The sequence below is a fragment of the Salmo salar genome, chromosome ssa27 (genome assembly GCF_905237065.1).
Source record: "Salmo salar chromosome ssa27, Ssal_v3.1, whole genome shotgun sequence".
Classification (NCBI taxonomy): Eukaryota; Metazoa; Chordata; class Actinopteri; order Salmoniformes; family Salmonidae; genus Salmo; species Salmo salar.
In genome coordinates this window covers 25,516,489-25,660,667 of record NC_059468.1, presented here as the reverse complement: position 1 = coordinate 25,660,667, position 144,179 = coordinate 25,516,489, and the positions used below count along the sequence as shown (strand labels likewise).

Here is a 144,179-nt window from a genome sequence, read left to right as displayed (position 1 = left end):
GGCAGTTTTAACCATAATAACTGCCACAGTAACCGAGACTGGTCACAATGGTTGGGGTACAGGCCTGCTACACTACTGCATGTAGGCCTAGGCTATGTGAGCTGGGCTGCAGTATGGAGGTACGGGAGTCAGGCTAGGACACTACTCGCTCCAGCTCCATACTCGGCTCATCCTTCATCCAGATGTGCCACGTGTTACGGACTGTGTTAGTGCTGCTGGGTCGGCAGGTCTCTCACACTGCTCTGGCTGAGTCCAAATGAGAATACCATGGTGAGAAGAAGAACCTCTGACGTGGCCATTTATTGTGAGCCAGGAACAGTGATGTTATGGTGGAAACGAGGTTAGAGTACTGGTAGGCTCGAGGCCCGTTGACATTCATCAACTAAATGAAATCTAGTGCATTCAGGAAGTATTCAGACCCTTCCCTTTCTCCACATGTCGTTACACAACTGCCTTACTCTAAACTGAATTTGAAAAAAATTATAATCTCATCAATCTACACACAATACCCGATAATGGCAAAGCGAAAACAAGTTTTCCGAGACAGGATTGTGTCGAGGCACAGATCTGGGGAAGGGTACCAAAACAATGTCTGCAGCATTGAAGGTCTCCAAGAACACAGTGGCCTCCATCATTCTTCAATGGAAGAAGTCTGGAACCACCAAGACTCTTCCTAGAGCTGGCCGCCCAGCCAAACTGAGCAATCTGGGGAGAAGGGCCTTGGTCAGGGAGGTGACCAAGAACCCAACGGAAGCCACTCCTCAGTAAAAGGAACATGACAGCCTGCTTGGAGTTTGCCAAAAGGCACTTAAAGGACTCTCAGACCATGAGAAACAATATTCTCTGGTCTGATGAAACCAATATTGAACTCTTTGGTCTGAATGCCAAGCGTCACGTCTGGAGGGAACCTGGCACCATCCCTACAGTGAAGCATGGTGGTGGCAGCATCATGCTGTGGAATGTTTTTCAACTAAAGGGACTGGGAGACTAGTCAGGATCGAGGGAAATATGAACCGAGTAAAGTACAGAGAGATCCTTGATGAAAACCTGCTCCAGAGCCCTCAGGACCTCAGACTGGGGAGAAGGTTCACCTTCTAACAGGACAACGACCCTAAGCACACAGCCAAGACAATGCCGAAGTGGCTTTGGGACAAGTCTCTGAATGTCCTTGAGCGGGCCCAGCCAGAGCACGGACTTGAACCCAATCGAACATCTCTGGAGAGGACCTGCAGAGAAGGATGGGAGAAACTCCCCAAATACAGGTTTTCCAAGCATGTAGCATCATACCCAAGAAGACTTGAATCGCTGCTAAGGGTGCTTAAACAAAGTACTGAGTAAAGGGTCTGAATACTTATGTAAATGTATTTCAGTTTTAAACAAGTTTCTAAAGATGTCTTTTTTCTTTGTCATTATGGAGTATTGTGTGGAGATTGAGGGGGGGGAACAATTTCATCACTTTTAGAATAAGGCTGTAATGTAACAAAAATGTGGAAAAGGTCTGAATACTTTCCGAATGCACTGTATGTGAAATTCTGTGTTTAGGCCATTACAATCAACGTATCACTAAAATGGATTGCAAATGCAGCCTAGGCCTATACAAACAGATTGAAAAGACTTTTACAGTAGACCTACCTAACAGTCCTTAACTGTGTGATGTAGGCTACTGTTGGCTAACCTCTCACCATCCAGGAGTACAAATATAAAACACTTCCTCTTAAAACAGAGAGTAGAATTTGTGGAACAATATCCCAGAAAAGAAAAACTAACCAAGGGCCCTGCGGGCAATGGGTGCCCGGGCTAACGTGACTACACACTGCCATCCATCTACCATCCCATCCCTACCCTGAGGCCAGCTGGCTCCATACTCTCCCCTAACCCGACCGTCTCCTAGATGCTAGAACAATGCGGCAGTGTGTCTGGCCCTAAGGTGTGGGAGGGGAGCAGGCCTCCAGGCCTCCCAACAATGCAAACAGCTCCTCGTTGGGTTGACGGATTCCAGGGAAGAATTGTCGTCCTCCCCGGACTTTGGTCCGGAATTGGGTGAAGAAAATTATGCCATTTCATGTGCTGCCACAATGTAGTTCACGCAGGAATTATATTCAAAACAGTATTAGGCTACTATATATGGGGAAAAACACCACAGGGAAAAATCATCTTTGCATATTTAAAACTTTGACATTAACAACTGCAAAGAAATTCAAGAAATGTTAAAAAGGCATCTAAAATCTTTTTTTCCCCAAAAGCTACAAAATGAAATGAGGCTATAGGAAAGTGTTTGATTATATGGTGGATAAGGCAGCTATCCCTAACCTTTAAACCCTGACCAAGCAGCCAGGGTAGTCTTGTTTTCAGGGAGGAGGACTACTTCTTCTCTAATCCCTCCTCCCACTGCTTTCCTTCCTAATTAGTGATGTGTACAAGTTAGTGGATCCCTTCACTTTAAGTCATTCTGATTAGTGATTGCGTATATCGGACGGAACTAACCCTGGTGGTCTGGCAGTGTGATCCAATCCTCTTGCATTTCACTGACAAATTAGAGTCAGATTGTGGCTGCATGCTCTTAATTCCCCTGACAGCTTGAATCAGAGTCAAGATAAGAGGTGATAGGGCCTAGATGTCAAATAGGAAACTGGGCTCTGTAGTTGTTGTTTTTATATACTGCTGTGATTACTCTTTAACCCTGTGTAAAAATCCTGTAATTACTACAGTAGCTAACAACATTGTTAGATAGGATTTTAGCAATTGCTTTGTAATTGGGTAGCAATGGAGTTGGGCAGGTTTTGAAATGACACAAGTGGAATGTTCCATCTCGCCCAGAAGGTGTTTCATAGTCCTATGATGAATATTCCAAACGTGATTTATTTGCAGCAATATACACATTCATCATTTTGGCATTGGGAACATCAAGTAATCAATCGTTGATATCAAGCCTAGGGGAAAGAAGCCTTGGTGATGGTCTGTCATGATTTCAATCCTTCTGTACATACAACCTGACAATGTATAGCTTGGTATGATACAAAACATACCATTAAAAAAAAATATTAATCCATAAATGTATGGGTTGGCAAGGTCAGATGGTGCCATGACAACCCATGCTGCTGCCAGCATACATGCACTACATGAACAAAAGTATGTGGACATATGCTCGTCGAATATCGCATTCCAAAATCATGGGCATTAATATGGAGTTTATCCCCCCCTTTGCTGCTATTAAAGCCTCCTTCCTCTGGGAAGGCTTTCCACTACATGTTGGAACATTGCTGAGGGGACTTGCATCCATTCAACAACTGGAGGAATAGTGAGGTCGGGCACTGATGTTGGGCGTTTAGGCCTGGCTTGCAGTAGGCGTTCCAATTCATCCCAAAGGTGTTCGATGGGGTTGAGGTCGGGGGATCTGTGCAGGCGAGTCAAGTTCTTCCACACCGATCTCAACATACCATTTCTGTATGGACCACGTTTTGTGCACAAGGGCATTGTCATCCTGAAACTGGAAAGGGCCTTCCCCAGAACATTGCCACAAAGTTAGAATCGTCTAGAATGTAATTGTATGCTGTAGCGTTAAGATTTCCCTTCACTGGAACTAAGGGACCTAGCCCAAACCATGAAAAACAGCCCCAGACCATTATTCCTTCTCCACCAAACTTTACAGTTGGCACTATGCATTTGAGCAGATAGCGTCCTCCTGGCATCCGCCAAACCCAGATTCTTCCATCAGACTGCCAGATGGTGAAGCGTGATTAATCACTCCAGAGAACGCGTTTCCTCTGCTCCAGAGTCCAACGCGGGCGAGGTTTCCACCACTCCAGCCAATGCTTGGCATTGCGCATGGTGATCTTAGGTTTGTGTGCGGCTGCTTGGCCATAGATACCCATTTCATGAAGCTCCCAACAAACAGTTATTGTAATGACGTTGCTTCCAGAAGCAGTTTGTAACTTGGTAGTGAGTGTTGCAACTTAGGACTGATGTTTTTTACTCGCTTCAGCACTCTGCAGTCCCATTCTGTGAGCTTGTGTGGCCTACCACTTCGCAGCTGAGCCGTTGTTGCTCCTAGACGTTTCCACTTCACAAAAACAGCACACACAGTTGACCGGGGCAGAAGGAAAGAAATTTTACAAACCGACTTGTTGGAAAGGTGGCATCCTATGTCAGTGCCATGATGAGTCACTGAACTCTTCAGTAAGGCCATTCTATTGCCAATGTTTACCTGTGGAGACTGCATGGCTGTGTGCTCGATTGCTGAAATAGCCAAATCCACTAATTTGAATGGGTGTCCATATACTTTTGTATATATAGTGTATGAACCTATTGTAACCTATTCACAGAAAGAATTGCATGTGGGTCAGGAAGGGAGGTTAGGAAGGGGTAGCTAGCTGTCAAGCTGCTCGGACTTGATTTACATCTCCTCCTGTCCAACCTAGCCCGTGACACACCATCTATGGATTCTGGGGAGTCATCTAGCACAATGCCTCTAATTTAGCTGCTCCAACAGGAGGAGGGGAGAAATGCGCCAGAGGTCATTCTGCATTCTGCTCTCTACTGTGCAAAGCAGAACAGAGAAGGGGGGGGTGGGTAGGCAGGGGTGCGGTTCACCAGCTAGCAAAGCAAGCTAGCAATCAACCAAGGTAGTTGCTGGGGCAACAAAAGCGTTTGTTGAATGGTTGCAAGTGCATTCATTATACTCTGGCGCAGAAGAAAACATACAACTCCAGGCAAATGTTAACAGTAGATAGCTAGCTGGTATGTGTACTGTCCTTGAATCTATGGTAATATAAAATAACACCCTAAGGTAGCTAGCCAACCAATGTGACTCCCATTACTTGTACGTGGAATAGCACGTTAACGTTAATGGGAGTCACACTGTCACTGGGCTACGGGCTAGCCAGATTTGTTTCGCTAGTAATTGGTTTCTGTAGAAATGTCACCATTAAGCACATTTTAATAAACATGAGCTGTAGCTTGGTATTTAGATTAACATGGGAGCATTGGGTAGGATAGCAACCATTAACTATCAAACATGTCAGATTAGAACGAGCAAGTAGCTAGCTAAAAAGTAGCTAACGTTAGCGAACTAGGAAGCCAGCTGGATAGCCTCTCGCGGGGAAATGGAACTGCCAGGGAACTGAAACTCTGCTGTATTGTCTAACTAAGTTAGACACAACTCAAAATGATAACCATAAATGACGCTGTAGACACTTTACCTGCTTGGTCGGATCATTCCTTCCGTGCTCAGAAGACAGGTGATGTCTCAAAAGCAAGGCCCGCTTGTAATTTCGACTGCCTTTCACTAGCTCGTCGTTGTTTTTAGTGGCAATGTTGTGACACCAGGAGCAAGACATAAGTCCCGTCTCCTGGCAAAATTTGAGCCATGGGAACTCCTGTCGCCATGAAGCTTGGAATAGCGAATGTTTCTGGAGTAACGTCTGCGGTCTCATTTCTACCCAAGACTTCCTGGCACCACCCGTTTCCTGCTCCCCGTCTCCCCCGCTCCCCGCTTCGCCTCTGTCCTCGCTGTTCAGGCCGTTACCCGCTGTCCAGTTACTCCCTTTTCTGGACTCGTCTTTGACAGTTACTGCCACCCAACCGACACGATCCTCTCCGTTCCCGTCTGCCCAGTTGCCCCCTTCCGGGTCCTCTTCCTCCTCCGCCTCTGGTTCTGTGCTATCGCTGACAGATCCCCCACCCTCCACTCTCTCTTGCGATGGTCCTTTTTCCCGCAGATCCCTATCCTCTTCTTGATCTGGTCTGTTCCCGTTCAAATGTCGGTCTTGACAGGCCTGGGCCTCCCAGCTGTTACTGTTGCTCCCCCCGACACCACTGGAACCGGTTACGGCTAATCCACCTCCTCTGAACGCCAGCGACCTGCGGTTTCTCTCCCCAGACATTTTCTTAATATATTAAAATATACCACTTTCTTAACAATATCCCTACCGACTAATTTCGATATATTTAAGTATTCTATGTTGCGGATCCGAATTAAATGTCTGTTTATAGTTTTTTCCTACTTTGGCCTCCTGGTGAGAGTATGTAGGTTATGCGGAAATAAATAAAGCTTTAAAACGCATAATGAATTTCAGGGTTCTAGCTGCGTCCGCGCAGGCCCTACAGAGGTCGAATGGCAACGACTTTCCCCACAATGCACTTCGACCAGAGAAAGGGGGGCCGTGGGGGGTCATTTAAAGGAAGATGGGGGTGCTGTTCTTTTATAGCTCAACGCTGTTTACAGCAAGGGGTCTTTTGTGTGAATGGCTGCACCCATTTTCCGCGTGCTTGTCATCTTTAGTTTTGCTTGTCTCCAACCAACAAATCCTTGTCCTCCTTTCAGACCTCCTGCCAAGCGGGGTGACGGTCCCCTTGTATTAACTGCATCAAACAGATCTAGTGCGCACCTATGGTATTTGTATTACATTCATTTCAATGGGCAGGTACAACAAATGATCCAACCAAACGCACAAGGTGTGGTGGTGACCGGAACATACAGATACTCTCTGTATGTTCCTAGGTGGTGACACAGCTACCAGGTGAATGATTAACACTTTCATGGTTCTTTGCGTTCCACATTTTTCCCCATTACTATTTCGTTATTTCCAATATTTTTTATGCAATCCAACATCACCCAGTTTGTTTATTATAGGCATATAATAAAATAAACTCAAACAATTGTTGTCCAAATAAGTGTGTATTTTGTTCAAATTAATTATGTGAAAAACCACAGCAATATCAGAAACTGTAATAATCAATAACAATCCAAATACGTAACTAATAATTGATTGGAAATCTGTACAGTCCAACACGGCCGAGTGGAATATATATATTTTCATTAGGTTTTATTGATGAATAAATTATATTATATAATTAGTAGTGTATGATGATATAGTAAGTAATACGTAATACGTAAGTAATACGTTTATGTTTAGATAACACCAAAAACATAAAACATTTGTTTGGGTATAACTGACATTGTTTCGTTTTTTCCCCACAGATTATTTCAATTACAGAGCCATAATCAATATGGGAATATATATTGATCTAAATCCTAGAATAATCCCATGGAAGCCTGTTCCTGATCTTTTGCTCCTGCAGGTGGCAGTAGTCTTTCATGATTCGCTGAGTTTTCTGACTGACAGCACTGTTCCAGTAATGAGTGGCGTTGTTAGGCCTAGCGTCCAGTTTCAAAGCCAGTAAATTAAGGACTAAACCAGGACACATTGTGTGAACATGATGGGGAGTGTGACCCACTCTGCTTCTGGTAATGGCAGGTGTATATAAAGCCTTGTCAGGTCTAAATCCAGAGTGAAAGGGAGGGTAATACAATATGCACACCCATACAATCCGTCTCTCCATTAAATGGCCTAAACGTATTTGTTATACTTTATATTTTTAGTTAACTAGGCAAGTCAGTTAAGTATTTCTTTGAATGCAAATGAATAAATCAATCATCATGAAAGGGGTGTGTGTGTCAACAGACAGTCTATAGACAGCCTGGTTATAGTCTGAGTCAAAACTCATATTGGGTGTCTATCAATTAGGTTACAGGTCAGATTGAACACAGTCTGGAAGGTCACTCTGGGGCCACATTAAATCCACTTGTGTATGTTCAGAAAGACATCAATACGGCTGTCCAACAATGAAATATAGAAAAATGACTAACAAAATGTGAAATATTAGTTTGTCAGCCTTGGCGTGCTGAAATAGATAGCTTGATTACGTGTTACACATTGAACCATGTGCCTGGCTCTGGTTGTGTTCGTAAATTCAGAGCGTCCTCAGATTCAGAGCGTTTCGCTCTGGGAGCGCACACTGGACACAGCTCTGGCTGTGGAGTAGGGTTGATCCGAGCGTTCTGACATCACAACCGCAGTCAAGCACCAAGCTAACGTTGGCTAGCTTACAAGCTACTTCCAGACACATATGAGAGAACACCTCACTCTGACCATTTTACTCACCCTATAAGAGCTGGTTAGGCTGTTTTCATGACATCCATATTTAACCTTTATTTAACTAGGCTAGTCAGTTAATAACACATTCTTATTTACAAATGACGGCCTAGGAACAGTGGGTTAACTGCCTTGTTCAGTTTTTGCCGACGTTTACTGACAACGGCCATATTCAACGGGTGTTGAGCATTTGTAAATTCATGAGTTATTCTGCGCTCTGGCACACTCAGACGAGAGCGCTGTGAAATCGAAGTAGATATCCAGAGTGAATTTACGAACGCACCCTCTGTTTACACTTCTACGTGCTCTTTCTACGGCTTGACGTCACAGAGGACCCCACCTACCGCGAGCATGTGAGTGCACAAGATTGCAGGAGCGAAGTGGGGAACCTGCAAGCTTTTGGATCAAATAAGAATAGCAGAAACAGCATATAGCGTGAGGATGGAGCAAGCAGATCAAGGTAAGGTATTTGTTACAGCATGCAAAATGACAGTACTATTACTGACAACCATTTTAAAACTCTGTTTAGTTTGTTTCTAACCAAAGTTAGCCAGCTAGCTGTAGGCTAATCAGAGCATATGCTAACTAACTCAAGTTCATCCTTTTGCAGAAGATTTAAAAAAAAAAAAAAAAAGTTAAACAAAGAATGTTCTAGTCTTCGATATACCCAGAGACAATAATATGCAAGCCATTCATCTCAAACCACACAGGTTAAACAAGATACTCAAACATTGTACAATGTTCCTGTTCTTTGAATGTGGGAGGAAAAACAATACAGATAAGGAAGTTTGTCTAGTCCTCGAATTTAAAACCCAACTTCAATTGTTAACGTTACTTTGTTGCACGCGTTTGAAAGAACGTTGAATGAGTCATAATATTGGTTCAAACATTACATTTATGCGTTGTTTTGCTGTTATTTTCACTGAAGTGGGTTGAAAATACAGTTTACCATATGTTTGCTCCTGGAACGCCCACACACCACACCTCGCTGTAGATGTGTCATACATTCCTTACTGTGTACAGATTGTTCTCCTTCTTGATCATTCACGTGTATGCCTTTATTACCCATTGGTAAGTTTACTGTATGTCTTTCATCGTTTTAAAGGTTTGTGAACAACTTCATTAATTCCGTTGTAGACAATGTCTCTGGCACATTTGTCAATTCAATTTTCACACTTTGAATGTACTATGTGTATGATGTCGTCGTGTTACGTTTATTTGATAGGCCGCATCACTAAAGTGTACGGTTATGAATAGCCTTTGATTTGCACTGTTCTTGTGGTTAGTCTTGTGCTGTTGACAGACTACTAGACAACATTCTATCAGCACTTTTTAGTTTTCCTGACATCTCGGAAATGGGTAAACACTTCATGTCTCTACAGGTCTAGCCTATGGTTTTACTCCCAGAATGATATACACCTTTCACAATAACAATCCAGGTAGTAACCTATGCCACTTGTGTCATTTTGAGGAGGAGCATCACTGGGAGAATCTGAATTGCACCTCCTCTCTCCCTCCCACCTTCTCAAAACCCATTGGAGGAGGTCAGAGGCCTCTGGCTTTCTCATCCAATGGTTTTTGAGAAGGAGGTGAGGAGTATGCAATGATATTCTCCCACTGTCTACGTCTGCTCTGCAGTCCCCTATGACCCCTCTGACCTCTTCCCTCTCCTCCCTTTCCCATTCTGTCCAACATCCCTCTTGGGAGGTGATTCGATGCAGGGCCAGACAGGTAGCAGCTGAATGCATCTTTCCTGGCTTTGATTACTCCCTCTCCTCTCCTGCTGGGCAGCCATCTGCCTTGTGCCTCCCTCTCCTCCCTCCTCTCCGTTCATGTCTGCTTGCCCACCTCTCACGTCTCACTGCAGCTGTTAGTCAGGCCAGGCAGGCCAGGGAGCAGTGTGTTGTTTAAACAACAGGTTGCAGGATGATGCCAGAGACACACTGTGTCTTGTTTGTGTACTTTGCAGGAGGGGCTGCCAGGTAGGAAGGCCTCTGTGACCTGCTTGTCTTCTTCTTTTATATAGATTACATTTTAGTCACCTGTCATGAGCAGGATCAGCATCCTTCGGCACATCGAGCATAGAGGTGATGCTGTTTCCTGAAGTCCATCTGCTTGTTCTGTAATATGTCTTGAGGTTCAGAAACCTGTTTGCACCCACCCCCCCACACACACAACACACACACACACCAAAAAAACGTTGATACCTTTTGTATATTCGTGCTCATCAAAAGCCGACCTGGCATTCAATACAAAAGGCAGCGTTGTTCACATGCCAGCAAATACACAGCAAATATGACCCCTTTTTTGAATGACCTTTTAATTCAAAATAGTTAGTCCCAGTGTACACTGGATATGAAACGGCTCTGTTGCCAAGATTTTCATCAGGGTGACTCATGATGGGACCACCAGTCAATGGTTTTCTTCTTGTCAGGCAGCTGTCATGGCAACAGAGTGAGATGTTCAGTTTGTTTTTAGTGCTTCAGGTAAAAGCAGTAGGGGAGTCTGTGTCTGACTGCACCTTCATCTGGAGCCTAATTGACCAATATCAGCCAAACATTATGCCTAAACAGATGAAAGAGCACATTTATGGGCTTTTAAGACTCCTTTTTGAGAAATATAGTGTCTTTTGCAGGTCTCTCTTTCATCAGAATTTAAGGTAACCTTAATGACAAAGGCCTGAAAAGGAACTGTTTTACCAGGGGGGAAATGCCTTTTATTGTAGGGTTTACTGGTGTTACTTAGGGAATGGCTCCAGTTCAGTAAACATATACACTACAGGTGAAACGTTTTAGAACACCTACTCATTTGAGGGTTTTTCTTTATTTTTCTTATTTTCTACATTGTAGAATAATAGTGAACACTTCAAAACTATGAAATAACACATATGGAATCGTGTAGTTACCAAAAAGTGTTAACCAAACCCAAATATATTTGAGATACTTCAAATAGCCACCCTTTGGCTTGATGACAGCTTGGCATTCTCTCAACCAGCTTCATGAGGTAGTCACCTGGAATGCATTTCAATTAACAGGAATGCATTAAATTAATTAAGTTAATTTGTGGAATTTATTTTCTTAATGTGTTTGAGACAATCAGTTGTGTTGTGACAAGGTGTGTGTGTGTGTGTGTGTGTGTGTGTGGGGGGGGGTATACAGAAGCTAGCCCTATTTGGTAAAAGACCAAGTCCATATTATGGTAAGAACAGCTCAAATAAGCTAAGAGAAATGACAGTCCATTACTTTAAGACATGGTCAGTCAATACTGAAAATGTCAAGAACTTTGAAAGTTTTTTAAAGTGCAGTCGCAAGAACCATCAAGCGCTATGATGAAACTGGCTCTCATGAGGACCGCCACAGGAAAGGAAGACCCAGAGTTACCTCTGCTGCAGAGGTTAAATTCATTAGAGTTACCAGTCTCCGAAATTGTAGCCTAAATAAGTGCTTCACAGAGTTCAAGTAACAGACACATCTCAACATCAACTGTTCAGATTCATGATTGAATTGCTGCAAAGAAACCACTACTAAAGGACACCAATAAGAAGAGACTTGCTTGGTACCAAGAAACATGAGCATCGGACATTAGACCGGTGGAAATTTGACCTTTGGTTTGATGAGTCCAAATTGGAGATTTTTGGTTCCAACCGCTGTATCTTTGTGAGACGTGGTGTGGGTGAAAGGATGATCTCCGCATGTGTATTTCCCACCGTAAAGCATGGAGGAGGAGGTGTTATAGTGTCACCAGCAAAGCACCCCCACACCGTCTGTGGTTTATTTAGAATTCAAGGCACACCAGCATGGCTACCACAGCATTCTGCAACGATGCGCCATCCCATCTGGTTTGGGCTTAGTGGGACTATAATTTATTTTTCAACAGGACAATGACCCAACACACCTCCAGGCTGTGTAAGGGCTATTTTACCAAGAAGGAGAGTGATGGAGTGCTGCATCAGATGACCAGGCCTCCACAATCCCCCAATCTCAACCAAATTGAGATGGTTTGTGATGAGTCGAACCGCAGAGTGAAGGAAAAGCAGCCAACATGTGCTTAGCATATGTGGGAACTCTTTCAAGACGGTTGGAAAAGCATTCCAGGTGAAGCTGATTGAGAGAATGCCAAGAGTGTGCAAGGGTGGCTATTTGAAGAATATGTTTTGATTTGTTTAACACTTTTTTTGCTTACTACATGATTCCATATGTGTTATTTCATAGTTTTGATGTCTTCACTATTATTCTAAAATGTAGAAAATAAAGAAAACCCTTGAATGAGTAGGTGTTCTAACTTTTTTTAAATGTACTTCTCTGCCTCTTTGTTTAATTGAGCTGAGTTGATACAAACACCCTTTCTTCCTCTTCTCTGTTTCATAGTTGCCATTGGTTACTTACCTATTCTATTCTCTCAGGGGTCCGTTTTTGCTCTCAGGGGTCCATTTGTTTGTACAGTGCCTGGGAATGTCTTTCTGCACAAAATGAGGCCCAGATATGTCTTTACTTTAGCGAGCCTTATGCTGTGATGTAACATATTTGTGGCGACGTTGTACATGAATGTGTGAGCTGCAGTTTACCTCAAAAGTAGGCTACCACCTCACTAGCAGGATGTGGAAGGGCCAATGAGATGTTTATTTTTCACGATATGACTGATAGTGTGAATGTGGAGCAGAAGTAAGAAGAAGCCTGGGCCAATGTCAAGTTTATTTGTCATGTGCAAAGGGTACACAGTAGAGGGATGCGGGTCTAAACGGAGATCATTGTGGCGCGGTCGTTCAGACAGACAACTTGGAAATGGTAATCTTTCTGCTTTGTATGCGTAAGCCTAGGTTTACCTATTGTATTTAAAGCACCTCTTTGTCACTTTACACAAACCTCAGAATTCGCTGCTTTAAATTCAGTAGCCTTCCTCTCCTAGTTAAGCATGCAAGAGCATGTGTGGTCTCAATTATGTAGAGTAATCTCTGGTAATTTAATCTATTTCTTCTGTTATTTTAGTGCTTTTGATTTTGCATGTAGGGTGCAACATTGCTGGGACCAGGGCTAGCAAGTGAGCTGTGTCACATGGGCTACGCCTAAATAACATTGGGACTGTGGTTGGGTTCGGGACCAGTTCTAGCTGAAGTGGGTAGGAGTCGGACAGAAAGCCAGCAGGAGCGGAATGAAGAAATCGGTCCCGCGCAGACCTCTAGTACACATTACAATGAAATGCTTGCAGGTTCACCTTGCAACAATGAGGCATAATGGGTATATAAGAACAGGCATAGCAGTTTCATTGCAGTCTTAATGATCATAGACCTACTGTTTATTTCATGTAAGGCTGGAAATCTCTGAAAGTCTTTATTACTCAGACAATTAAATAAGATGTGGTTATCAAATGAATGCAAATATGTTTATAGCTTTTGAAAACCTTAATTTACCTATGGCCCTTGGTAATGCATCCCAGATAATCCAAACAGACATTATTGTAAACTTTTGTTGGCAAACAAAATATTTCATATTGATCTCCTTTCATAATGTAGCATTAACCACAAGCTAGCTCTACATTAGAATGGTGTGAACTGAGGAAAAACTTTTCTCCTTCCTGTATGCTTCAAAACATGTTTTTCTCTGAGATGCGGCCTAACCTAATGATAGTAATTACTGTAAGACCAAGGTCATGGCAAAGTTACTCTAATTAGATTTCAATAAGACACAACTGGCTCCATTGAGAGGTCTGGCTATTGTAGGAAGTCTTTCAGAATCTGAGGCAGCAACATCCACCAGCCAAGACTGAGACTCCACTGACTGACACCTCTTCCTGTAAGACCTGGTTAAAACATCAAGGAGCAGACAGTTGTCATAGAGGTAACTGACAAAATATAGGAAACCCCAACATAGTGTTTTAATAGGGTGTTAGGCCACCAAGAGCCGCCAGAACAGCTTCAAAGCGCCTTGGCATAGAATCTGCAAGTATCTTGAACTCTATTGGAGGGATGTGACCCCATTCTTCCACGAGAAATTCCATCATTTGATGTTTTGTTGATGGTGGTGGAAAAACTCTGTCTCAGGCATCGCTCCAGAATCTCCCGTTCAATTGGGTTGATATGAGACACGCACAGACTCCTTAAACCCCCTATGCTCCTTTGAGACCCATCTTTCAAAGTCCCTGAGATTTCTTCTAGCCATGGTAGCCAAATTAATGGGCAACTGGGCATTTTTATACATGACGCTAAGCATGATGGGATGTTAATTGCTTAATTAACTCAGTAACCACACCTGTGTGGAAGCACCTAGTTTCAATATACTTTGTATCCCTCATTTACTCAAGTATTTTTCCTTTATTTAGGCAGTTAATCTACCTGTAGATTAGGACTGGGCGGTACCTTATTTTACGATATACCGGTATTGATGCACGGACTGGTTTGGGTTTTTACTTAACGTTCTATAATGTTATTTGAATGTTTTTAGTTTCTTAAATGTAATAATGGCCATTTTTATAGTTTACTTCGCTACTTGAGTCATCTCTCTCCTCTCTCTTTCCATGCCTCTTTCCACAAAGACCTAGCCCCGCCCCCTGTCACTCAAGGAGCGCATTTGTTGTTCCTCGACCACGAGACACTTTCGTTAAGTCTGCATGGTCAATGCAGCACATGCAACAATGTTGATGACAACGATGCTGTTTTCAATTTGCTTCTTAATATAAATCCACTAGCGTTCTATAATTACACTTTGGTTGTGTTTCGTACATCTGCAAACAGCTAGTTTGTCTTTTCTTAGCAAGTTGGGCCAAAATCTTGTTAGCACCTAATGCTAATCGCTTGTTAGCTGTCTAGCTAATACATGTACTGAGTCAGAGAAAGTAATTACCTATACAGCCTAATAAAACCAGTGACGGTGTAGACTTAAATCAGCATGTTTGCAACAGTATCTTCTAAAGCAAAGAGGAATACGGTAAGCATGAATATGTTAGCTACAAGAAGTAGCTAAGAGCGAACATTCAATGTAGCCAAATATTATAGTGTCCCCTAGGAAACACATGTCAACACTTTGGTTTCTACCCAGTCACAATAACTCCTCCCTGGCATCTTCATTCATTGTCATTTCAAACAATGCTGTTCTCAAAGTGCACACTTATTATTATTATTATTATTATTATTTTTCTCCCCATTTTCGTGGTATCCAATTGGTAGTTAGTCTCGTCCCATCGCTGCAACTCCCGAACGGACTCGAGAGGCGACGGTTGAGAGCCGTGCGTCCTCAGAAACACGACCCAGCCAAGCCGCACTGCTTCTTGACACAATGCATGCTTAACCGGGAAGCCAGCCGCACCAATGTGTTGGAGGAAACACCGTACACTTGGGGACCGTGTCAGCGTGCATGCACCCTGCCCGCCACAGGAGTCGCTAGAGCGCGATGGTACAAGTACATCCCGGCCGGCCAAACCCTCCCCTAACCCGGATGACGCTGGGCCAATTGTGCGCTGCCCCATGGGTCTCCCGGTCACAGCCGGCTGCGACAGAGCCTGGACTCGAACCAGGATCTCTAGTGGCACCACTGTGCCACTCGGGAGGCCCCACACTATTATCTTGTATTTCCATGATTGCAACAGTTCATCCAAGTGTTTTGATCAAAAGTGCAAATCAAATTGCGTTTGCAACATTTGGTTAAAAATAAGGCCTAGAAGTTTTGCCTATATCCTGCAGCCCTATGTGGCAGTGGGTAAATGATCTCAAATGAGTGCAGGAAATGTATAAAAATGCAGACATTTTTGGAGGTTGACGTTTAATTGAACAGTATACAACAATCAGAATGGAGAGAGACCCATTGAAATCACTTAGAATGTATGTGTTGCCAACCTAGGGTCACGCACTACTCATTAAGCAAATGTTTTACTTGTATTATTCAAAAACATAAAATGCCATCATACTGTCAAAAATTAGAAAAATTTTGAAAGGGTATTTGGGCCATATTGCTCAGCCCTACTACCAAGCAGAAGATGGTGATATGCCTGACCAGACTGTAGGTAGCCTAGCGGTTAAGAGCGTTGGTGCCAGTAACCGAAAGGTCTGGTTCGAATCCCCGACCCTAGGTGAAAAATCTACCGACGTGCCCTTGAGCAAGGCACTTAACCCTAATTGCTCCTGTAAATCGCACTGGATAAGAGCGTCTGCTAAATTACTCATGTAAAATGTAAAAGGCCTATTGTTGTGAAGATAGTGGTTTATTTGAACTCCAGCTGAATATAAACCATAACATGATAAAACTCTGTCAGATTCCATGTCAAGTCAGCTGTAATGGAATGTCCACTCCATACACAAACCCTTCTGGGATAGAAGTATCTGTTGCTTTATTTTGACCCAACTTCCTCCAAGTCCCGTGATACAAGACAAAGGCCTGTATATGAGGAGGATCACAGAAGGAAAACCTGCAGTCTCACATCTTTGCTCTTATGCTGTTGTTAACTTTGTTGCTTTTCTTGTTATGCCGCTAATTTAATTAATAAATGTTTTTATTTCACCTTTATTTAACCAGGTAGGCTAGTTGAGAACAAGTTCTCATTTGCAACTGCGACCTGGCCAAGATAAAGCGTAGCAATTCGACACATGCAACAACAGAGTTACACATGGAATAAACAAACATACAGTCAATAATACAGTAGAACAAAGGAAAACAAAAAGTCTATATACAGTGAGGGCAAATGAGGTAAGTTAAGGCAATAAATAGGCCATGGTGGTGAAGTAATTACAATATAGCAATTAAACACTGGAATGGTAGATGTGCAGAAGATGAATGTGCAAGTAGAGATACTGGGGTGCAAAGGAGCAAGATAAATAAATAAATAAATACAGTATGGGGATGAGGTAGGTAGATAGCCCATCTGTAAACAGCCCATCTATGTACAGGTGCAGTTATCTGTGAGCTGCTCTAACAGCTGGTGCTTAAAGCTAGTGAGGGAGATATGAGTCTCCAGCTTCAGAGATTTTTGCAGTTCGTTCCAGTCATTGGCAGCAAATAACTGGAAGGAAAGACGACCAAACGAGGAATTGGCTTTGGGGGTGACCAGTGAGATATACCTGCTGGAGCGTGTGCTACGAGTGGGTGCTGCTATGGTGACCAGTGAGCTGAGATAAGGCGGGGCTTTACCTATCCCTATGCTAGGGATTCCAAAGGGGAGAACATTATAGCAAGCGGCAACAGTGAGAGACTTGTTTCTGGAAAAGTGCATTTTTAGAAGTAGAAGCTCAAATTGTTTGGGTACAGACTTGGATAGTAATACAGAACTCTGCAGGCTCTCTCTGCATAGATTGCAACACCGCCCCCTTTGGCAGTTCTATCTTGGCCGAAAATGTTATAGTTAGCGATGGAGATTTCAGGGTTTTTGGTGATTTTCCTAAGCCAGGATTCAGATACGGCTAAGACATCCGGGTTGGCAGAGTGTGCTAAAGCAGTGAGTAAAACAAACCTAGGGAGTAGGTTTCTAATGTTTACATGCATGAAACCAAGGCTTTTACGGTTACAGAAGTCAACAAATGAGAGCACCTGGGGAGTGGGAGTGGAGCTAGGCACTGCAGGACCTGGATTAACCTCCACATCACCAGAGGAGAAGTAGGATAAGGGTACGGCTAAAGATTATATGAACTGGCCGTCTAGCACGTTTGGAACAGAGAGTAAAAGGAGCAGGTTTCCGGGCACGATAGCATAGATTCAAGGCCAGCTGATCATAAGATCTTGAGGAAATCGGGACAAATGTAGAGCAAAGATCTCCACGGGAGAAGGACACGATTGCCATCTCTGAATGACATTGTTGTGAGAGCCTGAAAAATAAGCTGCAACAGTCTTCTAGCTCAGATTACACCACCAAAATATAGATTTGCTCTTTTATTATTTACACCCAAGGAAAGCTCCCCTCATATCCCTGAAGTGCCTCAGTAGAACTCCCTCTCTAGTAGATTGTCATGGTCCTCCTATCATAACACTGGAAATCGCAGGCCTCCCCTCTCACATGCCACCCCTGGCTGTGTCCAGGCCTGGACTGGAGACTTGAGTCATTTCCCCAGTGTCCCATGGTCATGGGGTGATTCCCCCATTTTTAGGTGTGGAGAAATCCTAGGCCTTTTATCTCCACACTGTCTGGCTTCCATCCTGCCCCTGACTGACTGACTGGCCAGCCACGGTTGGTCTGGGCTGGAAAGTCATCATCCATCCAGCCAGTGTCTCATGATTCCTGTTTGGGACCCTCCACCATGTGACACGGTGCGCAGGAAATAATCTACTGACAAGACGCTGTGGAGTATTAACAACTTAAAGGACCGTCTTTCTGTCTGACCACGGTGTCCGTTGTTTGTGTTCAAACTCTGCTGGGCAGTGGTAAAATGGATGTCTGACACTGGTCCCGGGTTTGAGGGAATAAGAAAAATAGGAAGCTAAAGTAAGAGACACAGTCAAAGAACAGTGGCACTCCTTCCTTTGCCAGTTTAAACCCTCGCTTTCATCAGTAGCCTATTTGGTTTAGGGAGTTCTATGTGTAACTGGTAAGGTTAAAGTTGCCAGCTCGGGTTTCTTGAAATGAACATTTCAGGCAAAGAGAGATGGCTATCTGCTGTTTTGAATCATTATCCCCACTGAAAACAAATACCTAACTTGTAAACCTACACCTAAATGGGGAGGCAGTGCATGGGTAAAATCACTGGGAAAAAAGCCACATTACAGCCAATGTGTTGTGATAATTGTGTTGTTTGCTCTATAACCTGTTAGTTCATATGCCTTGACCCCGTGATATATAGGGATAAGGCCGAGACAATAAGGAGACGGTGGCAGAATAAATTCAACCACACCTTTTTTTTCATTACAAAACCAGGGAGTCCACAAAGCATGTTGCATGTAAGTAAGGTCATGTTTCTGATATTTTCTGACTACTAAACAACTATTGATTTAGAACACCAGAGAATTACCACAAAGAATATAGGAGCTGGTTCCACTATTCCACCAACATTTCAACATCCTCAAATCACCTATGCTTAGTCTAATACAGGGACAAATAAAAGATTCCAAAGACAATTTAGTCCAATCAACGTAAACTACATATGTGGCTGTCCATGGTACTGGTGTGTGTGTGTGTGTGTGTGTGTGTGTGTGTGTGTAGAGAGAGAGAGAGAGAGACTCACCTTACTTGTAGAGAAACGCCAATGCCATCCTCCTCTGTTTCATGTTGCCGATCTGGTCTATGGCAGACAGTACACGCTTTTAGTTTTTGTTATCCAAGGCTACCTGGCTAAAATGCTTGCTCGCTAGGCTAACTTCCTTTCATGGGCAACGATGCACCAGCTAGTTAACATTAACCTTCTACATATTGAACTTCCATCCTCTCAGGCAAGAGACGCAATGTATGAATTTATGGTTGGATCTGAATCACCGTAATAGTCATTGGCCAGTACGGTAATTGAATAAAAAGTCCAAATCCCTATCTGTCCATGGCTAATTTAGGAAAGGGACAATTTTAGCTAGCTAGATAGCCACCGGAGGACAACACAATGAGATGCAACAATTCATTTTTTTTCTGTCAATGATGTTTGATGTGACGCCAAATCCAAACTGGCTTCCCTTGACACCCTTTTTTTTTTTTTTTTTTTTGCGCCCGGACCATTCACAGTTTAGCTCAACACTGAATGGCTATATACTTTTTTTCCTAATCAAGGGAGGCCAAATGCTCGCTGGCTTCCTTTGCGTTCAATGCTACAGGTGGCAACACTATCATACTCTTTTTGACCAGACAGCATCAGATAAGGCTACACATAGCGGAGACAGGGGCACAGGTTCACTCTCTCTGATGCTTTCTCTGGTGAGATGCATTCAGCCTCCTTTGAATTGAAGGAAAATTATGAAACACAGAGAAAAAATATATATTAAAAAAAAGTCTTGGTCATTCATTTTTTGTGGGGGGAAGTCTGGCTTCAAATCAAGTTTTATTGGTCACATACAGATGGTTAGCTGATGGCAAATTGCTTGTGCTTCTAGTTCCGACCGTGCAGTAATATCTAACAAGTAATCTAACAATTTCACAACAACTACCTTTATACACATAAGTGTAAAGGAATGAATAAAAATATATGGATGAGCGATGGCTGTGCAGCATAGGCAAGATGCAGTAGACAGGATAGAGTACAGTATATATATATATATATATGAGATGAGTAATGTAGGGTTTGTAAACATTATATAAAGTGGCATTGTTTAAAGTGACTAGTGATACATTTATTACATCCAATTATTAAAGTGGCTAGAGATTTGAGTCAGTATGTTGGCAGCAGCCACTCAATGTTAGTGATGGCTGTTTAACAGTCTGATGGCCTTGAGATAGAAGCTGTTTTTCAGTCTCTCGGTCCCAGCTTTGATGCACCTGTACTGACCTCGCCTTCTGGATGATAGCGGGGTGAACAGGCAGTGGCTTGGGTGGTTGTTGTCCTTGATGATCTTTTTGTAGGTGTCCTGGAGGGCAGGTAGTTTGCCCCCGGTGATGCGTTGTGCAGACCTCACTACCCTCTGGAGAGCCTTACGGTTGTGGGCGGAGCACTTGCGGTACCAGGCGGTGATACATCCCGACAGGATGCTCTCAATTGTGCATCTGTAAAAGTTTGACTGTTTTTGGTGACAAGCCAAATTTCTTCAGCCTCCTGAGGTTGAAGATGCGCTGTTGCGCCTTTTTCACCACGCTGTCTGTGTGGGTGGACCATTTCAGTTTGTCCGTGATGTGTACGCCGAGGAACTTAAAACTCTCCATCCTCTCCACTACTGTCCCGTCGATGTGGATAGGGGGCTGCTCCCTCTGCTGTTTCCTGAAGTCCACAATCATCTCCTTTGTTTGGTTGACGTTGAGTGTGATTGTTATTTTCCTGACACCACACTCCGAGGGCCCTCACCTCCTCTCTGTAGGCCGTCTCGTCATTGTTGGTAATCAAGCCTACCACTGTAGTGTCTTCTGCAAACTTGATGATTTGAGTTGGAGGCGTGCATGACCACGCAGTCATGGGTGAACAGGGAGTACAGGAGAGGGCTGAGAACACACCCTTGTGGGGACCCAGTGTTGAGGATCAGCGGGGTGGAGATGTTGTTTCCTACCCTCACCACCTGGGGGCAGCCGGTCAAAGTCCAGGACCCAGTTGTACAGGGCGGGGTCGAGACCCAGGGTCTCGAGCTTAATGACGAGTTTGGAGGGTACTATGGTGTTAACCTGTTATGGCTAGGGGGCAGTATTTTCACGGCCGGATAAAAAAACGTACCGATTTAATCTGATTATTACTCCTGCCCAGAAACTAGAATATGCATATAATTATTAGCTTTGGATAGAAAACACTCCAAAGTTTCTAAAACTGTTTGAATGGTGTCTGAGTATAACAGAACTCATTTGGCAGGCCAAAACCTGAGAAGATTCCATGCAGGAAGTGCCCTGTCTGACAATTTCTTGGCCTTCTTGATTATCTCTATCCATTACAGGGGATCTCTGCTGTTACGTGACACTTCCTACGGCTCCCATGGGCTCTCAGAAGGCGGCAAAAAGCTGAATCGTGGCTTTGCAGGCTCTGGCTGAAAAAAAGTTGCGCGTTTGGATAGTGGCTGGTCACAGTAACGTGAGACTCAGGCTCGTGCCCGAGTCGAACCCATGCTTTGTTTTCTTTCGTCTGTTTACCTAAACGCAGATTCCCGGTCGGAATATTATCGCTTTTTTACGAGAAAAATGGCATAAAAATTGATTTTAAACAGCGGATGACATGCTTCGAAGTACGGTAATGGAATATTTAGAAATCTTTTGTCACGAATTGCGCCATGCTCGTGACCCTTATTTACACTTCGGATAGTGTCTTGAACGCACGAACAAAACGCCGCTATTTGGATATAACGATGGATTATTTTGAACCAAACCAACATTTGTTATTGAAGTAGCAGTCCTGGGAGTGCATTGTGACGAAGAACACCAAAGGTAATCAAACTTTTGTAATAGTAAATCGGAGTTTGGTCAGGGCTAAACTTGGTGGGTGTCTAAATAGCTAGCCCTGTGATGCCGGGCTATCTACTTAGAATATTGCAAAATGTGCTTTCAACGAAAAGCTATTTTAAAATCGGACACCTCGATTGCATAGAGGAATTCTGTATCTATAATTCTTAAAATAATTGTTATGTTTTTTGTGAACGTTTATCGTGAGTAATTTAGTAAATTCACCGGAGGTTTGCGGGGGGTATGCTAGTTCTGAACGTCACATGCTAATGTAAAAAGCTGGTTTTTGATATAAATATGAACTTGATTGAACAAAACATGCATGTATTGTATAACATAATGTCACAGGTGTGTCATCTGAAGAAGATCATCAAAGGTTAGTGCTGCATTTAGCTGTGGTTTTGTTTTTGTGACATTATATGCTAGCTTGAAAAATGGGTGTCTGATTATTTCTGGCTGGGTACTCTGCTGACATAATCTAATGTTTTGCTTTCGCTGTAAAGCCTTTTTAAATCGGATAGTGTGGTTAGATAAAGGAGAGTCTTGTCTTTAAAATGCTGTGAAATAGTCATATGTTTGAAAAATGGAAGTTTTTGTATTTTTGAGGAATTGTAAATCGCGCACCGCCTATCATTGGATACTGGAGCAGGTGTTCCGCTAGCGGAACGTCTAGATGTAAGAGGTTAAATGCTGAGCTGTTATCGATGAACAGCATTATTACATAGGTATTCCTCTTGTCCAGATGGGTTATGGCAGTGTGATTGTGTCGCCTGTGGACCTATTGGGGCGGTAAGCAAATTGGAGTGGATCTAAGGTGTGAGGTAGGGTGGTGGTGATATGATCCTTGACTAGTCTCTCAAAGCACTTCATGATGACTGAAGTGAGTGCTACGGGGCGGGGCGATAGTCGTTTAGCTCAGTTACCTTAGCTTTCTTGGGAACAGGAACAATGGTGGCCCTCTTGAAACATGTGGGAACAGCAGACTGGGATAGGGATTGATTGAATATGTCCGTAAACACAGCAGCCAGCTAGTCTGCGCATGCTCTGAGGACACGGCTAGGGATGCCGTCTGGGCCAGCAGCCTTGCGAGGGTTAACACGTTGAAATGTTTTACTCACGTTGGCCATGGTGGAGGAGAGCCCGCAGGTTTTGGTAGCGGGCCATGTCAGTGGCACTGTATTGTCCTCAAAGCGAGCAAAGAAGTTGTTTAGTTTGTCTGGGAGCAAGACGTCGGTGTCTGCGACGAAGCTGGTTTTCTTTTTGTAATCCGTGATTGACTGTAGACCCTGCCACACACGTCTCGTGTCTGAGCTGTTGAATTGCGACTCTACTTTGTCTCTATACTGACACTTAGCTTGTTTGATTGCCTTGCGGAGGGAATAGCTAAACTGTTTGTATTCGGTCATGTTTCCGGATGCCTTGCCATGATTAAAAGCGAATGCTGCCATCAATCCACGGTTTCTGGTTGGGAAAGGTTTTAATAGTCACCTTGGGTACAACATCACCGATGCACTTGCTAATATTCTCGCTCACCAAATCAGTGTATACATCAATGTTGTTGTCTGAGGCAATCCGGAACATATCCCAGTCCACGTGATCGAAGCAATCTTGAAGCTTGGAATCAGATTGGTCAGACCAGCATTGAACAGACCTGAGCACGGGCGTTTCCTGTTTCAGTTTCTCTCTATAGGCTGAGAGAAACAAAATGGAGTCGTGGTCAGATTTGCTGAAAGGAGGGCGAGGGAGGGCTTTGTATGCATCGTGGAAGTTAAGAGTAGCAATGATCCAGAATTTTGCCAGCCCGGGTCACGCATTCGATATGCTGATTAAAATTTAGGGAGCCTTGTTTTCAGATTAGCCTTGTTAAAATCCCCAGCTACTATAACTGCAGCCTCTGGATATGTGGTTTCCAGTTACAGAGTCAAATGAAGTTCGTTCGGGGCCGTCGATGTGTCTGCTTGGGGGGATATACACGGCTGTGATTATAATCGAAGAGAATTCTCTTGGTAGATAATGTGGTTGGCATAATGCGGTCGGCATTTGATTGTAAGGAATTCTAGGTCAGGTGAACAAAAGGACTTGAGTTCCTGTATGTTGTTATGATCACACCACGACTCGGTAATCATAAGGCATACACCCCCATCCTTCTTCTTACCAGAGAGATGTTTGTTTCTGTTGGAGCGATGTGTGAAGAAACCGGTTGGCTGTACAGACTCTGATAACGTATCCCGAGTGAGCCATGTTTCCGTGAAACAGAGAATGTTACAATCTCTGAAAGGCAACCCTTGCTCGAATTTCGTCTACCTTGTTGTCAAGAGACTGGCATTCATGAATACATGCCACTGTGGAGAAGTTGCATGGATTCAATAAGTTATTACTGTAATTCTTCTAATATTAATACAAATTGTGAAGTTCTACTTGTTGGCAAGGAAGTGTGACTACTTGACCTACAGGGTGCTTTTGTTATATCCCTGGAAGGAGGAAATACAAAAATAAGTCACACAGATGTAGCTAGCTTCAAGTCACTTGTAATGAGTGACGGAACCTGCTTTGTGCTCCCATGTAGGAATTCCTAGGTATAACCAATCAAACTCCAATCAGACATCACTAGAGCACATGGATTGCATTATCAACATTCAGATAAATGAATAGCATATTACTTACTGGTACAAATTATGCTGTGTTAGAATGAAATTTGCATTAATAATATCACACTTTCCCTTTAAGATGATGCGTGGCTGACTTTTACTTTGTATTTTTATGTGTGTGAGTGTGTACTCTGTGACGCATGCTTTGGTAACCGGCCAACAAAGACCAGCCAGAAAGGCAAACATCCGGGACCTATAAACTCTTCACACCAACTTCGGAGAGAATGAGGAGGTGACGAGGTTGGTGTGTGTGCGTGCGCACCTGCTTGCTCGCTTGTAAGGAACTTGGTGAATGGAAGTGCTCACTGTAAGGCCTCATTGTAACCTGAATCTTTGTATCACAGCCTTGTCATACTGTAACACTCTCCATATATTTCACTGGTAGAATCATTTCTATAGTTCGCAATCCAACACAGACGGTTGCTAGGACACGCATGGCTCTTACAAAGACAAAAATGGAAAAATCCAAGATTCCTATAACAATGGCAGAACCTTGCTCCATTCAATCCAAGGTCCTTCCTTCCTTACCACTCTCCCGAGTGGCACAGCGGTCTAAGGCGTCACTACAGGCCCTGGTTCGATCCTGGGCTGTATCACAACCGGCCTAGTTCGGGAGTCCCATTGGGCGGCGCACAATTGGCCCTATTGGCCCTAAATAACAATTTGTTCTTAACTGACTTGCCTCATGAAATAAAATGTAGACCCATACAGAAGTGGCTACGTACAGAACTTTAGTGTAACGCAATACAAACACTGACCCCGCTACTGCCGAGCAGCATGGGAAAAGAACGCTAAGGCTATGCTCTGAAACAGACCTGTGTGAGTGAGCATTGGCCTGTACTGTACACCAGTGTAGGTGTCGTATAGGCTACCATTAACATGGACACATATTTTAATATGCCTACGCTCACAAAAGGCTCATCTATTGTGTCTGCAGTAGACACTAAACAGCACAGTTCGGCATTGGTAGACTACTACATATAGTACAGCAAGGCTCTCTCCACACGCTACAGCACAGCTCTGTGTTGGTACATACAGCTGCAGCTACCTGCTCTCTGTACGGTAAGTGTTGGTACATACAGATGCAGCTACCTGCTCTCTGTACGGTAAGTGTTGGTACATACAGCTGCAGCTACCTGCTCTCTGTACGGTAAGTGTTGGTACATACAGATGCATCTACCTGCTCACTGGTACATAGTGTCTCTTTCTGTACAGTAACAGTACAGTGGAGCTCCCAGCTGGACAGTCTGAACTGGATTAGCGGCTCGCTGTAATCTGGGACACTGCAGATTACGGCTGCTTCCATCTCACGGGCCTGCCCTATCCCGGGCCTGAGTGTGTCATGTGACCAACCAACAAATGGAACCTCGTTTTTCCCTAGATGACAAGATGGATGGGGAAGGGGCGATAGAGGAAGGGAGAGAGGGACCAGGGCTGTATACTAGAGCTGGAAACTCATCACAGAAGCGCTCCTGCATTCCATAAATGCTAGCATAGCCTAGCATCTTTATGGTATTTTCCTTTAAAAACCTCCTGGGTGTGCAGAATCAGAAACTGTGGATGATTGCAGCAATCCACCAGTGACCTTTGGGATTATTTACAACAGAGAAGCCTAGCTACCAGGAGACTGGGAGTGCCTGACTAATGACTGTGGTGGTTGGTGATTGCAGTGTCGGCAGAGAGTGACGGCGAAAGGGAAGGTAACTCATTAACACCACAGAGCGACTGTCGTGACGCCACCTCGGCCTGCCTGGATGACTGCATGTCATGTGAGCCTGCAGCAGAAAGACAGACCCAGAGACCGACAGACAGGCTAGGAGGCTAGCCTGGCTGGAGCTGTGTGGGTCCGACCGCAACACAGTGTCACATACTGACACACACACACTGTCATATACACGACACACAGTCACACACACACACACGACACAGGAGTACCGTGCATCTGCCAGACGCGGACACAGGAGAGGACAATCGGAGCACTGAGTGAGCTGTGCCCCAGCTGCATGCGTCCTAGCACATGCAGGCAATCAGCGGCTGCAGCCACCTAACCCAGCCTGGAGCCACCTAACCCAGCCTGGAGCCACCTAACCCAGCCTGGAGCCACCTAACCCAGCCTGGAGCCACCTAACCCAGCCTGGAGCCACCTAACCCAGCCTGGAGCCACCTAACCCAGCCAGGCAACAGCCATGGACGCACTGGAGCAGGAATACAAGTCACCGTTTGACTTTGAGCAGGGGGTGAATAGCAGCTACCTCTATCTGTCCCCCAGCTTCAATGTAACACCACCGGGCTCACCGCACGTGACTGTCACAGCCAGAGGTAACCAGAGCAGTGTGTGAGTGAGTGAAGGAGTTTGTATTTGTACTGGGATGTGGATAGGGTGTTTGCAAAGAGAATGAGATGGAGGGGTGTGCATGTGAACAAAAGGAGATCTCATTTGCGTTTCTTGATGTGTGTGCGTGTGACTGCGTTCTGTTGCTGTCACATTCTGACCTGTTTTATAAAAGGGGCTGTCTGGGGCAGATGTCAAATGGGTGGGTGGTTGCTGGGGGTTGAACTCTGACAAGACCACACTGAAAACACTCCTAGAAAGAAACCTAGAGTGGTTTTGGATTGTTGGGCTGGCATCAGAGGAGCTTGGTCAAGCTATGACAAGACCGAACAAAGCTGGTACCACAGCCAAAGCCCTTTAAACAAATATTGGTCAAAAAACCGAACAAAAAGTTACATGACTCTTAACTATGCTGGCAGTCCCATCATTACTAGTTAACCTACAGCAATATAATTAGCTTACACTGGCCACTGTAAAAACAAATTATAGGAAGGTTCAATGACTTAATTTAACAATTAAAAAACCCTTTTGGCTTGTTATACTGACAGGCTAATTATACGCTGCTATTCCATGCCATTCTGATGGGATTAACCTCAGTTCTCAACAGACGGGCCTCATTTAAAGTAGTGGCCTTTATTTTTTGGCTGTGGCTGCGAATACAGAGTACCTATACATTTGCATTGGAGCAAAAACAATCAATGTTTTGTGTGATGTCGGCTAATCTTTATAGTTACTGCCACATTGTGGGCAAAATGAGTTTGACACCCCTGTTCGAACCCATCTAAGGTAGAAGCCCTTGTGGTCTGGGATGGTGGTATAGATTACACAGACCTGTCACTGTCAGCAGTACAGCTACCAGGACTGCAGACACCTGAGTGGCACTGCCTAGTCATCAAGGGGAGGGAAACAATCGAAAGGGAAAGGTCAAGAAGAGTTGAGTGAATGTGTTGAGCATTTCTACACAATTTATCTCATGGAAATATTATTTGATATTCAGAGTTGGGTACATTTCTGGTAGGTTGATGGTAATTTCAGCAACCATTGAAGAGCATGCTTCTACTGGTTCATAATTACTTGTGAGGCCAAGCCAGTCTTCTCTGGATTCTCTTGGTGTGAGGCCAAGCCAGTCTTCTCTGGATTCTCTTGGTGTGAGGCCAAGCCAGTCTTCTCTGGATTCTCTTGGTGTGATGCCTGTTCAAGCCAGTCTTCTCTGGATTCTCTTGGTGTGAGGCCAAGCCAGTCTTCTCTGGATTCTCTTGGTGTGAGGCCAAGCCAGTCTTCTCTGGATTCTCTTGGTGTGAGGCCAAGCCAGTCTTCTCTGGATTCTCTTGGTGTGAGGCCAAGCCAGTCTTCTCTGGATTCTCTTGGTGTGATGCCTGTTCAAGCCAGTCTTCTCTGGATTCTCTTGGTGTGATGCCTGTTCAAGCCAGTCTTCTCTGGATTCTCTTGGTGTGATGCCTGTTCAAGCCAGTCTTCTCTGGATTCTCTTGGTGTGATGCCTGTTCAAGCCAGTCTTCTCTGGATTCTCTTGGTGTGATGCCTGTTCGCTGAGCAAACTCACTCAGTTGTTTCTTATTTCCAATGGTCTTGGTCATGGTCTTCCTAATCCTGAAGCCTTAATGTGGTCAACAAGCACTAAGGACCAGAAAGTCATTCAATCTCTTATGTCCAAAACATCACTGGTTTCGTATGAAGTTGCTTCTTTAGCCATTCATGTAAGCATGAAGAAAAGTGGTTATCTAAAACAGGCTACTGATGCAATCAACTGTCATCCATACAGGTAACATCCATAGATACATGTCAGCTGCAGTTCTGTATCTCAACTTGTGGTTACAGTAGTTATCTCAAATACTAATCAATTACAGAACCATCCGTTCCCAGGGTCAAAACCAGATCACAATGAACACCCGTGATTCGTGCTGCACCGGCCAAAATATCCACATTTTTCATAACATGGTTCTTTTGTTGCTGCTAGGGATCAGTTATTGGAGTTTTTATTCCACTGACAGCCTTTTTCTGTGTCTTTTTGATTGATAACTCTGTTCTGAACTACCCCACTTTCTCTTGCATGGCTGGTTCTCTCCTGCTGAAAAATCTTAATGTCTCCATCCAGGAAGTTCAGCTGTTATTCATGTTACAATTGAAGAGTTTCATTCCAAAACACTATATATACATTTTCAGAAATATTGGTGCGTTTGCTTTTTTTGTTTTAAATAAATAATGAGTGAAAAACCACCCCACTCTATCTAATCATGGCATGGCGTTTGTTCAATGACACATGTATTTGTTAAAACTCTATCACTTGATGGTTTCATTTCTGAGAGACAATTAATCCGTTTTTTTTTGCAAAATGCCAAATATCCTCATCACTCTCAGAGAAGTAGTACTGCTAGTTTTACAGTCAAATATAACAAATAACTACATGTTTAATAAAGAACTGTACAAATGATACATTTGTGACATCAATATATATTTATTTCTTTAGTTTTTATTTGATTGAATACAGTAACATGATCTGTATGTAAAACGTCTGTTTAGCAGATTCTCTTATCCACAGACAAGCGCAAATGACAGTCAAGTATACAGGATACGAACATATTCCATTCCAGCTTAACAATGGATATATAGCGTTAAACAAAACAAAAAATCCTATACATCTAAAATCTATGAATAAACACAACTGTGATTTGTGGATATGGTGTTTTGGAAATAAACTCTTCATTTCCTACAGGGTCTTGCCCTGGCTGAGAGTCCAACATCAAAGAAGTGAGACCACAATATTGTGTGTGTGTGTGTTTGACACCTGCCTTTCAAAGGCTCTCTCTTAATCTAGCTGGTCCCTCCACCTCCCGTGGACACTGGGCTATGTCTTTTCTTCCTCTACTCCAGAAGGAGAAACACTAAGTTGACAGCTATCATTGAACACCTGCTGTGTCCTCTCAAGCCTTTGAGGATCAGAAACTCGGAGGATGTCTCTCTTAACTCTCTCTTTTTTTACCCTCCCTGTCTCTCTCCATCTCCTCCCCTCCCACTACATCTCTCCAGGTGCTGTGAGACCAGACTCTATCACAGAGGTAGGGGAGGATGCAGTGATGTCGGTGACCGTGCCCCCTTCCCTCCCCACCCTGACAGAGGAGGAACAGGAGGAACTACGAGATGAACTGCTCAAGGTAAGTCATGAACCCTGGCTCAAGTCAGAGGTCTAGCTATTATAAGAATGTAGATACTTCCAGTGTTATAATGTATAACAAAAACTCTGTTGTACGAATGACGGAATTTTGGTTCTGGTGGGGGAAACAAAACAAAAAAGAATTTGTTTCAGTCAATACTGCCCAACCCTACACCCTGTGTTTCTCACCCCTACACCCTGTGTTTCTCACCCCTACACCCTGTGTTTCTCACCCCTACACCCTGTGTTTCTCACCCCTACACCCTGTGTTTCTCACCCCTACACCCTGTGTTTCTCACCCCTACACCCTGTGTTTCTCACCCCTACACCCTGTGTTTCTCACCCCTACACCCTGTGTTTCTCACCCCTACACCCTGTGTTTCTCACCCCTACACCCCGTGTTTCTCACCCCTACACCCCGTGTTTCTCGCCCCTACACCGCGTGTCTCGCGCCGTGTGTGTGTGTGTCTCTCTCTCACTGTCTGTTGCATTCTCTCGCTCTCTCACCGTCTGTCTCTGTCTCATCTGTCTCTCTCTGTCTCTCTCTCTCTGTGTCATGTCTGTCTGTCTCTCTCTCATGTCTGTCTCCATGTCTCTCTCTCTCTGTGTCATGTCTGTCTGTCTCTCTCAGGTGGAGGATGAGGTCGTGACTCTGTCTCAGGTGCTGGCAGCTAAGGAGAAGCAGGTGGCAGACCTCAAGAGGAAGCTGGGCATCACTCCTCTCAACGAGCTCAAACAGAACATCAGCAAGAGCTGGCAGGAGGTCACCACCTCTACTGCGTACGTGGCTGTACACACACCGGAACGCACACATACGTAACACTTCTACACAGGCATACACACATACGTAACACTTCTACACAGGCATACACACATACGTAACACTTCTACACAGGCATACACACATACGTAACACTTCTACACAGGCATACACACATGCAGGTGTGAGCACACACACTATTCTGCAGAGTCAGCCAACACATGCTCAGTAGTCAGAGGGGGAATGTGTACATTCTGTCTCTTTATTTTCTCTCATTTTTTCCTTATTGTCTCGCTCTCCCTCCTAACAGCTATAAGAAGACGTCAGAGGGCCTGTCCGTAGCTGGTCAGAAGGCCACGGCAGCCTTCACCAGCGTGGGCTCGGCCATCAGCAGGAAGTTTGAGGACGTCAGGTGAGGCACACGCATAGTCTGCGTCTGAAACGACACCCTATTCCCTATATAGTGCAGTACTTGTGACCAGGTCCCAATGAGCTCTGGTCAAAAGTACTGCACCGTGTAGTGAATAGGGTGCCATTTTGGAAGCAGACAAAGACAGGCTCTTTTTTTACCACAGAGAGGGCTTAAGCTTAGACCTGAAGTTTTGTAGTGTATTTTATCAAGTAGAGTGGGGACTGAAGAGGCAGGCAGGGAGAATACTCATGCTCGTCTTATCATGGGAAATGTATTGTTCATTGTCTGTACATGTCTTTAACACAATACTTGGCCTTTACAGATTGCAATCTATTTCCAATGCTTTTGGGTAAGACTGTCCCTGCTGGTGCCGGTAGTTAGTTCATCCATACTAAGTCATTTAGATGCTGTTTAGATCATTACTCTGTAGGTCGTCTTGCTGAGTGTTAACCCCTGGCTGCTTGTAGAGTTCATATCTATTTCTCCACTCTGTCACTGTACTGCATGGGTTCTTCTGTGCTAGGGGAATCTGGTTCTGTGTGAGATCTGTGAGGATTCATTCAAATGCTTCTTGTGATTGCATGACTGTGTGTGTACAGTAGGTCTACATTGCCATAAATGACTATGGTAACCTCAACATACTCTTAGTCACTCGTCAGTTGAACTTGGATTGAATGTAGGAAATAAAGGATGAATGAAGGAATGTGTCTGTCTACCTCTCCACACTGGGGCACTCTCTTTGGTAACCCCCCATCTCTCTTTTTTTAATGCTGTCGGATAGCATACGCTCCCTACAGCATTCTGCTAGTATGCCCGTGATGAGGTAAGGGAACACACACATTAACAACCAAACCGCGGCTTGCTGGAACCCTCTACTCTCTGTAGCACCTTTTACAATAATGTCTCGCAGCTTCGCGGACTTGAGGAAAAACTGGCTTGAGTTCTGACATTTTAAAATGGAAATTACAAACATTAGAAGCTATTTTAAACCTCAAATACACCATAAGTTTGCATTTCCCACTGTGCAGGAAAATTCCCAGCAACAAGTGATCAAATGAAGAGCCTACATCTGTTGGTTGAGATGCGACTGCCAACACCCCTCTAGTTTATAGGGACTGAGGTGCATTTCTGACACTAACATTATTTTCTTATCCCCGTTCTTGTATTCTTAGTGTTTTTACCCTCTGGTCAGTAAATGGTCTATATGATCTGTGACTGGAAGAGACTGGAATGTGGCCACTCTGGAATCCTCTATAGTTATCTGAACTGTCTGGATGGGTTGTTGGATAACGTTCCTTATGAAAAGTAGTGCACTAAATAGGGAATATGGTGTCATTTCAGACGCCACACACTAGTCTCTGCAATATCACTCCTCTTCTTCCCGCTCTACTCATATCACGTGTCCCTCTTCACAGGAACACACCCACCTTTAAGTCGTTTGAGGAGAAAGTCGAGACTTTAAAGGTAAAAGATGAGAAGAGGAGTGAGTAAGAACTTAATCACTTCTCAGTACATTTGGAGGAGCCCTAAAATATTTATCTTTGAATATTTGGGGAGAAATTCATCAAAACACAACAGATGTTTAAAAATGTATGAATTTGTTTGTCTTCATTTATTCATTCACTCATTCAACATCTTTTTCTCTTCCTCTACCACCTGCAGGTCAAGATGAGCCCGACGGCATCTCAGGGTGACTTTGGCGATGTGTTGACCTCTACAGCGACCTCTGACCCTACTGTTCCCGTGGAGAAACGGCCAGAGGCCACGCCCATCGCCACCCAGGAAGAACAGCCCCACTGAGACCAGCCTGACCTTTCACCCCTGACCCCTAGCCAGGCTGACATTCACTAGAACCATACCCTCTTTCCCCTTCTGTCTCCTCTTTCTGTTCTCTCACCTCCTCCCTTCTTCAGCTCCCTCTTTACAACCCTATAGCACAAAACAACCAAAAAAGAAAAATGTTTTTAAATTTAAAAACAATGAAATTATGACAATATTGTTGTGACACCGTAACACTTGTATGTTTGTACGACTGTATGTTTCTATTCTAATGTCCATGGTTTAGGAACCTGCACAAGTAGAAGATTATACATTACACTTGCTGTGACATACAGTTTCTCATTAAGTGAAGTTGTGATGGCACAAAACCAATTGGTTCACACAGGCCCATATATTTCCATATCTTTGAGTAATAACAGGCATTTGTTTTTTTCTTTTCATGTACTCCAGTCACTGTAATACCCTAGGATGTCATTTCTATTCCAACACTGAAGAGGCTGTCTCTGTCATGTATTACTATCACCAATAGCACCAGTAATGTGGTATAGAGCACAGCTGAGTAGAGTTAATACCAGATCTGTGTAGCTCACACACTCTCACAGCTTAACCATATGGGGTTGGTCTAAATCTGACCTCTGAGCAGTTCATAGTGCTTAACTCTGATATCAGAGAGGGTGGGCCAATGCATCCAGATCAGTGTGTAATGATAGTCGCAAATGCATGATTGGTTATAATGGTGTCGGCTGGCCTTGACCCTCAGGTCAGTGCAATTTACATCACTCAAAGCCTCACAGCATGGTGGGCCAAAGTCCGTATTGGGGCACTTGTCTCACTGGCTTCTCTCTGCTTGGTTTGCTGAAACACAGCAGGATAGTTACTGGATGCTGTGTACTTCTCTACTGTTGAATGATATATGAATGGTAGTTGTTTTTGTTAGTGATTTTCATTGTTTACCTTTTCATAAAGATGTGCAATTTTCCTTAAATTGGAAATATACTATTCTTGACCTAGACTAATAACTAGATTTCCCGTGTTGGTATTTTAATTTCTCTACCGTGTATGTGGTATGCTAATCCATTTTTTCCATTGACTTTCTATGAGGGGATGTTTTTCTCTTCTGAACATCTTGAGGTATAAAAGAGTGAGATGCAGAATCCCGTTGAAAATGTTTACTCTTGACCACACTAGGATGATACATACAGTGCCTATAGAAAATCTACACATCCTTGAACGTTTATCACCAGAAGTCTTTCTAAGAGGTTAAGTGTTCCTGAGTGGTCTAGTCTGTCCAGAATTAAATCTGCTTAAAAAAAAATCAGAGGCAAGGTTTAGATATCGCTGTCCATCAGTGATCCCCAACCAAATTTACTGAGCCTGACAAAAAAACGATGGATATATGTTTCCCTAAGAGTTGTGCCAACTTGGTTGAACCTTAATGAAAATGATTCACAGATGTAATTGCTGCCAAAGGTGCATCCACCAAGTTTTAACTCAGGATAGAGAGACTTATCCAATTTATATTTCAGTTATTTGTAATTTTTGGGGGTAAAATGTTCTAACTTTCATTCACGTTGAAAATGTGGAGTAGGTTGTGTCGATCTGTAGGAAAAACATTTCAGGGGGAGTGTAGACTTTCTATAGGCACTGTACGTACATTTTAGGACACTAGTGAATATTTGGTTTAAATGCCAAATGCAAGTCCTCCCCTACTGGAAGACGACTGGCCATATCATGGCATGGATTCATTGTGGAAATGAAAAGTCCTGGTTCCACCATTAAGAATACATTATGGCTAATAAAATGTCTTCCAGAGAGAAGTTACTGTAGATCCTTTGTCCCCATTTAGCCCATCTGCTAGGGTGGTAGGCTGTTGACTTTTCTGTTTAGTCATGACCTATTTCACAGATGTACCTCTCAGGAAAGGTGCTTTCCCACCTCTTCATTGTGGGCAGAAATGTTTGTCAGAAACTCTGTGATCAAAAGTCTTCTGGTAAACTGCCAGAGAGTAGACCTTCAGCAGCCACCCTGGCACTGGTCTGGTCTGTAATTGGAATGCTGACGTCTAAAAAAAATAAAATAAAGAGTCAAACTGGGTTATTTAACAAGAATGCACTTGAACAGTGCCCTGTCTTGTCTCCTTTAGCGTTCCTCACAACCTTTCAAATAAATGTATTTTTATTATGTTGTTTTCAACATTTAAGAGGCATGAGAAGAGAATACATTTTCCATCCAGTTATGACATTTTTGTCTGTACCAAAGCATCATGGGGGTTCCTTATATCCACTCTGGTATCACACTGTAAGAGGCAGAGGTACAAATAGTCATGTCACTGTTTCATACAATGATGTTTCTCACTGTTATGCAGGGCAGGTTTCAAGAGCTGGACAGGTGTGCCAATAGCTATATAGATATATAAATAATAGATATCCCCTTGGTACATTTAGAAATATACTTTTTTGTATTGTATGTAGAAATGTAAATATGCCTATTGTAATGAGGAGTAACGTGTAGAGCCGGTATAGTTCAGTGGTTACAGATGATATATTCAAGTACTTGATGTTTTTTTGTTGTTACACTAATCATCGCTATAGTGACATTCTTTGGGGCAGCTTTTGTTTTTCATGTTGGAGCTTCTCTCTTTTTGTCTGGGATTACGGAACCTGCTTGGGATTCTATAACCTTCTAGACAACTTGATTACTGGGAGTTCTGTGCTGGAACTTCAGAGTCAATACTTGGCACTCTGCATCACTTTATGTAGTAAACTTCAATGGCTGCCTGGAGGAATGTGGGAGATTCCCATTAACAAAGCAGCCTGCCCCTAATTTGAGTCTTAATGGTTGATAGGATTTGTCATAACATTCCAGTCTGGTCTGACTTTCAGAGGCATTATAAATAATAACAGAACAGGACCTTTAGTTTTAGGAGTTCCTGCCAGGGATGGTTTAGGTGTTGGGAGTCTGTTGAAACTTTGTTTATTTTTCCAGGGGGTTGATGCTTGATGGGTCACTGGTATTTGAGATGTTTGAGGAATGCGCCAGCGTGGTGTTTGGTGGGCGTACTGGGTAGTGGTCATGCTAAGAGTGGTCAAAGGGTAGAGAATGGGTAATGCCTTGCCATGTTATTGTCATGACAGACACCTGCAACCTTAACATTTTGAACTGTCATTTAAAATTATAATTGTGATAAGACTATTTTCATATGTTGTGGGTCAAAAATGTTTTAGAATCTCTTACGTTTTCACTAGTATATTAGCTGTAACTGTAATGCGCAAGTCATTTATAATGCATTGTCTATGTTTAGTGTTTTTCCTGAACAGGTCCAATATTACTGGTTGGGTGAGAGTCACTTAAGATCATGAATGTGGGTCTCTTCCTGGCGTTTTACAGAGCATCAGTTGAATGATTGTGTACTTCACTTGTTTTGGCCTACTACAATAACAAAAAACAGCCATGCTTCACATCGAGGGTTAATGGTGATGAAGGCTCCTGAGTGGCGCGGCGGTCTGAGACACTGCATCTCAGTGCAGGAGGCGTCACTGCAGTCCCTGGTTCGAATCCAGGCTGCATTATATCCGGCCGTGATTGGGAGTCACATAGTGAAGTACACAATTGGCCCAGCGTCGTCCGGGTTTGGCCGTCATTGTGAATAAGAACAAATTTTTAACTGGCTTGCCTAGTTAAAGGTTAAATTGAAAAATGTATAATTAAATGATGCTTTGTCTGCAGAAATTGTTTTACTTTTGTTTTATTCGGCAGCAAACGACCTGGTCTCCTCGCTTTAGTGATGTGCGCTTGCCCTCGAATATACAGTACATTGACAGGGCCTTAATGTACTGCCATTATACCATGTATTACCACCGAAGACCACCAGATGGCAGTGTGGAACAGAACCCTCAGCATTAGTAACAATGGCTTCATCCCAGATATGCCCCATGGCATTTGCTATTGTTTGGTTTGACACAGCACTAGTGGCTGTATCGAGACCTATAGAGGTGAGACTAATCTGTATCGACACGATTAGGAGGATATGCAATAAAATTGGACAGTTTACAAGCTGCATGGCTGCTTTGTTCCAACAGCTTGGGAAAGGGAATATGTTACATATCAATTATTGAGAAGACCTTTAAAGTGGTGGGATTAGAATGGTGCTTTATGGGAGAGAGCATGCATTTCTTTATGGGTATTTAATATTAAGCTACAGATCATACACACACTCGCATAGAAGAATAGCACATTTGCATATCAGGTGGTAGTAAAACAGCTGCCAAAAAGTATCTTTATTTATCAGTTACTGAATGATCACCAGTAGCTTATAGTAACACAGAGAAGCCTGGGCCATGTTCATTTGGGCACACAACGGACAGTGTTTCAAAACATTTTGCAATGGAAAACTAAAATGACCATTTCTCATTCAACAAGCCCATGTAGTCCCTCCGTCCTTGTTTCAGTCCGTTTGGTACCCAATGAACACAACCCTGGAGAGTTCTTACACCGAGGAAACGACAACAACAGCTGAATGGACGAGCACCACTACATGGTCAGGACCATCACAATCATTACAATGGCACTTTATAATACACACAGCTCAAGAGTAAAAATACTGCAGTATATACAGTCAGTGAAGAGTTAACAGTCAGCATGTGTTGATTCTCCCAGAGAGAGAGAAGATAATCAACATTACATTTATGTTTAGCTTCAATGGACAATAGTGTAATAAAAATGGAAGTTAAACATCATTGGTGCAATAGGATACAATTTAAGACATACAGTCTAAACACATATCGCAAGTGATTTCTTTGATGGATTGCAATAACAGCATCTCGTACACTGTCAACTCTCCCACTGTCTATTCTATTGTCTTAGCTACAGCCATGGGATTGTGGTGCATAATCAAATCAAATATCTGTATGTAGCCTACACGGTGTCTCAGGTTAAATGTTTAGTCGTAACGTTCATCCAACATACAAACATGGGTGCTTGTGGAGAGTGACACTGTGGTTTAATGGTGTCTAAATGTGCAGAGCCCTAAAATTCTAACATTGAAACATGGATATTTGTGGACAAGACACAAATGGAGTTTACATGATGAAAACATGAGAATATGGGGACTTATGGAGATACAACTGCTATCTGATGATGTCACCACAGCATCTCCCCTGCGTCTGCCTGTCTGTCTGCCATCATTAAACCAGAGAAGGGCTTCAGCCTCCTCTCATGTGGGGAAGCTATTGATTTTATGGACCACAGTGATTCTTATGAAGAATTACCACAACCAGATGGACCTTATAAGTCACCTCGTACCGTGAGTTAGTCAATCTTTCAAAAATGGGTCTGTGTGTGTGACAACACACATAAAAACACACTACACTCTCCTTCCCTTGTGGTTCTCACTGACACCGAAGCCAAATCCAGCCTCCACTCCTCTCCTCGATGCTCCTCTATTCTACTGTCGTCCTGCTCCAGTGCCTTAAACATATGCAGCAAGCCAGCAGCTCCTCTCCTCAGAGGCCAGCAGATGAGCCCTCAGCTTGTGAGGAGCCCAGATAAGCACCGCCACAACAATGCTCCTTGCTGTGTGGCTCCACAAGGAGCTGGGCACACGCACACACCCCACCAAGACATCCGTACACCCCACCAAGGCATCCGTACACCCCACCAAGGCATCCGTACACCCCACCAAGACATCCGTACACCCCACCAAGGCATCCGTACACCCCACCAAGGCATCCGTACACCCCACCAAGGCATCCGTACACCCCACCAAGGCATCCGTACACCCCACCAAGGCATCCGTACACCCCACCAAGACATCCGTACACCCTATAGCTTAAGCTAGATGTAAAATGCATCCGCCACCACAAGCCTGATCCATCGGTTTAACAGACTAAACTACACGCCTCCATGTCTTCCCTTGAGCCCTGCTATATCATTAGGATAACAGAGAGGGATCGTTTGATTAGTTCTGTCTGCCTGTATTTATCATAACAGGGTTGTTGTCTTAGGCCTGGCATGCAGAGCAACAGGGATGGATTAAGGTATATAACTATGTCAATATGAGATGTGATATGAGAATGCAGGACTTGGATATGGTCATATTTATGGATCTGAAATGTTTTAATAGGTCTCTGTAGCCTCAGACACAGTGAAGGCTGCTGATAGAAACAACACATTACACCCTGGCAGTGGTTCACAGAACTCACTCTCTGGTTTCTACCTGTGAGCTCATGGCCCCGTCTTGGAAAGACAGAGAGCAGCATATGTCATATGTCTAGCTAGCTGCGGACATGACTGGAGTAATTCACTCCACAGCCTCTCCGTTACTCACACATACTGTAGCGTAATGTGATCTGGATAATATAAAGATATATAAATAAAATACATTTGCGTTGTTTAACAGGGTCAGTCATAGTAGTACAGCACCCCTGTAGCAAATAGGATTAAGTGCCTTGCTCATGGGCAACATCCGACAGATTTTTCATTTGAAACTTTCGGTTACTGGCCCAACTCTCTAACCCCGAGGATACAAGACGATATATGTAGCACATCACTATAATGATGTTGTGTATGGGAGGTTGGTGGTGTGACGTCAGAGTAGTCCTGTGTGGAGTTGACAGTGTTTGAGATGTAGACGGCCCTACAGATCAATGGAATCCCATATCCCAACATGACTAAATATTCTCCTCCTCCAGGGGGTGCCCCATTCCTGTGCCTGACACCACCATGTAACCTACATTATTATACATTACTGTATGTACTGTGGTTGTCATGGGATCCATCCCTTTATGACGACATGGGTCTCTGGTTGGGGGCTTTGGTAGCTGCTGCTGATTGCTGGGCGGTGGGCCCCTCTACAGACTCAGATGCAGACTGCACCAACACGCTTCAACCAGTCAGTGGCACGTGTTTAGGACACATCCGGACTTTCCCTCGACACACAGACCTGGGTCAAATACGTCTCTCTCCCTATTCCCTAGACCTACTCCAAGGCACACTTGAATTAGCTTGGAGTTTGTACTTTTGGGACTATTCCATTGGTTTCATGTGTTCAGCACAGCTCAAGAACATCCCTTTAAAGGCATCTGACATAATATATTTGACCAGTGTCTGCTCTACACACAGTATACTTTAACTAATAGAACCATATTCATTCAGCTGGGTCACTGATAAAGTATATTATTTCAATACTGTACAACCTGGTAACTGCAGTGTAAAGCAACCCCCTTCCTACCAAACAACATATTTACATGCAAAGCTTAAAAAAATATATCAAAACGCACTAATTGGGTCTAGAGCGGGCAGAGAGCCGGTTGTTGCCTAGATATACAGTATGTGTGTCATGCAGGCCAGGTGGTTGTGTCCTCGTAGAAAAAGCATTCTTGCAGAATAATGGCCCATTTTACACATCCTGGATGTGTGCCAGCATAGCTTAAGCATCAGCAACAACCTGCCCTTTTCTACAATATCCATATTGGTTTTACTGGAGCCATTCGGCTATAAAAGATGATTGGCTATGTACACATGCCGCTATGGTTAGGATGGGGCCAGAGAGAGAGGGAGGGAGACAGAGGGGATCCACAGAACCGTCTGGTTGGCATGGTCAGCTGTAAAATGTAGCACACTACTTCTATTAAGCTGACCTGCCAATCACATCAAACCACCAGACTCTCAGGAGTAACCACATACAGAGATGGACTAATATAGCGACACACACACACACACACACACACACACACACACACACACACACACAGAGAGAGAGAGACACAGAGAGGCAGAGAGACAGAGACAGAGACGCCCATAGACCTAGATACTATTGAACTACATATTTAACGTAGTAGTGCACTGTAGGGAATAGAGTGCCATGAGGTCAGTGGAACAGACCAGAGAATATGGTGCCATGAGGTCAGTGGAACAGACCAGAGAATATGGTGCCATGAGGTCAGTGGAACAGACCAGAGAATATGGTGCCATGAGGTCAGTGGAACAGACCAGAGAATATGGTGCCATGAGGTCAGTGGAACAGACCAGAGAATATGGTGCCATGAGGTCAGTGGAACAGACCAGAGAATATGGTGCCATGAGGTCAGTGGAACAGACCAGAGAATATGGTGCCATGAGGTCAGTGGAACAGACCAGAGAATATGGTGCCATGAGGTCAGTGGAACAGACCAGAAAATAGCAGGAAGAGGGTTAACTGGGACAGTGGCAGGAGAACACTAGCACTACTGCCAATATTTGGCGGACTTTTGAAGCAGTTACTCTCCCTCCATGGTAATGGCAACCTGCCTGCCCTCTACATGGACAACACAACAATATACACATTGATAAAAAGTCATTTCTCAGAAGCTTTGCATGCACATGCAGTATTACAAAATACAGTTAGATCATCATAGAGTATATAGACCTATTGAAAAAGTGTAAGAATCCAGTGCGACAGTCATTAAATTGGTTGAGGTTAACATGGTTATAGTAGGTGAAGGACAGGGCAGTGAGATGATCCATTTACAGAGAAGTTCTCCCCTTTTCTGGGAAGAAAACAAGTATTTGTGCACCGAATAGAACGTTAGACAAAGCTCCTTCCACTAATAAATGCTCCTAGTTTGGAAGTTGAGGTGCCCATTTTGGGTCACATTAGTTGGTCTGATCAAAACGCTGCCTCCTGCTGATTCTGAAGAAGTGGTCAGCTATTGCACTGTGGCTGCTGGCAACTTTTAGTTGATTGCAGGTCACAGAGGAATGGTGTGGTGTGAGCATGTGGAAGAAGTCCAACAATACAACGAAGACCTGCACACCCGTGGTGCAGCAGTAGTGTTGTTGAGTCTCTGAATGGGTCATCTTACTGATTCAACACATTTAAAAGAAGCATCCCTGATTTCCCAAACATTTACATTAAAGAGTAAGCCTTTTCCATCATGATTGTAATTCTTCAATCTCATATCAATTCATTCTAACTACAAGCCCTTATTCAAGGGCAAATACATGTTTGGAAAAGCAGAAAGAAAGGACCACACAGACAGAAAAGTACATAAAAACTGTTTATAAAAAGCATCTGAAGATCCAAAAATCAGTCCTTCCTTGCCCTAAAAAAAATAAATGTCCTACCTCTTTCAATCCACAGCATGAAAGAGAAAGGACGCAGTCACTCTAGCCTTGCACGCCCATGGGGGCCAAAAGTGGCCCCTGAACTTATTAGTACATTTTCATCATTTGAATGAAGATGGAATAAAGAACCCAGACAAGAGGAGGCTGGAGACATTCCATCATAGCTGTGTCTCTACACACCCAGAGTCAAAATCCTACTCAAACTCATCAAGGCACAGTCACACTCCAGGTTCCCATGAAAAACCATCCTCTATTTCACATGACTTAACATTCCTGAAAGCAGTCAGAGGGACAGCCCTCACTCCCCAAACCCCGGAACACAACAATACTGTCCAACCCCACTAACACAGTGGGAGGGACCAGACAGACATAACCTGCTCTCATGGTTTGTTGGTGGAAGTCCTGTTAGCTGTTAGAATGTGTTGTTATTGTCCTTCTGGTTGTGCTCGTACAATACAAGCCATATTCCCATGACTATTCTGATAACTAGCAGCCTACTCTCTTAAATAACCTTTGTACTTGTTTGTTACAGGTGGTCATCTTGTGTCATTTATGAAAAATACATCAGCAATTTTTTGATGATTTCCTTTACTTTAAAGTCGTGCTGTGTGTGTGTGCGCTCGGGCGTGTGTGTGGCCAATAAATCTCCTCTTCATTTCTTTGCGGTCCATTTAACCAAGACACATACACACAGTGTTGTGCCAGTGCAGTGGGTCTCTGTTCAGCCCAGCCTCGCCCACATGCCATTGGCTTATTGTTGAGCAATACCTCTGAGGAGCACAATGAACCCAGTGTCAGAGAAGAGGGACAGAGCGAGGGACAGAGGGACGGAGCGCCGGACGGAGGGACGGAGCGAGGAGAGAGGGACAGAGCTAGGGACAGAGGGACGGAGCGAGGGACAGAGCGCCGGACAGAAGAGGAGCGAGGAGAGAGGGACAGAGCTAGGGACAGAGGACGGAGCGAGGACAGAGAGCGCCGGACAGAAGGACGGAGCGAGGAGAGAGGGACAGAGCTAGGGACAGAGGGACGGAGCGAGGGACAGAGGGACGGAGCGCCGGACAGAAGGACGGAGCGAGGAGAGAGGGACAGAGCTAGGGACAGAGGGACGGAGCGAGGGACAGAGGGACGGAGCGCCGGACAGAAGGACGGAGCGAGGAGAGAGGGACAGAGCTAGTGAGAGAGGAGGGAGTGACAGAGCTAGTGAGAGAGGGACGGAGCTAGGGAGGGAGGAGAGGGACGGAGCTCAGGACAGATGAGAGGGACGGAGCTCTGGTGGGAGGAGAGGGGGACGGAGCTAGGGAGGGAGGAGAGAGTGACGGTGCTAGGGAGAGAGTGACGGTGCTTGGGAGAGAGTGACGGTGCTTGGGAGAGAGTGACGGTGCTTGGGAGAGAGTGACGGTGCTTGGGAGAGAGGAGAGAGTGACGGTGCTAGGGAGAGATGAGAGAGTGACGGTGCTAGGGAGAGTGACGGTGCTTGGGAGAGAGTGACGGTGCTTGGGAGAGAGGAGAGAGTGACGGTGCTAGGGAGAGATGAGAGAGTGACGGTGCTAGGGAGAGAGTGACGGTGCTTGGGAGAGAGTGACGGTGCTTGGGAGAGAGGAGAGAGTGACGGTGCTTGGGAGAGAGGAGAGAGTGACGGTGCTAGGGACAGAGGAGAGAGTGACGGTGCTAGGGAGAGAGTGACGGTGCTTGGGAGAGAGTGACGGTGCTTGGGAGAGAGGAGAGAGTGATGGTGCTTGGGAGAGAGGAGAGAGTGATGGTGCTAGGGGCAGAGGAGAGAGTGACGGTGCTTGGGAGAGAGTGACGGTGCTTGGGACAGAGGAGAGAGTGACGGTGCTTGGGAGAGAGTGACGGTGCTAGGGAGAGAGGAGAGAGTGACGGTGCTTGGGAGAGAGTGACGGTGCTAGGGACAGAGGAGAGAGTGACAGTGCTTGGGAGAGAGTGACGGTGCTAGGGACAGAGGAGAGAGTGCCAGAACTAGGGAGAGAGGAGAGAGGGACGGAGCTAGGCAAGGTGCTACGGAGGGAAGAGAGAGTGACAGAGCTTGGGAGAGAAGAGAGGGACGGAGCTAGGGGCAGATACAAAAGCCCAGAAGGCCAGAGGGAAGACCCCTGCCAGGTGATAGCACTAACTACCTGGCTAAAAAGAAGTGGTTTGAAGGTCAGATCCAGGATAGGGCTAACTGGGTACGGCTGGAATATCACTGAACATATGAACATTGTAAAGACCACTTAGCTTATCTAAACTATGCACAAACTTCTCTTTAGACTTTGTTACAAAACTTGAACTGTAACTAATTTCAGCCCATAGCCTCAGAATCCATCACACTGCCCTCAGCATGGGGAGATTGCTGGTAGTGAGAGACAATGTACTGTATGTATCTGTGTACTATGTATGTATGTATGTATGTATGTATGTATGTATGTATGTATGTATGTATGTATGTATGTATGTATGTATTCTGTATGCGTGCATACATACATGTATGTATGTATGTATGTATGTGTGTACTTTGTATGCGTGCGTACATGTATGTATGTATGTATGTATGTATGTATGTATGTATGTATGTATGTGGGTACCCTGAATGTATCTGAGTACTCTGTATGTATCTGGGTACCCTGTATGTATCTGGGTACCCTGTATGTATCTGGGTACCCTGTATGTATCTGGGTACTCTGTATGTATCTGGATACCCTGTATGTATCCGTGTACATGTTCGTTTGCTATGTTGGGGATCCTCCTCATCATAACTCGTGCTAGCTTGATGTCACGCTTCCATCATTTGAATGCTGCTGCCTTGTTTTAATCAGTTCTAAATCAGCAGGGAGCCCAACCCCTTAACGGCAGGAGCAGCAGCCTGTAAACACAAGACAACAAAAGACCTTTATGATCTACCCACCACTGGTTCACTCCACATCCCCATGTTCCTAATATGTATTCATGTCACCCACTTAGCCACTACAGGGAACTCCTACAGGCCATGTTCAGTTGCCCAATGTTTTCTAATGTTGCAGATAGAAATGCCATGAATAGAGCCAATGTGCTTCCTTATTCTACATGTCAGAGGCATATTTCTTCTACATAACATATTGCTATCTGAACATTCCAAAACATTGCATCCTGCTGAACACACCTGGCTTCTCTAACACTTGTTCATAGTGGGATGCCATTTCTCAGGGCCAACTGAATAAAGCAAACAAATCATTCTATTATGACTATTCCCTCAGATTCCATCCATTCAGCTCCCTTCTGTTCCGTTGTACTGACTGATGTAAATAACGGATGATATCATTGAACCTGACGCCTTTAGAGAAATCAGGTGGACCATACATTATATCCTAGTTTCTTCAGTTGCATGACAGTTAAACACAGTTACCACAACTAGCTGAAAAGTATACGTTTCAGAAAGGCAATGTAATGTAGGCTTATCGGGTGGATGTACCTTTAATACAACAACTGGATTAAAACCCATCTTAGCTCATTAACACTGTAGCTATATGATGTATTTAAAAATATCATTATCTATTACGCGTGAACAACATTTTAGCTTGTATTTCCACTATGTTCAGCACTATATCTGGTAGAATTGGAATCTGGTCGGTTGATATACTGAGATAAGCTACAGCACGTTGATACGGTACATAATATAATGCGATAGGAGAGGAAAAACCACAGTGTTGGTGACGACACACCAAGTTCTCTGTTGAGAGAGATTTGCCTCGAGGCAGGTGTTTTTATTTTCATGTTCTACTACAGTGTAACAGAGGCCATAGGACATTATTGTGAAATCGCATTGGACAAAAGTAGCACCCCCCTGCTACCTGAGTGCACAGCACCACTATGTAACCCAGCCTCAGCCCTGTAGACGCTGACACAATCTCCACACAACAACGGGGACATAGAAATAGAATCTAGAATGCCATCTCTAGAATTATATTTCTAATAACAGGGATACCGCTTATTGAACACAATTTTAAAAAGCACCACAGTGTAAGTAACAGGGCATGGAGTTAGAGATAAAACAATGGATTCCTGGGGGGGGCACGGGCCCACACACTAGCCTAAAGGCGCACACACACACGTCAAGCTAATTGCGAGTATGACAACTTTATAAGGTTGAAGAAAATGGTATTGGGTATTGGAAATAAGACAAATGTTTTTAATCAGGTGTCTTTCTCCAACTGCTAAATGACACTGGCAGATAGATATTATAGAGGGTTACAGTGTGTGTGTGTGTGAGAGCATTTGGGTATTAGGTTGTGGGGTTCACCTACTGTAACAAAACAAGCTGACAGTACTCTCCTAAGAGTTACACGGTTACAATAACCACGGTCTTCCTTTAGCAGTAGAACAGCCAGATCCATCTGTTCCTCCGTTACATGTTACATTTAAACATGTACTCTTCTGTAAGCATGTGTACATTAGTCTTTTTTTAAACAACAATCCGTTGACATAATAAAATGGCAGTTTTAGATCATCTGGATCAGGGATGGGCAACGTTGATGACGGTGGGGGGGTCTGCGTACACACATCCATACCCCCAACACCGCAAGCAAAACATTCTTGACAGAGGAGAGATATTTTCTTATGTTAGTTTCGTGCAATTCTACTCATTTTGCCGTGGGGCGAGAGAAGGTTTTGCATCCGAGGGCCTTCAAAAGGGGGGCAGTGGGCCACCAGTTGCCCATCACTGATCTAAATATAGTTAAATCTTGCAGAAACTCCAATGACATAATATAAAAGCACAATGACTTTGAATGTGCGACCTAGGTCATACCATGTTTACAACATTGGTTTAGCCTACACGTGAATGAATGATACAACACTTCATCTATAGTCACCCTTCTTGGCGTTATACTGAACTCGTCACTGGGTGGAGGATAGACTTTTAGCTTTAAAGTGAATAACATTTAACTTAATAAACAGACAAATCAGAGCTCCATCTACATAAACATTCTGATAAAAAGACAAAAATAGAAAAGGGTTGAGAAAAATAAAGGGTCTATAATCCCGGAGGAGGTACGGAGGAAACTGGGTTGTGAACAGAGTGGGTTTACTAGTGTGTTTATATAGCTGGTGTTGGACTGTGTCTTGACTTCTTTCTTTGTGTGTACTTCTTTGACCTTGTTATGTTGACCTTCATATAAGAGTTTTAGGTCTGTGTCCCAAAAATGTGCATACTCCCATTCATGGATTTAAAAGCATAGGATTGGTGTAAAAACTGGCTGGAGAGAGTTGACACCATTGTTAAATCCATGACTGGAAATGTACAAGTCCACACTTTGGAAGAAGGCTTGTGGTGCGCAGCCTTAGAACAGCCAAGAGAGTGTCTGAGCTAACAGACAGAGATAAGTAGCTAGGTGACAACAGAGGGATTCCATCAGAGTTCATAATCCACCACGTACAGTAATGTCACTTTCAAAGTGAGTCAACCTCCCGCGTCCAAGCCAACCAGGTGGCCAGTCTCATCAGGAGGAAGTGGAGTGGGTGGGGTCAGTCAGGTCCACATAACCAATCAGGTAGCTGCACCAGTGGATCAGCCTCTGCCACCCATCAATCACACAGTTTCTTACTACTTATGAAGCCCATAGAGTGATGTGCATGCCGAGCTAGAGTGAGTGCAGTGTGCCGAGTTAAAGAAATCTCCCAAAAAGCTTCCCATTTTCCAACAAGGAGGTCTGGGCTGGACCGGCCACAGTATGGTACAGGTGGTGTTACCATCCCTACTTCACCAATATTCTCTCAGACCTGGAAGGTCAACACAAGAGTGAGTAGGGTGAGAGAGAGTGAGATGTTCACCCCAACCCAACAGGAACTGCCACATACTGCCTTTACAAGTGTTCATTCACGTCACACACACAGTAAAACTTCTTGCTTCACTTTTGGTATTGGAAAGGGAAAATAGAGCGGACACCCTCCATCTTGTAGGTGACCTACGGGCTTTGGTGAAGTATGGCGCCCGTAAACAAAACGTTAGAAATAGGAACTAACTCCTGATGGAAGAAGAGTAGGGGCGCTTGTACGCAGCCCCATTTTAAAATCGGTTGATTGTTTTGCCCCAAAGTGTGTGGGAGGGGTGTAATGTTTTGAGTTCTTAGTGAGCAAAAACGGTTATTTTTGTGCTTTCAATACAAGAAGAATAGATACAGAGAAATAACAACATTGGGGAAAATGGCACATAAGAAACAAAAACTTTTTGGTTGCAAGTAAATATCATGTGACCAAAACCCTCACTGTAAATAACTATATTGAAATGTTTCCTTTCTTTTGATCAACACTCCCTGAAAGAAAATGACCCTTTTTAGCTTCAGTCAACTGGATATAGATATATATATATATATATATATATATATATATATAAAATGTAGATAGAAAACTGTGTGGTCCTGTGTTGTGGTTGTGATGCAGGGTTGTGGTGTAGGGCCCGTTTGCTGCTGGCAAGGTTAGTCTGTTCTGCACCCCAACTGTGTATTTGTATTTTTGCTGTTGTTGCATTGATCCATTAAAGCCCACTAGGGGGTGCTATCCACCCCTCCCTCTCCCCCTGCCGAGTCCAGACACAAGATACATTCCCTGGGGTGAGGACGGGGAAGAGAGGGGGCCTGTGGTTGTAGAGATCCAGAGCACCCAGTAGAAGAAAAGGCTAGAATGGAAAGAGCGCGCCAGCGGGGAAAGAAGGAGTCTACATGGGAAACAATGATTTTTCCCCGCTCTCTTTTTATTATGGCCTTCTCTCAAAGCAAAAAAAGCCCATTCTCAGTAAAAAATAAATAATATTGAGACGTTCTGGGACAAAATTTGCCTCTTTTCTGGTCCCTTCATGGCTGACCTGACGATTAAGTCCAAGGTTATTTTTGTTCCCCGGTTGGAAGTCTTGGGAGAACAGTAGGAGGCTCCACCCCCAGGAGGGGTTGGGTTAGGGTGGAGTGGACCAGGACTGTAGAGGGGTGTGACAACGTTGGTTTTGGAGTGACAACGCATGCGTAGGAAGGGAACAGAAAGGAACACCCCTGGTTTCCACGGGAAACCCTCATGGTTGGTCGGTTACTTGGTTGGTTCAGTCGGTAAATCTCTGGCAGGCTTTCTTCCATCGGCAGGCAGTGCACCACATGTCCCTGTTCTCCATTCCGTACACTTTACGACACTTCTTACCCTCGCCACGGGACTTACGGCTGGAGAGGGGAGAGATGAAGATATGGTCAAATATGTTTGTTAGCACTGAGTGGTTTATAATGAGAGAGAAAACATCCAAAATGTTGATCATTGATGTATAGTTTATACAAGTGGGAAAAACATAAAACATGGTTCTGGTAAGTTGCTTCATTCCTATGGAAGACATGGTTGCCATCTCTAAATATGGATTCAACGTGGGTTTCCTGTGATTTCAGGATGCCCAAAGCTCAGAGGTCATCAGTAAAAGTTCAGCTGGTAGAGGTCATTGGTACCTGAGTGAGCCAGTGGCTCTGGGAGGGGAGGAGAGGACTGCTATTGTCTGGGACCGCTGCTCTCCAAAGCTCTGTGTCCGACTGTGGGTGGGAGATGCCTGGAGAGAGGCAAACAGAACAGGACCAGAGCCATCAGAACACAGAAATAGACAGAGAACATTCATTTGAATACAGGCACAAAACAACAGAAAACCACTGGTATGCTTGAGAGGCTGTGTGTGTGTGTGTGTGTGTGTGTGTGTGTGTGTGTGTGTGTGTGTGTGTGTGTGTGTGACTGTGTGAATCTCTGTACGTGCAAATTTGTGTGTGTTTCTTCTACTCACAGCAGTGCCAGTGAAGGTGACAGGAGGTGACTGCCAGGAGATACTGAAGGTGGAGCTGCTGCTGGGGGTGAAGGAGGTGGAGGCAGCAGAGCCTGAGGCAGCAGAGCCTGAGGCAGCAGAGCCTGAGGCAGCAGAGCCTGAGGCAGCAGAGCCTGGGCCAGGGCCAGACCCAGAGCCTGAGAAGGGGATGGTGACTGGAGCTGTGGCCTGGGGAGGGGAGGGACAGCCACAAGTCAGTCACACCTTTAAAGACCAGTGTGAAGCGCCCACACAGTCAGTCAATTAACAAATCAATCAATCAATGGACCTATCAACCAATACGCCAATCAAACAATCAAACCAACCAACCGACAGTCAATCACTCAATCAATTAAATTGTATTGCAAATACTGTAAGCACTTCGCTACTGAGGAGATCAGAAGGTGTGGCCAGTAGTTTTGTGGGTTCATTTCTCACCTGGTAGGCGTGCTCTGCGTGGATGAGGTAGAGGGCGCTGGGGGCGGAGCGACTGAGTGGCGTGCTGTTGGAGTGGGTGTGGCTGTGATTATCCTTGTTCCCATTGGTCCCGTTGCTGCCCTCTGCAGGGGGTCGTCTGTGGTGGTCATGGGGGGGAGAGATGGGGGCGAGCACGGAGGGAGAGACGGGGGACAGGCTGCTCAGACCGTCAGCCACTGAGTCTGTGTTGAGTTTGATCTCTGAGTAGTAGAAATCCTCCTCTCCGTCACTGCAGTCAGAGTCACAGTTCCGCCTGTGGGAGAGGAAGGGGTTAAAACTAGGGATGTTAATATCAGAATTGATCTTGGATTAGATGAGCCCTGCTCTTGTCATTACAGAGAAATGATGATTGGGCCAGATTGCTGGTCCCATGACTAATATCAGGTTATGAGCTACCGAATATGATCATGTTCAAAAAGTGATTGACAGAGAAACTAAAGCAAACTCATAGAGATGGATAATTTTTTACCATTTTGAAGTAGACCATTTTCTTCGTCACGATTGGATGATCCCTCCTGACGACCTGGTTGGACAAGACTCCAACAAGGTCACCAGGAGTGATCAGCCAATGAAGTTGGAAGTCCCACCCAGTTGACTACATTAAAATCGTGGAAGCGCTCAATGATGTTGCCCATGCCTTTTGGCCACCTGAGGCCTCTATCATTCTTTATGAACAAACTTCATCAGAGATCGACTGGGGAGGGCTGGCTCTGAAAGGTGTCATTATGTCACCCTCATCCCCATTGTAGCACAGACAGTAGACTTAACCATCACAGGCCTGGCAAACAAACACTCCTGTTCTGTCTGTCAGGGAAGAGGGGTGGCGGTCTTTAAAGGTATCTCTGTTGTGAGTACCACTGTGGTTATTATTGTGCTTTAATTGACTGTCAGTGTAAATATGTCATCTGTGGGATAACATTGTTCTGTTCCGTCCTCATTTCTCCCTGGCCAGTCACCCTGTGCCAAGTGGAGAAAATGTTACCATGGTGATAATCCCACAGGGATTAATCTGCTGTTGTGTTATGACAATCCCAGTGAAAGGAGGTGCCCAAGGTTCAGCTGGACCGCTGCCAGCCAGGTTATATTTGAGATCATTCAAAGTAGCCACCCTTTGCCTTGATGACAGCTTTGCACACTCTTGGCATTCTCTCAACCAGCTTCATGAGGTAGTCACCTGGAATGCATTTCAATTAACAGGTGTGCCTTGTTAAGAGTTAATTTGTGGAATTAATGTCCTTCTTAATACATTTGAGCCAATCAGTTGTGTTGTGACAAGGTAGGGGTGGTATACAGAAGACAGCCCTATTTGGTAAAAGACCAAGTCCATATTATGGCAAGAACACCTCAAATAAGCAGAGAGAAACGACAGTCCATCATTACTTTAAGACATTAAGGTCAATCAATCCGGAATATTTCAAGAACTCTGAAAGTTTCTTCAAGTGCAGTCTCAAAAACCATCAAACGCTATGATGAAACTGGCTCTCATGAGGACCGCCACAAGAAAGGAAGAGCCACAGTTATCTCTGCTGCAGAGGTTAAATTCATTAGAGTTACCAGCCTCAGAAATTGCAGCCCAAATAAATGCTTCAGAGTTTAAGTAACAGACACATCTCAACATCAACTGTTCAGAGGAGACTGCGTGAATCAGGCCTTCATGGTTGAAATTGCTGCAAAGAAACCACTACTAAAGAACACCAATAAGAAGAAGAGACTTGCTTGGGCCAAGAAACACGAGCAATGGACGTTAGACCGGTGGAAATCTGTCGTTTGGTCTGATGAGTCTAAATTTGAGATTTTTGGTTCCAACAGCCATGTCTTTGTGAGACGCAGAGAATGTGAACGAATGATCTCCGCATGTGTGGTTCCCACCGTGAATGATGAAGGAGGTGTGATGGTGCTTTACTGGTGACTGTCTGATTCATTTAGAATTCAAAGTACACTTAACCAGCATGGCTACCACAGCATTCTGCAGCGATACGCCATCCCATCTGGTTTGCACTTTGTGGGACTGTAATTTTTTTCCCAACAGGACAATGACCCAGAACACACTTCCACACCTCCAGATCCTCAAAAGATTTTACAGCTACACTATCGATAGCATCCTGACGGGTTGCATCACTACCTGGTATGCCAACTGCTCGGCCTCCGACCGCAAGGCACTACAGAGGGTAGTGCGTACAGCCAAGCTTCCTGCCATCCAGGACTTCTATACCAGGCGGTGTCAGAGGAAGGCCCTAACAATTGTCAAAGACTCCAGCCACCCCAGTCATAGACTGTTCTCTCTGCTACCGCATGGCAAGTGGTACCGGAGCGCCAAGTCTAGGTCCAAGAGGCTTCTAAACAGCTTCTACCCCCAAGCCATAAGACTCCTGAACAGCTTAATCAAATGGCTACCCAGACTATTTGCACCCCCCACGCTGCTACTACTCTGTTATTATCTATGCATAGCCACTTTAACAACCCTACCTGCATGTACATAATTATCTAATTTATCGACACCGGTGCCCCGCACATTGACTCTGTACTGGTACCCCCTGTATATAGCCCTGCTATTGTTATTTACTGCTGATCTTTAATTATTTGTTATTCTTATCTCTTACTTTTTCCTTACATTTTTTTTTGGGGGGGGGGATTTTCTTAAAACTGCATTGCTGGTTAAGGACTTGTAAGTAAGCATTTCACTGTAAGGTCTACGCCTGTTGTATTCGGCGCATGTGACAAATAACATTTGGTTTGATTTGATTTTGATAAGGGCTATTTGACCAAGAAGGAGAGTGATGGAGTGCTGCATCAGATGACCTGGCCTCCACAATTCCCTGACCTCAACCCAATTGAGATGGTTTGGGATGAGTCGGACCGCAGAGTGAAGGAAAAGCAGCCAACAAGTGCTCAGCATGTGGGAACTCCTTCAAGACTGTTGGAAAAGCATTCCTCATGAAGCTGTCGTCAAGGCAAAGGGTGGATACTTTGATGAGTCTCAAATATAAAATATGTTTTGATTTGTTTAACACTTTTTTGGTTACTACATGATTCCATATGTGTTATTTCAGTTTTGATGTCTTCCCTATTATTCTACAATGTAGAAAATAGTACAATTAAATAAAGTCCCTTGAATGAGTAGGAGTCCAAACTTTTGACCTGTACTGTATATATGTCAGAGAGAGGATAAAAGAGAGAAGGAGTAAAAAAAGTGTAAGGGAGAGAGTGAGTGACTGAGTGATGTCTATGTGTATAACAGTATGTGTCTTACCCCAGGTGAACAGTCCGGATGTGTCTCTGTATCCCAGCAGCCGTGCTCAGAACCTTCCCACAGTTCTTCCACAGACACTTAAACATCACCTTCATGGAGTTCTGTACATTACACACAGGAGGAAAGACAGAACAACATTCAACATCAGACACTTCACCCTTTTCTCACGCACTCAAAATCACATTTTATTTGTCTCATGCGCCAAATGCAACTTGTGTCGGCTTTACCATGAAATAGTAACACAAGAGGAATCAAATACACAAGAATGGAGCTATATACAGGGAATACCAGTACCAGATCAATGTGGATCTATATACAGGGAGTCCCAGTACCAGATCAATGTGGAGCTATATACAGGGAGTACTAGATCAATATGGAGCTATATACAGGGAGTACTAGATCAATATGGAGCTATATACAGGGAGTACTAGATCAATATGGAGCTATATACAGGGAGTACCAGATCAATGTGGATCTATATACAGGGAGTACCAGTACCAGATCAATGTGGAGCTATATACAGGGAGTACTAGATCAATATGGAGCTATATACAGGGAGTACCAGATCAATGTGGAGCTATATACAGGGAGTACCAGTACCAGATCAATGTGGATCTATATACAGGGAAGTCCCAGTACCAGATCATTGTGGAGCTATATACAGGGAGTACTAGATCAATGTGGAGCTATATACAGGGAGTACTAGATCAATATGGAGCTATATACAGGGAGTACTAGATCAATATGGAGCTATATACAGGGAGTACCAGATCAATGTGGATCTATATACAGGGAGTACCAGTACCAGATCAATGTGGAGCTATATACAGGGAGTACTAGATCAATATGGAGCTATATACAGGGAGTACTAGATCAATATGGAGCTATATACAGGGAGTACTAGATCAATATGGAGCTATATACAGGGAGTACCAGATCAATGTGGATCTATATACAGGGAGTACCAGTACCAGATCAATGTGGAGCTATATACAGGGAGTACTAGATCAATATGGAGCTATATACAGGGAGTACCAGATCAATGTGGAGCTATATACAGGGAGTACCAGTACCAGATCAATGTGGATCTATATACAGGGAGTCCCAGTACCAGATCAATGTGGAGCTATATACAGGGAGTACTAGATCAATGTGGAGCTATATACAGGGAGTACTAGATCGATATGGAGCTATATACAGGGAGTACTAGATCAATATGGAGCTATATACAGGGAGTACCAGATCAATGTGGATCTATATACAGGGAGTACCAGTACCAGATCAATGTGGAGCTATATACAGGGAGTACTAGATCAATATGGAGCTATATACAGGGAGTACTAGATCAATATGGAGCTATATACAGGGAGTACCAGATCAATATGGAGCTATATACAGGGAGTACCAGATCAATATGGAGCTATATACAGGGAGTACCAGTACTAGATCAACATGGAGCTATATACAGGGAGTACCAGATCAATGTGGATCTATATACAGGGAGTACCAGTACTAGATCAATATGGAGCTATATACAGGGAGTTCCAGATCAATATGGAGCTATATATACAGGGAGTACCAGTACCAAATCAATGTGGAGCTTTATACAGGGAGTACCAGATCAATATGGAGCTATATACAGGGAGTACCAGTACCAGATCAATGTGGAGCTATATACAGGGAGTACCAGTACCAGATCAATGTGGAGCTATATACAGAGAGTACCAGTACCAGATCAATGTGGAGCTATATACAGGGAGTACCAGTACCAGATCAATGTGGAGCTATATACAGGGAGTACCAGTACTAGATCAATATGGAGCTATATACAGGGAGTACCAGATCAATGTGGAGCTATATACAGAGAGTACCAGTACCAGATCAATGTGGAGCTATATACAGGGAGTACCAGTACCAGATCAATGTGGAGCAATATACAGGGAGTACCAGTTAGAGGTCGACCGATTAATCGGACTGGCCGATTAATTAGGGCCGATATCAAATTTTCATAACAAATCGGTAAATCGGTATTTTTGGACACCGATTTGCCGATAAAAACCCCCATTTCTTTTGTAAAAATTGTTTTTAATTAGGCAAGTCAGTTAAGAACACATTCTTATTTTCAATGACGGCCTAGGAACGGTGGGTTAACTGCCTTGTTCAGGGGCAGAACGACAGATTTTTACCTTGTCAGCTCGGGGATTCGTTTTTGCAACCTTCTGGTTACTAGTCCAACGCTCTAACCACCTGCCTTACATTACACTCCACGACGAGCCTGCGTGGCAGGCTGACTACCTGTTACGCGAGGGCAGCAAGAAGCCAAGATAAGTTGCTAGCTAGCATTAAACTTATCTTATAAAAAACAATCAATCTTAACATAATCACTAATTAACTTCTCTAGGGTAGGGGGCAGTATTTTGACGTCCGGATGAAAGGCGTGCCCAAATTAAACTGCCTGCTACTCAGGCTCAGAAAGTAGGATATGCATAGTATTAGTAGATTTGGATAGAAAACACTCTGAAGTTTCTAAAACTGTTTGAATGATGTCTGTGAGTATAACAGAACTCAAATGGCAGGCAAAAACCTGAGAAAAATCCAACCAGGAAGTGGGAAATCTGAGGGTTGTAGTTTTTTTCAATTGATTGCCTATACAATGACTTAGGGTTCATTTTGCACTTCCTAAGGTTTCCACTAGATGTCAACAGTCTTTAGAACATTGTTTCAGGCTTCTACAGTGAACAGAGAGCGAACAAGAGTCAGATGACTGAGAGAATGACATGAGTTCAGTGGCGCGCGCATTCACGTGAGAGGTAGCTGTGTTCCATTACATTTTTGAAGACATTGGAATCGTCCGGTTGGAATATTATTGAAGATTTATGTTAAAAAGGCCCTAAAGATTGATGCTATACATAGGTTGACATGTTTCTACGAATGTAAATATAACTTTTATTTACTTTTCGTCGTGAAATTTCTGCGCGCTTGCTACATTTGGAGTAGCTTATTGAACGCGCTAACAAAAAGGAGGTATTTGGACATAAATGATGGACTTTATCGAACAAAACAACATTTATTGTGGACCTGGGATTCCTGGGAGTGCATTCTCATGAAGATCATCAAAGGTAAGTGAATATTTATAATGCTATTTATGATTTTAGATGACTCCAAAATGGCCTGATGTTGTTTTCTGAGCGCTGTACTCAGATTATTGCAAAGTGTGCTTTCCCCGTGAAGCTTTTTTGAAATCTGTCAAAGTGGTTGCATTAAGAGATGTTTATCTATTATTCTTTGAATAACAGTTTAATATTTTATCAACGTTTATGATGAGTATTTCTATAAATTGATGTGCTCATTCACCGGAAGTTTTTGGAGGAAAAACATTTCTGAACATTACGGGCCAATGTAAAATGGGGTTTTTGGATATAAATATGAACTTTATCGAGCAAAACATACATGTATTGTGTAACATGAAGTCCTATGAGTGCCATCTGATGAAGATCATCAAAGGTTAGTGCTTAATTTTAGCTTTATTTCTGTTTTTTTCTGACGCCTCTCCTTGCTTGGAAAGGAGAGGCCGATTAATCGGCATCGGCCTTTGGTCCTCCAATAATCGGTATCGGCGTTGAAAAATCATAATCGGTCGACCTCTAGTACCAGTACCAGATCACTATACAGGGGTACGAGGTATTTGAGGTAGATATGTACATGAAGGCAGGGTAAAGTGACTAGACATCAGGATAGATAATACAAGTCAAATAAAGAACAGAGTAGCAGCAGCAAATTATTTAAAAGTGTGTGCGCGCGTTATGTGTACGTATGTGTTTGTGTTGTGTCACTGTGTGTATGCACGTATGTGTGTATGTAGTGTATGTGAATGTGTGTGGGTTTTGTGTCAATGTACCTCCCTCATAGAGAAAGGGTAGAACAGTGGTAAGAGCTCTGCCATTCATCCCATCCTCCATTAGTCAAACTAACATGTGGTCAGGGACTCCCACCAACCCACCTGTCTGCCCCATTCAGTCTGAGGAGAGGCTGAGGGGAGGCTGGTTTAACTTGCGGGGTGGTGAGAGGAGAGCGAAGGAGGAGGACTGCTCTTTGCTGTGCCATTTCTCTAACACAATACACACACCTCTGTGCCATTTTTCACACTATCGGTCCTCCGTAATTACATCATGGCCCTCCGAGAGCAATTGCTTCCGAGCAGCAGCCTTTCAGATTGTGCGTGCATGTGTGTGTGTGTGCGTGTGTATGCCTCCAGTTGAAAGCCGTTGGGCCTGATGAGGATAGACGTGTCTTAATGCTCAGATCCCTCGTCACAGATCTTTATGATGGGTGTCAGGTGGCCGTCTATTTGGCCATTGTTCAGGGCATTCATTTAATTTACAACAGAAGATGTTTTTTCATTTTTTCTTCCTGATGCCAAATAATACACTCGTCATCATCTTCTGCTTGTGTGTGTGTGTGTGTGTGTGTGTGTGTGTGTGTGTGTTGGTCCTTCGGTAACAAAACCCCTGTGCAGTTCCACATTCCAGCAGCACACAGTTAATTAAAAGAGAGACTGGTGAACGAGCAGCATTGTGTTTGACTCAGAGGAGGACAAGAAGAGAACACTTGGCTCCAGTTGTCATGGGTGATTATTTCACATGTAACCTGGGGGAAGTTTTCTGAAAACATGGGGAACAATGAAAACTAGACTCGTATCTGAAGCCAATACGTAGAATTGGAGAGTCAGAAGTTGAAAGAGGAACATAACACAGGGAGACACCAGACAGACTCCAGGAGAGGTCCTGTGCCCCTCCAGGAGAGGTCCTGTGCCCCTCCAGGAGAGGTCCTGTGCCCCTCCAGGAGAGGTCCTGTGCCCCTCCAGGAGAGGTCCTGTGCCCCTCCAGGAGAGGTCCTGTGCCCCTCCAGGAGAGGTCCTGTGCCCCTCCAGGAGAGGTCCTGTTCTTGTGGTGGATAGTTTTCTTCAAAGCTGAGAACAGTTCATTATTAATGACAACATATAGACAATGTAATAGAATAGACTAGTCTTAAATTAAACGATATCAGCAGACTCTTTTACAGAATACTCCTTTAAAAGCAAATCTGAATATATTTTATAGCACTGTTGCATGGCTGTCCTCAAATCAAACTATACTCTGATTTAGACTCCCCCTGTCTTCAATGCTCTCTATCTACCCCTTTCTTAATATCTCTGCCCTTTTACCATTCTCTATGTGTCTGTCTCCATCTCTCAGCACACCCCCTCTAACTTTCTTTCCACCACCCTCCCATCTCTCTCTCTCCCTCCATCCTCTCATTCTTTAGAATCGGTATCCAATTAAGAGATGAGCGGTGCTGTGCATCTCTCACCAGAGATATCCTATTGGTCTGATGGGAGATGCACAGCACAGCTCATCTCTTAATTGGATACTGATTCTAAAGATCGAGAAGATGGAGGGACAATCTTCATGTTTGCCAGTGAAGATATTAAAATCATTAATTTCAATGTTAGATGGGCTCATGTGTGGCTGTAAAGTAATTAAGCAGGATAAATGACTGGAGGCGCAGGGCAGGACGTGTGTGTGTGTGTGTGTGTGTGTGAGTATAGTCTGGGAATTGACAGCTAGACAACACAACAGAGCTTCAGCATCCAAGAATTCCGCTCCCCTGATAAGAATGAGAGACAAAGAAAGAGGGAGAGAAATAAAGGAGGGAATATTTAGTCATTAATTCACGTAAATGAGGAGAGTGACAAAATGGTGGCCGTCAACGGACTAAATAAATGAGAGTTGAAGCAGGGGAGCGTTCGGCTACTCTAAGTGGCCATAACATGTTGCTGGGTCCGTCCAATTAGTGTTCATGGTCTCCTCTAGTGGTGTTTGTGCTATGTGGTGGCTCAGAGACGACAACAGACAACGCCACGTGTCTAAGGATCAGTCTGTCACTTTTACTCTGTGTCCCAAATTCTACCTCAGTCAGCATGTCATCTCCCAATGTCACTGAGTTGAAGAAGGAGCTTTTACAGTAGCTAGCAGGAACACCCTTCTTTTGGGACATCCTCTGTCTTGTCAAGATCGCTGATACTGCAGTACAACCCCTTCTTAAATCAACCTACTACCAATTCAAAATGAACAACAGTCAGAAGTGTTTGAAACATTGATCTAATCAAGTGTTGGTTCTGTGTGGTCCTCAGAGGACCACAATAGCATTATGCTAACTGTTTTCGGGCTATCCTATGGGCTATCCTATGGGTTATCCTATGGGTTATCCAGTGTATCCACTAGTGTGGCTAGAATTGTATTTTTAGATGGTGAAATGAAATCGGTCTATCCACCTTGCGCTTGCGTGGGATTGGCTCGTCAAAGAGCAGGCTGCTGCCATCCTGTTCGTCGATGGCGTCGTCGGGGGGTGGGCCGTTGACGCTGGACATACGGAAGGGCTTGAAGCAGTCTGCGGATAGCGGCGGGGAGGGGGTGGACGGGTTGGACTGGTCACTAGGGCCGCTCCAGCTCCAATAGCCACTACTGCTGTAACTGGAAGGGGTGAAGCCAACACCACTCTCCTTCCACGAGCCATTCAGACCCTCTGGATGGGAGAGAGAGAGAGTCAGAAAAGTACTCAAACTTAGTACTCAACTATTTAGGAGTTCTCTAAGCAACAATTGTCACTGGGATGACATCATATATTCAGAAACACATGCATCTAACGGTGATTTCCAGCTGCATCGACTTTCAATCTACGCAGTAGTTAAAATAATATTTTATTTTAAGCGCGTTTCAAGACACCCAAAGTCACTTTATATCAGCAAGTTAAAAAGGCAATAAAATCATACTTTAAAATAAACAAGACTAAAATTACACTAAACATTATGAAAGACTAACCAGAGAACACACTAAACATGATAACAGACTTATTAGGGAAGTGAACTAGACAGGGGGTAAAAGCTAAGATAACAGATAATCCGGTGTGAAGAGGTGTGTCTTCAATGTGTTATTGAATGTGTGTATGGATTGTGAGGTTATGACATGGAGAAGGAGGGAGTTTCAGAGTTAAGGGGCTGCACTGCTAAAAGCCCGGTCTCCCTTGGAGCAGAAGCTGGTGGGATGGATGGTGTGGAGGCCAGCGTCGAAAGAGTGCAATTTTGAGTGGCACAAAAAAACAAGACCTCATTTACAGTTGCTTCACTCCAGGGACTTAGTTGAGACGTCTTGCGATTCATATAATGTACATTACAGCAGATGAAGAGAAACTCTCCTTTAGATATCACCGTGGCAAACCACTCAGCACTTCTAATTCAATCTGAAGGTGGAGACGGAACAGAGAGAGCAAAGACAGCATTCATCTTTACCTGGTGGGAGAGCTGCACTCAGGAGATACATACAGTATGCATCTCTACAGCTGCACTAGTCTACAATGTCCTCATCACGACGTGACTCAGCAAGGGGATATGTATATGAAACAGTAAATGGTTCACCAAAAACAACTTCCTTTGTCAGTTCGTTCAGAGCGCGCAGAACGACACGTACAGACGCTAGCTATCATGATCACCTCCGCAAATGTTTGTTTGTTGCCGTCTTGGGACAAAACTCAGTGGTTAAAGAGAATCTTACTTTATTTTAATTTTACCTTTATTTAAACTAGGCAAGTCAGTTAAGAACAAATTCTTATTTACAACGGCCTAGGAACAGTGGGGTAACTGCTTTGTTCAGGGGCAGAACGACAGATTTTTACCTTGTCAGCTCAGGGATTCGATCTAGCAACCTTTTGGTTACAAGTCCAACGCTCTAACCACTAGGCTACCCTGCTGCCTTAAAGGGATCACCCGTATAAAAAGAGGATACAATATTAAATTATATAAAACCATGTTTGGTCGACTCACCGCTGACTTTGACAGGGGGGCTCCTGACCAGTGGACTGCTGGACAGGCTGGTCAGAACCATGGCAGCTGTCACCTTGTCCATGTCCACTTCCTCTTCTGACTTCCTGTTAAAACAACAACAACAAACAGAGAATATTACTGTGCATGAAAACACAACAACAACAACAAACAGATAATGTGGCTGGGTCCGAAATGGCATCATATGCAGCTCTGACCCAAAGCACTAAGCCTACATTGGTAATATGGCACTGCAATATAGTGCAATTTCAGATTCCCTGGGCATGCCTCAAAACCATTCGTCAAGTCCCCCTGTGAGACCGTGATATATTGGTCAGCTCATTAATATGATCCAGCAGCCTCTTTGTTCTACGTTGATGTAACCGGCACCGTGTCTCTGACAGATAATAGACATGTTGAATGTAAACATCGCCATGTGTCTCTTAAATGGCATCATATCACCAACGCTATGGATTCATCTCTTAATCCGCCCCGATGTACTCCCGACACACACACACACACACACGATTATTATAGAGAGCAGGGAGGTTGATAGAGAAGAATTACCTAAATGATTGTTCTGATGAAATTAATATGATGTCATTCATGGATTACATATAAATCACTGATTCACTTTACCCAGAACCCCCCCAACCCCCAGTTCCTGGTCACCTTGGTGTGAGAACATAGATAATGCCACCAGACCGTCCCTTTGGACAGCACATGATTGCAGTCCCTCATATCTTTACATGGATTAAATATTGTAGATTTCACCAACACACATTAGCACAGTGATAATAAATATGTACTGTATGTGCACACACACGGAGCAGTCTAGTGGTTATGATATGGGGAGAGAATTACAAGCGATGGGGAGATGACAGTATGATGGGATTGGGAGATGACAGGATTGTGAAAGTTGTGAAATTCACGCACTTATCAAGAGAACACGCGGTCATCCCTACTGTCTATGGTCTGGCAGACTCACTAAACACAAATGCATATTTTGTAAATTATGCCTGAGTGTTGTAGTGTGCCCCTGGCTATCCGTCAATTTTAAAAACAAGAAAATGGTGCCGTCTGCTTTGCTTAAGATAAGGAATTTGAAATAATTTATACTTTTACTTTCGATACTTACCGTAAATTCTGGACTATAAGCCGCAACTTTTTTCCCAGGCTTTGAATCTCGCGGCTTAAACAATGACGTGGCTAATATATGGATTTTTCCCGCTTTCAATTTACATTTTTGTTTTAAAAACACATTCTGTGACGTGCTCAGTTTTTTGGTGGCATGAAGCTTTCATTAGACCAATGAAATTGCCGAACGGGTTAAGGTCAAACAACTTTTTTGTTTACTGTTTAGATTAAATCGAGCGCTCTCAAACTTCCCATCATTCTGATTACGGTAGTCATTTTGTCACCCTCATCATGGCAAAGACACGGAGAAATGCATATGATGCAGCTTTCAAGTTGAAGGCGATTGATCTGGCTGTTGGAAAAGGAAATAGAGCTGCTGCACGGGAGCTTGGTCTTAATAAGACGTTGGAAACAGCAGCGTGAGGAATTGACTCAGTGCAAAAAGACAACTAAAGCTTACTGCTATTTTTGTATTTTTTGTTATAAGCCGTGTTTCGTTAAAGCCTATTTATTTTGGCTACAAGCCGTGTTTCGTTAAAGCCTATTTATTTTTGTTACAAGCCGTGTTTCGTTAAAGCCTATTTATTTTTGCTACAAGCCATGTTTCGTTAAAGCCTATTTATTTTTGTTACAAGCCGTGTTTCGTTAAAGCCTATTTATTTTTGTTACAAGCCGTGTTTCGTTAAAGCCTATTTATTTTTGCTACAAGCCGTGTTTCGTTAAAGCCTATTTATTTTTGCTACAAGCCGTGTTTCGTTAAAGCCTATTTATTTTTGTTACAAGCCGTGTTTCGTTAAAGCCTATTTATTTTTGCTACAAGCCGTGTTTCGTTAAAGCCTATTTATTTTTGTTACAAGCCGTGTTTCGTTAAAGCCTATTTATTTTTGTTACAAGCCGTGTTTCGTTAAAGCCTATTTATATTTGCTACAAGCCGTGTTTCATTAAAGCCTATTTATTTTTGCTACAAGCCGTGTTTCGTTAAAGCCTATTTATTTTTGTTACAAGCCGTGTTTCGTTAAAGCCTGTGTAAAGTTCATTTGTTTCAATGTACCGGTAGGCACCTGCGGCTTATAGACATGTGCGGCTTATTTATGTAAAAAATAAGGCTTATATTCAGGTGCGCTTAATAGTCTGGAAATTACAGTAAGTATATTTTAGCAATGACATTTGCTTTTATACTTTTACTGGGTGACTTTCACTTTTACTCAAGTATGACTATTGGGTACTTTTTACACTGAAGAACACTAGAACTTCATCCTCTCTCTTATTTGTACCTAACCAAGTTCATTTAAAGGGATACTGTAAGATTCTGGCAATCAAGTCATTTTTGTATTTACCTAAGTTAGAGGTAGTTTTGCGAGCCAATGCTAACTAGTGTTAGCGCAAAGACGAAGTCTACAGGTACCTGTAGCAAGTAGAAAAGTAGTAAGCATTCTCATTTGACATTTGGTAAGTAGAAAAACGTCTTAATTGCCAGAAACTCACAGTATCCCTTTAAATCAGAGTAGAGCTGTGAACCAAGCAGTCTGCATGCCCTGCTAAACTGGCGGGGGGGAGATATCACAGGGTTTATAAACTAGAGGTCGAACGATTATGATTTTTCAACGCCGATATAGATTATTGGAGGACCAAAAAACACCGATACCGATTAAATCGGACGATTAAAAAAAAAAAAGTTTATTTATTTGTAATAATGACAATTACAACAATACTGAATGAACACTTATTTTAACTTAATATAATACATAAATACTATCAATTTAGCCTCAAATAAATAATGAAACATGTTCAATTTGGTTTAAATAATGCATAAACAAAGTGTTGGAGAAGAAAGTAAAAGTGCAATATGTGCCATGTAAAAAAGCTAACGTTTAAGTTCCTTGTTCAGAACATATGAAAGCTGGTGGTTCCTTTTAACATGAGTCTTCAATATTCCCAGGTAAGAAGTTTTAGGTTGTAGTTATTATAGGAATTATAGGACTATTTCTCTCTATACGATTTGTATTTCATATACCTTTGACTATTGGATGTTCTTACAGGCACTTTAGTATTGCCAGTGTAACAGTATAGCTTCTGTCCCTCTCCTCGCTCCTACCTGGGCTCGAACCAGGAACACATCGACAACAGCCACTCTCGAAGCAGCGTTACCCATGCAGAGCAAGGGGAACAACTACTCCAAGTCTCAAAGCGAGTGACGTTTGAAACGCTATTAGCGCACACCAGCTAACTAGCTAGCCATTTCACATCGGTTACACCAGCCTAATCTTGGGAGTTGATAGGCTTGAAGTCATAAACAGCGCAATGCTTGAAGAATTGCGAAGAGCTGCTGGCAAAACGCACAAAGGTGCTGTTTGAATGAATGCTTACGAGCCTGCTGCTGCCTACCATCGCTCAGTCAGACTGCTCTATCAAATATCAAATCAAAGACTTAATTATAACATAATAACACACAGAAATACGAGCCTTTGGTCATTAATATGGTCGAATCCGGAAACTATCATTTCGAAAACGAAACGTTTATTATTTCTGTGAAATACGGAACCGTTCCGTATTTTATCTAACGGGTGGCATCCCTAAGTCTAAATATTCCTGTTACATTGTACAACCTTCAATGTTATGTCATAATTATGTACAATTCTGGAAAATTAATTACGGCCTTTGTTAGGAATAAATGGACTTCACACAGTCCGCAATGAGCCAGGCGGCCCAAACTGCTGTATATACCCTGACTGCTTGCACAGAACGCTAGAGGAGTGACACAAATTCATGTTAGCAGGCAATATTAACTAAATATGCAGGTTTAAAAATATATACTTGTGTATTGATTTTAAAGAAAGGCATTGATGTTTATGGTTAGGTACATTGGTGCAACGGCAGTGCTTTTTTCAAAATGCGCTTGTTAAATCAACACCCGTTTGTCGAAGCAGGCTGTGATTCACTGAGAAATTAACAGGCACCGCATCGATTATATGCAACGCAGGACACATTAGATAAACTAGTAATATCATCAACCATGTGTAGTTAACTAGTGATTATGTTAAGATTGATCGTTTTTATAAGATAAGTTTAATGCTAGCTAGCAACTTACCTTGGCTTTTTGCTGCCCTCGCGTAACAGGTAGTCAGCCTGCCATGCAGGCTCCTCGTGGAGTGCAATGTAGGCAGGTGGTTAGAGCGTTGGACTAGTAACCGGAAGGTTGCAAAAACGAATCCCCGAATCCCCCCTGAACAAGGCAGTTAACCCCCGTTCCTAGGCCGTCATTGAAAATAAGAATGTGTTCTTAATCTGACTTGCCTAGTTAAATAAAGGTGTAAAAAAATATATATATATTTTTAATTTAAAAAAAAATTGAATCTGCAAATCGGTGGGCAAAAATACCGATTACTGTTTGTTATGAAAACTTGAAATCGGCCCTAATTAATCGTCCATTCTGATTAATCGGTCGACCTCTATTATAAACAACCTGTATTCCAGCCCACTGCGCCTCATGAGCATAGACAGGGATAGGTCTACCCCCCCCCATCGGGGTTTGGTTGGGCGGCAGGGGGTAAATGGGAGAGATGGCCATCAGCCAGAGAGAAGCAGTCTGTCTACAGTCTGATGACATCTGTTGAACTTACACTGTTCCACCAGACAGACAGATGTGCTAACAACTTTCTTGTGGTTGACTGACGGTCCAAACTCTAGAAGACAAATGGCTTAGACAAATGGCTTAGTAGGGTTGGCGGGGTGGTGGGAGAAAGGTAATCTGAGTGAAAAGGAGAGAGAGAAACCAATACCTCCCCTCCTTCTCACTCCCCAGACATCTGTGCCTTTGTCTTTAATGGTTCCATTGAGGAACCACTCGGCAGCCAGCACCCTCCTCGCCCTGTTCCCTGTCCCAGCCCGGGATGTTTCCAGTTTCTGGAACACCACCAGGTGTTTCACCTTGGGTGTAAAAATAATAAGCCATTGTGTTACAGACAATTTAGCTCGACATGTGTCCTTGGCGATTGTCCTGTTTGATTGAATCGTTTCAGGCTCTTTCATTCTTTAGCAACAGGTTATTTACAGGTGATAAAAGATGATCGAGAACCACAGGAATCCCAAACAGACAGACATAAAAGATGAAGTTTGATGGGACATAACGGGCTCTGTACTGTACAGTGTACACACTAGCCATTTCCTCAGATGTACCGCATCATAAAACAACATGTCTTACATTAACACTAGTCTCTTCCTGCATGTCTAAAATGAGTTTGGCTAAGACTATTTGAACACTGACTCACTACGCGTACTGTAATAGCTCTGCGAACTCATGAACATTTGCTTGTATAACTAATGACAAGATATCTTCTAAACACAGACCACTTACTGTTGTTGGAGTTCAGCTAACTTAACTAATCAATGACAATTAAATGAGAGGTTTTGATCCAGAACAAACAACCTTTTCTCTCTTTAGATAAGACGTGACGTGGGGAGTTTGACATGGAACATAAGTACAGACATTCCAGGTATAATGTGTCACACACACACACACTTTCCCAAAATTCCCCAAAACAAATTATGGCAGGCGTCCCATCCCACTCACACACAGTCATTCATATCTGGCAACTTTATTTTCCGTGTCACCGAAAACCATTACTCAAAAATAATGAAGCCGATTTAACTATCTGCAGGGAATTCCCCCCAAACTCTGCTTAGTGAGAGCCCTCCTATTCCTACACACAACCTCCCCCTCACCTCTGAGAATGAACTCTGTTTTGCTCTCTCCTACCCCTCAACTCTGTTTTGAGCTGGGTGTAAAAACAGGGAGAGGAGAGCAGAGCAGGGGGCTCCAGCGGAGAGTTAGAGGGGGCTCCAGCGGAGGGTTAGAGGGGGCTCCAGCGGAGGGTTAGAGGGGGCTCCAGCGGAGGGGTAGAGGGGGCTCCAGCGGAGGGGTAGAGGGGGCTCCAGCGGAGGGGTAGAGGGGGCTCCAGTGGAGGGTTCGAGGGGGCTCCAGCGGAGGGTTAGAGGGGGCTTCCCAGTCTCTTTGATGTGGGCGTAGAGCGGGGCAGCTCATCTTTAATTACAGTCGCTGGCCTATGACGCTCATTTCCTCTTGAATAATTGACTATAAATCAGACACCTCCTGCTAAAAGCTAAACACCCTCCAATCTCTCTCCCCCTCTTATCTACTCGGATGATACTTCTATCGTCTGTCCACACACGCACAAGCACACATACAGACACAGATCTATTAATGACACGGGGCAAGGACATGAAGGACATTAAGACGAACCTCCCACCACACACACACGGAAGAGATGCATTCCAGACAAAGGTCATGCCTTCATCTCACAGGGGTCGTGGATAATAAGAGAGCGAGAGCATTCTGTTTTTTCATGACATTTTCTGTGTGACTTCCACATCAGATCTTTCCTCCTTTCATTTGAGTTAGTGTGCTTAGCAGGTGTGTTTTTGCGTGTCACTGTCTGAGTGTGTGTGTGTACATGCGTGCTTGTGCATGGGTGTGTGTGTGTGTGCGTACAGTCTGATGCTTTATGGGCACTGTTACAGCCTTATCTAAAATGTATTTAAAAATAAATAAAAAAATCTCAATCGATACACAATACCCCATTATGACAAATCAAAAACAGGTTTTTAGAAATGTTTGCAAATGTGATAAAACAGAAATACCTTATTTACAGTATTCAGACCCGTTGCTATGAGACTGGAAATTCAGCTCAGGTGCATCCTGTTTCCATTGATCATCCTTGAGATGTTTCTACAACTTGATTTGAGTCCACCTGTGGTGAATTCAATTGATTGGACATGATTTGGAAAGGCACACACCTGTCTATATAAGGTCCCACAGTTGGCAGTGCATGTCAGAGCAAAAACCAAGCAATGACATCGAAGGAATTGTACATAGAGCTCAGAGACAGGATTGTGTTGAAGCACAGATTTGGGGAAAGGTACCAAAAAATGTCCAAGAACACAGTGGCCTCCCTCATTCTTAAATTGAAGAAGTTTGGAACCACCAAGACTGTTCCTAGAGCTGGCCGCCTGACCAAACTAAGCAATCGGGGGAGAAGGGCCTTGGTCAGGGAGATGACCAAGAACCCAATTGTCACTCTGACAGAGCTCCAGAGTTCCTCTGTGGAGATGGGAGAACCTTCCAGAATGACAACCATCTCTGCAGCACTCCACCAATTTATAGGGCCCTATGATTTCCACGAAGCGGAAAACGCGGACATCTACATTCTGCAATGTGAATTGTCCGCATGCAAATTGTGATATTCTAAACGACGAGCTATCGTGGTGAAATATAGCGATGCATAATGTCAGCAGCTGTCTGCCTCTCCATCTAGCTAACTATCACTGTATCTATATTGTGTTTACACTTGAAATTTAAATAACACTTATTTTGGTTAAAACATATTTAAAGTTTTTCCTCATCTTTCATTGCAAGTGTTGAAAACCAGTACTTCCTGGTGGATGTGATTTTCATGGACAGATGCAACTACTCAAAGTTTTCCCAAGCTGTACTAGCCTCCCTCCACAGCAACAATCTGAACCTGAATGATGCTTGGGCAGTGGTCACAGATAATGCCTCCTACTGCCTGAAGTCATGCAAGGAGGTTCTGAAAAGAGTGATGCCCAACAGTGTCCATGTAACCTGTCTCTGCCATGTCATCAATCTGGTGGGTGAGACCTGGCAGCACTACAAATAATTCTCTGAAGTTGCATCACTTGTGACATGGATGAGATCTGTCTTCTTCAAGAAGCCTGCCAGAAAGAGAAGATGGGTGAGCTTCCTCATTATGAAGGAGTTTGTGCAGGCCAAGGCTCCTCCTGATGCAGTGAGCTCCAGATGGAATAGCTGGTTTGAGGCAGTGAAGTACCATGCAGAGCATGTTCATCTGTACAGGTAGTTTTTGTTGGCAGAAAAGTCATTATCCCAGGCAGTCACAAACCTCCTCAGCCAGCTGGAAACAGAGGAGAAGGTGCAGGCCCTCACTGTTAAGCTAACCTTCATCTCGGAGGGCTGCCCCAAATGGATGACAGCTCTGTCAATCCTAGAAGGGACACACTGTCCCACAGCAGTGTCTGCGTACAATGTCATGGAGGATCTGGGCTCTTACCTAGTGAATGGAATGTCAAAAACATGTGGGTATGGTGCCAAGACCGATGAGCTATTGAGAAAGATGGGGATTGGAGAGAGGAGGGAGGTGATTGACCATCTCCATGATGCATTCCATGTGGCCTTGAAGTTCAAGTGCTCAAAGCACTGGGACACACATCCAGCCAGAGAGATCTACAGGCTGGCTAGGGGGTTCAATCTGAGGCAGGCTCCAGCCATGGAAAAGCAGATTGAAGCCTAGACACAACTGAAACCCATGGCAAGCCCATCAACAGAGCTGAGTGAAGAATGGATTGTCTATCAGCACTGTGTGTCCAGGGAGCCCTCAGCTGCTTTGGAGCTTGCTGATTACTGGAGGGGCCTGAGTGCAAGATTCCCAAGAGTTGCAGAAGTGGCAGTGCCCTACATCTATTTCCCAGTCAGCTCAGTCGTCTGTGAGAGGAGTTTCAGCAAATACAAGACTCTACTCACAGACAAGCGAGAGGCACTCACCGAGCTCAACACAGAGGCTGACAATCATGTACTTCAATAGAGATGTCTGATAGATGGAAAACATACAATGGACAAACATAGGAGCTCATAAGGTAGTTCCATAAGTTTTGCCTATTGCTGCATTGTTGCCTAGATTCTTGCATGATTCTTTTTTTCCCCATTTATAATGAAACACGTGAAGCACTTTATTTTACAAAAAACATTGAATGCAACGCTTAGGTTTTTTACATAAGTATAACTCTAGGTTTGGCTTATTGCTTGCTGCATTGTTGCCTTTATTCTTGCATTATTTTCTTCATTTATAATGAAACACTTAGTAGAACTCCGTATTGAAGCACTTGCCTTGATAAAAAAATGGTGCAATATTGTGTTGCATCATTACAAATGTACTGTTATATTATTACATTGATGACGCTTTATTCATTTACATTATTAGACATGCTTTCTGATGATAAAATTAGAGTAAATTTGTAAATCACAGAATTAAGAAAAAAAACGGAATTGGGAAAAAAATAAAACGGATTTCATAGGGCCCTAAATTTATGATAGAGTGGCCAGACAGAGGCCACTCTTCAGTGAAAGGCACATAACATGTGGGCACATAAAGGACTCTCAGACCATGAGAAGCAAGACAACAACAAAAATCTCATAATTCAAATTTATCAAACATACAACTATTATATCCCATTTTAAAGATTCACTTCTCGTTAATCCAACCACATTGTCCGATTTCAAAAAGGCTTTCCGGCGAAAGCATAACATTAGATTATGTTAGGACAGCGCTTAAACAAGAAAAACTACACAGCCATTTTCCAAGCCACGAGAGGCGTCATAAAAACCAGAAATACAGCCAAAATGAAGCACTAACCTTTGATGATCTTCATCAGATGACACTCCCAGGACTCAATGTTACACAATACATGTATGTTTTGTTCGATAAAGTTCATATTTATATCCATAAACCCCATTTTATATTGGCGCGTGATGTTCAGAAAATGTATTGCCTCAAACTCCCGGTGAATGAGAACATCAATTTACAAAAATACTCAAACGTTGATAAAAATTTACAACAGTTATTGAAAGAATTATAGATACACTTCTCCTTAATGCAACCGCTGTGTCAGATTTCCAAATAGCTTTACGGCGAAAGCACATTGTTCAATATTCTGAGTATAGAGCTCAGCCATCAACGCAAGCTATACAGTTACCCACCAAGTTCTGGAGTCAACAAAACTCAGAAATAGTATTATAAATCTTCACTTACCTTTGCTGATCTTCGTCGGAATGCACTCCCAGGACTCCCACAAGAAATGTTTGTTTTGTTCGATAAACTCCATATTTATGTCCAAATACCTCCTTTTGTTCGCGCGTTCAGATCACTATCCAAAGGCAAAATGCGCGAGCGCAAAACCAAAAAGATGAAAAGTCAAAATGTTCCATTACCGTTCGTAGAAACATGTCAAACGATGTTTACAATGAATCCTTAGGGTCTTTTTAACATAAATCTTCGATAATATTCCAACCGGACAATAGCGTATTCATTACAGAGGAAAGAAAAGGAACGACGCGCCAAACGTGCCCGCGCAGTAAACAACTTGCTGGTCTCATTGGTCTCATCCATTTTTATGGTAATGCTGCAATTAGTTGGTTGTAATTTTGGGTAGAGCACACATTTCAATATGTCTGTGTTAGCTGCATGTGTGACAACTCCACCAGTCCTATTTATGATATAATTTACAAAGATTATACCTTTTTTTAACAATTTATCGAAAAAAGTTACTTTTTTTTAAATCAATTAGTATATTTGCATTTAACCATAATATTTGTTGTATTATTTGTTCTGTCTTTTCAGGTGGATTAAACTGAAATTGCAACCAACTTTCTATGGCTTTAAAAAATATATATATATTTTGGAGATTATTTCATTTTCAAATAATCCGAAAGTGAGCGGTTGTAATCTGAATAAAGGGAAAGAGGCAATTCTTGAACATGGGGGGGACATTCTTACTAATTTACTAGAGAACCATTTCGGATTTAAGTATAACTTTTGTATGTCTGATGCCTTTAGTGGGAGATCTAATGCTTTAATATTTAATAGTTTCTGCCTTCCGAATTCGTAGTCATTATATAAATAGGCCCGTTTAATTTTGTCTGGCTTACATTCCAAATAAAATTGAATATTTTTTGCTTATATAATTTAAAAAGCAGGTCACTAGATGTAGGCAAAACCATAAGCAAATAGGTAAACTGTGATATGACTAAAGATTTAATCAGGGTGACTTCCGGTGCCGACAGAGATGGCCGCCTCGCTTCGCGTTCCTAGGAAACTATGCAGTATTTTGTTTTTTTATGTGTTATTTCTTACATTGTTACCCCAGAATCTTAGGTTTTATTACATACAGTCGGGAGGAACTATTGGATACAAGAGCAACGTCAACTCACCAACATTACAACCAGGAATATGACTTTCCTGAAGCGGATCCTCTGTTTGGCCCACCACCCAGGACAATGGATCGGATCCCAGCCGGCGACCCAAAACAACGGCGCCGCAGAAGGGGCAGACGGAGCGGTCTTCTGGTCAGGCTCCGTAGACGGGCACATCGCGCACCGCTCCCGAGCATACGACTCGCCAAGTCCAGTCTCTTGACAACAAGGTAGACGAAATCCGAGCAAGGGTTGCCTTCCAGAGAGACATCACAGACTGTAACGTTCATTGTTTCAAAGAAACATGGCTCACTCGAGACACGCTATCGGAGTCGGTACAGCCACCTGGTTTCTTCACGCATCGCGCCGACAGAAACAAGCATCTCTCTGGTAAGAAGAAGGGCGGGTGTGTTTGCCTTATGATCAACGAGATGTGGTGTGATCATAACAACATACAGGAACTCAAGTCCATTTGTTCACCTGACTTAGAATTCCTCACAATCAAATGCCGACCGCATTATCTACCATGAGAATTCTCTTCGATCATAATCACAGTCGTGTATATTCCCGCCCCAAGCAGACACATCGATGGCCCTGAACGAACTTCATTTGACTCTATGTAAACTGAAAACCACATATCCTGAGGCTGCATTTATCGTAGCTGGGGATTTTAACAAGGCTAATCTGAAAACAAGGCTCCCTAAATTTTATCAGCATATCGATTACGCGACCCAGGCTGGCAAAACCCTGGATCATTGTTATTCCGCGATGCATATAAGGCCCTCCCCCGCCCTCCTTTCAGAAAAGAGGACCACGGCTCCATTTTGTTGCTCCCAGCCTATAGACAGAAAATTAAACAGGAAGCACCCGTGCTCAGGTCTGTTCAACGCTGGTCCGACCAATCGGATTCCAAGCTTCAAGATTGCTTCGATCACGTGGACTGGGATATGTTCCGCATAGCGTCGAACAACAACATTGATGAATACACTGATTCGGTGATCGAGTTTATTAGCAAGTGCATCGGTGATGTTGTACCCACAGCGTCTATTAACCTGTTAGGGCTAGGGGGCAGTATTTGCACGGCTGGATAAAAAAATGTACCCGATTTAATCTGGTTACTAATCCTACCCAGTAACTAGAATATGCATATACTTATTATATATGGATAGAAAACACTCTAAAGTTTCTAAAACTGTTTGAATGGTGTCTGTGAGTATAACAGAACTCATTTGGCAGGCAAAACCCTGAGACATTTTCTGACAGGAAGTGGATACCTGATGTGTTGTATTACCTTTAAACCTATGCCATTGAAAAACACAGGGGCTGAGGAATATTTTGGCACTTCCTATTGCTTCCACTAGATGTCACCAGCCTTTACAAAGTGTTTTGAGTCTTCTGGAGGGAGATCGGACCGAACAAGAGCCATGGAACGATGATGGCCCATTAGACACCTGGCGCGCGAGTTCATGTTGGGTACCCTCGTTCCAATACGTTATAAAGAGAATGCATTCGTCCACCTTGAATATTATTCATGTTCTGGTTAAAAAGGCCCTAATGATTTATGCTATACAACGTTTGACATGTTTGAACGAACGGAAATATATTTTTCCCCTCGTTCATGAAGTGAAGTCCGGCGGGTTTAGATCATGTGCTAACAAGACGGAGATTTTTGGACATAAATGATGAGCTTTTTTGAACAAAACTACATTCGTTATGGACCTGTGATACCTGGAAGTGACATCTGATGAAGAGAATCAAAGGTAATGGATTATTTACATAGTATTTTCGATTTTAGATCTCCCCAACATGACGGCTTGTCTGTATCGCAGCGCGTATTTTTCTGGGCGCAGTGCTCAGATTATTGCAAAGTGTGATTTCCCAGTAAGGTTATTTTTAAATCTGGCAAGTTGATTGCGTTCAAGAGATGTAAATCTATAATTCTTTAAATGACAATATAATATTTTACCAATGTTTTCTAATTTTAATTATTTAATTTGTGTTGCTGACTTGACTGCCGGTTATTGGAGGAAACGATTTCCTCAACATCAATGCCATAGTAAAACGCTGTTTTTGGATATAAATATGAACTTGATAGAACTAAAAATGCATGCATTGTCTAACATAATGTCCTAGGAGTGTCATCTGATGGAGATTGTAAAAGGTTAGTGCATCATTTTAGCTGGTTTTATGGTTTTGGTGACCCTGTCTTTGAATTGACAAAACATTACACACAACTCTTGTAAATGTACTGTCCTAACATACTCTAAATTTATGCTTTCGCCGTAAAACCTTTTTGAAATCGTAAAACGTGGTTAGATTAACCTCTTGGGGCTAGGTGGGACGCTAGCGTGCACACCTGTGGTGCACTCCATCAACAGCAGGTGCATTTCAAGAGCGGCAAATTTGAATCCAAATAAATGTCAAAATTCAAATTTTTCAAAAATACAACTATGTTACACCATTTGAAAGATAAACATCTCCTTAATCTAACCACGTTTTACGATTTCAAAAAGGTTTTACGGCGAAAGCATAAATTTAGAGTATGTTAGGACAGTACATTTACAAGAGTTGTGTGTAATGTTTTGTCAAGTCAAAGACAGGGTCACCAAAACCATAAAACCAGCTAAAATGATACACTAACCTTTTACAATCTCCATCAGATGACACTCCTAGGACATTATGTTAGACAATGCATGCATTTTTAGTTCTATCAAGTTCATATTTATATACAAAAACAGCGTTTTACTATGGCATTGATGTTGAGGAAATCGTTTCCCTCCAATAACCGGCAGTCAAGTCAGCGACACAAATTAAATAATTAAAATTAGAAAACATTGGTAAAATATTATATTGTCATTTAAAGAATTATAGATTTACATCTTTTGAACGCAATCAACTTGCCAGATTTAAAAATAACCTTACTGGGAAATCACACTTTGCAATAATCTGAGCACTGTGCCCAGAAAAATACGGCGTTGCGATACAGACTAGACGTCATGTTGGGGAGATCTAAAATCGAAAATACTATGTAAATAATCCATTACCTTTGATTCTCTTCATCAGATGTCACTTCCAGGTATCACAGGTCCATAACGAATGTAGTTTTGTTCAAAAAAGCTCATCATTTATGTCCAAAAATCTCCGTCTCGTTAGCACATGATGTAAGCCAGCCGGACTTCTCGTCATGAACGAGGGGAAAAAATATATTTCCGTTCGTTCAAACATGTCAAACGTTGTATAGCATAAATCATTAGGGCCTTTTTTAACCAGAACATGAATAATATTCAAGGTGGACGAATGCATAGCCTTTTATAACGTATTGGAACGAGGGTACCCAACATGAAGTAGCGCCAGGTGTCTAATGGGACATCACCGTTCCATGGCTCTTGTTCGGTCAGATCTCCCTCCAGAAGACTCAAAACACTTTGTAAAGGCTGGTGACATCTAGTGGAAGCAATAGGAAGTGCCAAAATATTCCTAAACCCCTGTGTTTTTCAATGGGATAGGTTTAAAGTCAATACAACACATCAGGTATCCACTTCCTGTCAGAAAATGTCTCAGGGTTTTGCCTGCCAAATGAGTTCTGTTATACTCACAGACACCATTCAAACAGTTTTGGAAACTTTAGAGTGTTTTCTATCCATATATAATAAGTATATGCATATTCTAGTTACTGGGTAGGATTAGTAACCAGATTAAATCGGGTACATTTTTTTTATCCAGACGTGCAAATGCTGCCCCCTAGACCCAACAGGTTAAGGAGATGTTTATCTTTCAAAGGGTGTAAAATAGTTGTATGTTTGAAAAATTTGAATTTTGACATTTATTTGGATTCAAATTTGCCGCTCTTGAAATGCACCTGCTGTTGATGTAGTGCACCACGGGTGGGACGCTTGCGTCCCACCTAGCCCATAGAGGTTAAAACATTCCCCAACCAGAAACCGTGGATTGATGGCAGCATTCGCGCAAAACTGAAAGTGCGAACCACTGCTTTTAATCAGGGCAAGGTGACCAGAAACGTGACCAGAAACATGACAGAATACAAACAGTGTAGCTATTCCCTCCGCAAGGCAATCAAACAAGCTAAGCGTCAGTATAGAAACAAAGTAGAGTCGCAATTCAATGGCTCAGACACCAGAGGTATGTGGCAGGGTCTACAGTCAATCACGGACTACAAAAGAAAAACCAGCCCCGTCGCGGACCACGATGTCTTTCGTGCTCCCAGACAAACTAAACAACTTCTTTGCTCGCTTTGAGAAAAATACAGTGCCACTGACACGGCCCGCTACCAAAACCTGCGGGCTCTCCTTCACTGCAGCCAACGTGAGTAAAACATTTAAACGTGTTAACCCTCGCAAGGCTGCTGGCCCAGACGGCATCCCCAGCCGCATCCTCAGAGCATGCGCAGACCAGCTGGCTGGTGTGTTTACAGACATATTCAATCAATCCTTATCCCAGTCTGCTGTTCCCACATGCTTCAAGAGGGACACCATTGTTCCTGTTCCCAAGAAAGCTAAGGTAACTGAGCTAAATGACTACTGCCCCGTAGCACTCACTTCCGTCATCATGAAATGCTTTGAGAGACTAGTCAAGGACCATATCACCTCCACCCTACCTGACACTCTAGACCCACTCCAATTTGCCTACCACCCCAATAGGTCCACAGACGACGCAATAGCAATCACACTGCCCTAACCCATCTGGACAAGAGGAATACCTATGTAAGAATGCTGTTCATCGACTACAGCTCAGCATTTAACACCATAGTACCCTCCAAACTCGTCATTAAGCCCCCCCCGTGCAACTGGGTCCTGGACTTCCTGACAGGCCGCCCCCAGGTGGTGAGGGTAGGAAACAACATCTCCACCCCGCTGATCCTCAACACTGGGGCCCCACAAGGGTGCGTTCTCAGCCCTCTCCTGTACTCCCTGTTCACCCATGACTGCGTGGCCATGCACGCTTCCAACTCAATCATCAAGTTTGCAGACGACACTACAGTGGTAGGCTTGATTACCAACAACGACGAGACGGCCTACAGGGAGGAGGTGAGGGCCCTCGGAGTGTGGTTACAGGAAAATAACCTCACACTCAACGTCAACAAAATAAAGGAGATGATTGTGGACTTCAGGAAACAGCAGAGGGAGCAGCCCCCTATCCACATCGACGGGACAGTAGTGGAGAGGGTGGAAAGTTTTAAGTTCCTCGGCGTACACATCACGGACAAACTGAAATGGTCCACCCACATAGACAGCGTGGTGAAGAAGGCGCAGCAGCACCTCTTCAACCTCATGAGGCTGAAGAAATTCGGCTTGTCACCAAAAACACTCACAAACTTTTACAGATGCACAATCGAGAGCATCCTGTCGGGCTGTATCACCGCCTGGTACTGCAACTGCTCCGCCCACAACCGTAAGGCTCTCCAGAGGGTAGTGAGGTCTGCACAACGCATCACCGGGGACAAACTACCTGCCCTCCAGGACACCTACACCACCCGAAGTCCAAAAAGATAATCAAGGGCAACAACCACCCGAGCCACTGCCTGTTCACCCCGCTATCATCCAGAAGGCGAGGTCAGTACAAGTGCATCAAAGCTGGGACCGATAGACTGAAAAACAGCTTCTATCTCAAGGCCATCAGACTGTTAAACAGCCATCTCTAACATTGAGTGGCTGCTGCCAACATACGGACTCAACTCTAGCCACTTTAATAATGGAAAAATTTATGTAATAAATGTATCACTAGCCACTTTAAACAATGCCACTTTATATAATGTTTACATAACCTACATTACTCATCTCATATGTATATACTGTACTCTAATGGAAGGGGGAAAAGTAAGGAAAAGTAAGAGAGCAATACTGGGTGATTTGAAAAGTCATAGTCAATCAATCAATAATATAATAATTATTTTAGCAAGAAATGTTCTTTCATTTACAATCTGTAGAAACTATGAGAATAGAAAGGTTCAGTACTTTTGTGAAGCATCGCAGCACAGTTGAAAAATATATGTCAAATGGAAAATGGATGGTGTTAAGAGATAGATGGGAGGGGTTGAATGGAGCTGAAGGGTGGGACTAATAACAAGATAATCAATGTAAAATATACGGGGTCTGTAAAATGTATATAGGTTCAGAACTTTTGTGAAATAGCACAATTACAAATATAAATCAAACTGGATAAACATCAGAAATAGAGGAAGGCCAGAATTAAAAACCAAAAATATAACTATTGTAAAATGTCTATAGTATGTATAAACTGAAGAAGCCTAAGTGTTATTGTTAATTATTTTACTCCAATTGGGGGAGGGGTGGTAGAGTTTGCTGGTAATAATAAAAATTAATAAAAAAATGAACTAAATACAACTTAAACAGGACTCTTAATTTTTTATCATCACAGAAACAATGAGAAAATATGGAAAAATAAATACATAATGAAATGTTAATTAAATAAAGCAGCCCGTGTAATCATCTGCCAGAGAGTAGCCCCAATCGGCCCGAGCCCCAAGTAATACATTTGGGCCAGATAACTCACACCGGAATCGGCCCGAGCTCAATCCCCACATCCTAGCCATAAGTAATACTGCCTAAGGTGGCTCAGACGCGGGCCACATGACATTGGCTGAGTCTGACTCAGCCGGAATCAGCCCAGATCCACTGTGCTAGCTGGGTTTGATCCCCCCCGCCCCGACCAATATGGCTGCCATTTTCTCTTACTCTAGTTATTTAATAGGATCTCTCTATGGTCGGCCCCCCAGATAGGATATGAACATGTCATAAGCCATTGAGCGTTATTTTTGAATTACAGGAAATTAGCTGTAAAAGAGAAATATTTTCTCTTGTGACAAAATATGTAGAACTGCAGGAACTTTGCTTTAAAAAAGAGCAACGTTTTCTCTCAGCCTCGTGGCAAAATGTGTAGAATAGCATGAGATCAGCTATAAAACTGCACGTTTATCTTTGCCCTAAGGCAAAATGTGAAAAATTGTAGTATGTTAACAGCTTTTTTTGGGGGGGGCTATATGGCTATATGTTATATACAGTAGTATGCCACTGTCTACACTAATCACATGGCTGTAGCTCTCCAACTCTCTCACACAAACCCTCCATAAAAACAATTCATTCACGGCCGGCCACAGGCCTATCTGTGTGTATACTGCATTTAAAGAGACAGTACCCTACGAGTAAAACTGAAACACACATAGTTGAGTTTGTTTACATGTTCCTAATATTTGCCTTTGCCTTTCATAGTTCTCTATGAAATTATTGCAGGCTGAAATGATTCATGAAATGGTTATCGTCAGTGTATTTCCTTCTCCGGGAGAAGAGATCAAGAGATTGGAAATTCGGTTTCCCCTCTGTGCAAAAGCACAAATGACTGTTTTACTAGGGGGCGAGAGCTGTGCGTGTATGCTGAGATACCCACAGGCTATTACAGAACAGTAGAGTGCTGGGCTAGCCTATCCCACCTCTGTCAGGGCCGGGTAAGGAAAGATTAATGCACTCATTACCTTCCAACTTATATTACAGCCAACCGGGCCTCCTCTCCCCAGCCAACCGGGACTCCCCAGCCGAGCAGCCAACCAGGCCTCCCCTCCCCAGCCAAGCAGCCAATCACTGCCTCTATCTCAGCTCTCTGTTGACATGTGGAGGAGCATTCTGACTGAACACAAGCCTGTTCTTTGTTCTTGGTCCTCCTCTCTCCAACCCCACTCCCTGTCTCTGCAGGCAGGTCTGAGAGGCTCCTAGGCGTGCGGTGTGGCTGTGTGCGTGGAGCGGCGTTGGTCGACCGCGTGGGCTGCTCTCTGCACAGGCAGCCCACAGGCGCTCGGCTCCACACACACACACACACACACACACACACACACACACACACACACACACACACACACACACACAGGGTCTCACGAGCCAGAGGGTTACTGACGGTCAGCCTGGGAGAAGTTTGAGGCAGCCCTGACCATCCCACACAGTGGCTGGCAGCCGACCAAATCCTCCCTCCCTCCTCTCTCTCTCTAACACTTACACATAAACACAGAGTCGGAGTCCACACACACACACACACACACACACACACACACACACACACACAACTCAAGAACACGCTCTCAGGCACACACACACACACGTAAACATGACCTTTTCAGTTCTCTATTTGGACCACTGAGCAGCAAAACACACACACACACACACACACGTTGTCCACACACACACACACACACACACACACACACACACACACACACACGTTTTCAACACACACACACTCCTGAGGAGGGCTCCATCTATTAAGAAGAAACCAGGGCACGCATGGTGAAGCCAAAGCTGTCCAGGGGCCAGAAACTTAAGCTGTGAGTCAAACAGTGATAATACTGGATCTCCTTGTTGACTCACTAATCTGACTGCACACGGCAGGAGGCATCCCAACATAGTGCACTACATAGTGCACTACAACGTAGTCCCGTGTGGCTCAGTTGGTAGAGCATGGTGTTTGCAACGCCAGGGTTGTGGGTTCGATTCCCACGGGGGACCAGTACGCAGAAGAAAAAAATAATAATTATGCATTCACTACTGTAAGTCGCTCTGGATAAGAGCGTCTGCTAAATGACTAAAATGTAAAAAAAATGTAAAATAGTGAATAAGGTTCCATTTGGGACCCTATCATAGAGCAGACCAAACACAAACGACTCCACTGTGACTACTCTGTGCACATCTATATAGGACGTGACTGCCTAGTGCCTACTAACCTATATGCCTCTCTCTCTCTGGCTTAGATGTTTCCCTCTATTTTCGTGTGTTTCTTCATGTGTATTTTCTTCTCTCTTACGCACTCTTTCTAGAGATGTATACAGTAGTTGCCAACATAAAAATGGGGAGATTTCTATTTTCCCAGGCAACAGAAACCATTGAAAAAAAGACAGCCCACCAGAATTTCAGCTGCTGCGGCCCAACTCTTTTTAGACAGAGTAGGTGGTGGTGCGATCACACACACTCAGGAAGAGAGACTTAACACTTCCCCTGCCTGATCACACTAGGAAGAAAGAGCGATAGAGAGAGATGAGGTGGAAACTGAGCTGCACTTCCTAACCTCCTGCCAAATGTATGACCATAGAGACACATATTTCCCTCAGAATTCACAGATAGACAAATAATTTGAAAACAAACCCAATTTTGATAAACTTCCATATCTATTGGGTGAAATACCACAGTATGCAATCACAGCAGCAAGATGTGACCTGTTGCTACAAGAAAAGTTCATTTAGAACTTTTGAGAGGGGTCGAGAGAGAGAGGGGGTCGAGAAAGAGAGAGGGGGTCGAGAAAGAGAGAGGGGGTCGAGAAAGAGAGCGAGAGAGAAAGAGGGGTCGAGAGAAAGAGGGGTCGAGAGAGAGAAGTCGAGAGGGCGAGAAGTCTCTCTCTCTCTCTCTCTCTCTCTCTCTCTCTCTCTCTCTCTCTCTCTCTCTCTCTCTCTCTCTCTCTCTCTCTCTCTCTCTCTCTCTCTCTCTCTCTCTCTCTCTCTCTCTCTCTCTCTCTCTCTCTCTCTCTCTCTCTCTCTCTCTCTCTCTCTCTCTCTCTCTCTCTCTCTTTACAAGCAAAATGGCATAAAAATTTATTTTAAACAGCGGTTGACATGCTTCGAAGTACGGTAATGGAATATTTAGAATTTTTTTGTCACGAAATGCGCCGTGTTTGTAACCCTTCTTTACCCTTTCGGATAGTGTCTTGAACGCACAAACAAAACGCCGTTATTTGGATATAACAATGGATTATTTGGGACCAAACCAACATTTGTTATTGAAGTAGAAGTCCTGGGAGTGCATTCTGACGAAGAACAGCAAAGGTAATAACATTTTTCTTATAGTAAATCTGACTTTGATGAGTGCTAAACTTGCTGGGTGTCTAAATAGCTAGCCCTGTGATGCCGGGCTATCTACTTAGAATATTGCAAAATGTGCTTTCACGGAAAAGCTATTTTAAAATCGGACATATCGAGTGCATAGAGGAGTTCTGTATCTATAATTCTTAAAATAATTGTTATGTTTTTTGTGAACGTTTATCGTGAGTAATTTAGTAAATTCACCGGCAGTGTTCGGTCGGAATGCTAGTCACATGCTAGTCACATGCTAATGTAAAAAGCTGTTTTTTGATATAAATATGAACTTGATTGAACAAAACATGCATGTATTGTATAACATAATGTCCTAGGGTTGTCATCTGATGAAGATCATCAAAGGTTAGTGCTGCATTTAGCTGTGGTTTGGGTTTATGTGACATTATATGCTAGCTTGAAAAATGGGTGTCTGATTATTTCTGGCTGGGTACTCTGCTGACATAATCTAATGTTTTGCTTTCGTTGTAAAGCCTTTTTGAAATCGGACAGTGTGGTTAGATTAACGAGAGTCTTGTCTTTAAAATGGTGTAAAATAGTCATATGTTTGAAAAATTGAAGTTTTTGCATTTTTGAGGTATTTGAATATCGCGCCACGGGATTACACTGGCTGTTGAGTAGGTGGGACGCAAGCGTCCCACCTAGCTCATAGAGGTTAAAGAAGTTAGCCGGCTAGTTAGCTACAATAGTTGGCTACTGCCATCATGTTTCAATATAGCGCGGAAAAAGGGAATCCAGACACACTGTGGATACAGTAGACGCATTTAAATGTAGGTGTAGATGTATGACGTATTCCGAATTCCATGATCAGAATACAAAAGCTGCATGAACTGTCAAGTTTAGACACGGCGAGAGAGACAGAGGGGGGAGCGAGAGAGAGGTTGACGTTTATGACTCCTGATCGCTCCTCAGTACAATGGGTGATAAGCTAGTCAGAGAAGCGGCGGCTAAGCAGTTGCCCCCTCAGGCAACAGAGACGGAATTCAGCCTTTAACCCTCCTATACAGTACCGCTCTACCGCACACTACTACATCACTACAAGGCTACCTATTACTGGGGTCTTACAGACACTCGGTCACACACCTCTACCTCCATCTCGTGCCCCAGATTCTTACTGTATCTGTCATTAGTGTAACACATGGGTACCCACTCAGACCCAGTCCATGCCCCAGGCCTCCCCTCCTCCCTCGGTCTGGTCTATAGGATCCTCAGACCCAGTCCAAGCCCCAGGCCTCCCCTCCTCCCTCGGTCTGGTCTATAGGATCCTCAGACCCAGTCCAAACCCCAGGCCTCCCCTCGTCCCTCGGTCTGGTCTATAGGATCCTCAGACCCAGTCCAAACCCCAGGCCTCCCCTCCTCCCTCGGTCTGGTCTATAGGATCCTCAGACCCAGTCCAAACCCCAGGCCTCCCCTCCTCCCTCGGTCTGGTCTATAGGATCCTCAGACCCAGTCCAAACCCCAGGCCTCCCCTCCTCCCTCGGTCTGGTCTATAGGATCCTCAGACCCAGTCCAAGCCCCAGGCCTCCCTCCTCCCTCGGTCTGGTCTATAGGATCCTCAGACCCAGTCCAAGCCCCAGGCCTCCCCTCCTCCCTCAGTCTGGTCTATAGGATCCTCAGACTGTCTGTGTGTGTGTGTGTGTGTGTGTGTGTGTGTGTGTGTGTGTGAGAGACCCAGGTGGTACTCTCACTGCTCCTGCTCCTATATTGTGATGGTCTCTGACTGAATTGATGTTCCTGTACCGTCTAATGAGCAGAGGGAATAGAGACGCAGACCGCTGTAAGCTATTCATTTGGCCAACCCTTTCCCCTTTCCCTTCGCGAGGGGGGTTGAGGAGGTGAGGGTGTTGGGGTGAAGGGGGGGGTTGAGGAGGCTGACTGATGTGAACAAAGGAAGCAACCTCAGTCATAATGACCTCTACGGCGTCGCTGCGAGGACCCGCTCTTCCTCCCTCTTGCTCTCTAGTGTTTCTGCGGCATGTACCCCGATCTCAGATAACAATAAGAGTGCACCCCCTCCACAGACATAATGAAGGCTAGCATAGTCAGTTGGAGAGCAGCAGCTGTCTTGAAGTACGAAAAATCACCTTACTGAATCTGAATGAGAGTAGAACAGTAACTGAGTGATTTTGTTAGGCTCCTGGTTGACAAGGAAAACAAAGAGCGCTCTCTCCATGGTTCCTGCTCTCAATCTGGACAGAGTGGGTCCAAGCAGGGCTCTTGTGACCCCTGTATACTCCAGCAGGGCTCGACATTCAGGGCTGCCTGCTGGCCCTGCAACATCTACCAAGCTCACCGGGCCAGTTAATCAAGCGTTCATATGACCCGCTTAGGTCAGTACATTTTCAAACTCCAAAACAGTAAAAATTATTTTCTATTTGGATTTAATCCTTCACAATTTTCCAGACATCGGATGCGTCACACTTGTTATCGGTCAGCATTCGGATTCCAAGCAGAGGCAAGAATGTCAAAGCCTTACCTCTCGAGTGAGCCCCACCTCAGTATGTTCTGGACACTCGCGGCAGACCAGTCTCAGCAAAGTCAGGAAGCGCATCGATTCAGAGAAGAAAAAAAAAATGTGTCAAATCCACAACCCATCAAGATGTAGCATTGAGTTTAGTTTATGCTCCAGTTGGGATATGAATTGGGGCGTGCCATCATTCCAGCTTGTGAGAAAAGAAAAAAGAAACAAGGTGAAATTACAAGCCCAGTCATAGCAGCAAACTTCAGAGGAAAAGGAGAACATCAACTTAACTGGTATCCTTCTCCCTCGTCAAATCAACATCTTGATTTGAACATCTTTTAGGCCTATGCCATTAAAGTGTTTGTCCCATGTTTCATGAGGTGAAATGAAAGATCCCATATGCACAAAAAGCTTGTTTCTCACATTTTGTGAACAAATTTGTTTAAATCCCTGTTAGTGAGCATTTCTCCTTTGCCAAGATAATCCATCCACCCGACAGGTGTGGCATATCAAGCAGCTGATTAAACAGCATGATCATTACATAGGTACAACTTTTACTGGGGACAATAAAAGGCCACTTTATTATGTGCAGTTTTGTCACACAACACAATGCCACAGATGTCTCAAGTTCTCAGGGAGCATGCAGTTGGCATGCTAACTGCCGGGATGTCCACCAGAGCTCTTGCCAAAGAATTGAATGTTCATTTCTCTACCATAAACTGCCTCCAACGTCATTTAGAGAATTTGGACTCACAACTGCAGACCACATGTAACCACGCCAGCCCAGGACCTCCACATCAAGCCTCTTCATCGGAGACCAGCCACCCGGACAGCTGATGAAACCGAGGAGATTTTCTGTCTGTAATAAAGCCCTTTTGTGGGGAAAAACTAATTCTGATTGTCTGGGCCTGGCTTCCCAGTGGGTGGGCCTGGCTCCCAGGTAGGTGGGCCTATGCCTACGCCCCTCCCAGTCATGTGAAATCCATAGATTAGGGCCTAATGATTTTATTTCAATTTACTGATTTCCTTATATGAATGAGTAAAATCATTCAAATTGTGGTGCGCACACACACAAGTTCAAAGGTTTGGGGTCACTTAGAAATGTCGTTATTTTGAAAGAAAAGCAAATTTTTTGTCCATTAATATCAAATTTATCAGAAATACAGTGTAGACATTGTTAATGTTGTAAATTACTATTGTAGCTGGAAATCCAAGTGTATCCAAGTTTATCGTTTTAAATGGCTAATTTATCTTTAGAAAACCCTTTTGCAATTATGTTAGCACAGCAGAAAACTGTTGTCCTGATTAAAGAAGCAGTAAAACTGGCCTTCTTTAGACTAGTTGAGTATCTAGAGCATGAGCATTTATGGGTTCGATTACAGGCTCAAAAGTACCCGCAAAACACCAGTCTCAACGTCAACAGTGAAGAGGCGACCCCGGGATGCTGGCCTTCTAGGCAGACTTCCTCTGAACAATGTCTATGTTATTTTGCCCATCTTAATCTTTTCTTTTTATTGGCCAGTCTGATACACAGCTTTTTCTTTGCAACTCTGCCTAGAAGGAACATTCTCTGGGCCTTCTGGGCCTGAGTAGCAGGCAGTTTACTCTGGGCACACTTTTCATCCGGACGTGAAAATAGCACCCCCCCAGCCCAAAGAGGTTAATGTGTGTGAGCTAATCAGTTGTGTTGTGACATGGTAGGGGTAGTATACAGAAGATAGCCCTAGTTGGAAAAAGACAAAGTGCATATTATGGCAGCTCAAATAAGCAAAGACAAATGATAGTCCATCATTACTTTAAGACATGAAGGTCAGTCAATCCGGAACATTTCAATAACTTTTTCTTCAAGTGCAGTCGCAAAAACCATCAAGCGCCATGCTGATACTGGCACTCATGAGGACCGCCACAGGAAAGGAAGACCCAGAGTTACCTCTGCTGCAGAGGATAAGTTCATTAGAGTTACCAGCCTCAGAAATCGCAGGCCAAATAAATTCTTCACTGAGTTCAAGTAACAAACACATCAACTGTTCAGAGGAGACTGCGTGAATCAGGCCTTCATGGTCGAATTGCTGCAAAGAAACCACTACTAAAGGACACCAATAAGAAGAGAATTGCTTAGGCCAAGAAAGACGAGCAACGGACATTAGACAGGTAGAAATCTGTCCTTTGGTCTGGTGAGGCTGTGTAAGGGATATTTGACCAAGAAGGAGAGTGATGGGGTGCTGCATCAGATGACCTTGCTTCCAATCACCAGACCTCATCTCAACAATTGAGATGGTTTGGGATGAGTTGGACCGCAGAGTGTAGGAAAAGCAGCCAACATGTGCTCAGCATACTCTACCAGTCAAAAGTTTTAGAACACCTATTCATTCAAGGGTTTTTATTTTTACTACTATTCTACAATGGCCTGTAGCAGTTATTTATTTACACCTACTCAATCCTCATGAAGAGAAGCGAAAGCCCATCTGCACCATATTCTAGTCCCAAAGGCCTATAAACTATTAAAGAATGTCATTACAATACTAAAAAGCAAAAGGCTCCATGGTAGCCAGGCGCGATGTGGGGAATGTTTCGATAAAGGTAATGTTTCAGCCTCTGTCTTGCATAGTAATAAATTCTATGCAGTAGGCCTATTAGCCTCATATTTAGACAATGAATGATGGGTTAATATGCATAAGCTTCTAACTTATAGCCTCTGTCTTCACTGTTCGCTTGCGCAATTACACACCTGCTCTCCACTGGACTCTCTCCTTAGCTCTTGTGGAGAATCTAGACTAGAATAGCTTGTTGGACATCTTTTTTTGCATTTATTTTACTAATAGACAATTCCAAGAGGGATGCAAGCTTGCTCTTGTTTGCTGAATGTTAAAAACAGCAGCCAAAATAACTAATTGGGGACTTTGAAAGATAGAGAAAGCGCCATCGCGCCAGGCTATTATTTATTCAGACCCACATAACCATTCAATGCTTGTGAAGAAAAGCTAAAGCCACTGCATTTTATTCTAGTTCTACAGTGCATTCGGAAAGTCTTCAGACCCCTTGACATTGTTTTATCAATTTTAGCCTTATTCTAAAATTGATAATTATTTTTTCTCCTCATTAATCTACACACAATACCCCATTATGACAAAGCAAAAACAGGTTTAGCAACTTTTGCAAATTGATTAAAAAAAAAGTGTATTCATTCATATATATATATATATATATATATATATATTTATATATATATATATTTTTTTTTTAAATAACATTCACATAAGTATTCAGACCATTTATTCAGTATGTTGTTGAAGCACCTTTGGCAGAGATTAGTCTCGAGTATTCTTGGGTATGAGGCTACAAGCTTGGCACACATGTATTTGGGGAGGTTCTCACTTTCCATTCTACAGCTCCTCTCAAGCTCAGTCGGGTTGTGTGGGGAGCGTCGCTGCACAGCTATTTTCAGGTCTCCCCGGAGATGTTCGATCGCATTCAAGTCCGGGTTCTGGCTGGGCCACTCAAGGGCATTCAGAGACTTGTCCCGATGTCACTCCTGCATTGTCTCGGCTGTGTGCTTAGGGTCCTTGTCCTGTTGGAAGGTGAACCTTTTCCCCAGTCGGAGGACCTGAGCGCTCTGGAGCAGGTATTCATCAAGGATCTTTGTACTTTTTTACGTTCATCTTTCCCTCGATCCAGACTAGTCTCCCAGTCCCTGCCACTGAAAAACATCCCCACAGCATGATGCTACCACCCCCATGCTTCACCATAGGGATGATGCCAGGTTTCCTCCAGACATGACGTATGACGTTCAGGCCAAAGAGTTCAATCTTGGTTTAATCAGACCAGAAATCTTGTTTCTCATGGTCAGAGTCCTTTAGTTGCCTTTTGGCAAACACTTAGCGGGCTGTCATGTGCCTTTTACAGAGAAGTGGCTTTCGTCTGGCCACTCTACCATAAAGGCCTGATTGGTGTAGTGCTGCAGAGATGGTTGTCCTTCTGGAAGGTTCTCCTCTGGAGCTGTCAGAGTGACAATCTGTTTCTTGGTCACCTCCCTGACCAAGGCCATTCTCCCCCAATTGCTCAGTTTGTCTGGTTTGTAGAAACATCAAGGATGATCAATGGAAACAGGATGCACGTGAGCTCAATTTCAAGTCTCATAAATTTGCTTTAAAAACCTGTTTTCGCTTTGTCATTATGGGGAATTGTGTGTAGATTTCAGGGATGCAAACTGGCGAGGGCCCAAAAAGGAGACATTTGTTTTTTGTTGCACTGAAACATGCAACAACAAAAAAACCTGCTAGGGCGAAACGCAGGTTAACTACCGTAATTTCCGGACTATTAAGCGCACCTGAATATAAGCCGCACCCCACTGAATTAAAAAAATATAAACTGCTCAAAAAAATAAAGGGAACACTTAAACAACACAATGTAACTCCAAGTCAATCTCAATTCTGTGAAATCAAACTGAACACTTAGGAAGTAACACTGATTGACAATAAATTTCACATGCTGTTGTGCAAATAGAATAGACAACAGGTGGAAATTATAGGCAATTAGCAAGACACCCCCAATAAAGGAGTGGTTCTGCAGGTGGGGACCACAGACCACTTCTCAGTTCCTATGCTTCCTGGCTGATGTTTTGGTCACTTTTGAATGCTGGCGGTGCTTTCACTCTAGTGGTAGCATGAGACAGAGTCTACAACCCACACAAGTGGCTCAGGTAGTGCAGCTCATCCAGGATGGCACATCAATGCGAGCTGTGGCAAGAAGGTTTGCTGTGTCTGTCAGCGTAGTGTCCAGAGCATGGAGGCACTACCAGGAGACAGGCCAGTACATCAGGAGACGTCGAGGAGGCCGTAGGAGGGCAACAACCCAGCAGCAGGACCGCTACCCCCGCCTTTGTGCAAGGAGGAGCAGGAGAAGCACTGCCAGAGCCCTGCAAAATGACCTCCAGCAGGCCACAAATGTGCATGTGTCTGCTCAAACGGTCAGAAACAGACTCCATGAGGGTGGTATGAGGGCCCGACGTCCACAGGTGTGGGTTGTGCTTACAGCCCAACACCGTGCAGGACGTTTGGCATTTGCCAGAGAACACCAAGATTGGCAAATTCGCCACTGGCGCCCTGTGCTCTTCACAGATGAAAGCAGGTTCACACTGAGCACGTGACAGACGTGACAGAGTCTGGAGACGCCGTGGAGAACGTTCTACTGCCTGCAACATCCTCCAGCATGACCGGTTTGGCGGTGGGTCAGTCATGGTGTGGGGTGGCATTTCTTTGGGGGCCGCACAGCCCTCCATGTGCTCGCCAGAGGTAGCCTGACTGCCATTAGGTACCGAGATGAGATCCTCAGACCCCTTGTGAGACCATATGCTGGTGCGGTTGGCCCTGGGTTCCTCCTAGTGCAAGACAATGCTAGACCTCATGTGGCTGGAGTGTGTCAGCAGTTCCTGCAAGAGGAAGGCATTGATGCTATGGACTGGCCCGCCCGTTCCCCAGACCTGAATCCAATTGAGCACATCTGGGACATCATGTCTCGCTCCATCCACCAACGCCACGTTGCACCACAGACTCTCCAGGAGTTGGCGGATGCTTTAGTCCAGGTCTGGGAGGAGATCCCTCAGGAGACCATCCGCCATCTCATCAGGAGCATGCCCAGGCATTGTAGGGAGGTCATACAGGCACGTGGAGGCCACACACACTACTGAGCCTCATTTTGACTTGTTTTAAGGACATTACATCAAAGTTGGATCAGCCTGTAGTGTGGTTTTCCACTTTAATTTTGAGTGTGACTCCAAATCCAGACCTCCATGGGTTGATAAATTGGATTTCCATTGATTATTTTTGTGTGATTTTGTTGTCAACACATTCAACTATGTAAAGAAAAAAGTATTTAATAAGATTATTTATTTCATTCAGATCTAGGATGTGTTGTTTAAGTGTTCCCTTTATTTTTTTGAGCAGTATATATTATTTTGAACATAAATAAGCCGCACATGTCTATAAGCCGCAAGTGCCTACCGGTACATTGAAACAAATGAACTTTACACAGGCTTTAACGAAACACGGCTTGTAACAAAAAATAAAAAATAGCAGTAAGCTTTAGTTGTCTTTTTGCACTGAGTCAATTCCTCACGCTGCTGTTTCCAACATCTTATCATCGACTCATTAAGACCAAGCTCCCGTGCAGCAGCTCTATTTCCTTTTCCAACAGCCAGATCAATCGCCTTCAACTTGAAAGCTGCATCATATGCATTTCTCCGTGTCTTTGCCATGATGAGGGTGACAAAATGACTACCGTAATCAGAATGATGGGAAGTTTGAGAGCGCTCGATTTAATCTAAACAGTAAACAAAAAAGTTGTTTGACCTTAACCCGTTCGGCAATTTCATTGGTCTAATGAAAGCTTCATGCCGCCAAAAACTGAGCACCTCACAGAATGTGTTTTTTTGGAGGAAAAAAATTTGAAAAAAATGAAAGCGGAAAAATCCATATATTAGCCGCGTCATTGTTTAAGCCGCGAGGTTCAAAGCTTGGGAAAAAAGTTGCAGCTTATAGTCCGGAATTTACGGTAATTAAACAACAAAGAATATGATCTACATGATCAGTCTCTGTGTGTAAAATAAAAAGTGGTTCATGTGAACCTAACTCAAAGCTAAAAAATGTAAAGAAAGCAATCCAATGTTATTTGTTGCCTAGACTTTACTGCAAATAACACTCAAAGTCTCGAGAAAAAAACAATACACTAATATTGCAGTTAGCCATGACAGCCTTTATAATAGAACGCTTGTGACCACACACAAATATTTCACCTGTGGTAAAAACATCTTAAAAGTAGAAATAGATTGAAACAAAACAGGCATTCTGTGTTTGCTCTATTATAGTGGCCACTATAGACATCATCAAGTGCACAAGGCTACATGTGTGCAAAAATAACGTTCATTGAGTAAAATAAAATATAATCCCCCCTCACACACAAGTTACTATCAAGTTCAACACAACAAAGACAATATATTTGTGCTACACTGCACATTATACACTTTCTGCCTGTGGACATGTGTTCTACAATGTGCCCGCAAAAGTGAGAAAGAGGGAAAGTGTACGGTGTTCCTTTCACCTCTATAGTGGCATCCAGCTTAAACCAGGTCCAGCTACACTTGATCCCTGAATCCACTTGTTTATTAACAAGCAACTCATCATTAACACCTAATTCTCTCATTCTAAAAATTAACCACATACTGTAGAGGGAAAACATTAGTTAACAGATAGTGGTTAGTTCGTTAGCTAGTTAACATTTCACACAGATTACCAGGGTCCAGTAAGCAACTAACGCGTTATAAATTGAGGAATGGCAAGGAGTCGTATACCAGTTAATACTTACTATTGGTTAGGTTACAATGTTAGCTAGCTAAAGTTACATCAGATGCGCTGTTAGCAGTTAGCTGTCTGACTTTATTTGCAAGCTAATTTTCACACCATAAACTCAATTATTTGATCAGATAAATTGGCTAATGTTTCTCAACATTTATCTGGCTAGCTACGGAGAATTTGATCCAGCTAACAAGATACTTAATGTTAATAACGTTACTTGTTCCACCACAATTTCTCCCTCACCTCAAACTTGCCAAATGCCTGTAGTTTTTCGGTTACAGCTCATGAAGTACGCTTCATCACCTTCTCACCCCCATCTCCGTGGTCAGGCTTCTCACCTAACGTTACCTCTACGTTCTAGTTCAGAGGCCGCGCTGCTGTCTGTCACTGGCAAGCTGCCTTTCCAGAGCGCGCGCTGATGCTGTAACTAGTAAGTTGGCCGTTTCTTCCTTCTTCAGTCGCGTGCAGCGCTGCATTATGTTGTTATGTAAACGATTGGCTGAGCATCACTCATTAGCTTACAGACAGTAGTGATCCAAACCCGCCCCTCCCCTCGCCCAAACTTTTCTCATCGGATCTACGCGAATCACGTAGGTCACCTATTTTGGAATCAAAACGGCGAATTTCGCCAAAAGGAGACAAATTTTCATCCCCTAGATGGATGAGATTTCTTTTTTATGTAATCCATTTTACAAAATGTGAAAAAGGGGAAGAGTTCTGAATACTTTCAGAATGCACTGGCCGTGGCCAAAAGTTTTGAGAATGACACAAATATTAATTTCCACAAAGTTTGCTGCTTCAGTGTCTTTAGATATTTTTGTCAGATGTTACTATGGAATACTGAAGTATAATCACAAGCATTTCATAAGTGTCATCAAAGGCTTTTATTGACAATTACATGAAGTTGATGCTGAGTCAATATTTGGAGTGTTGACCCTTCTTTTTCAAGACCTCTGCAATCTGCCCTGGCATGCTGTCAATTAACATCTGGGTCACATCCAGACTGATGGCACCCCATTCTTGCATAATCAATGCTTGAAGTTTGTCAGAATTTGTGGGTTTTTTGTTTGTCCACCCGCCTCTTGAGGATTGACCACAAGTTCTCAATGGGATTAAGGTCTGGGGAGTTTCCTGGCCATGGACCCAAAATATCGATGTTTTGTTCCCCCAGCCACTTAGTTATCACTTTCCCTTATGGCAAGGAGCTCCATCCTGCTGGAAAAGGCATTGTTCGTCACCAAACTGTTCCTGGATGGTTGGGAGAAGTTGCTCTCGGAGAATGTGTTGGTACCATTCTTTATTCATGGTTGTGTTCTTAGGCACAATTGTGAGTGAGCCCACTCCCTTGGCTGAGAAGCAAACCCACACATGAATGGTCTCAGGATGCTTTACTGTTGGCATGACACAGGACTGATGGTAGCGCTCACCTTGTCTTCTCCGGACAAGCTTTTTTCCAGATGCCCCAAACAATCAGAAAGGGGATTCATCAGAGAAAATGACTTTACCCCAGTCCTCAGTGGTCCAATCCCTGTACCTTTTGCAGAATATCAGTCTGTCCCTGATGTTTTTCCTGGAGAGAAGTGGCTTCTTTGCTGCCTTTCTTGACACCAGGCCATCCCCCAAAAGTCTTCGCCTCACTGTGCGTGCAGATGCACTCACACCTGCCTGCTGCCATTCCTGAGCAAGCTCTGTACTGGTGGTGCCCCGATCCTGCAGCTGAAATCAACTTTAGGAGACGGTCCTGGCGCTTGCTGGACTTTCTTGGGAGCCCTGAAGCCTTCTTCACAACAATTGAACCGCTCTCCTTGAAGTTCTTGATGACCGAATAAATGGTTGATTTAGGTGCAATGTTACTGGCAGCAATATCCTTGCCTGTGAAGCCCTTTTTGGGCAAAACAATGATGACGGCACGTGTTTCCTTGCAGGTAACCATGGTTGACAGAGGTAGAACAATGATTCCAAGCACCACCCTCCTTTTGAAGCTTCCAGTCTGTTATTCAAACTCAATCAGCATGACAGAGTGATCTTCAGCCTTGCCCTCGTCAACACTCACACCTGTGTTAACGAGAGAATCACTGACATGATGTCAGCTGGTCCTTTTGTGGCAGGGCTGAAATGCAGTGGAAATGTTTTTTGGGGATTCAGTTCATTTGAATGGCAAAGAGGGACTTTGCAATTAATTGCAATTCATCTGATCACTCTTCATAACATTCTGGAATATATGCAAATTGCCATCACACAAACTGAGTCAGCAGACTTTGTGAAAATGAATATGTGTAATTCTCAAAACTTTTGGCCACGACTGTATATTATTCAAGCATGTCTTAGCCTAGCCTTTGGCCAGTACCCGAAAGGTCGCTGGTTCGAATCCCCAAGCCGGCAAGGTGGAAAAATATGACGTTCTGCCCTTGAGCAAGGCAGTTAACCCCCAACAACTACTACTCCCCGGGCGCCGATGGCGTCGACGTCTATTAAGGCAGCCCCCCCACACCTCTCTGATTCAGATGCGTTAGACACATTTTGGTTAAATGCATTCAGTTGTGCAAGTGACTCAATATCCCCTTTCCTTTCACAATAATGAAGAGAATGACAATGACCACATTTACGTGCACACCAATATCCTGTTATTATTCAGGATACTCTGTTTCTGTTCTGTTTTTGAGTTGACGCATATACACATCATATCCCGTTTACAAAAAGATTGTATCCCGGTTATGAGAAACCTGGATAAGATGCCTGGGATATGCTGATCTAAGAGTGGATACTGTAGCATGTAAACGCTTTACCCCATTTACTGTTGTTTTTGTGGCCTGCGCAGGCTCAGCTTCGCATATCATGGGTGTAGTGTGATGTTTTTATCTGACTATCAAACAAGTCCCTTCAAAAAGTAGGTTACCTGCGGAGTTCAAGCTACCATAATAGTTTAGCTTACAATAATTAATTTACTCTAATTTAAATTAAGTTTCTGCTTAGAATTTCTGAAATTTGGTAGGCCATATTATAATTTCCGTAGGCCATTTGTTTGTCAACTATAGTTTGATACATGCAGCTCTTCTTTCAAAACTTGTCGCCCCAGAAGACTAAATAAAGTAGAATAATGTTTTACATCGATTGAATGCATTAGTAATCTAGTTAACACTGGTAAAGTTGTCGGTTTCGTTTAGGCACCAGGGAGAAAACGCAATAACTCAAACAGCATTTTAGGTAAAAGAGTCTACATTAAGGAAATAGAAAGTCTAAAAGAACAGATAGATCGCAATAAAAACTGTACCATAGAGGCACAGAGTAAGTTAAAGGGAAAAACTTAAATAAATGGAGGAACTTATTCAAGAAAGATCAAGTGAAATATATTATAAAAATAAAGCAAACTGGATGGTATATGGGGATAAATGCACCAAATAATTTTTCAATCTTCAACATAGAAATGCTACCAATGATCACCCATGATTCACCAAATTATATTTTGAAAGAGGAAGAAAAGTACTTTCAGCATGTGTTTTCGTTTCAGTCTCCTCTAACCGAAGCTAATTGTGTGGATTTTTTTCCTATTAATAGTGTGTGAAGGCCAGAATACAGAGGAGGAACTTCATGATGCAATTAAAGCCTTTAAGTCCGGGAAAACAGGGCTGGATTGCATACCAGTTGAGGTATACCAAACTTTTTTTGATATACTCAAACAACCGTTATTAGCATGTTTTAACCACTCCTATGCAAATGGAAGATTATTATACATTTACATTTTACATTTGAGTCATTTAGCAGACGCTCTTATCCAGAGCGACTTACAGTAGTGAATGCATACATTTCATACATTTTGTTCTCCGTACTGGTCCCCCGTGGGAATCGAACCCACAACCCTGGCGCTGCAAACACCATGCTCTACCAACTGAGCTACATTGTACACTCAACAAGATCTGATTTCATTATTACTGAAATAGGATACAAGTGGTAAATATAAAGATCCAGTCCATTTAAAAAATTGGAGGCCCCTGACACTTCAGTGCTGTGATGCAAAAATTCTAGCTAAATTTATAGTGCAGACTTAAGGGTATTGTTGAATATTATTCATTCTAATCAGACAGGTTTTAATTACATGGACTATACATTGGAGATAATATAAAGACAAGAACTGGAAACAATAGAACACTATGAAACATCTGGGAAACCAGGCCTGCTATTCAAAGCTCACTTAGTAACCCTAGGTGTAAAATAGTAAATAATGCTTCTCAGAAATCTTTAAACTGTCAAGAGGAGTCAAACAAGGTTGTCCACTATTGGCATATCTATTTATTATGGCCATCGTAATGTTAGCTATTAAAATCAGATCCAACAATATCAAGTGGTTAGAAATCTAGGGGTTAAAAACAAAAAAAGGTGTCATTGCACACTAATGATTGTTTTCTTTTAAATCCACAATTTGGATCCCTCCACAGCCTGAGAGGATCTAAATACTTTTTCTAACCTCTGGATTAAAACCAAATTATGATAAGTGTACTATATTACGTATTGATCACAATTTTTTTTAACTTTTACATGGCCGTGTAGTTTACCAATAAAATGGTCTGATGGTGATGTGGACATACTCAGTATACATATCCCGAAATAAATTAATGATCTCACTCCAACACATTTTAATAGAAAGTTAGCAAAAATAGCTAAGCTCTTGCTACCATGGAAAGGAAAATACCTGTCTATTTGTGGAAAAATCACCTTGATTAAATCTTTAGTCATATCCCAGTTTACCTATTTGCTTATGGTCTTGCCTACACCAAGCGAACAGTTATTTAAATATTCAATTTTATTTGTAACGACAAACCAGACAAAATTAAACAGGCCTATTTATATGATGAATATGAATTTGGAGGGGAGAAATTATTACATATTAAAGCATTAGACCTCTCACTAAAGGTGTAGGTCATACAAAATATATACTTAAATCTGAAATGGTTCTCTAGCAAATCAATAAAATGTCTCACTCAATGTTCAAGAATGGCCATTTTCCCTTTATTCAGATTAAAACATTGCACTTCGTTATTTGAAAAGGAAGTCTCCCAAATATCGCTATTATTAAAACAAGCCATAGAAAGTTCATTGCAATTTCAATTTAATCCACCAGATTTTAAAAAAGAGAACAAAGTGGTTAAACTCAAAAATACTAATAGATCAACAACAAAAAATTAAAAAAATTTAAACAAATATATATATATGCAATCTTTGTAAATGATATCATAAAAAGGACTGGTGGAGTTATGGCACACATGCAGCTAACATAAATTTGGAAATGTCTGTTCTACCGAAAATGAAAACCAACTAATTGCAGCATTACCGCAAAAATCGAAAAGGAAAGTGGAAGGGGGAAAAAGTAGGAAAATTGTCTGTCAGCCCTGCATTAAAGACCATAATTGGTTAAAGAAAAATGTGATAAATAAAAAAATATACCAGTTTCATTTACAGACCAAAAAAATTATGCAGTTGAAGTCGGAAGTTTACATACACTTAGGTTGGAGTCATTAAAACTCTTTTTTTCGACCACTCCACACATTTCTTGTTAACAAACTATAGTTTTGTCAAGTCGGTTAGGACATCTACTTTGTGCATGACACAAGTAATTTTCCAACAATTGTTTACAGACAGATTATTTCACTTATAATTCACTGTATCACAATTCCAGAGGGTCAGAAGTTTACATACACTAAATTGACTGTGCCTTTAAACAGCTTGGAAAATTCCAGAAAATTATGTCATTAGAAGTTTTGGAAGTTTCTGACAGGCTAATTGACATCATTTGAGTCAATTGGAGGTGTACCTGTGGATGTATTTCAAGGCCGACCTTCAAACTCAGTGCCTCTTTGCTTGACATCATGGGAAAATCTAAAGAAATCAGCCAAGACCTCAGAAAAAAACAAATTGTAGACCTCCACAAGTCTGGTTCATCCTTGGGAGCAATTTCCAAATGCCTGAAGGTACCACGTTTCTCTGTACAAAGAATAGTACGCAAGTATAAACACCATGGGACCATGCAGCCGTCATACTGTTCAGGAAGGAGAAGTGTTCTATCTCCTAGAGATGAACGTAGTTTCGTGCGAAAGGTGCAAATCAATCCCAGAACAGCAAAGAACCTTGTGAAGATTCTGGAGGAAATAGGTACAAAAGTATCTATATCCACAGTAAAACGAGTCCTATATCGACATAACCTGAAAGGCCGCTAAGCAAGGAAGACGCCACTGCTCAAAAACCGCCATAAAAAAAAGCCAGACTACGGTTTGCAACTGCACATGGGGACAAAGAACGTACTTTTTGGAGAAATGTGTTTGGCCATAATGACCATCCTTATATTTGGAGGAAAAAGGGGGAGGCTTGCAAGCCGAAGAACACCATCCCAACCGTGAAGCACAGGGGTGGCAGCATCATGTTTTGCTGCAGAAGGGATTGGTTTACTTCACAAAATAGATGGCATCATGAGGTAGGAAAATGATGTGGATATATTGAAGCAACATCTCAAGACATCAGTCAGAAAATTAAAGCTTGGTCGCAAATGGGTCTTCCAAATGGACAATGACCCCAAGCATACTTACAAAGTTGTGGCAAAATGGCTTAAGGACAACAAAGTCAAGGTATTGGAGTGGCCATCACAAAGCCCCGACCTCAATCCTATTGAAAATGTGTGGGCAGAACTGAAAAAGCGTGTGCGAGCAAGGAGGCCTACAAACCTGACTCAGTTACACCAGCTCTGTCAGGAGGATTGGGCCAAAATTCACCCAACTTATTGTGGGAAGCTTGTGGAAGGCTACCCGAAATGTTTGACCCGAGTTAAACAATTTAAAGGCAATGCTACCAAATACTAATTGAGTGTAAGCAAACTTCTGACCCACTGGGAATGTGATGAAAGAAATAAAAGCTGAAATAAATCAATCATTCTCCCTACTATTATTCTGACATTTCACATTCTTAAAATAAAGTGGTGATCCTAACTGACCGAAGACAGGGAATTTTTACTAGGATTAAATGTCAGGAATTGTGAAAAACTGAGTTTAAATGTATTTGGCTAAGGTGTATGTAAACTTCCGACTTCAACTGTAGCCGTGCCATATAGATTACCAAAAAATTGGGAAGAGATTTGCAATGCAAGGATTACATGGCACATGGTTTTTGAACTGACAAGGAAAACGAAGCCGGATTCAAATCAACACATTTTTAAATTTAAATTATTATACAAAATTCTTGCAACCAATAGAATGTTATATATATATATATATATATGGGGGATACAACCTTCCCAGCTCTGCAGATTTTGCTGCAGAGAGACAGAATTATTAGATCATTTGTTTTGGTACTGTCCATTTAGCTTGTTTTTGGTCACAGGTCCATAAATAGTTAAAGAATTGCAACATTTACCTGGAGCTAACTCTGCAGATAGCAATACTGGGTGATATAAAAAGTCATAGTCAATCGACCAATAATACTTTCAGCAAAAATATTACATTTTAATCTACAGTCTAGAAATTATGAGAATAGAACAGTTCAGAACTTTAGTGAAACATCACAGCACAGTTGAAAAATCCAGTATGGATGGTGTTATTAAGAGATAGATGGGAGGGGTTGAATGGAGCTGAAGGTTGGGAATAATAACAACAAGATAACTAATGTAAAACATACTGTGAAATGTATATACACTACCAGTCAAAAGTTTTAGAACACCTACTCATTCAAGGGTTTTTCCTGTATTTGTACTATTTTCTATATTGTAGAATAATAGTGAAGACATCAAAACTATGAAATAACATGGAATCATGCAGGAACCCCAAAAATGCAATAAATTGTCACCCTTTGCCTTGATGACAACTTTGCTCACTATTGGCATTCTCTCAACCAGCTTCCCCTGGAATGCTTTTCCAGCAGTTTTGAAGAAGTTCCCACATATGCTGAGCACTTGTTGGACGCTTTTCCTTCACTCCGCAGTCCGACTCATCCCAAACCATCTCAATTTGGTTGAGGTCCGGGGATTGTGGAGGCCAGGTCATCTGATGCAGCACTCCATCACTCTCCTTCTTGGTCAATTAGCCCTTACACAGCCTGGAGGTGTGTTGGCTCATTGCCATGTTGAAAAATTAATTATAGTCCCACTAAGCCCAAACCAGATAGGATGTCATAACGCTGCAGAATGCTGTGGTAGCCATGCTGGTTAAGTGTGCCTTGAATTTTAAATATATCACAGACAGTGTCACCAGCAAAGCACCCCACACCACATCCTCCATGCTTTACAGTGGGAAATACACATGCAGAGATCATTGGTTCACGCACACCGCGTCTCACAAAGACACGGCGGTTGGAACCAAAAATCTGAAATTTGGACTCCAAACCAAAATAAAAAATGTCCACCAGTCTAATGTCCATTGCTCATGTTTCTTGGCCCAAGCAAGTCTCTTCTTCTTATTGGTGTTCTTTAGTAGTGGTTTCTTTGCAGCAATTCAACCATAAAGGCCTGATTCAAAGTCTCCTCTGAACAGTTGATGTTGAGATGTGTCTGTTACTTGAACTCTGTGAAACATTTATTTAGGCTGCAATTTCTGATGCTGGTAACTCTAATAAACTTATCCTCTACAGCAGACGTAACTCTGGGTCTTCCTTTCCGGTTTCATCATAGCACTTGAAGAAACTTCCAAAGTTCTTGAAATTTTCCGCATTGACTGACCTTTGTGTCTTAAAGTAATGACGGACTGTTGTTTCTCTTTGCTTATTTCAGCTGTTCTTACAATAATATAGATTTGGTCTTTTACCATATAGGGCTATCTTCTGTATAGTGTGACTCCAAATCCAGACCTCCATGGGTTGATAAATTGGATTTCCATTGATTATTTTTGTGTGATTTTGTTGTCAGCACATTCAACTATGTAAAGAAAAAAGTATTTAATAAGATTATTTCATTCATTCAGATCTAGGATGTGTTATTTTAGTGTTCCCTTTATTTTTTTGAGCAGTGTATATTTGGATTTGTTTAACACCTTTTTGGTTACTACCTGATTCCATATGTGTTATTTCATAGTATTGATGTCTTCACTTTTATTCTACAATGTAGAAAATAGTACAAATAAAGAAAAACCCTTGAATGAGTAGGTGTATCGAAACTTTTGACTGGTACTGTATAAATTAGTAAAAAAGTATATGGGGGATTGGAAATGATGCAGACAATTACATTGATGGAAGCTACAATCTATCTTCAATATTAAAGCTGATCTACCCCCTAAAAAAAATATATATATACACATAATAATAACAACAACAACTCAAAAAGTGGAAAGATTGACCGGTTTTAAGGAAATGAAAAGCTGAGAAAACGACAAAACATGTTTCTGATAAGACCGTTCATGTCTTGGGTGCATATTTTAAGTGGTTGAAATACTGTCTGCTTGCAAAACAGTGTCAAAGATAACACACTACACGTACGTTTGCGTTTTCTCAAGAGATGCTGAAAGAAGGAAATCATATTTCTCCACTTCTGTTCCCAAGACAAAATTAACATGAACAATTTCACTGCAAGAAATGCACAAATTGGTATTATAGGAGTTAATATTATATATTACACTACATGTGAGAGGTTATAGGCCTATAGTCAGTGTCCATATTTCAGTTAGTATTCCATTTAACCCATATGAATTTAAAAAGAGGAATATTCTGTTTATTCATGGTTACAGGGATACTCATGTTCATGTAAAAAGCTTATCCCGAATAAGACCTTAAGCTGGATATGAGTTACTATCTGGAATACTGCGCGCATGTAGAGTGAGGGAAAAAAGTATGCGATCCCCTGCTGATTTTGTAAGTTTGCCCACTGACAAAGATATGATCAGTCTATAATTTTAATGGTAGGTTTATTTGAACAGTGAGAGACAGAATAACAACAAAAAAATCCAGAAAAACCCATGTCAAAAATGTTATACATTGATTTGCATTTTAATGAGGGAAATAAGTATTTGACCCCCTCTCAATCAGAAAGACTTCTGGCTCCCAGGTGTCTTTTATACAGGTAACGAGCTGAGATTAGGAGCACACTCATAAAGGGAGTGCTCCTAATCTCAGTTTGTTACGTGTATAAAAGACACCTGTCCACAGAAGCAATCAATCAATCAGATTCCAAACTCTCCACCATGGCCAAGACCAAAGAGCTCTCCAAGGATGTCAGGGACAAGATTGTAGACCTACACAAGGCTGGAATGGGCTACAAGACCATCGCCAAGCAGCTTGGTGAGAAGGTGACAACAGTTGGTGCGATTATTCGCAAATGGAAGAAACACAAAAGAACTGTCAATCTCCCTCGGCCTGGGGCTCCATGCAGGATCTCACCTCGTAGAGTTGCAATGATCATGAGAACAGTGAGGAATCAGCCCAGAACTACACAGGAGGATCTTGTCAATGATCTCAAGGCAGCTGGAACCATAGTCACCAAGAAAACAATTGGTAACACACTACGCTATGAAGGACTGAAATCCTGCAGCGCCCGCAAGATCCCCCTGCTCAAGAAAGCACATATACATGCCCGTCTGAAGTTTGCCAATGAACATCTGAGTGATTCAGAGGACAACTGGGTGAAAGTGTTGTGGTCAGATGAGACCAAAATGGAGCTCTTTGGCATCAACTCAACTCGCCGCGTTTGGAGGAGGAGGAATGCTGCCTATGACCCCAAGAACACCATCCCCACCGTCAAACATGGAGGTGGAAACATTATGCTTTGTGGGTGTTTTTCTGCTAAGGGGACAGGACAACTTCACCGCATCAAAGGGACGATGGACGGGGCCATGTACCGTCAAGTCTTGGGTGAGAACCTCTTTCCCTCAGCCAGGGCATTGAAAAATGGGTCGTGGATGGGTATTCCAGCATGACAATGACCCAAAACACACGGCCAAGGCAACAAAGGAGTGGCTCAAGAAGAAGCACATTAAGGTCCTGGAGTGGCCTAGCCAGTCTCCAGACCTTAATCCCATAGAAAATCTGTGGAGGGAGCTGAAGGTTCGAGTTGCCAAACGTCAGCCTCGAAACCTTAATGACTTGGGGAAGATCTGCAAAGAAGAGTGGGACAAAATCCCTCCTGAGATGTGTGCAAACCTGGTGGCCAACTTCAAGAAAGGTCTGACCTCTGTGATTGCCAACAAGGGTTTTGCCACCAAGTACTAAGTCATGTTTTGCAGAGGGGTCAAATACTTATTTCCCTCATTAAAATGCAAATCCTTTTATAACATTTTTGACATGCGTTTTTCTGGATTTTTTTGTTGTTATTCTGTCTCTCACTGTTCAAATAAACTTAGCATTAAAATTATAGACTGATCATTTCTTTATCAGCAAACGTACAAAATCAGCAGGGGATCAAATCATTTTTTCTCCTCACTGTAAACGTGGTCACTGAAACATTTCATTTATCTGTTGAGAGCGAGGACGAAATGAAGCAACAGAGAAAGATGAGGTAATATGCACAACATTTAGACAAATGTTGGGGCCAGTAACTTTGAAAAGCCACCGGCCCGGTTTGCCCCTAGAAAATTCATCTAAATGTCAAGCCCTGTCCAGTCACCTGTACTTTTTACTATTTATATAAACATTGGTTTGTCTGTAAATAAAAAATGGTAACCTTCACTTGTATGCATTTGATACTGCTGTGTATTGTGTTGCCCCTTCTGTTGACAAAGCTCTGTCTGATCTGCAGTCTGCCTTCATGGTTTTACAGAAAACCTTTGACCTTACACCGGCATTGAATGCTGGGAAAACTATGTGTTGTTTTCTAGAGGGCAGATAAATGACAAATGATTTAAGCATTTATACTTTGGATGGCACCCACATTGATCGTGTCCCTGCTTACAAATATCTGGGCATCTGGATAGACGGGCTGTCTTTTAGAAAGCATGTGGGTAAGATAGTGAAGAAGTGGAAAAAAAAAAAGTGGATTCTATAGACAGACGTCCTGCCTCTCGCTTAAAAGTAGAAAGCAGTTCATTCAATGAATGTTCCTATGGGTCCTAGACTATGGTGACATTATCTATATGGATGCAGCTGCCACATCTTTAAATCCATTAGATGCAGTTTACCATAGCACACTTCGTTTCATTACGGGTAACAGGTTCAGTACACATCACTGCATTATTTACCAGAAAGTAAGCTGGCCATCTTTAAAGTCTCTCATAAAAACTCCCACCGTACCTAACTTCATTCATTACATTTAGATGTACGAGTTACCATACCCTGGAAATCACCTTCGGTCTCCTCAGAGTTAAGTAAATCTGCTTTCAATTTATTTGCACACCATGTTTGGAACAATCTACAGAGTTCCCTACAACTGCATGTTCTGCTGCCTCTCTGGCAGTTCAAGATGTTGAGTGGGGACCTCCTTGTTGAGGAATGTAATTGTTTATAATGTATTTGTAATTTTAGTATTATATTGTATTTTGTAAATTATGTGTATGCAGGGCTCCTCCCTTGTGAAAGACACCCTGGTCTCAATGGAACACCCTGTTAAAATAATTGGTAAATAATTACACCTCGGAGGGGGAGGACATGGGTAGATGGGTTATATAGCCGTATATAGGCCCCTATCAGTGAATATCTCGTCAGCACAGCCTGGGGGTAGTAAAACGATCCTGTACCTAAAGTGTAGAAACGCTTTCACAGGCAGGTAGTCTATATGAGGGCTTATCACCCAGGAGGCTGGGTCACCAGGTTCACACCCAGGTTCACACCCACGAACACAACACCCCACCACAGGCAGGAGCTCTGAAAGCAGAGTGGCCTGAAGAGGTAGAAGATAAGACCTCCAACACAACTCAGTCTCCATCTCTGATTAATACACCACACACAGACAGAGAGAAGTGACATTTGTAATGTCTTTATTCTTTTGGAACTTCTGTGAGCGTAATGTTTAATGTAAATTTCACTTTTGTATATTATCTACTTCACTTGCTTTGGCAATGTTAACATGTTTCCCATGCTAAAAAAGCCCCTTGAATTGAATTTTGAGAGGACTGCCCAACAGCCAATCAGCATTCAGAGCTCGAACCACAGTTTATACAGGTAGATATAGTCCTACTGATGATTTATTCCAGGATTGCTTCTGATCACCAAGTGGTCTAAGACCAAGCAAGTAAACAACAACATTGTCTGTGCCTGTAACTACCTTGCATGTTTTTATATGATCATACATGTGTGTTTACATTGTCATGTAAATACTGTCATTGATGTGTCATTGCCCATGATGTGTATGTGTTCGGGTTTCTATTGGTGTGTGTGTGAGTTCAGATTCTCAGCACGTTCCTTCAGATAGCAAACACCACCACATGCCTTCAGCCAGATAGAACATACCTGGTGTTCCTTGGCCTCCTTATGGTAATGAGACTGTACAATAAAGCCTCCGCACAGCACAGTGGTGGAGTATCGTCTCTCTTACAGAGGAAAAAACATGAGACAAAGGAAAAAAAGAGAGCGAGGGAAGAAGAGAGGGAGGGAAAAGGGAGAGGAAGGGAAGAGAAAATGAAAAGGAGAGTGGGCGCTCATCCCCTCAGCTGGAGTAAATTGAGAGAGGAAGGGAGGGAAGCAGGGAGAAAGAAGGAAGGAGGGAGAGTTGGTGTTGTGCTTATTGTTTAAGAGAGGACCAGCAGGGTTTTTTATGAGCAGCAGGCCCTGGCCCCTCCCTCCAGGGGGTGAGAAGAGTCAGCGTATGTGTTAGGTAATATACCATTTATACAGTACAACGGGGTATTTCGAAATACCGACGGTATGATTTTCAATACCGTTCAAAAAAGCACCCCTTTTGTGCACTTCCAGTAATACCGTATACCCCAGTATGGTATAGAAACAGTATGACGGTATGAAAATCAGCTTTCTGCCTTCTTCAACCACAACCACTGTTTGTATAGATTGCAGTGTGGGAAACTGGGCATTATTATGCAAGTTCGTGCATTCCTTTATTGTGTGTATGTATGTGTATCCATGTGTCTGTGTGTGCGCGCGGGTGTTCTTGTCAGTGAGAAAAGGAATTACTTATTTCCTGGGGTGACAGTGACCGGTAGACACAGCTGTCAGAAAGATGTGAGGGAGAACAGAAGAGAGGTGAGGGAGAACAGGAGAGAGAAAGAGAGTGTAGGCGAACAGAGGGAGAGCCTACAAGAAAGAGACAGAGGTGATTCTGAGAACAACAGAATGAGATATAGGAGTCTCTCTCTCTTGGGTGAAATACCAGTGTGCCATCACAGCAGTAAGATTTGTGACCTGTTGCCACAGGAAAATGGCAACCAGTGAAGAACAAACACCACCCATATTTATGTTTATTTATTTTCCCTTTTGTACTTTAACTATTTGCACATCGTTACAACACGGTATATAGACATGACATTTGAAATGTCTCTATTCCTTGTCAGTGTAATGTTTACTGTTCATTTTTTATTGTTTATTTCACTTGCTTTGGCGATGTAAACATATGTTTCCCATGCCAATAAAGCCCTTAAATTGAAAGAGAGAGAGAGTGAGACAGAAAAAGAGAGCGATAGAGGGAGAAAGAGAAAAAAAGACATCATAGCAGCTCAGGCTATGCTGGTAAACACATCCTGAAGCAGCTTGCTGTGAGGTAATGCCAAAGCCATCATCTTTCCCTCCTTCCCCTCACCCCTCAGTTCCTCCAGCAGCACGATCAATATGCCGTTTACTCCCCATAGTAAAACACAGGCCAGGCAGGCAGCCCTCAAGAGTTTGGCAGAACACTCCCCAGCCACAAGCCCCCTCTCGTGCCCTCTCCTTTCTCCAAAGGGAGCAAAGTTCAGAGAATGAAACAGAATCACAACAACCTCTCCCACAGACGCTGCTGGGATGCGCTGCTGGGATGACTGAGACTAACATACTCCATTGTTTACCTGAGGCAGGAAAAAGCAGCAAGCTACAGCTAAAGCAGACTGGGAGGAAGCAATCAATCATCACTGGTTGGTGTATAAAAGCATATTTGTACAAATTTCTTGTTAACCTTTCGCTGTTTTTAAATGTGGGTTTAAAAATATGACAGTTTAGGAGCCAGGCAGGTAATAAAAGTTGAAACTTGAACTTGAGGGTTTGGTTTGAAGTCAAGGAAGAAACACCAGGGGTGGCCCACATAACACTACACATTAGTCCCCTGAAGAGGGTTGTCACTCTACCGCCCTGAAAGAAACAGCTGACCGACCGACTAGGAGATAGGAGACTCACAGCCCGCTCTGAACCCCTTGCGAGCTGCTGTTGTTACAGGCAGGAGGAAACAGGAGGGTGGCTCTGTGTGTGTGCACGTGCGACGTGTGTGAGGAGGAGCATCATCAGTCTTAAGGAAAACTGAACTTGAGACTGTGGTGGCTGAAACGGTCTGTATTAACCCTTCCCCGTCTCTACCCTTCCCCGTCTCTACCCTTCCCCGTCTCTACCCTTCCCCGTCTCTACCCTTCCCCGTCTCTACCCTTCTCCGTCTCTACCCTTCCCCGTCTCTACCCTTCCCCGTCTCTACCCTTCTGTCTGACTGTAGGTCTAGCTAAATGACTAACTTGTCTGGTTTGGCTGTAGGTCTAGCTAAATGACTAACTTGTCTGGTTTGGCTGTAGGTCTAGCTAAATGACTAACTTGTCTGGTTTGGCTGTAGGTCTAGCTAAATGACTAACTTGTCTGGTTTGGCTGTAGGTCTAGCTAAATGACTAACTTGTCTGGTTTGGCTGTAGGTCTAGCTAAATGACTAACTTGTCTGGTTTGGCTGTAGGTCTAGCTAAATGACTAACTTGTCTGGTTTGGCTGTAGGTCTAGCTAAATGACTAACTTGTCTGGTTTGGCTGTAGGTCTAGCTAAATGACTAACTTGTCTGGTTTGGCTGTAGGTCTAGCTAAATGACTAACTTGTCTGGTTTGGCTGTAGGTCTAGCTAAATGACTAACTTGTCTGGTTTGGCTGTAGGTCTAGCTAAATGACTAATGTGTCTGCAGCACAACAAAGGGATGTGGTAGAATGAATCCGATCCCCAACCATACAATACCCCACACACACAGCTATCTTATTTTGACCATTATGGTAGGAGGCGGAAAGCAATTACGGTTGTACAAAATGTATTGAACAGCTGAGTTCTTCTCCATTCCCACTAAGACCCTGATGGAGTGCATGCTAGGGGCTGTGGTTAACAATTACAGTGCCTTCACAATGTTCCACATTTTGTTATATTACACCCTGAACTCAAAACAAATTAAATAAATAAATACAAATGTCCACCCATCTACACACAATACCCCATAATGACTGAGAACAAGTTTTTAGAAATGTGTGCAAATGTATTGAAAAGGAAATACAGAAATCTCATTTACATAAGTATTCCCACCCGAGTCAATACTTTGTAGAAGCACCTTTGGTAGTGATTACAGCTGTGAGACTCTGTGTACGTTTAAGGAGGTTTCCACACCTGGATTCTGCAACATTTGCCAAATTATTATTTTCAAAATTGAAGCTGTCTTTCAAGCTCTGTCAAATTGGTTTTAGATCACTGCTATACAACCATTTGCAGTTCTTGCCATAGACATGGGCCTTGTTGCAATTGTCAATAAGGTTAGTATTGTGGAGTAACTACAATGTTGTTGATCCATCCTCAGTTTTCTCCTATGACAGCCATTGAACCCTAAATGTTTTAAAGTCACCATTGGCCTCATGGTGAATTGGTAATCCTGAACTTATTTAGGCTTGCCTAAAGAGGTTGCATACTTATTGATTCAAGACATTTCAGCTTTTCACTTAATTAATTTGTATTAAAAAAAATGTAAACATAATTCCACTATGGGGTAGTGCGTAGGCCAGTGACAAACATTTTATACATTTTAAATTCAGGCTGTAACACAACAAAATGTGGAAAAAGTCCTGGGGGTGTGAATACTTTCTGAAGGCACTGTATATGGGGTGTAAAGTTGAACAGTCGATTTTTAAAGGTTGTTTTCTTCCCATGGTTTCAAATCAAAATGGTTGCTAATCCAACTGTAAACAAGATAACAGCCAACAAAATGTGAGAGGAGAAGGTGGAGGAGGGAAAGATGCTGTCATCTTCAGCCCTCTATGTTAGCCTTATATTATTAGGTCTAAGTGTGTAGATGCTGGCAAGCAAACATAGGATTTTGTGCCTTTTAAAATGTCTGTTTGGAAGCTTTTTGGCTCTCTAAGTAGATATTTGGTCTAATGCCTGGCCTGTCTTGTTGTGGCTGTCCTCCACTGCTTGTTTTGATTGGATGCCACAGAGGCCCACCAGGCCTTAATCAAACATCTTATTGGATTCGGAGGTAAAAATCTGAGTGGGAGGACTATGCAGTTTACATAAAGCAAAGGAACTACATGTGGTCCAATGTGGCTCAGTTGAGAGGGCGATAGTAACACCATTGGTGTGTGTTCAATTCCCGCAGGGATCATACGCACTATAAGTCACTTTGGATAAAAGTGTTATCCTTCATCCTTCCTCAATAGGTCGTTATAAATAAAACGTCACAATAGCGTTTCATTTGGCTGCTGGGGGACAAGGAGACCCCACATCCGCTAAAACCATTGACAACTATGTGCCGTTTTCAATGGATTGTTAAATAAATGTTAGACAACTATTTGGTTTTAATATCACCTCTTGAAGAGCATAGTCAGAACTACACATTTCCAATTATTCCACATATAGATATATCAGAGTTACACAGCAAATAACAGCATGCTTTTCACAATCAATTCAGTGAACATACATTATTTTCATGTATTTTCTAATTTTCTAAAGTCCTCATCCAGGTAAAGTTGTCAGTCAGACTTCTGTCATCACAACTATAGATGGCAAGCAAATGAAATGTTTGGATATAGCCATCTAGTTTATCCCCTGAAAGTTAGCGTCTTAACTAGCCATATTGACATAATCTGTTATTAGCTAGCTAGCCAATTTGACATGGTCCATCAATCATTTTACATTTTAGCAATTTAGCAGACACACTCTTATCCAGAGCGACTTACAGTAGTGAATGCAAACATTTCATACCATGCATTTTTTAATCAATCAATCAATGTAGCCTATCATGTCTGTCAGCAGAAATCGTGATTAAACGTTTTTTTAAAAAAACATTGAACAGGGGATAATGTTAGCTAACTTTGCTAGGTAGGCCTACATTGGTTAGAGAAAAAATAATAATTCTACTTACAACAATGTTCCCCCCAGCCTTGTCCCGAAGCCCATTATGCTAAACTGTGATATGATTGATGAGAGTCAGCGCACCATTAAAATCAGGGACTGTTATGACACCCTCATGTGGCGCTCTTAATTCGTACATCTCCATTTGAATTAATAAACGCTTTCATTGTGACAGAGAGCAATCATTTCAATTCACCCACTACGCCACACACACAACCATGTAGTAAATTGATGGGTGTAATTAGAGAGAAGTACATGTTACGCAGGGTTTGTTATAATTGGACACACTTGACGAGGACACACACGTCGACAAAGCATAATGCCCACCCAGTGCCATAATGCCTTTACCCCTGACCAGGACATTGACTAGAAGGTTGTCAGCGATACCCCTCCCTCTCTGTTAATGTTAGTGGGGTATGAAGACATCAATATATTAGTAACTACTCATTCAGTCAACTCTACAAAGTTTCTACCGTTAGCTTGAAAAGTAAACATTACCAGCTAACAAACAGTAACGTTAAATGCGCCCTTCTGCTGCTTGACTGGCAGAGTCCACAAAGGATGGGAAATTAACCTTAAACACTCATACTTATTATGTATAGTTTACTTTTATATCACTCAAATATCCAATTAATGGTGGACAATATTGAGCGATATCAAGAGGCTACCCTTACATATCTGAAATGACATGATCAATTGATGTTTACTGATCATGAAAAGCATGCAGTTTACTTGCTGTAAGACTATAACTTTGATGATAGAGCTAAAATGTGTGCAACCATTTTGCATGGAATAATCATATTTTTTTGTTCTGACTATGCTCTTCAAGAGGTGACGATATTACAACCACAATAAACGAGTTAATATTTAACACTCCCTTAAAAACGGCACATAGTTGTCAATGGTTTGTGGAGCTGTGGGCCTCCTTGCCCCCGAGCAGCCAAATCGAATGCTCTGCACAGTATTGTGACGCTTTAATGATAAAAGAGCTATTGGCTATAGGAACACTGAATTTCTCTGCATGAGCACCATGCTGAGCGAGAAATAAGATTGTGTGACATCAAACAAAGTGGTTGTTGTTGGCATGGGAACATGAGTTGAAAGCTCCAATAGAATATGTATCATGCTATCACGTTACATTCAAACATAATCATTGCCTTGTATGAATAATTATCTTCTTCTTTAGAATTAAAATGACATACTGCTGCCATGCTAAATACATCAGACTAAGGACACAGGCAGCATTGTCTAGTGTACAAACCACTAATTGGCTATTCATTTCTTATTATGGTGTGAAAATTATGTATGTTCACTCAATGACAGTATAAAGAACAACAGCTTTTTGGACATGAAAATCGGCTACCGAAGTTGACGCCTGATACCTGGGGAAGGAGGTGGTTTGGGGGGCTTGCAGCTGCCTGTGTGGGTGAAAACAATCTCATCTAAGAATCTGCACGAGGGTATGGTCCCCACCACAGGCATTTTAAGTGCTTTTGTTCTTGTTTGTGAACTATAATTTTCTATCCTCATTTACATATTTCCAACTCTTACAGTCAATTTACTTTTTGCATCCTGAAAACTTTACAGCTGATCGTTGTCGTCAGATACACGGCTACTCTGCCTTAAAAATACTTTGGGAATCATACACTCTCTGTTTGGGCCACAAGCCACGTTCTGTCATCCAGATGCTTGTCATTCCACGGAAATAAGCCATTCTGACTATCTTTCTGGAGAGGCTGATGTGGAGAAGGAGAGCATCAATTGCTCCATTTCTTTTTGAAATATGTATGAGAGAGTCTGTGGGAGTTCTTCCAGAAACACAGTCATCTTAAATCTCTCTCGCGTCTACTTTCTCCTCCTGGTGAAAACTGCACTGCAGAAGCCCGTTTCTGTCTTCATAGAGTGTTTCAGAGTAGGAGTTTACATGTAATCTTACTATTGTATCTAAAAGGCGAAACTGGTCCTTGATCAGCACTCATAGTCTATGAGACTTTGTGAATCCAGGCCCTGGAGTAGGCTTCGCTTAGACCTAGTGTTAGGGAGCAAGTGGTTGCAGGTCTCAATCAAGAATGGAATTACTGCAATATTGATGTATGAGGGACTTCACATCAAATATGCGAATATTACTTTGGATCACATAACGAAATGTCATGAGGAAAACTTTCAAGTGTGTGTGTGTGGGGGGGGGGGGCAAGGCATCTGGCATTGCAGTCAGGGGTTCCATATCTCCTTTTGGCATGTTGTTTGTGGTGGAGGAGAGTGACAATTGACAAAACACATTGCGTGTGTGCATGTGTGCTTCCCTCGAAAGTATCCCCCCAGCCTTGTCCCGAAGCCCATTATGCTAAACTGTGATATGATTGATGAGAGTCAGCGCACCGTTAAAATCAGGGACTGTTATGACACCCTCATGTGGCGCTCTTAATTCGTACATCTCCATTTGAATTAATAAACGCTTTCATTGTGACAGAGAGCAATCATTTCAATTCACCCACTACGCCACACACACAACCATGTAGTAAATTGATGGGTGTAATTAGAGAGAAGTACATGTTACGCAGGGTTTGTTATAATTGGACACACTTGACGAGGACACACACGTCGACAAAGCATAATGCCCACCCAGTGCCATAATGCCTTTACCCCTGACCAGGACATTGACTAGAAGGTTGTCAGCGATACCCCTCCCTCTCTGTTAATGTTAGTGGGGTATGAAGACATCAATATATTAGTAACTACTCATTATAGACACACTAACTACTCATTTGCCATTAAGCTGAAGGATGTGGCTGGAGCAATGGAACCACTTAAATCCATAGATTGACCTCTACAGCTGGTAGAGATAGCTGTAATTATCTGAAGGTAAAAGGTAAATATTACAGACTGCTCCAACTAACTATTCATTAAGATCACAAGATGAAAGTGATGATGCGTTGTTTTCATCCCAGCTAAAGACTAATCTAGCCTGGTCCCAGATCAGTTTGGCTTGATGACAACCATAGGAGTTGGCAGCACTAACATATCTAGGACCAGCTAAAGAGGAGTCATATTGAGAAATTCCACCACCTCATTAGTGAGCCTTTGTGAACTTTGTGACACTGTCTGTCTGACACCTTGTTGGTCAATTAGAATCATTTATTGGTTACAGAGGATGAACATAATGCAAATCCATCAATATAATCAATGAGCGGTTTCCGCGGCTAGACAAGCAGTGTGGCGATCAGTCGTAGAGGTGCTATGGATTAGCTTCAACATACCAAATCCCTTCCAGAACAACACTGAACATAAACACTGCCTTAAGAGCATTGACTAGTAGTGTGGACTACGCATTATATTAAAGTGTGTGTTTGTACATCTTGTGTGTGTGTGTGTGTGTGTGTGTGTGTGTGTGTGTGTGTGTGTGTAATATAGAGAAGACCATGGGATTCTAACAATATGGATCCATTTAAAATAGCAAGATGGGTTCTTCAAGCATCACTGATTGATTCCTTCATGGATTTACCATCTTTACAGTCTTCCAAACCCACGCTACGGACATATTGGTCTCGCCTCCCCTGACAGCCATAAAAACTGTTCAAACTCTGGAAGAAGCCTGCTACACTCTTATTTATGATATCAATGAATGTAAATAAAGATTTTGTTGTTGGCTTCAGAATGAATGTCCCCAGTAATAAGTCAACTCCTATCATTTACAAGTCTTTAGTAATCAGAATGCGGTCAGACCATCACATAATTGGTATATATATATATATATATATATATATATATATATATATATATATATATATATATATATATGAGAGCGAGAGAATTTCCACATGGGTGAGGATATTGGAAATGTAATCAAAGCCTATTGGATGATAACTTGTTTTTAACTAGGACAGAAAAAATGATAGGGCTTTTTACTACATAACATAGGTACAGCTGATTATCTTATTGTATGGGACACTTATAAAATGTGCCTTTAGAGGCCATGCAATTCAGTACTCATCTCTAAAACAAAAGCAATTTAGGTAAAAAGAGATATTAACAAAGGAAAATGAAGGACTAACAGAACAGATGGATAGCAATAAAAACTGTACCATAGAGGCTCAGAGTAAGTTAGAGGAAGCAAAAAGAAATGGAGGAACTTATTCAAGAAAGGTCCAGTGTAATATATTATAAAAATAAAGTGAACTGGTTGGAATACGGGGGGAAATGCACCAAATTATTTTTTAATTTTCAACATGGAAATGCTACCAAAAATAATTTACTGAGGCTTGTTAGTTACAAATGATGGGGTCACCCGTGATTCACCAAAAATATATTTTGAAAGATGAAGTACTTTAAGCATATGTTTTAGTTTCAGTCTCCTCCATCTCCACTAACCAAAGCTAATTGTATGGATTTGTTTCCTATTAATAATGTAAAACTAACATCTGTACAGAAAGACTCATGGGAAGGCCAAATTACAGAGGAGGAACTTCTTGACGCAATTAAAGCCTTTAAATCCGGGAAAACAGGGCTGGATTGCATACCAGAGGAGGTATACCAAACTTTTTTTGATATACTCAGAGGACCGTTATTAGCATGTTTTAAACACTCCTATATAAATGGTAGATTATAAGACACTAACACGGACTGATTTCATTACTACTGAAACAGGATGCAAGTGGTAAATATAAAGATCCAGTCAATAAAAAAAAAATTGGAGGCCTTGTGATGTTGTGATGCAAAAGTTCTAGCAAAATGTACAGCGCATAGAATTAAAAAAGGTATTGTTGGATACTATTCATCCCAATCAGACAGGTTTTTTTTTTTTACATGGATGATACATTGAAGATAATATGAGACAAGCACTGGAAACAATAGAACACTATGAAACATCTGGGAAACCAGGCCTGCTATTCATAGTTGACTTTGAAAAGGCCTTTGATAAAGTACGACTGGAGTTTATTTATAAATATCTATTATTTATTATTGCCATCGAAATGTTAACTGTTAAAAATCAGATCCAACACTAAAATTGAGGGATTAGAAATCCAGGGCTTAAAAACAAAAAGGTGTCATTGAACACTGATGATTCATGTTGTCTTTTAAATCCACAACTTGGATCCCTCCACAGCCTCATAGAGGATCTAGATACTTTTTCTAACCTCTCTGGATTAAAACCAAATTATGATAAGTGTAATGGATCACAAAAAAAAAAATGCTACTTTTACATTACCATGTAGTTTACTAATAAAATGGTCTGACGGTGATGTGGACATACTCAGTATACATATCCCGAAATAAATGAATGATCTCACTCCAACACATTGTAATAGAAAGTTAGCAAAAATAGATAATATCTTGCTACCATGGAAAGGAAAATACCTGTCTATTTGTGGAAAAATCACCCTGATTAAATCTTAAGTCATATCCCAGTTTACCTATTTGCTTATGGTCTTACCTACACCTAGCGACCTGTTTTTTAAATTATATGAGCAAAAAAGATTCCATTTTATTTGGAATGCAAGCCATACAAAATTAAGGGCATATTTATATAATGGATATGAATTCGGAGGGAAGAAATTATTTCGTATTAAAGCATTAGACCTCTCACTAAAGGTGTCAGTCATACAAAAGTTAAACTTAAATCCAAACTGGATCTCCAGCAAATTAGTAACAATGTCTCACCCCATGTTCAAGAATGGCCTTTACCCCTTTATTCAGATTAAAACCGCTCGCTTTCGGTTATTTGAAAACAAAATCTCCAAAATATTTATATTTTTTAAACAAGCCATAGTTTATTTATGATATAATTGACAAAGTTTATCTTTTTTTAAACATTTTATAAAATATATATATATATATATATATATATATATATATATATATATATATTTACTTGATATATATATATCTATATATATATATATATATATATATATATATATATATATATATATATATATATATATAGTATATTTGAGATTAACCACAATATTTGTTGTATTTGTTCTGCCTTTTCAAGTGGATTAATCCTTTTCAAGGATTAAACTGAAATTTCAACCAACTTTCTATATCTATCTATCTATCTATCTATCTATCTATCTATCTATCTATATATATATATATATATATATATATATATATATATATATATTTTTTTTTTTTTATATATAAAATGTTTAAAAAAAGGTAAACTTTGTCAATTATATCATAAATAGGACTGGTGGAGTTGTCACACGTGTAGCTAACACAAATATATGGAAATGTCTGCTCTACCCAAAATTACAACCAACTAATTGCAGCATTACCACAAAAATGGCAAGTGGAAGGGGGAAAAAGTAAGGAACTTGTCTGTCGACCCTACATTAAAGACCAAAATTTGTTGAAGAAAACTGTGATAAATAAAAAAATATACCAGTTTAATTTAAGGACCAAAAAATAGACAGCTGTGCCATATCAATTGCAAAATAGTTGGGAAGAGATTTTCGATGTACCCATTCCATGGCACATGGTTTATGAATTGACATGCAAAACAACGCTGGATTCAAAACTTCCAATTTAAATTATACAAAATTCTTGCAACTAATAGAACGTTATATACAGTTGAAGTCAGAAGTTTACATACAACTTAGCCAAATACATTTAAACTCAGTTTTTCACAATTCCTGACATTTAATCCTAGTAAAATGTCCCTGTCTTAGGTCAGTTAGGATCACCACTTCATTTTAAGAATGTGAAATGTCAGAATAATTGTAGATAAAATGATTTATTCGCTCAGCTTTTATTTCTTTCATCACATTCCCAGTGGGTCAGAAGTTTACATGCACTCAATTAGTATTTGGTAGCATTGCCTTTAAATTGTTTAACTTAGGTCAAACGTTTCAGGTAGCCTTCCACAAGCCTCCCACAATGAGTTGGGTGAATTTTGGCCCATTCCTCCTGACAGAGCTGGTGTAACTGAGTCAGGTTTGTAGGCCTCCTTGCTCGCACACGCTTTCTCAGTTCTGCCCACACATTTTCTATAGGGTTGAGGTCAGGGCTTTGTGATGGCCACTCCAATACTTTGACTTAGTTGTCCTAAGCCATTTTGCCACAACTTGGAAGTATGCTTGGGGTCATTGTCCATTTGGAAGACCCATTTGTGACCGTGCTTTAACTTCCTGACTGATGTCTTGAGATGTTGCTTCAATACACCCACATCATTTTCCTACCTCATGATGCCATCTATTTTGTGAAGTGCACCAGACCCTCCTGCAGCAAAGCACCCCCACAACATGATGCTGCCACCCCTGTGCTTCACGGTTGGGATGGTGTTCTTCAGCTTACAAGCCTCCCCCCTTTTCCTCCAAACATAAGGATGGTCATTATGGCCAAACAGTTCCATTTTTGTTTCATCAGACCAAAGGACATTTCTCCAAAGTAAATGTCCTAACCGACTTGCTAAAACTATATTGTTCACAAGAAATTTGTGGCGTGTTTGAAAATCGAGTTTTAATGACCTAAGTGTATGTAAACTAGAGGTCGACCGATTATGATTTTTCAACGCCAATACTGATTATTGGAGGACCCAAAAAAGCCGATACCGATTAATCAGCCGATTTTTTTTGTTGCATTTATTTATTTGTAATAATGACAATTACAACAATACTGAATGAACACTTATTTTAAGTTAATATAATACATCAAAATCCATTTAGCCTCAAATAAATAATGAAACATGTTCAATTTGGTTTAAGTAATGCAAAACAAAGTGTTGGAGAAGAAAGTAAAAGTGCAATATGTGCCATGTAAGAAAGCTAACGTTTAAGTGCCTTGCTCAGAACATGGGAACATATGAAAGCTGGTGGTTCCTTTTAACATGAGTCTTCAATATTCCCAGGTAAGAAGTTTTAGGTTGTAGTTATTATAGAAATTATAGGACTATTTCTCTCTATACGATTTGTATTTCACATACCTTTGACTATTGGATGTTCTTATAGGCACTTTAGTATTGCCAGTGTAACAGTATAGCTTCCGTCCCTCTCCTCGCTCCTACCTGGGCTCGAACCAGGAACACATCGACATCAGCCACCCTCGAAGCAGCGTTACCCATGCAAAGCAAGGGGAACAACTACTCCAAGTCTCAGAGCGAGTGACATTTGAAACGCTATTAGCGTGCACCCCACTAACTAGCTAGCCATTTCACATCGGTTACACCAGCCTAATCTTGGGAGTTGACAGGCTTGAAGGGGTGGGTATAATTTGTGGAACGTTCCAACAGGAATCTGTTCCAAAAAATGTAAAGTAAAAGGTTGCCAACCAACAACGCATACAAAGTAGCAACGCATACAAACCTAGCTAACTAGCTGCCGAATAGGCATCAACTCACCACATAGCTTATTCTTAATGTTTGTCCATAGGCATCCAGAGTGAGAACAGACACTTTTCGGAAAAAACGTGATGAGTGAAAAAACGCAATGAAATAGACCACCCCTACCCGGTATCTTATTCTGCCGCTATACAACTTTGTATGCATTGTTTTTTGGCAACCTTGTTATTTACAACGTTTTTGGAGTAGATTCCTGTTGGAACGTTCCACAAATTATACCCACCCGGCTTGAAGTCATAAACAGCTTGAAGCACACCGAAGAGCTGCTGGCAAAACGCACGAAAGTGCTGTCTGAATGAATGCTTACGAGCCTGTTGCTGTCTACCACCGCTCAGTCAGACTGCTCTATCAAATATCAAATCATAGACTTAATTATAACATAATAACACACAGAAATACGAGCCTTAGGTCATTAATATGGTCGAATCCGGAAACTATCATCTCGAAAACAAAACGTTTTTTTCCTTTCAGTGAAATACGGAACCGTTCCGTATTTTATCTAACGGGTGGCATCCCTAAGTCTAAATATTCCTGTTACATTGCACAACCTTCAATGTTATGTCATAATTACGTAAAATTCTGGCAAACTGTTGCATATACACTGACTCTGCGTGCAATGAACGCTAGAGATGTGACACAATTTCATGTTAGCAGGCAATATTAACTAAATATGCAGGTTTAAAAATATATACTTGTGTATTGATTTTAAAGAAAGGCATTGATGTTTATGGTTAGGTACATTGGTGCAACGGCAGTGCTTTGAATGCGCTTGTTAAATCAACACCCGTTTGTCGAAGTAGGCTGTGATTCAATGAGAAATTAACAGGCACCGCATCGATTATATGCAACGCAGGACACGTTAGATAAACTAGTAATATCATCAACCATGTGTAGTTAACTAGTGATTATGTTAAGATTGATCGTTTTTATAATATAAGTTTAATGCTAGCTAGCAACTTACCTTGGCTTCTTGCTACCCTCACGTAACAGGTAGTCAGCCTGCCATGCAGGCTCCTCGTGGAGTGCAATGTAAGGCAGGTGGTTAGAGCGTTGGACTAGTAACCAGAAGGTTGCAAAAACGAATCCCCCCTGAACAAGGCAGCTAAGCCCCGTTCCTAGGCCGTCATTGAAAATAAGAATGTGTTTTTAATCTGACTTGCCTAGGTAAATAAAGGTGTAAAAAAATAAATAATAATTACAAAATTCAAAATTACAAAATAATAATAAAAAATGTTAATCGGTGGCCAAAAATACCGATTACCGATTGTTATGAAAACTTGAAATCGGCCCTAATTAAAATCGGCCATTCCGATTAATCGGTCGACCTCTAATGTAAACTTCCGACTTCAACTGTATATGGGGGATACAACCTATCAGAGTTATTTTTGGTCACAGGTCCGGGAATGGCTTTAGAATTGCAGCATGTACTTGGAGCTAAGGCTGCAGATAGCAATACTGGGTGATTTGAAAAGTCATAGTCAAATCGATCAATAATATACTTTTAGCAAAAATGTTTCTTTAAATGACAATCTGTAGAAACTATGAGAATAGAAAGGTTCAGAACCTTTGTGAAGAATCACAGCACAGTTGAAAAATATATGGCAAATAGAAATCCAATATGGATGGTGTTAAGAGATGGGAAGGGTTGATTGGAGCTGAAGGGTGAGACTAATAACACGATAAATGTAAAACATACGGGGTCTGTAAAATGTATATAGGTCAAGAAATTTAGTGAAATAGTACAGTTAAAAATATATGGCAAATAGAAATGAAACTGGATGGACATCATAAACAGATGGGAGAGGTGGAGGTTAGAGGAAGGCCAGGACAAACATTTTGGAGATATATATATATATATATCTCCCCAAAAATATATGGGGGATTGGAAATGATGCAGACAATTACATTGATGGAAGCTACAATCCATCTTCAATATTAAAGCTGATCTACCCCCTGAAATTATAATCTTTAGTAATCCTCACAACCATTCTAGATGTAACTGAATACATTATCCAGGTATTTATGTTGTCATGGAGATAAATTATTAATAAAGACACTTCTAGAACAGACGTTGTCAAGGGGACAAAAAAATGCTGACAGATGTAACCTTTAGTCCCTTCCCACTGACTTATTTACGGCCCTTATGAGTGAGTGTGTGTGTGTGTGTGTGTGTGTGTGTGGGCTACTATATAAATCCACAGTAAGTTGATCCCAGCCCAACATATAAACAGCACAGCTGGGTGGTTTGGCAACTCAAGCGCCACCTGCTGAAGGCTTTATATTGTATACTGACTGGCCTGAATGCCATAATGCATGTCAACCCTCACACCTACTAAACTCACCACATTTAATTCAACTGCCAATTTGCATATAAATTCCAATGCATGGCAATGTAATTCCTAATACACAACACCGTCACAGGTCACACTCTGTCAGGGCCTTCACGTTCCGTTGTGGAGTGTTGGAATGATTCTACAATGAAAACAGTTCCATTGTTCCTGAATAAAATACGTTTTATGATTCATTGGCAGTTTTCTGGCAGACAAGATCTTTCTTCTTGACCAAAACCAACTGTCAGATTACTACATATATTAAAGCTTTGTTTTATTGTGTAGCCTGGTGGTTGAAGGGAGAATCAGGACAAGTATGACAACACCCATGAAAGAGGGGAAAACAAGTGAGAAATTGAATTGATTGTACATCAAAAAGTTCACCTCAGTGCTGTGTCAGTGCATACAGTCAGCTGCTTACAATCAACTGCTTACTAGTTGTTATTTTGCCTGCTAATTTCTCTAAAATATGAATATGTCAGTAGTGCATACGAGTAGCATGGTAAGTGTGCTCCTAATAAAAGGGGGACCATTCATTCTTTATGTGGGACAAATGGCATTATGTTGCTGTAGTTCTAGCAGAATGTTACTGCCAGAGCCAATCAGATACGGCGCGCAGAATATTTCAATCATTGCTCAGTAAAGTTTGAGGAAGTCAGACGGACGAAAAAACCTCTCCATGTCCAATCACATAAGAGGGTGGTGGCGCAGGCCAGGGCTGGACTAGTGAAGAGGCTCTCTTTTTCTTTCCCTCTCTCGCTCTCGCCTTCTCTCCCTCTGGGAAGTTAGCTAAATGTGAACTGGGGCTGGCTGGAAGACGTCCACCCTGGCAGTACTTGGATGCTCTGCTAAAAGGAGAGGAGCGCCTTCCTTTCAGATGGTAATAACATGGTCAACCATCATCCACTCTCTGGAGCAAATTGTTTTTTTTTTGGCAAAAGCTAGCCCGAGTGGCCGTGCTCTGCTGCTGAGAAACCATATTGTTCCGATGCTACATTGAGCCGCCTGCCCACCACACAAACAACCTCCCTCCCTCTCCATTTCAACATTCATCCACCCAACCCCCTTTGCAGTTTGCACATATCTGGCTGTATCAGTGCCAGAAGAAGAGAAAGAAATTAAATACGGTAGTAAAAAACAACGAAGGGGAGATAGAAGATTTAAAAAAAGCAACGTCACTTAATCAAAACAGACGATAAGGCGATAGTCCCTTAAGTCAGTCTTTTTTCAGGAGGAAAGAAGAGTTTTGGCTGTTTTCCCTGGCTGAGAGCTGGCTACGCTACAGCGCTGGGCCTGTGGTATGGATGGAACACATGGCTGCTGGCGGAACACTCAGAACACAATGCAGTTCCATTCCAGAACACACACACACACACACACACACACACACACACACACACACACACACACACACACACACACACACACACACACAGAGAGAGAAGAAACAGATTTGTTTGGACTTAGAAACAAGTGATTTGAAGTTAGGCCGATACATTAATCTTTTACAACTAGTCCTTCATGTACATGTTCAGCACATGCCAGCGTTTAGCAAAAGTGCAAAAGGGTTACGTTACTGATGTATATTCATCAGGCGTTCAATAACAAAACATTTGTCAAACTAAAAAGTCAAAGCCGGTTGTGAGCAGAAAGAAAAACTGCAGGTTATTTTGAGAAACTTCTGTGAAAAAACACTGGTCCTTCATGCAAATCATTTGTCTTGCATTATTGAGAAGTAAAGATCTCGGGCAAGGCCAGACCTGGGTTCAAATACTATTTGAAATCATTTAAAATACTTAATCTGTAATTAATTAAGCTTGCCTGTTGCAATGGAACCAATAGAAGTCGCAAAACTGCAAAGTCAGCCCATCTTGCTTTCCAGGCAGACTCAAGCAAATACCAAAAATATATGGAAGATTTAAAATAGTATTTGAACCAGTCAGGAGGCCAGGCCTTGAACCTGAAGATCACTGGCTGACTGCTGTTTCAATAATAAGCAGTCACTCTTCTTTTCACCCCAAACTATACTCCACTTCCCCTGTTAGCAATTAGTCTCCAGAAGGCTATTTGTCGAATTTTGAGTTCCGATCCGTTTCCACCAGTCCTCTCCCCAGCTCGTGTTACAATTGGTCGTTTCCTGCAATAGGGAAAACATAAGGCCCTCAAAAGAATAGCAAGACTAAACAACTGCTAAACAACTTCCTCCGACACATTGGTGGGGCTAATCAGCCGTACCAGTGAATGTCCGGGAGATGAGCTTCTCGCCTCTACCTCGTGTTGAGATGTCAGAGTACAAACCACTTTGGGCGTGAGCTGCAGCTCGACACCTTTCTGGTCTGATATGCTAGTTCTTAACCCATCGTTTTATACAGTTCATTCAAAAGGGGCGGTTCCACCAGGCTGATAGTTTCTCTGACCTCACTTGGGGAGCAGTGACTACTTCCTTGTACAACAAGTTATAGAAACAATTTCCTCTTATAGTTTCCAAAATCACATCCCTCTCTTAACCTCTCTGGGATATGTGGGACGCTAGCTTCCCACCTCGACAACAGCCAGTGAAATTGCAGGGTGCCAAATTCAAAACAACAGAAATCTCATAATTAAAATTCCTCAAACATACAAGTATTATACACAATTTGCTGGCCTTCGCTTCATAATCGTCACCAAACCCACTGGCTACAGGTCATCTACAAGACCCTGCTGGAAATACTTATCTCCCTCACTAGCTTTAAGCACCAGTTGTCAGAGCAGCTCACAGATCACTGCACATAGCCCATCTATAATTTAGCCCAAACAACTACCTCTTCCCCTACTCTATTTATTTATTTTATTTATTTTGCTCCTTTGCACCCCATTATTTATTTTCTACTTTGCACTTTCTTCTACTACAAATCTACCATTCCAGTGTTTTACTTGCTATATTGTATTTACTTTGCCACCATGGCCTTTTTTGCCTTTACCTCCCTTATCTCACCTCATTTGCTCACATTGTATATAGACTTATTTTTCTACTGTATTATTGACTGTATGTTTGTTTTACTCCATGTGTAACTCTGTGTTGTATGTTGTCGAACTGCTTTGCTTTATCTTGGCCAGGTCGCAATTGTAAATGAGAACTTGTTCTCAACTTGCCTACCTGGTTAAATAAAGGTGAAATAATAAATAAATAAAAAAATACAATTTTAAAGCTTAACTTCTTGTTAATCCAGCCACAGTGTCTGATTTCAAAGAGGCTTTACGGCAAAAGCATACCATATGATTATGTTAGGTCAGCGCCTAGTCACAAAAAAACATACAGCCATAGAGAGGTGTCACAAAAATCAGAAATAGAGATAAAATGAATCACTAACCTTTGATGATCTTCATCAGATGGCACTCATAGGACTTCATGTTACAGAATACATGTATGTTTTGTTCGATAAAGTTCATATTTATATCCAAAAATCTCAGTTTACATTGGCGCATTATGTTCAGTAATGTTTTGCCTAGAATTAAAGATACACTTCTCTTTAATGCAACCGCTGTGTCAGATTTCAAAAAAGCTTTACGGCAAAAGCACACCATGCGATAATCTGAGTACAGCGCTCAGCCACCAAAACAAGCCATACAGATACCCGCCATGTTGTGGAGTCAACAAAAGTCAGAAATAGCATTATAAATATTCACTTACCTTTGATGATCTTCATCGGAATGCACTCCCAGCTCCACAATAAATGTTAGTTTTGTTTTGATAAAGTCCATATTTATGTCCAAATACCTCCTTTTGTTCGCGCGTTCAGTTCACTATTCCAAATGCATAGGCGCATGCACTAAGTCCAGACGAAAAGTCAAAAAAGTTGCATTACAGTTTGTAGAAACATGCCAAACGATGTATAGAATCAATCTTTAGGATGTTACCATAAATCTTCAATAATATTCCAACCGGACAATTCCTTTGTCTTTAGAAATGAAAAGGAACTCAGCTCGCTCCCACGGCCACACACGTGACTGAGCTCATGGCATTTTGCCAAACACCTGTGTCAAACAGTTCTTATTCTCACCCCATTCACAGTAGAAGCATGAAACAACGTTCTAAAGACTGTTGACATCTAGTGGAAGCCTTAGGAAGTGCAATACAACCCCACAGACACTGTATATTGGATAGGCAATCACTTGAAAAACTACAAACCTCAGATTTCCCACTTTCTGGTTGGATTTTTCTCAGGTTTTTACCTGCCATATGTGTTCTGTTATACTCACAGACATCATTCAAACAGTTTTAGAAACTTCAGAGTGTTTTCTATCCAAATCTACTAATAATATGCATATCCTAGCTTCTGGGCCTGAGTAGCAGGCAGTTTACTCTGGGCACCTTATTCATCCAAGCTACTCAATACTGCCCCCAGATCCCAAAGAAGTTTTAACAAAAACACATATTTCATACACAACTGAGAGGGTGGAAACTTCGTACATGTAGTGTGTCTACTTTAAGTTAATGTATTTCCTTTATAACATTTTTAATGACATCACAAAATAACGGAAATTACATTATTATTCTTTAGATCGCCTCTGACCATTCCCCACGTTCTATGTTGGAAATATTGTTCCATTATTCGCTTTAGAACGTGTTAGAGTTTCAGCGGGAAAATGTCTGTGTAGACAAAGGCACATTCCTGTGTGAACATTGGAGGGATGTTCTCTCCTTGATTTACAACGGGGTGTGAGCGGTCAACCCCCCACCAGCTCCCTTCTCCCCTCTCTGCGGGTGACAGGTGTCTGGTCGAAGTCATCCACTGCAAAGCTGATCTGACCCAACTGGATCCTCACAGGACAGTCATGACAATGCCAATTGCACGCTCCCTCAAAACTTGAGATATCTGTGGCATTATGTTGGGTGATAAAACTTAACATTTCAGAGTGGCCTTTTGTCCCCAGCACAAGGTGCACCTGTGTAACGATCATGCTGTTTAATCAGCTTCTTGATATACCACACCTGTCAGGTAGATGGATTATCTAGGCAAATGAGAAAAGCTCACTCACAGCAATGTAAACAAATTTGTGCACATTTTAGATTAACACTTTTTCTGGGATCTTTTATTTCAGCTCTTGAAACATAGGACCAACACTTTACATGTTGCGTTTATATTTTTGTTCAGTATATATTTAGAGCCTTTGGGGGAAGAGGGTAATACAGAATTTGATTTGAAGCATACCTAAATATAAACAAGAACTGAAGGCTAAATCCTCCTTTGTGAGCAGTTCCACATTTTAAGATGAGACACAGCAGTTTTAATGAAACATCTCATATATAACTGTATCTCGGGGCACTGGTTGCAGTCAGGAGGGGAAAAAAATAGGTCAATCATCATATAGTAGACTTACTAGAGTATTGATTTTAGGAGTGAAATGTGAGATTGGACAGAAGACTTGTGGTGTAATGGTGTAAATGATTTGCAAAGCTATTCGATATAATAATGAGCTGTAGAGTCCAGTGGGGCTCAGTTGGTAGAGCATGGAGTAGCAGCGCCAGGGTTGTGGGTTTGATTCTCACAAGGGACCAGTATGAAAAAGCAAGAACATTTATGCACTCACTACTGTAAGGCGCTCTACATAAGAACGTCTGCTAAATTACTACAAAAATGTAAATGTACACAATAGCTGAATGTGTGTAAATGAAAAAGGTACCCAGACTGTCAGAGCCCCTTGGGCGTAGTAAACATAACCAACGCCATACATGTTTTTCTGTACTTTACAGTAATTTAACACCCAGATAGTGTCTCCACTACAGTACTCACACATAAGTCTTTACTCCAGAGGTTAACATCTTATGTAGGTTACTGTGGACTGGAGCACCAGCAGCAAACATTGCGTCAGTTCTCTTGTAAATCACAACTTGGAATGAAACGCAATTAAAAGCCTCAAGGTCATATTCCTCTGGGGAGTTGATTCCAAAAAAAAAAATCCTCAGGCAATCTCTCTCTCCCTCTCTCTTTTGGTCCCTCTCTCGCAATCTTGCTCCCGCCTTCTCTTTCTCTCTCCATTTCTCTCTCTCAGTCCTCCCCTCCAGTCTCCAATACAGGATAAACATTACTAACGGTTACTTTGTGGTGGTGGTGGCAGAACCATTTATTCCCGCAAAAAGCATTCAGCGTTTACAGCAGAAATTGGTCACAGGTGTGCAGCTGTGTGCAATGGATCTTAATCTGAAGGCAATAATGGTCCTGCACTGAGGAGAGGTCACGGACGGAGCCAGGCGAAAGGAACAGGAACTTGAAGCTGTTCCTACTGAAGCCCCAGCCAGAATGGCATCTCTCCACTCCACGTTCATTCATTTCAGTCTGAGAGGGATTAAGCTATTAGACAGAGCTGGAGACCCTATAGCCTAGCCTATACCCCAGTAAGAGGAGGGGACAATATCTTCTTTGAGTGATGAATTGAAACCTGATTGGGAGGGGGGTATCGGGCAAAGTCACATTCTAGAATGCCCCTCACAAAGGAACTACTTAGCTGCTGGACTTCAGGGTACCCAGCTTGTAGAAAATAACATGAATATGAGAGAATAGAACCATTAAAGTTTCACAACAAACCTATCCTCAACAGACACTTAACATTTAATTTATAGACACTATCTGTTCCCATCTGAGACTGTTGAAAAATAACACCATGCACTATGTGGGAAGAGGAGACCACAGCACAGAAACCAACAAGGCTAGATATCGGTTTACAGGTTTAAAGCAAGTTGACATAGCCTAGAAAGCCAAATTACCCAAAACGTTGTGTTCAATTAGGACTAGAAGAGGCGCTTTTCCTTTCAGAGCCTTTTAGACTGTTCAAGGGCATCCTGGCTCTGAACTACAAGGGCAGATTCTGCTCTCACCGTCTAGCTACTGAACACTAAGATTCTTATTTAAATTGTTACAAAAGCCACAAATAACGTCATTAAATCTAAACAGTGTCAGGCCTAGTTATTTTTCGTCTAGGCTGCAGAATGATTTTCTAAAATTGGTAGGACTATGTTTCTCTTGTCCATAAAAATACTCAGATATCAGTTATATTAGCCTACCTTTTAAAAATTTATTTTATAGCAGTATCAAGTGTAGGCCATTGTCATTTCATCTTGATCATCTGGGAAAGCGCATGTGTGATATTCTCTTTCTCTCAGTTTCAGACTGTTAAAAAAAGGAAGTGACAGGATTTTACTTAGTTGCTACAGCACAGCCTGCCTTAGTTAAAAATCCAAAAAATAACAATGGCTGACTTGGTGGGAAGAAAAACCATGTCTTCGCCAGTTTGGCATGTTCTTGTCTTCGCCTGTTTGGCATGTTCTTTGGTTTCAGGCCGAATGATAAAGGTGAGCTAGCAGACCTGGCCCAAGTCACTTGAAGAATATGATAAATGATTATCAAGGCAAAGGATGGACAGACTACAAACCTCCATCAACATTTACAAGTCCATCATCCTACTGAGTTCACTACCCTGAGGCAGAAATGGTGAACATGCTGGTGTTCCTTGGCAGAAACCTTTGACATAAAACATGGTAAAAACAACTAGATCTAATGCTTCCTCATTGCACTTTAAAAAAAAAACATTTTATGTAGCCTATATTCAAATCCAGACACATCTTATTCGAAAGACACACAATATAGGCTAAAACATTGTCAAAACTTTAAATAATTATTTTCACTGTTTACAATTTTTTTTGCAATAATTATTAGTTATTTTCATACTTATTTTGTTAGGCTAAATAATTTATTTTGTAACATATATTTAGGATTTGTACAGTTCGATAGGCAAGTGACATATCCTAAATCGGGCTATTCGTTTTTAGCCTATGCCAAAGTTCATTCAAGTGTTATAGGCTAAACATTTATTTTATCTGTTTGTCGTTGACTTTTATATAAATGCACAATTTGTAAGCTATTAAAAATAAAAGTTGTTTGTGAGACAACTAACACCGACTCCTCATTTGCTTATTGAAAGGGCTTCCGAGTGGCACAACGCTAAAGGTGTCACAACAGACCCTGGTTCGATTCCAGGCTATATCACAACCGGCCGTGATTGGGAGTCCCATAGGGTGGCGCACAATTGGCCCAGCGTCGTTCGCATTAGAGTTTGGCCGGGGTAGGCCATCATTGAAAATAAGAATTTGTACTTCAATGACTTGCCTAGTTACAGTTGAAGTCGAAGTTTACATACACTTAGGTTGGAGTCATTAAAACTCATTTTTCAACCACGCCACAAATTTCTTGTTAACAAACTATAGTTTTGGTAAGTCGGTGTGGACATCTACTTTGTGCACGACATAAATAATTTTCCCAACAACTGTTTACAGACAGATTATTTCACTTGTAATTCACTGCATCGCAATTCCAGTGGGTTAGAAGTTTACATACACTAAGGTGTACCTGTGGATGTATTTCAAGGTCGACCTTCGAACTCAGTGCCTCTTCACTTGACATCAAGGGGATTTTTTTTTGAAAGAAATCAGCCAAGACCCTACAAAGAAAATTGTAGACATCCGCAAGTCTGGTTCATCCTTGGGAGCAATTTCCAAAATGCCTGAAGGTACCATCTGAACAAACAATAGTATGCAACTATAAACACCATGGGACCACGCAGCCATCATACCACTCAGGAAGGAGACGTTTTCTGTCTCCTAGAGATGAATGTACTTTGTGCAAAAAGTGCAAATCAATCCCAGAACAACAGCAAAGGATCTTGTGAAGATGCTGGAGGAAACAGGTACAAAAGTATCTATATCCACAGTAAAATGAGTCCGATATTGACATAACCTGCAAGGCCGCTCAGCAAGGAAGAAGCCACTGCTCAAAAACCCCCATAAAAAAGCCAGACTGCGGTTTGCAACTGCACATGGGGACAAAGATCGTACTTTTTGGAGCAATGTCCTCTGGTCTGATTAAACAAAAATAGAACTGTTTGGCCATAATGACCACTGTTATGTTTGGAGGAAAAAGGGGGAGGCTTGCAAGCCAAAGAACACCATCCCAACAATGAAGCACGGGGATGGTAGCATCATGTTGTAGGGGTGCTTTGCTGCAGGAGAGACTGGTGTACTTCACAAAATAGATGGCATCATGAGGTAGGAAAATTATGTGGAGATATTGAAGCAACATCTCAAGACATCAGTCAGGAATTTAAAGCTTGGTCACAAATGTGTCTTCCAAAAGTACAATGACCCCAAGCATACTTACAAAGTTGTGGCAAAATGGCTTAAGGACAACAAAGTCAAGGTATTGGGGTGGCCATCACAAAGCCCTGACCTCAACCCTATAGAACATGTGTGGGCAGAACTGAAAAAGCGTGTGCGAGCAAGGAGGCCTACAAACCTGACTCAGTTACACCAGCTCTGTCAGGAGGAACGTGCCAAAATTCACCCAACTTATTGTGGTAGGCTTGTGGAAGGCTACCCGAAATGTTTTACCCAAGTTAAACAATTTAAAGGCAATGCTACCAAATACTAATTGAGTGTATGTAAACTTCTGACCCACTGGGAATGTGATGAAAGAAATAAAAGCTGAAATAAATCATACTCGCTACTATTATTCTGACATTTCACATTCTTAAAATAAAGTGGTGATCCTAACTGACCTAAGACAGGGAATTTTAACTAGGATTATATGTCAAGAATTGTGAAAAACTGAGTTTAAATGTATTTGGCTAAGGTGTATGTAAACTTCCGACTTCAACTGTAAATAAATACTTTTTTTAAAGAAGTTCTGCTGCAGAAGCTTATAACCGATTGCCCGTTGCGCAATTCAAGGACAAACACTTGGACAATATTACAAATATTAGTTGAACTTGTCAAAGTAACGTTTAATGCAACTTTTATTGACAGTAGCCTATGTGTAGGCCTACAGTATTTTGTCTGTTTGGTTTGCAAGGAGGGATTTTCCGACACCACAATTTATTTTGCCTACACTTTGATCAAGGAGGATAAAGCAGAAACGTATCAGGTTTGTTTAAACTTCCTATTTTATTAGTCTCTTGTAATTGTTTGTTCTCTCATTATTACTATACTAGGTGTTAATTTAGCCTATTCACACAACTTTGAGAAGGAACTCTGTTAGGCCTATAGATTCATTCGATGGTTAATCAGGAAATAGTAGGCTATGACTCGGCCAACAAGTAACATTCTAATCAAATGGGGATAGGGAGAAAAAGAGAAATTATGATTTTAAAACAATAAGCCAGACAGAGTGTCTGCTGCAAAAGGCCCTTGATCATCCCACATTGGAGGGGGAAAAAAAAACATTTTGACCTGCTTTTTGCTCTTTCTACAATATACATTGTTCTCTTGCATTATGTTAATTGTCTAACTACCACATATGTATTGAAAATGTAGACTATGGCCAATAAGAAATAGGCCATTTGGCATGTCGCCCTGCTGTGTGCTCACTGCGCTGCCAGACTCCGGCGGTGCAGTCAAGTTCAAATATGCTAAACTACAGTTTATGACATCACAATGTTTGTCACGACTTCCACCGAAGTCGGCTCCTCTCCTTGTTCGGGCGGCGGTCGGCGTCACCGGCTTTCTAGTCATCGCCGCTCCATTTTTCATGTATCCATTTGTTTTGTCTTGTTCCCTGCACAGCTGGCTTTCATTCCCCAATCAATTCATGTGTATTTATTCCGCTGTTCCCAATCATGTCTTTGTGTAGGATTGTTTGTGTTACGTGTATTTTGATATTGTGGATATTGTTACGCGCATTACTTTTTGTCTATGTTCTGTGTTTTGGGCACATTTATTGTTATTTTGTGCTGTCATTTTGACCGTAATAAAAAGTGTGCCTGTTCACTACACTCTGCTCCTGACTTCACCTCCAATACACACTCCTAACAATGTCGTCCCCATCGACAATGGCTGTCAACCCTACAGTATACAATTCTTTCTCAAGAAATAAGTAAATTGCTCAGGAGAAAGAAGATAACTAGATGAAAAGAATACGGAAGCTAACGTTGGCAGAGCACTCCGTGGGATATACCATACAGAGGCGTGATCGGCAACAACATGCTGGATCTAGGTGTTTTATAGACTGAATACAGCCTTAAGTGATATGCCAGTTATTTAACACACATACAGGGAGGTTGTTTTAGGCACAGTTCAGCTGAAATGAAGCTGACCAGAGGCTGCAGGCTTGCTGTATGTGTATGTGTGTGTGATTGCGAGCCTGCCAAAGACTAGGGCAAAACAGTTGGCTAGGTGCTGCTCTGTTTCAGCTCTCGTGGGCAGTCTCAGAGGTGTTTTCTGTACCCTTGAGTGTCCATGCACACAGGGACCTTTGAAATGTTTGAATGTCAATTTGATTGGTGGATTCAAATAAAGTATTTAAAAAATAATAATAATAAAAAGGTGCACACACTAGATAATCTCCCTGATACAATATCCTGCTCGATACCATATCAGTAGTTGTATACGGAGGATTAATAGCTGTGTGCTCACATGGGAGAGGATTAACAAGCTGAAGAGATACACAAGTATGGAGATGATCAATAAGCTATCCAGTGATGCCAACAGAAATATCTATTTTAAATCACTGCTCCTTTGCAAAAGGCAATTATCAAACATTCCTTGGCTCATCCATAAAATAAATTCAATCTGAATAAGTACTTTGAGAGCCAAATCAATAGTTCATCAACAAATAATATTACATCAATGTGTCCAAAAACAGCTAGATGGATCTTGATGGTTTTGTATGTTGGTTTTATTGTACTTTTACAAAGACTTCCAAATCGATTTCCACCATCTACCGTCTAATAGAGAAATAATACCTGGCGTATAACACCAGTATAGTTTATAGTACATGAGTGTTTGCCATTTAATGGTAAAAGTGTGTCTTTCTTTTATTAGACTGCATTTCACAGCCATGAAGACACACATTCACTTTTCATTGCTCTGGAGTTGGGAGCTGGGAAAAAGCAGTTTGTTGACCACAGAGAAACAATAACCGCATACTGAGCTAAAACCACCACTATAGGATCTGTCCCAAATGGTACCCTACTCCCGAAATAGAGCCCTATGGGCCCTGGTCAAAACTACTACACTAGGGAATAGGGTGCCATTTGGGATGCACAGTTTTATTTATAAAGTGCCTCGCAGTGTATGGATGTGTGCCAGTAAAGGCAGATACCTGTAGATTGTTTATACTGTCGATATGTATTTTATATTTTTTTCTAGGAGTGGGTCTCGCTGGGTACATCCATATATGTGAGTGATTACTGTTAAGCAGAATTGAATGCCTATTCTGAACATATCTATGGCTGGTAACTCACCTCTCTGGGATCAAGGCCTTTATAATATAAATCTAGAAGGATTGGGCTGCTGAGCCAGGATGACTAGGCTTATGTTGTTGGTCTACAGAGATTAATATTATTAGTGTGTGTGTGTGTGTTCTGAACTTATGACCTATAGATACAGGTTGTGCCAACATCCCACTATTTTAATCTCACTAACCCCTTTTCCATCAATTTTTTATTTTTTATTTTTGTCTGCTCATAAAAAGGAGTAATAACGGCCCAGTACACTACTTAAAAAAATGATAGATTGTATTCTGATTTATCAGGGGGTGCTACAGCACCCTCAGCACCAATACTTCTTGCGGCTATGGACAGCTGTGGTGGAAACAAGTCGTTTCGGTACAATTTTCTAAATGCAGACAGATAATGTTCGTTCCACATGGGATCTTTTTGTGTTGGTAAAATTAATTATGTTGAAACGCCTTCATGCTCAAATACTGATATAATAATATCCATCAAATCAAAGTAAACGTGGAGTCACGCAATGATACACTGCATCACCAAAATAACGTGGGCAGCTGCTCGAACATTTCATTCCAAAAATCACTGGCATTAATATGGAGTTGGTCCCCCCCTTGCTGCTATAACAGCCTCCACTCTTCTGGGAAGGCTTTCCACTAAATGTTGGAACATTCCTGCGGGGACTTGCTTCCATTCAGCCACAAGAGCATTAGTGAGATCGGGCACTGATGTTGGCCGATTAGGCCTGGCTCGCAGTCGGTGTTCCAATTCATCCCAAAAGTGTCCGATGGGGTTAAGGTCACGGCTCTATGCAGGCAAGTCAAGTTCTTCCACCCCCATCTAGACAAACTAAGGGGCCTAGCCCGAACCACGAAAAACAACCCCAGACCATTATTGCTTCTCCACCAAACTTTACAGTTGGCACTATACAGTCGGAATTACACAGCCGGGCAGGTAGTGTTCTCCTGGCATCCGCCAAACCCAGATTCGTCCACCGGACTGCCAGATGGTGAACCGTGATTCATCCCTCCAGAGAACACATTTCCACTGCTCCAGAGTCCAATGGAGGTGAGCTTTTGGTGATCTTAGGCTTGCGAGCGGCTGCTAGGTCATGGAAACCCATTTCATGAAGCTCCCGATGAACAGTTCTTGTGCTGATGTTGCATCCAGAGGCAGTTTGTAACTCAGTGGTGAGTGTTGCAACTGAGGACAGATGATAATTTACGCGCTACGCGCTTCAGCGATCCCGTTCTCTGAGCTTGTGTGGCCTCCCACTTCGCGGCTGAGCCGTTGTTGCTCCTAGACGTTTACACTTCACAATTACAGCACTTACAGTTGATCAGAGCAACTCTAGCAGGGCAGAAATTTGACAAACTGACTTGTTGGAAAGGTGGCATCCTATGATAGTTGCATGTTGAAAGCCACTGAGCTCTTCAGTATGGCCATTCTACTGCCAATGTTTGTCTATGGGGATTGCATGGCTGTGTGCTCGATTTTATACACCTGTCAGCAACGGGTGTGGCTGAAATAGTAAAATCCACTAAATTGAAGGGGTGTCCACATACTTTTGTATACACACACACAACCAGTCAAAAGTTTTAGAACACCTACCCATTGAAGGGTTTTTCTTTATTTTTACTATTTTCTACATTGTGGAATAATAGTGAAGACATCCACACTATGAAATAACACACATGGAATCATGTAGGAACCAAAAGAGTTAAATCAAAATATATTTTATATTTGAGATTCTTCAAATACCCAACCTTTGCCTTGACAGCTTTGCACACTCTTGGCATTCTCTCAACCAGCTTCATGAGGTAATCACCTGGAATGCATTTAAATTAACAGGTGTGCCTTGTTAAAAGGTAATGTGTGGAATTTCTTTCCTTAATGCGTTTGCCAATCAGTTGTATTGTGACAAGGTAGGGGTGGTATACAGAAGATAGCCCTATTTGGTTAAAGACCAAGTCCATATAATGGCAAGAACAGCTCAAATAAGCAAAGAGAAAACGACAGTCCATTACTTTAAGACATGGTCAGTCAATACGGAACATTTCAATAACTTTTTCTTCAAGTGCAGTCGCAAAAACCATCAAGCGCTATAATGAAACTGGATCTCATGAGGGCAGCCACAGGAATGAAAGACCCAGAGCTGCAGAGGATAAGTTCATTAGAGTTACCAGCCTCAGAAAATGGAGGCCAAATAAAATGCTTCACACAGTTCAAGTAACAGACACATCTCAACATCAACTGTTCAGAGGAGACTGTGTGAATCAGGCCTTCATGGTTGAATTGCTGCAAAGAAACCACTACTAAAGGAGACCAATAAGATTAGACTTGCTTGGGCCAAGAAATATAAGCAATGGACATTAGACTGGTGGAAATTTGTCCTTTGGTCTGTAGTCCAAATTGGAGATTTTTGGTTCCAACCGCCGTGTCTTTGTGAGATGCGGTGTGGGTGAACGGATGATCTCCGCATGTGTATTTCCCACCGTGAAGCATGGAGGAGGTGGGGTTATAGTGTGGGGGTACTTTGCTGGTGACACTGTCTGCGATTTATTTCAAATTCAAAGCATTCTGTAGTGATACGCCATCCCATCTGGTTTGTGCTTAGTGGGACTATAATTTATTTTTCAACAGGACAATGACCCAACACACCTCCAGGCTGTGTAAGGGCTATTTTACCAAGAAGGAGAGTGATGGAGGGCTGCATCAGATGACCTGGCCTCCACTATCACCCGACCTCAACCCAATTGAGATGGTTTGGGATGAGTTGGACCGCAGAATGAAGGGACAGCAGTCAACAAGTGCTCAGCATATATGGGAACTCCTTCAAGAATGTTGGAACAGCATTCCAGGTGAAGCTGGTTGAGCAAATGCCAAGAGTGTGCAAAGCTGTCATCAAGGCAAAGGGTGGCTACTTTGAATAATCTCAAATATAAAATACATTTGATTTGTTTAACACTATTTTGGTTACTACATGATTCCGTGTGTGTTATTTCATAGTTTGATATCTTCACTATTATTCTACAAAGTAGAAAATTGTAAAAAAATAAATAAAAAAAATTAAGAAAAACCCTTGAATGAGTAGGTGTTGTAAAACTTTTGACAGGTGGTGTATGTTGTGTGGTCCTCCCATTACGACTTGGGAAACCATGTAGTTGATTAGGCAACAGATGAAATAAATTAGGATGAACTTCACAGGGTGATGAGCTTGATGCAGATTTTCCAAAAAATATTGAGTGCCTTATTCTGGTGACACGATGATGATTGATGCTTGACAAATAAAAATATTCTCGCTCTTATCCATAATAATCTCATCATGTAGACTAGTCTACCTGCACTGTATCTGAGAGCTGTTGGATAGAGCGCAGATGTCAAGACCAGAGTGGGCACATTGTCTATTTAACGCAACAGTTTTTGTAACAAAACTAGCGGTAGAGTTGAAAATACGATGGAAACACATTAAACTTTAGACTTTTATTTGGTACATGAAAACATTTTGTGTGCACTACGTCATCACGCACTGACTTGTCTGCAACAAGTCTGTTTGGTGGAAACAGACCAGTAGTGGAAAAAATTGCATATTTTCTTTATGGACATTGCATTATGAATCTATTTGATTGTAGTATCTTTATTGAATCACAGCAGTGTAATGCCTACATGGTCATATATATTAAAGCCATATGCAAACCTGTTGGTTCCTGTTAAAGCACTTTAAAGGCGACGGATCATATAGTTTAACAGATCAGATTTTCATTTCAGTCCATCGTCATCGATCCATTGTACGACACCTAAGTACAGATATACACTAAGTGTACAAAATATTAAGAACACCTGCTCTTTCCATGACAGGCTGACCAGGTGAAGCCAGGTGAAAGCTATGATCCCTTATTGACGTCACTTGTTAAATCCACTTCAATCAGTGTAGATGAAGGGGGGGAGACAGGTTAAAGAAGGATTTTTAAGCCTTGAGACATGGACTGTGTATGTGTGCCATTCAGAGGGTGAATGGGCAAGACAAAATATTGAAGTGCCTTGAACAGGGTATGGTAGTAGGTGCCAGGCGTATCGGTTTGAGTGTCAAAAACTGCAATACTGCTGGGTTTCTCAGGCTCAACAGTTTCTCGTGTGTATCACGAATGGTCCACCACCCAAAGGACATCCAGCCAACTTGACAACTGTGGGAAGCATTGGAGTCAACATGGGTCAGCATCCCTGTGGAACGCTTTTAACAACTTGTACAGTCCATGCCCCGAATTGAGGCTGTTCTGAGGGTAAAAGGGGGGGTGCAAGTCAATATAAGGAAGATGTTCTTAATGTTTTGTCCACTCAGTGTATATCACATACACGTAGCACAAAGAAACTCTAACCAATAATTCCTGCAATCAAACACACACCCTATGTGAAGTGGCTAGCGATGTAGCAGTTGTGGCACAATGATTGAAAAGTGTTGACGGGTTCAGAGGGTCCCTGGTTCGAGGTCAGTAAGGGAGACACGGAAGCAATACTTTCACACAAACCAAACAGACACACACGCCCCATAACACACATACACACTGTCTGTCTTACCTGGCATGGGGCACATCGATGCTGGATGACACCACCTTGCGTTTCTGGTCCAGCAGGGAGACAGAGCGGGTGTGGTCCCTCTCAGGACCCTCCAAGGTGCGCCCTGTCCTCCTGCCATCCACTGCCCGCTCCCCCTCCACCGCATCTGGGCTCAGGGAGTTGGCCTCCCCGTTCTGGCCCTGGTGTGGAGTCCCGTCCCCACGGCCGTTACAAAAGCTCTGCTGCAGAGAAGAACAGATATGACTGGATCAATACAGGAGAGTAAAGACTGGGACTCTGGGAGGCAAAAACCTAAGAGGATTTATATCTGGAAATAAAATAAAGATGCGAAATTGCACTACATGTTTGCCTTCCAGTCTCTCCTTTCTCATTCTAGCAAATACTCACATGTAAAGACAGTTTGCTAGTGCTGCTAGCTTTGAGCTAACACCAACAGGATGTATGCTACCAGTGGAGTGTGTTTGACTTTCAAATATGTCAAAGTCCGGACTCTCTTTGTTTGTGTGAGAAAGCCCCTGAAGGTGGCTGCTCTTGTTGCTGCAGTGCCCCCGGTGGTGATAACAGCCATTCCCTTTTGCACAAGCAAGCATCTCCCCTGACATTCTGTAAACCATTACCCCGTGGAAACCAGAATGTGAGGCGAAGCAGCACACACACACACAAAATAACTCGGGACGGCAACAGATAGCGTGTGTGTAGCATGCCGTGCACACTTGTTTTTGGGCGCCCCTTAAATAAAGACGTCAAGCATCCAGACATGCACGGTGAACACACACACACACACACACACACACAACGGAAAGGGCAGACACAGGCCAGGGAGAGAGAGAGATACACATGGCTAACTGCACCAGCAGAGCGTTGAAGGACAATATGCCCATACAGATTTACAGTGGGATGAGATCCTCATCTCCAAAACACACTGGAACACGATTAGCTCTCAACTGAAGAGAAAACTACAGGAAACACCCAGTCAGTCGATCACACACAGTTTTGAACAGTTGGCTTAGATTAATGAGGTAAAATATGGATTATTATCTATAAAAACCTGGCTGAGCAAACATTTAACGAGCGAGAAAGCCTTTCTGAAAACAGGACTTGAGTTAAACAACAAGATGGATTATCTGAACTAAGAGAAAGATTAACTGTTACCTAGACCAGTTATTTGACTATAACCAAACCAATCTCCATCGCTTCCTTTTACAGCCATATGAATGATGATATTTCACGCATGGCAGGAAATTGCAGAGCCAGCCAAATCGACCATAAAATGTAAGTTGAGTTGCCCGTGTCAAGTGTTTTCAATGTGGGGTAACTGTCTCGCAGCTCCTAAATTCAGGAGATGAATAATGTAAGTTTAACAAGCTACCATGCTGTACACACCACACACACACAAAATTAATGTTCTTGCTTTAGGCATGAGGTTTTTCACCTCTAGTAGGCCAAAGGTAAAGAAGTTCTTGCATCATAAATTGACAATAGCTCAGGAGTCATGGAATACTTGGTTTCATCCTAATGGTTTTTGTGTTCAACTCATGGGATGTATTGCTCAAAGATTAGGCTATATATTATCAAATGTATTCGGATAACATCTTCATCAAACAGTGCTATTAAAGATTGAAATAGTATTATTAAAACAGCTATATATTTGTAGAATTCAGGAGATTTACATGGATTACAGGTTACATGTACATACAAGGATGTGAATTGACCTAATGGGGAGGATAAAGAAAATATATATTTTGCTTACATAGCCAGCCAGAGCATTCAATATTATTGTAGGAAAATAAACATGCAATGTTATTACAGTTTAACTTCCATTGATATGTATGGCTACACAGTGGACTACACACAAAACAAGAGGAGATCAGGAGTACGGTAATGCAGTAGTTGATTGGTTTAAAACACTCAATGTGTCTGGTGATGTAGCCTAGTTAAACATGTTGACCTCATTCTCTGAACCATCACGTCACTGCGGCTTACAATAGCCAAATGCAACAGTTGGGATACTGATTAGTGCTCTCCATCCATGATCCTTCCCTCAAAGCAAGGGGAGGCCTTGCCTTGGCTACACTGCCTGGTGAATGATTTTGGCAGAGCGCAAGCCAACCGAACCGGACTCTCTCTCTCCCATGTGATTACTCATCTATCCATCATGAAGGAATCTAAACATGGCGCCGTCGTATGACATGCAGGCAAACGATGGCCAACCAACCAATGAAGAGCAATGTGCTGATGAACAAAGAGTCAGTCAGTTAGCTTCAGTTAGGTTGTCTGATGTCAAATCAACTGAAAACAACACATGCCTTTGTCTGTGTGGGAGCCGCATATAATGGCAGTCAGTCGGTCAATGCTACACCTCCTTCCTTTATAACAAGTGGCATTCTCCCACCTCCCCCTCCATCCCCTTTTCCCTCCATCCATCCATTCCTCCTTCCTCTAAAGTGAATGGTGCTCATTTGGCATTCTGGGCACCTTGCCAGAGCTCCAGATTCTTCTCCAAGCCGTGCCCTTCTCTCTCCAAGCCATGCTTTGTTACTACAGCTGCTACAGCAACTGCTTGCTGGGAGAAGTGAACCTCTTCAGTTAAACATCTCTCACACCCGTTCCTCTCCTCCCGCCAGCCTCTCATCCCTTCCTCTTGTCCTGCCAGCCTCTCACCCCTTCCTCTTGTCCTGCCAGCCTCTCACCCCTTCCTCTTGTCCTGCCAGCCTCTCACCCCTTCCTCTCCCCCCTCCATTCTCTGACCCCTACTCTCCTCCGTCCCCTGATTCTATCCATGTCTTGTCTTTCTACTTTTAGAAGATTGAGTGGTGCTGAGGGAAGCTACCATTCTGTTAGAGAGCTATTACTTAATTATTACAATCTGACTATAAATTGAATGGCTATTATGGCTTGTTTATCAAATGTGGTTGCTAGGAGGCGCTGGCTATGGCGTCCTGCATTTCTGTTGTGCCTTTATGCAAACGTACTACTTACATTGCTCTTTATGGAACTGTACTTGACCACTATTTGCATTCTGACTATGCATAATAGAATGGGTTTGTTTATAAAACATGGTTGTGCATATGAATACCCACGCTATGACATCTTGCATTTCTGTCATGCCTTTATGAAGATGTTTACATTTGCTGTTTTGAAACTGTATCCATATGTCTGGTTCCCATTCGAGTCACTGAACTATGACCCCATTGCTTGGATCAAACCCCCAATACGTATTTATAGGCTACGTTATCCAACACAGTCACATGCATTCCCCTCTCATCATAGGAGCTGTTTTTATAAGGGACCACCAAGCAGGCAGCCTCACCAGACCATCTTTGTTGTGAAACCATGCGACACCATCAAGCTGGAACTTTTAAAGGCAGGCAATTAGGTCACTCATAACAGGAAGGAATACATCTTGATATTTAGAAACACAATGTACCATCCAGTGTGGCATAATAATATGACATCTACTATTCTACGCTAGTTATTAAGCCTAAAGTCAATTGTTTTCTTCAGTAGCAGCAAGGACACAAGTGTGACATGAATGAAACAAATAGCCTAGCTAATGACTGCATACTACTCCCTCCCCTACACAATAAAATAAATGCAACTACAGTTATTACATGAATTCCTACATTATAATGACATATTCAATGCAATGACGGGTTAATATGCATGAATTGCCAGTGTCATATGCGACTGATGCATTGTGTACAATCTGGGATGTTTTATTACATCAATGATCGGTCCAGAATGCTGCAGAGCGTGTTTGCGTCTGCCATCTACCCACTAGGTCAAATCTACAGTCAATGGGTCAGAAAAACACTGCGCAGATAGGGCCCTATCATAATCAAGCATTCAATGGGAACCCCTTTGTCCTGTATTTAATGCTAAATATTTTCACAGTGCATTGTTATTATTCAATCTGTAGTTCTGCACTACAACATGAATCTCATCTGGATTATTCTGGGTGTGTGACTGTCTGCCTATCATTAATATAGCTTGTAAAAGCCGGTTGCAGCGGCGGGCAATGGATGCAATAACACGCTCTTTCTCCGTCTGTGCACGAAGCAGTTAAACGCTGCAAAACACCGCTGCACAACAACAGCAGGCTTCCCGGTCACACACAAACAGACCTTCAAGCTGGATTTGAGCGGTCCTTTCGCCGTCGTTTGGCTGAAGCCCACGGCTATCTCGTCCTCGGAGAATTCTTTCAGGCTTCCGTCTTGCATTAGTAACGTGTAGACGTTACGCAGAGGTCCAGTTGAAACATCTCTGTTTTCCTGCTTGACAGCCTGTACCACTCCTGTCAACGGAGCCCCGTCCCCAGTCGGACTCGGCGCATACACCCGGCTGCCCAGGATTGAACGCTTCACCAAACGCCTCGTATGCATAGCGATAAATGTATAGTACCGAATTTAAAGCGGAATGCGGTTAATATCTATGGACGTCGAGTTAGAATTGATAAACACTGACATGAAAAACACAACACCGCAGCGGATAGACTACGTGCTCCATAAACCCTAACCAAATGTTAGAAAGCGGCAACATACTCTGCTGCTAGGACGGGTCAAAACGAACGATATTTGAAAGCACGAATATGTGTAGAAAAAGCTACATGCATGGATTAACAAATGCATGAAAACAAGCCATTCCCCGTGAAATAACCTATTCAACAGACCGGCTACTGATATTTCTTCGTTCGACCTGTTTGTTTTCCTGACTGTTCCCTCTAAACTCGTGAGAGAGCACAAAAACACGGAACTGTATTAAAGGACCGACAATGACATTTGAACAGTACATTTTCATCCGAACAAAAGGGCTTCGCCAATACACAAAAAAAATATATTATCTGTGATCTACATGAAAAATAATTTTAGTTTCACGCACATATTTTACACCGGTTTGCCGTCTGACATGGTGAAATTTGCTGAAATAGCCGCGTAACAGTGACTCCGGATCCATATTCTAGAGATTCCAGTCCGTAGCCGACTGCCAAGAGCCAGCGCCTCTACCGGCGGATTGCTGCCTGTAAACATGTGCGGTCTCGCGGTTGACTCGAGCACCCATTGGTCGGCCCAGCACACGCCTCCACTGGGCTACGCACATTTTTCTGTCAGTGAGGGGATTCTATTATCTGGCCCGGGTTACCCCTGTGAATGAGTTTAAACCGGGTGAAAATTGATTGGATTCGTTTTGGAACCGGGCTGTCTCCCGGGCGTGAGCCAGATGCCCCCTTCAAAACCCACGTAAAAGTCGCTCAAAACAAAAGTGACGTAGCCCAGGCTAGATTAAGCACGTGGAGTAATGAATAGGACTCTGTTTTACCATGGAAAAATTATTGCTCTTGCTAAAAACGCTTTATAAGCCTTCCCGATGAAAACTAGTCAGAAAATGTGAACATAATTTTTATGGAAAAGAGATGTATGTTCCTGGATGATGCACCATGCTGCCTTGTTGACAACATGACCGAGCAGCGCAGATTATGTTAATGTTCGATTTGACAAAGGCGCTCCTCCCTCGCCGCTTTTGCCTGTTCACGTCACGGCCGGTGCACCGGAGCTCAGGTTAATAAAACTCCCTCAATTTCCGTCCAACATAAAGTTATGGGAGTTGGAGAGGACGCTCCATCAGACAGGAAGCGACGTTTCAAAATCTGTCCACGAAAAATGAACCCAGGAATTTTGGATTTTTTTGTACAGAGGTCAATGGAAGGGAGAGTGTCGAATTTGGTGATCAAAAATTGTAATTAGTAATTTTCTACGTGAGGTTATTTGATCTAACATACGTTCCGTAATGGTTAGGTTGTTAAGAATGCACTGATAAAAGTGGACGCATGTGGCATTTCAGCAATTTAAAACTTTATAGAGGACTCCTCATGGATTTAACCTATTTTTAACATGGACATTGGAATTGAGCACTTCCACCATCTTAAAGTGGTCAACTGGGTCGGGATTCCCATAAATTGGGAGCAATCAGCCAATGAAGAAGAAAATTGACTACTTTAAAATGGCGATAGCATGATCAGCGCCATTGAGGCTGTCACAGACGCTATAATGACACAGAAACAAAGACGAGTCCTCTATCTAGCTCTATGGCATGTTGTTCAAATGCGTATCTGCCCAATCATTGGCTAGAATGGTCCCACCTGATCTCGCCTGCCTTCCATCTTTAAGGACATGTATTTCCATTGTTAGAGCGGTCA

General features: G+C 42.4%; 3 protein-coding genes across 13 annotated transcripts in view; 1 reads left to right on the top strand and 2 right to left on the bottom strand.

The window, feature by feature from the left end:
- LOC106588817 (zinc finger and BTB domain-containing protein 10-like) overlaps window positions 1-6,282 on the bottom strand; it is an 18,436-nt gene extending 12,154 nt beyond the window's left edge. The window contains exon 1 of the mRNA XM_014178265.2: window positions 5,199-6,282. Within this exon, the coding sequence (XP_014033740.1) occupies window positions 5,199-5,882 (684 nt within the window). The 5' untranslated portion in view covers window positions 5,883-6,282. The remainder of the gene's footprint in view (window positions 1-5,198) is intronic.
- Window positions 6,283-8,154: 1,872 nt separating this feature from the next.
- On the top strand, window positions 8,155-35,086 carry tpd52 (tumor protein D52). 10 transcript variants are annotated; one of them, XM_014178205.2, is made up of 8 exons: window positions 8,155-8,394; window positions 29,919-30,043; window positions 30,674-30,822; window positions 31,113-31,214; window positions 31,537-31,563; window positions 31,996-32,037; window positions 32,630-32,678; window positions 32,877-35,086. In XM_014178205.2, the coding sequence occupies exons 1-8, from the start codon at window positions 8,376-8,378 to the stop codon at window positions 33,012-33,014; spliced, it is 651 nt and encodes a 216-aa protein (XP_014033680.1). In that variant the 5' UTR covers window positions 8,155-8,375; the 3' UTR covers window positions 33,015-35,086. The 10 variants fall into 10 exon arrangements, with proteins under 10 accessions (XP_014033680.1, NP_001134703.1, XP_014033681.1 ...); XM_014178206.2 differs by lacking the exon at window positions 8,155-8,394 and adding an exon at window positions 8,712-9,005; XM_014178204.2 differs by lacking the exon at window positions 8,155-8,394 and adding an exon at window positions 26,280-26,860 and having other exon boundaries at window positions 32,630-32,697.
- Window positions 35,087-45,794: 10,708 nt separating this feature from the next.
- Window positions 45,795-142,717, bottom strand: znf704 (zinc finger protein 704). 2 transcript variants are annotated; one of them, XM_014178263.2, is made up of 9 exons: window positions 142,111-142,717; window positions 137,987-138,207; window positions 61,470-61,573; window positions 59,925-60,175; window positions 53,612-53,712; window positions 50,323-50,614; window positions 49,867-50,073; window positions 49,544-49,641; window positions 45,795-49,270 (listed from the first exon to the last, which is right to left on the bottom strand). In XM_014178263.2, the coding sequence occupies exons 1-9, from the start codon at window positions 142,366-142,368 to the stop codon at window positions 49,156-49,158; spliced, it is 1,647 nt and encodes a 548-aa protein (XP_014033738.1). In that variant the 5' UTR covers window positions 142,369-142,717; the 3' UTR covers window positions 45,795-49,155. The 2 variants fall into 2 exon arrangements, with proteins under 2 accessions (XP_014033738.1, XP_014033739.1); XM_014178264.2 differs by having other exon boundaries at window positions 137,987-138,204.
- Window positions 142,718-144,179: the final 1,462 nt, after the last annotated feature.

Excerpts from the sequence above, each read along its gene's own strand:
- znf704 (XM_014178263.2), bottom strand. The coding sequence starts at position 142,368 with ATGCATACGAGGCGTTTGGTGAAGCGTTCAATCCTGGGCAGCCGGGTG. Across the intron at positions 50,074-50,322 it reads ACGCAGAGCACGCCTACCAG|GCCACAGCTCCAGTCACCAT; the intron begins GTGAGAAATGAA and ends TCCCCTCCCCAG. Across the intron at positions 49,642-49,866 it reads TCACCTTCACTGGCACTGCT|GCATCTCCCACCCACAGTCG; the intron begins GTGAGTAGAAGA and ends GCCTCTCTCCAG.
- tpd52 (XM_014178200.2), top strand. The coding sequence starts at position 26,728 with ATGGACGCACTGGAGCAGGAATACAAGTCACCGTTTGACTTTGAGCAG. Across the intron at positions 30,823-31,112 it reads GAGGTCACCACCTCTACTGC|CTATAAGAAGACGTCAGAGG; the intron begins GTACGTGGCTGT and ends CCCTCCTAACAG. Across the intron at positions 32,679-32,876 it reads AGAAAGTCGAGACTTTAAAG|GTCAAGATGAGCCCGACGGC; the intron begins GTAAAAGATGAG and ends TACCACCTGCAG.